Source organism: Panthera tigris, chromosome F2, assembly GCF_018350195.1.
Source record: "Panthera tigris isolate Pti1 chromosome F2, P.tigris_Pti1_mat1.1, whole genome shotgun sequence".
Classification (NCBI taxonomy): domain Eukaryota; kingdom Metazoa; phylum Chordata; class Mammalia; order Carnivora; family Felidae; genus Panthera; species Panthera tigris.
Genome location: NC_056676.1, coordinates 48,602,542 through 48,742,997, shown reverse-complemented (window position 1 = coordinate 48,742,997; position 140,456 = coordinate 48,602,542). Strand labels below are relative to the sequence as shown.

At 39.7% G+C, this 140,456-nt stretch overlaps 3 protein-coding genes and 1 long non-coding RNA gene across 6 annotated transcripts; 1 reads left to right on the top strand and 3 right to left on the bottom strand.

The window, feature by feature from the left end:
* Positions 1-64,384: 64,384 nt before the first annotated feature.
* Positions 64,385-65,900, bottom strand: LOC122234857. The gene is made up of 2 exons (XR_006212795.1): positions 64,978-65,900; positions 64,385-64,508 (listed from the first exon to the last, which is right to left on the bottom strand). It is a non-coding gene; the product is annotated as an uncharacterized LOC122234857 (long non-coding RNA).
* Positions 65,901-71,437: 5,537 nt separating this feature from the next.
* DCAF13 (DDB1 and CUL4 associated factor 13) lies at positions 71,438-98,882 on the bottom strand. The gene is made up of 11 exons (XM_015534711.2): positions 98,566-98,882; positions 95,725-95,924; positions 95,042-95,149; positions 90,766-90,855; positions 89,144-89,299; positions 84,999-85,076; positions 82,831-82,913; positions 78,621-78,785; positions 73,643-73,778; positions 72,311-72,474; positions 71,438-71,612 (listed from the first exon to the last, which is right to left on the bottom strand). The coding sequence occupies exons 1-11, from the start codon at positions 98,633-98,635 to the stop codon at positions 71,525-71,527; spliced, it is 1,338 nt and encodes a 445-aa protein (XP_015390197.1). The 5' UTR covers positions 98,636-98,882; the 3' UTR covers positions 71,438-71,524.
* A 265-nt stretch (positions 98,883-99,147) lies between these two features.
* Positions 99,148-120,051, top strand: SLC25A32 (solute carrier family 25 member 32). 3 transcript variants are annotated; one of them, XM_042972844.1, is made up of 7 exons: positions 99,148-99,301; positions 103,677-103,827; positions 105,560-105,645; positions 106,957-107,117; positions 108,025-108,138; positions 108,681-108,826; positions 119,917-120,051. In XM_042972844.1, exons 1-7 carry the CDS (start codon positions 99,148-99,150, stop codon positions 119,963-119,965), a joined length of 861 nt encoding a protein of 286 aa, XP_042828778.1. In that variant the 3' UTR covers positions 119,966-120,051. The 3 variants fall into 3 exon arrangements, with proteins under 3 accessions (XP_042828778.1, XP_007075878.1, XP_042828779.1); XM_007075816.3 differs by lacking the exon at positions 119,917-120,051 and adding an exon at positions 109,743-111,342; XM_042972845.1 differs by lacking the exons at positions 99,148-99,301; positions 119,917-120,051 and adding exons at positions 100,622-100,768; positions 109,743-111,342.
* A 1,952-nt stretch (positions 120,052-122,003) lies between these two features.
* On the bottom strand, positions 122,004-132,909 carry CTHRC1 (collagen triple helix repeat containing 1). Its single transcript, XM_042973210.1, has 4 exons — positions 132,757-132,909; positions 128,171-128,392; positions 125,572-125,788; positions 122,004-122,538 (listed from the first exon to the last, which is right to left on the bottom strand). The coding sequence occupies exons 1-4, from the start codon at positions 132,907-132,909 to the stop codon at positions 122,396-122,398; spliced, it is 735 nt and encodes a 244-aa protein (XP_042829144.1). The 3' UTR covers positions 122,004-122,395.
* Between the last annotated feature and the right edge of the window lie 7,547 nt (positions 132,910-140,456).

The window sequence follows — 140,456 nt, the reverse complement described above, 5'->3', positions numbered from 1 at the left end:
CCTTTACAGTAGAGCCACATTGTGGACCCTGCACTGTTTTCTACCAGTAAACATAGCATGCTGGGTGCCTGTGACTGTGTTCCCCTGCACCCCCACTGCCTGGCACCTGCCTAGAGGTAGTGCCTGCGTGTGAAACACAATGCAGATGAACTGGTATCTTTGAGACAGCTGACTTCTTACAGGATTGAAGCAGAAGTGAGGGATCTTACTGTGACTGTGTTTCATTTTTCATTCCTTTACTACAACTACACCTGTTTTTCCTATTAAAGGGAACCCTCAGGAAGTACCTTAAAATCATCTTCTACCTCGATTCATATGTCTTTTCAAAATAAAAATGTGTCAGACTGTATATCATATAGATAAAATATATAGAGAATTTTAAATGGGCTAGTTTTCAAAGTAATAGACTCAATTTAATGTAAGATTGCTCTGCTCAGAACTATAGAAAGTAAAATAACCTTCAAAAGATCTCTATCTTTTGATCTTACTACAGTCTGGATCTTAGAGGCATTTTGTTTGTTCTGGTTTAGTATTTTATTTAAAATATTTATCACAGGGGTGCCTGGGTGACTCAGTTGGTTAAGCTTCTGACTACAGCTCAGGTCATGACCCCATGGCTTGTGAGGATCAGGTAATGATCTCAAGGCTCATGAGTTCAAGTCCTGCATCAGGCTCTGTGCTGACAGCTAGGATCCTGGAACCTGCTTCAGATTCTGTGTCTCCCTCTCTCTGTGCCCCTCCCCGCTTGCTCTCTGTCTGTCTCTCCTCAAAAATAAATAATAAATGTTAAAAAATTTTGAGGGGGGGGGCCTGGGTGGCTCAGTCGGTTAAGGCATCCCACTCTTGATTTCGGCTCAGGTCCTGATCTCATGGTCTGTGAGTTTGAGCCCCACATGGGGCTCCGCCCTGGCAGTGCGGAGCCTGCTTGGGATTCTCTCTTTCTCACCTTCTCTCTCTGCCCCTTCCCTGCTCTCTCTCTTTCTAAAAATAAATGAACTTTAAAAAAAATTTTTTTTTAAGTTTATCACATCTCACTGTGTCCTATCTGGCATAGGTTTTACTTGGATGTGTCCCTCAAATACATGAATTTGAGGTTAGGTTGAAACTGCATTGTTCTTCTTAACTTTAGAAGTAACTGGGCATCTTCATCATTGAATTCTCAAGGTCCTATTGATAGGCTACACACTAATTCCAAAATGCAAGTCCTTTCTTCAATTCTTATAGGGACATGAGTTTGTAAAGCCTGTAAGTCTGTGGACTTTCATTTTTACATGTAAGAGCTACTTGTAATCTACGAAATAAGGCATAGAGGCATATCTAAACTAAAGTCATAAACTAATCACACCACTAGAATTTACTGAGCACTCAGTACTCCAGTAAGATATCTGGCTGCCTCAGATGTTTGGAGTCATTGCTGCTTTTCTTCTGCACAGGAATATACTTAGATGGTTGGCATTTCTATAGTTTCTCCTAACAGATCTCCCTACTTGCATCTTTGCGTCTCTAGAGTCTTTTCCCAACACAGCACGAAGAGCAAGCCTCCTAAAACAATCAGATCGTATCATTCTCCTGGTCAAAACTTTGTGGTGACTCTCCATTTTCACTAAGTCAAAGTGAAACTCTTTAATTGGCCTACGAGTCCCACATGATCTATCTGACCTCATCCACTCCTTTCTTTCAGGCTTTCCTCTAGCTGTTCCTCTGCCTAGAACACTCTTCACTGAGATAGTCACTTGCTGACTCCCTCTGCTCCTTCAAATTTTGCTCAGTTATCCATCCTATTTAATACTCCAGCCTGCTCCCAGGTCACTCCAGTCTTCTTTACTGTACCCTATTTTTTTCTTTTTTCCATAGCACTGTCAGCTCTCTGACTACTTTTACTCCACATTCACTAATATCCCAACTTATTATTTTTATCATTAGTCACCAACTTCTACTAGGACATGCACAGAGCAGAATTTTTACTCCTGTAGCCCAAACACCTAGAGCAGTACTTAGCACATAGTAGGTGTTCCAACAAACACTTGTTGAGTGAATTTCTGGACAGGGAATCTGTCATCGTTGGTTTAAGCGGGCAGGAGAAATGGAAAAGCATTCTCCAAACAGGGAAACACGGGTGCAGAGAAGTAAAATCTAAACTTTGTCGAGGTATATAGGTTCCTTTGGGGTTCATCTCCTGCCTTTTCCCCAATCTAGTCTACCAACACATTCCCCTCTTCAGCCAAGACAACCTTCTTGCACTCCGCTGAATGTGTAGTCTCTCATTTCTGTGACTTTCTACTCCCTCTCCCATAACCTTCCTCTCAGTTGGTTTCTTCTTTGTCTTCACCATATGCTCATCCCTCCCTTTCTCCTCTTTCCAACTTTTTACCCCAGGCTCTCTTAGCACCATACAGACCTTGCTCACAGATAGCGTTTGTCACATGGCACGGTAGGCATTTATTTCCTTGCCTGTAGCCTCAACTAGACCAGGAATTCTGCAAGAGCCAGGAATATGCCTTTCACTCCAACTTCCCCACAGCCTACTAGACTGCCATATAGTGCAGGGACTCAATAAATATGTGCTCCACAATTAATGAGTGGTCACAAAGTCATGAGAAAAATCACTGTTATTGGAGTACGAAGGGAGAGAGGCAGGGAATTAGAGCAAGAGATAAAGCCGGAGAAATAAGTTGTGGGAAGATGATGCTACAACCTTATATGTTGTGAAGAATTTGAACTTGTCCTATAGTCATTAGCCAGGCAGTGAAGGTTTTGTTTAAGCACAGAACTGACATGATCAGCTTTAATTATCAGGAGAATATCCTGTCTTCAGTTCCTCATCCATATCCAAAACAGCTGCTAATAGAATTATAGAAAGGACACAGATGTGGAGTAGACACTGTAGCTTGGAAACACAGTAGAATTTTTACTCCCTGTCTTCAGAATTCATTTTTCTAGCTATTTTGCTCAGTAGCTTATAACATCATGATAATGAGGCCAAGGTCATGGTTTAAATCCCTGGGTGAGTCAGTCAGTGCGGTGGCCACAGCTGACTGTTAATGTTGCCAGTTGTCAAATGACAACATGGTATTTCTTGACCAGGAACTGTGTGGAAGAATATGACTGGTTCACCAAAAGTTAATCAGCATTATTGGGAAAGCAACACAAAGTGCTTAGCTATGGTTATGGGGCCATACAGTCATTTTAAATTAAAATAACAGTATTATATTAGTGATAACAAAAGAGCACAGCATCAGAGAAAGAATACACTGTTTGTTCCTAGAAACGAAGCTAGAGATTAGTACAGTTTAATTATTGGGATTTGAGGCCAAGAAGTAATGAAAAATTTAGTGGATGTTAGTGTAGATAAGCTTTATTAATTACTTTTTGTGTATTTAGCCATGTAGGAGGTTATTTCTTAATTATTATGTCATAAAACCCATAGAGCCATTCATATTAAAAGGATCTGGGAAAATCATATTCTAATCATCTTTCATTTATAGTATTATAAAGTTATTTCTATTTTTGTTCCCTGCTAGCAGTCAGTGAGCACATCTCTAAAGTGAAACAGGACAATGTTAGAGGTTAGGACATAGAAGCACAACTGATGTTACTGTTTCCTTAAATTATATCTTCACCTTAGTTACAACTCTGACCACTTATGGAAGTAAAAAAAAAAAAAAAAGTGAATTTTATGAGATCAGAAATAAATTAAAAACTCCTAATGAACAAATGGATATAGGCATTAAATAGCAATTAAATAGCAACAGCTGGTAACATCATAAAAGATAATCAGCCAGACATTATGTGCTTCCTGATGAAAGAACACAACACAACCTATGGAGTTTTCTTGAAAAAAAAAAAAAAAAAAAAAAAAAAAGCCTGAATTTGAGCATCTAGGTCCACCTATCAATTTGCAGGAAGCACTGAGAACAAAGAAACATATTAAACTACACCAGGGGGTTACAATATATGGAACGAAAATTCAGGTGTTTCAGCAAATATACTACAAGGGAAAAATAAAGGGCTGGAGGGAGGATCTGTACTTTAATTGAAACCTGAAAGACATCATCCAAGTACAGGGATTCATGGACCTCGTTTGGACCTTGATTTTTTAAAACGACTGGAAAAAACTTTTGAGAGAACTGGAAATTTGGATAGTAACAAGGTATTTCATAATAAGAGGTAATTTTTTTAAGTTAACGGTATTGTGATGATGTTAAAAAATAAAGAATCCTTAGTGATACATACTAAAACACCTATGGATGAAATTATGTGCTATCTGAGATTTGGTTCAAAATAATATGGATGGGGGTATGAACGGAGCAAAACTGGCCGTGAAAGACAGTGAAAACCTCTTCATAATAAAAGTTTTTAGTGAGAGAATAAGAGCCTCTAACTTCCACTCTGACTGCCCTGCATTAAACTACAAAATCAACAAACTCAGTTAACCTTTTATCAAGCATTTATTATTTGATACATACTATGTTAGCTGCTTTCACATTTTTTGCCACCTTCTCATACAACCCTCTGAAGAATTGTATCATTCCATTTTACAGGTTAGAACACAACCTGAGAGATTAAGTGATTTGACCAAAGGAAGAGACTGAATTTCAAGGCAAATTTTCAAACCAGGGTCTCCTGGCTCCCTGTCCAGGATTCACGCCACTATACACAACTGCTTAATATGGTTATATGCATATTTTCTGTTTCCCTGACTAAAATATGAGTACACTTTTACTGCAATGTCTGACATATAATAAGCATCATAAAATAGTTACATTTAACCCAAACTGATCCTAAACTGCCATACTTAAAATGCAAAAAACAATTACAACAGAAACTAATGTTTACTTAAGGTGGCCATATGTTCCAGTTTCCTTGACACTAACCCAGCTTGCCCAGGACAGCCCTTGTTGAATCTGCTGATCAGGTGTGGGGCATCTGGGTGGCTCAGGTGGTTAAGCGTCCAACTTCAGCTCAGGTTATGATCTCGTGGTTCATGGGTTCGAGCCCTGTGTTGGGCTCAGTGCTGACACCTCAGAGCCTGGAGCCTGCTTCACATTTGTGTCCCCCTTTCTCTTTGCCCCTCCCCGCTCATGCTCTGTCGAAAATGAATACACATTAAAAAAAATTTTTTTAATCTGCTGATCAGGTGTAATTATTAATTGCAACTCTTTTCACTCTCAAAAGTACCTGTTTGCACATCAGATTTTATGGTCGTGCTCTATTTGGTGCAATATGTATTAGGCTCAGATGGACAATATGAAATGGGTATAGAAAAATCTATAAAATTCAAACAGTGTGTTCCAAGAATAAAGATTTATGTCAGAACCGTCCTCTACCATACTACATGCTAGACATTTAATAAATCTGATTGAAATAGAGTTAATGAATTCTCCATTAGAAAAGAGTAAATCCCTCTGATTAGATTATATTCTCCCTTAGGACAAGATAGTGGCCCCATCTGGAATCCAGAAATAACGAATAGGAATACCGAGAAAACTGAGCCCATCTTCTAATAAAGATTCATGGCAAAAATGGATTAAACGGCCTAGGATTTGTAAGACAAGCATAATAATGGATATAGAAGACATCAACATAGGCTAAAATACAGTGCAAGAAGATAAAACCATAACAATCTTCCCAACTGGAAGAAAAGATAATAGTTGTTTATTTGAAAACGTGTAGGAAGTGATTGCAGAAGTCTTGGCCAAAATCTAATCACTTAGGAATAGCCTGCAATCTAAGATATCCAACAAAATTGTGGCTTTTGGAGACAAAGGGTGGGTTTATCTTCTGCAACATGAACTGGCTGCTCTATACTTCAGATGTCTCCCTCTGCCTATGAGGATTGCTTTAGCCTTATCTAGATGGTGTCTGATCCAAATGCTTTCGTCCATGTCCTTTACTCTGCCAGACACTGTGAAATTCAAGAAACTGCATCCTAGATCTGATGAAAGGAGAGGCAAAGCTTACTATCAGCTGTGTACTGATGGTACAGCATCCCTAATTGCTTCGCTATCTTTCTGATTAGCGTCATATAACACGGAACTGAAAGGGAGATAAAACAGAGTCCTGTCATTTCCCACAAGGGAAAGGTGAAGAAAAGATTAGTAGAAGAGATCAAGAATAATTCAAGTTTATTAGAGTCTTTACCTTTGTCAATGATAATTTGGTTCACCCAAATACCAGAGAGAGAATAATAAATTCGTCATAATCATTGGCTGGATATTTTATGGGGTGCCTCATGTATACAGAGAGAAAATGTCACCGTGCCAATAATTTGGAGAAGTTACTCAACTTTTGGGGCTTTTGGTTTTCCTCTTATAAAATTCCTCTAATGGGTGATCAGTAAGATTCTTTCTACCTTTCAAATGTAATGATTCTATAAAATACTACCATTACCTAACACTTCTGAAATATATCACCCAAACAGCAAGAATGTATCAGGAACTACTGAGAACAACATAACTGGAGAAGAGATAACGTCTACCTCAAAACCCTCATGGTCTAGTATGAGACATAAATACCTATAACCCACTGAGGTACATGCTAAAAGGTATGTACTCTGTGGGAGTACAAAGAGGATATACTTAACTTTTATGAGAAACCATAGAAAGAAAATTTTCAAATGGGTTTTGAAAGAAAGGTTATTTAGGCAGAAAAACAAAGATGAATACCCAGCCAATTACCAGCTGAATACCAGAAAATATCCAGCCAATAATTATGACAAATTTATTATTCTCTCTCTGGTATTTGGGTGAACCAAATTATCATTGACTAAGGAATTGCGAATTATTTTGTATGGCTTGGAAGTGTGGGTTTTAAGAGGTTGGGAAGGGGCAGCTACTGAAATGAGGCTGGAAACAGAACCTGTAGGATACGGTAAGGAGTTTGGACTTCAAACTGCAGCAGTGCTCAAACTTGAACGTACGTAAAAATCACCTTTGTAGGTTTCCTTAAAATGCTCATCCTGACTCAGTTAGTTTCAGGTAGAGCCTGAGATTGTGCACTTCTAGAGAGCTCCAAGTAATGCTTCTATACTGCTGATCCGTGTGCCACATTTTGAGGGTGAAGTGTATCCTAAAGGAGGAAAGTGATATGGTGAGATTGTTTTTAGGAAAAGTTACTCTGTGAACAGGTAGGAAGTGAAATGGAGAGAAGCAGAGTGGTGGTAAAGAGAAAAATTAGGAAGCTATTGAAATAATAAAGGTCACATAGAACCTGAACAATGGTAATGGAGATGGAAAGGAGGGGATGTCTTTCAGATATTTTTAAGATGTAGGATGAAGAGGACTTGGTGACCAATGAGCTGGGACAGGTGAGGGAAAGAGAGGGGTCCACGCAAGAATCCAGTAGTCTCACTCACTTTGATTTAAATGTATAATATCTCATTAAATCAGTGTTGAACTACATCCCCAAAATAAGAAATGACAACAAAAGCACACTTGTTTGGCTACAGCCATCTTTTGCCACTGTTCTATTTAACCCTGTAACAGTCTCAGGTTTATCTAGAGCTGTGTTGCCCAACATGATAGCCCCTAGATCTAGCCACGTGTGGCTATTTAAATTTACGTTTATATCAATTTATTGTTATATTCATTAAAATTAAATAACATTAGAAATTCAGGTTTTCAGTCACAGTAGTCACATTTTAAGTGCTCAAAAGCTGTATGCGACTGGTGGCTACATTTTGCGTAGTACTAATATAGAACATTTCCACCTTTGAAGAACTTTCTACTGCACAGCATGATAAAGCATCAGTTAGTTATCTGTATTGCAGGGAACCAATATAAAAAGCATCTCACTGTCTTTATTTTCTTATTTTTTTAAATACACATTTTGTAAGATAATTTAATATATATGTATTTTTTACCCAACAGTCAAGGAATTAAGAAATGAGAACATTTGAAAACCACACCGAAGGTAAGGAAATCTTGGCAGGCTCAACAACATCATTTTCCTTTGAGAAACAGCACCAGGGACTGGAAATCCCAGAAGACGTCTCAAGATCATAACACCCTTGAGAAAATGAGCTCGTTTGTAAGTTAAGTCCGTGAGAATGGTAACAGACACATTCCCCATATGTAAGCAATGGATAAATAAGGCTCCATTTTAAAACCGTGTGCAATTGCCATGAGTAGTTTCGTCAAGAAAGAAAAACTGAGTACAGAAGTTTAAAGATAGAGTCTATTTCAGGACTTTTCCCCATAACAACAGACAGCTTACCAAGAGAGAGAGAATGCTTTACCTCTCAGGATGCTTTCAGTTACGTATAAAGGAAAGTTCAAAACAAACTGACAAACAATAAGGACATTTTTTGGCTCACTTAACTAGAAAATTCAGAAGTAGATAAGGTTTCAGAATTGGGTAAACCAGCAATCTAGTTATGTTTTATCAGGGACTCCATTTCATTCTGAATATGTACTCCACTATCCATGGTGTTGACTTCATTTTAACAATGATTCCTTTCACTGACATATTATGGCTAATAAAAACAGGGCCTTTCCATATCTGAGTTAGTCTGCTCCCATATCCATTCAACAGAAGTTTTAAACTGTGTACTGATTGGAGCACTTTGCATTCATCCCTGTGGCCAGGGCAGGCCATGCTCTGATGACTTAGGTCTGACTACCTGAACCCATCGCTGCAGCAAGAGAATTGAATTACCTGATAGACTTGGCCCACCCAAACCACATGGTTAACACATAATGGGGGAAGAGTGAAATAGGTATTAGAGAAGCAATTTACTATGTAAGCAGAAAAAGAATGTTGATTGTTCTTTAGTTTTCATTTATATCAACTCAGTTTTTAGGTCTTTACATTTCAAGTGATTTTTGATATAGGAAAATGCACTGAAACTGAGCAAATGATGTTATTTCAGATTCAAAGATGAAAATCACATTAGAGAGAACGTAAGCAAGAAAATGGTGCCTTGAAGGTGGTGAATTTTACTTTCTTAGTGCAGCCACAAAAAGTAGAGGTAGACTCAAAAAGAATTGATGTTATAATTGGATTGGAATTTACCCTAAATTTTACCCTAAACTATAGGGTAAAGCAGATTTTACCCTAAAACTATAGATGAGAATCTTTGATAAAATGGAAGCCATACCAAAAGTGAAAAAAGAAGAACTTCGGCCACCTCACTGTTAAAATATATACACACAGGAATTAATTACCTTATAAATAGGGTTTTTAATATACACATGTGTAATGAGTTGATGACCATGATAAAGTACAGCCATAAGCGTGTTATTGCTTATCATCTCTCTACCACTGATTGTAGGATTTTTATCCAAATCCAGAAGAAGAATTACAAAAGTTTTTTTTCAAAGTAGCGGAAAGTTTATTCCCCAAAAGTTTTTTCAAACAACTGAAATGATCCCAGATGAATGCAGGAGATTTAAAAAATAATAATAATGCCCTCACTTTGCTTTACTCTAACTTTATGTTTAAGGAGAAAATTATGGTTTCAACTACTATCTCAATGAAACTAATGACTAAAATTGTATCTCCAGGGGTGCCTGGCTGGCTTAATTGGTAGAGCATACGACTCTTGATCTCCAGGTGGTAAGTTCGAGCACCACGTTGGGTGTAGAGATTACTTTTTAAAAACAAGGAAAGGAGCACTTGGGTGGCTCAGTCAGTTGAGCATCAAACTTTGGTTCAGGTCATGATCTCGCTGCTTGTGGGTTCGAGCCCCGGGTCGGGCTCTGTGCTGACAGATCAGAGCCTGAGGCCTGCTTCACATTCTGTGTCACCCTTTCTCTGCCCCTCCCCCACTTGGGCTTGCGTGCGCTCTCTCTCTCTCTCAAAAATAAACATTAAAAAAATAATAAATAAATAAATAAATAAATAAATAAATAGATTTGTATCTCCAGTTTCAGCCCTTCACACTCAGCTGTCTGCATAGCATTTATACTTCAGGGTTCCACTACCACCTCAAACTTCATATATCTAAAAACAGAATTTATCCACCAACCCCTTCCTTAACAAAAAATAAAGTATCTTTTCTGACCTCCATTTTTCTGTCACTGGAACCATCATTTCCCCCCAAATCTTCTGGAGCAGAAATGTCAAAAATATCTGTGGTTATTCCTTATGTTTTTCTTACACCTAATCAGACCCTACACGCTATCAATTATTTCTTTTTTTTAATGAAATTCATTGTCAAATTGGTTTCCATACAACACCCAGTGCTCATATTATTTCTTTTTAATATCTCAGGAGATCCCTTAAATTCTTCTCACTGCCACCACTCTGACTTAGGTTATCATCACATCTCACTCAAATAATTACAGCATCCTAGGAATGTTGTAGAAGAAAAATCCCTGGGCTTGGAGTCTCTATACCACTAATTAGTCGTGTCATCATAGGTGTCACAATCTTTGAGTCCTAAATTCCTCTATAAAATGAGTAGAACTGGACAAGATAATCACTGTGTTCTCTTCAGTTCTAAAACTTTGTGCCAGAACTATTTTCCCTTGCTTCAGTCCATTCTACTCTTGGCTCCAAATCATTCCACACACTGCTACCAGAAAACCTTTTATTTTATTTTATTTTTTATTTTTTAAGTAGGCTTCGTGCCCAAAATGGAACCCAATATGGGGCTTACACTCATGCCCCTGAGCTCAAGACCCTCAGATTAAGGCCTGAGCTGAAATCAAGAGTCAGACATTTAATCAACTGAGCCACCCAGGTGTCCCCAGATTAACCTTTTGAAAATATCACTTTTATTATGACATGTAGCAGGCACACTAAAGCAATAGTTAAGAGTATCAGCACTAAGGTCAGAATGCAAGTATTCTAATCCTAGCTCTGCCAATTACCGAGTTACTAAGCATTTTCCTCATCTGTCAAACAAGAAAAGAGAGAGCACCTCATTAAAGATTTCAATAATTAAGTGAGGTGGGGCCCCTGGGTGGCTCAGTCGATTGAGCGTCCAACTTCAGCTCAGGTCATGATCTCACGGTTGACAAGTTCGGGCCCCGAGTCAAGCTCTGTGCTAACAGCTCAGAGCCTAGAGCCTGCTTTGGATCTGTGTCTTCCTCTCTCTCTGCCCCTCCCCGCTCATGCTCTGTCTCTCAAAAATAAACATTAAAAAAAATAATAATAATTAAAAACAAATAAGTAAGTGAGGTAATACATGTATAATACCTGGCACATTCTAAGTGCTCAATAAATGTTTGTTATTCTGACATTTCCCAATCAAACACATTAATTGACCCTGCCTACAAAACAAGTCCAAAAGCTATAGCTTGAGTGTTAAATTTTTCTACATCTGCCTCCAAACCACTTTTTTTTTAACACTTGCCCTTACGATGACATTCTGTAGACCCTCCACCCCAAACATATTAGTCTGTTCTCTGTCTTCAAGGGGTTCCTGACTTATTTGTATCTCTTTAATATTACTTAGGCTCAGAACACCCGAGTCTCTTTACTTATCTGCAATGTAGTCCTCTAAATCAGAAGGCTTTCAGCTACATGAGACAAAAGACCAACTCAGACTAGCCTAACTAATAAGGAAGTATATTCGTCTGGTGGTAAAACAGGTTTCAGATTGGCTGGATCAAGTGGCTCTACCTTTATTTCTTTGGCAGTTCTTCCTGGCAGTGCCTTCCTCCATATATTCCCTTGGTCCTCAAGCTGACTTACAACTGGGGGGAAAAAATGGCTTTAGTGGTTCCAGTCTTTACATCTATGTACCTTATTGTTGGAGGAAGAGAGAGATTCTTCCAGGGATTCCAAACGAGATTCCTGAAATTCACCTTGATTGGGTCATATACTCCTCTTCCCATCCCCTACTCACAGCCCCAACTGAACAATAATGTGACCAGTGGAAATGGAATGTGCTGATGATTGGATTAAATCAACCACAACTCTTAAGGCTTGAGGTTGGATAAGCTTCCTTCAAAGTACGTGAGCTTAAAGCAGAGGATATTGTCTAAGTTAAAGTCTGGTTGCTGTTTATAATGGGAAAGCAGGTAATGAATATTGATTACGGAACCAAGAATGTCCATTCCACCATCCCTGAAGTTCAATTAAAGACCATCTCTTTGATAATATCAGTTTCTATAAATACTGCCTGACGTGCCCTATAATGTATCTTTTATGCATATGTGTCTTGCCTCCTTAAGTTGATTACAAATTCCTTGAAGTCGGGGAGATTATATTCCTATTCAGCACTGAGCTGCACACAGAGAGTACTCAATGAAGGATAAAACAGTTTTATGGTGGATTCTGTGATCTATACTCGGAAAATGGAACTAGGTGGTTAAAAGAAGTGGGGTGGGTGGAAAAGAGTATCACAGCTCTCAGCACTGCCCTTGGGGGAGAGAAATAAATTAAGCAATGGATCTCTGGGTCAAAAACAAAAACGAAAACAAAACAAAAAAAACCACTTAGGCCGATTTCACTCCCTAAAACGGGAGCCCACAGAATGTCTGCTTTCCGAGTGAGTTTGAGGCCAACATGATTTTACAATAGCTGTGTTTGATGATTATATTTATGCCTCCACAAGTGGCTTTCTTAGCCCTGGCAATCTCAATTTAGTTTCTTATTTCCTTTGTATCTTCCAAAGTGTTCTCCCTCAAGTGGCATCTGGGAAAACATATTCATTTATTTCAGAACTGCTGTTTTGACCTCGTTATTACTTCCTTAACTATTAGAACCCAAGACGCACTTGCAAACAGGTCTTGTTGACAGTTTTCATCCTTTGCAAATGGACGTGATAACAGACCCACTACTTTGAATAAAAATATTTTGCTATTTCGATACTAAATATTTTATTAATGGAAACTACACATTATGTATTTTACAGAAATGTTATGACTTGAAATTTCGGTAGCTAATATGTCTCTAATAATAAAGGCTTCTTAGTGCAACTGTTGCTCATAGATTTGCAGCTGGCTGGCATTTTAATTTTTAATTCACATTTTTAATTCAAACATGACTGATAGGAAATACTAAGAAAAGTTCTCCTTGAATCATTGCACTTCAAAAGAAGAAAGCAAATCCAGCTGTCTAATTATGATGCAATCTTTTATTTATATATTGAGATCGTTAGCATTCACTCAGCATTTTTTCTCTCCATTAAATGTACTCCTAATAATGGCAAATGAAGTGAAGACTCTGTAAAGTTCAACTCACCACAGCAACATAGTAAAGTATAGAGGGGAGGGTTTTTAAAGAATAAACTCATTTCTACAAACAGATTTCATAAATAATAAGTATGCAAATGACTACAGGTTCTCATTCTCAAGCCTTAAACACTGCATTCCTAGGTAACGGTTCTAATAACTGTTCTGTCTTCCCCCACTGGCCTGTGAACCCCTGAAGGTTTGTGAAATGCCTTGTTCTCACTATTATTCACCTACCCTCTAGCATAGTGCCTATTATTCCATTGATAGGCAACGTTTGACTCTAAAATCTTGACACTTGAAAGAAAAACATGTAAGCAGAGCAATATGGTTTTCTTCATATAAAATGAGGAAATCTGGGAGGCACCTGGGTGGCTCAGTTGGTTAAGCATCAGACTCTCGATTTCGGCTCAGGTCATGAATTCATGGTTCATGAGTTCGAGCCCCACCTCAGTCTCTGCACTGACAGTGCGGAGCCTGCTTGAGATTCTCTCTCTCTGTCCCTCCCCCACTTGCACTCTCTTTCTAAGTAAGTAAGTAAATAAATAAATCACATGACGAAATTTTTTCCTTTTGGTTTTAGCTTTTATTGTTTACATAAATATTGGAAAATATTTTAATATATCTGGTTAGGTGAACTGATGAAACGTTACTTCACACTTAACAAATTCTAGCTCACCTTCATTTTAGTTTTAATTTATCTTTCAACTTAATTTTCCTTTTTTTTTTTAGAAAAAAAGGAAAATGACTAAACTCTTTTCTAACAGAGTGTAGGAGGTCATAATTTTTTCTTCCGGGATTGCTGACACTTTTTCCTTCTTTATTCCCTCTGTGTTTCTATGAACTGCATGAGAAGACCTCGGTTTGTCTTAGACATTTAAATCAGGCTCCTAAATCTTGGTCCAAGAATGAGTCAGCATGGGGGCACCTGGGTGGCTCAGTTGGTTAAGCACCAGACTTCGGCTCAGGTCATGACCTCACAATTTCTGAGTTTAAGCCCTGTGTCAGGCTCTATGCTGACAGCTCAGGGCCTGGAGCCTGCTTCAGATTCTGTGTCTCCCTCTCTCTCTCTGCTCCTCCCCCCATCGTGCTCTGTTTCTCTCTCTCAAAAATAAATTTAAAAAATCACTAAAAAAAAAAAAAAAAAAAAAGAATGAGTCAGTATGTCAGGAAAACAGCTCTTTTGTGATGGTAAATGAGATGCCCTATCACTCAGAGGCAGGAAGATGAAAGGGAAGAAAACCATGCTTGCAAAGTAGATCTAATCTTTTAAGGTTGCTGTATGGTTATAATTTACATCTTTTATGCCTTTTTTTTTTTTTGCTAGGTTCTTTAAATTTTTTTTTTTAATATATGAAATTTATTGTCAAATTGGTTTCCATACAACACCCAGTGCTCATCCCAAAAGGTGCCCTCCTCAATACCCATCACCCACCCTCCCGTCCCTCCCACCCCCCATCAACCCTCAGTTTGTTCTCAGTTTTTAAGAGTCTCTTATGCTTTGGCTCTCTCCCACTCTAACCTTGCTTTTTTTTTTTTTTTTCCTTCCCCTCCCCCATGGGCTTCTGTTACGTTTCTCAGGATCCACATAAGAGTGAAACCATGGTTCTTTAAATTTTTAATCTTTCTTACTATTTAGTGAAGTTTGCAAAAGTGACCACCTATTTCTTCTGTCCTACGGAGAAGCAAGGAAGAATGTATTGTTCACATTTAGACCAGAGTTTGGTACCCAGCATAATTCAAAGTAGGACAGCACAAATCTTCCCAAGGGAAGATGAAAATGGAGGTGAAAAAATTAAGGTCATTTGCTTGGCTTCTCCTTCTAGAGATTTTCCTTCCAGTATTTTCACTGAATGAACTTCAGAAGATTTTGTGTTTTAGCATTGCAGGTCACATAGCATATGATGCTTTTACAAAGTTTATAAGATCATTCTTTTTAAAAAAAATTTTTTTGAACTCCACTAAATCAGTTTTATTTCTTGACTGACTTTATTACACAGTTAAATTGATCTAATTTTCTGCCATTTACATTTTGTTTTTACTGAAAATTTTAACAAAATTAACAAAAAATTAGCATTCCCCTTAAATAGTGTCAACCGTGTCATATTTTATGATAGCTACTGCCTTCTGAATTGCCCTTGGTTGCTATTATTTCTGCCATACCTAATTCTCCTGTGTCAAATTTTGCAGATCTAAATTTCATCAAAGGTTTTCTATCACTTCTGGGTCAATAACAAATTTTGTGTGCTATTTTAGCCTCTGTCAGTTTTCAGTCTGATATTTCTACTAGTAATAGGCATCATAGGCTGGACAAAAGCCGTATTTATTTACAAGTGTGCACAGGTTTGTCAGCATGAATAAAGCATCCAGGTTTATTGTCTATCACTTCTTTCTTGCTACCTTTATCCCTATTCCAAATACCTGAAAAGGACAGTGCTTCTTCCGATGTCTCACCAAAAACATCAGAAAATACAGATCACATAATATTTTAATACTCTGATTCTACACCACAAAAGAATGAGGAACGTGTGAAGGCAGGGCTTTTACTCTATCTCTAGTGCTTAGCACAGCCCCTAGTAAATTAGAGGCTTCAAAAAGACCTCAAAATTCGCATGCACAGACAAAGTAGTTACCTTAAGATGCCAGGCAAATGAGGTGCTACCAAAAACAACAGAAGATTGCCCCCACAGAGCATTCTTGGATACACTTGGAAACTTGGATAAAGTTCGCTCTCCTCTCCCCATAAAATACGGCTGTGTGTGGAAAGAAATGACTGATCCTTAAAACCCTGACCTTGTAAGTTTATGGCAGTGGTTTTGGCTTCGGCCTCTTTCTCTGCCATGCTCAGTGACAGCACATTTCTTGTACCAAATGAACAGCAAACGAGGGATGCGCCCTGCATGCTGCCAGCGGCGGGCTGAGCTAATTTTTTTTTATTATTATTATTTGAGAGAGAGAGAGAGAGAGAGAGAGTTAGTGAGAGAGGGGCAGATGGAGAGAGAGTGAGAGAAGGACGGAGAATCTTAAGCAGGCTCCATGCTCAACACGGAGCCCAATGCAGGGCTCAATCCCAGAAAATCAACAGTCAGATGGCTCAACCAACTGAGCCATCCAGCTGCCCCTACAAAGTCTCTAAGATCATTCATTCTTAAGTATGTCAACTCACAGTTTTTCTAAGAGAAGGAGGTAGCAAAAATAGGAAAATCTCAGCAAAAACAAAACTGAAGATGTGGGGACATCTTTAACTATTACCATCATCATCAATTTAATTATAGATCCTCACAGTACCTGATGGTTACCTTGTAGTCCACATGCTGTGTTGGGCTGGTGCAAAGGTGACTCCCTAATGGCTTCAAGTATTTAGATAATAGGGAGCATGAGATTTAATGAAGTTGAAATAATACTAAGAAATAAGAAAAAAAGAGGATATAAAGATTAAGTTAGAGGAAAGCTTACCAGGAAATAGCACTGAGTTCAAGGGGAATTGCGGAAGAAATGGTTGGGGGAAACATCTTAATGTATATAGAATGTTCCTGAATTTGAAGGGAAGAGATGAGATGCAAGATGTATATAAAGAGTCGAGAATCCTGAGAAACTTAACAGAAACCCATGGGGCAGGGGAAGGAAAAAAAGAAAAAAAGAGGTTAGAGTGGGAGAGAGCCAAAGCATAAGAGACTCTTAAAAACTGAGAACAAACTGAGGGTTGATGGGGGGTGGGAGGGAGGGGAGGGTGGGTGATGGGTATTGAGGAGGGCACCTTTTGAGATGAGCACTGGGTGTTGTATGGAAACCAATTTGACAATAAATTTCATATATTGAAAAAAAAAAGAGTCTAGAAACTTGGTTCTCATTAGTTTCCATCACCCATTAACAGTGTTGCCTAGAGCATTTTTACCAGTTCTAGGCTTGTAGGCTAGAGAAAATGAGAGCTACTTGTGACTCTCCCATAGGGCATCCCCTATATCTATACCATTACCAAATCCTTCCATTTTCATCATGGTCTCTTTCACCTTTTGTCTTCTCCACTGCCATTGTCCCAGTACAGTTCACCCTACTTGAGTCTATCTCATATATGGCTATCAGATTAACATGTGTAACAATTATTTTCATCACATCACTACTCATCCTCTCTGGAATCTACATTGCTTAGAGTGGTAAGGCCAAGCTTCTCATTGTGAGGAAAAGTTTCTCATTCCTGAAAAATGAGAGCCCTCCACAACCCAACTTCACCCTACTTGTATAAAATTTTTATTTCCTAACACATACTCTTATTTCAGACAGGGACATCTATCTGAGCACCTCCCCACAATGCCAGACACATTCTTGCTTCAGTGCCTGTTCAAGTGCCAGTATATTGCTGAAACGACCTTCCTGCTTCCCTCTCCTCTAAATTGTCTCATTTCCAAAGTTCAGTTCAAGTCCTACTGCCAGATCGAGGCCTTTTCTAGTTACTCTAGCTCCTACAACATGGATGTCCCCTATTTCTGAAATCATTCTGTCCTTAGATGTAGGGCAGAGAAGAACTTTTTTTTTTTAATGCTTTACTAAGAAAATTTTAAGCTACTTGAGGACATGGACCATGTTTTTAACTCCTTTTTCCCTCAAATAGTGTATAAAATAAGCTGAGCCTTCGTTTATTCTTAGTGGTTTGACTCACAGAAAAAGTGAAATTTAAATGTGAGGATAATGATTTAGGAAAAATCTTTAGGAATTTGTGCAAATTTAGAAAATTACATAGTATTTATGTGGTATAAGTTTTTGCAATTTATATTAAACAGCTTTTTAAAAATAAACTATGCTCATAGCAAAAGAAAAAAAACACTTTATTTTTTTCAAAAGTTTTCCTCTTTTTTTCAGCAGCTAACCAGGTTGAGATTTATCAGTACTAGAAACAAAATGTAACAAGTTAGGCTTAAAGTTTGCAGACTTATCTGTAGCAACACCAGAAGAGGAGCCATGTTGTTATTTTGGAATATTTACACTAAAAAGAACACATTAGTTATACCTCAGTGGTGTTAACAGTTAATGGAGGTGGGAATTAAGAAGCGTTCATGCTCACTTTGGCAGAATATATACTAAAAAAAAAGAAGTGTTCGCATTAGTGTTGGAGTGTACATAATAATCAGTTGTACAGTCAAACAAAAAAATTTAGCACCATGAAAAAAGTATATATGTAAATATAAAATTATATTCATAATCTCTAAAAATATGAAAAAATAAAAGGCCAGCCACTCTATCCCTAGGTCCACTCTATGGAGGTTAGCATTATTAACAGTTTCTTCCAACATCATGCATAAATTTGCTATACATACACAGCATGTAATTAAGGCAAATGAGATAATACAATACTGTTCTGCCAATCTGCATTTTTATTTTAAAATATATCTAGGAACCCTTTCCATATGAGTATTGCAGATTTACATCTTATGTTTTGCATAGTTTTCCATTTATATCAGAGCATCATAGTTTATTTGACCAAGCCCCAATTGATACTCAATGAAGCTATTTCCAGTGTTCTTGCTATTACAAACAATGCTGCAATGAACATCTTTTTTACATTTTCTTGTGTATTCATGCAAGCATATCCTAGAAGAGAAATGTCTAGGTCAAATGGTAGATGCATGTTACATTTTTTAGTGATTGCCAAATTCTGTCCTCTAACAAAGGTTGCACAAACTCCCACTCCCACCATCTATTCAAGAGTGTTTCTTGTTTCCCTATGCCCTTACCAGTACTGGGTATTACAACTATTTTAAATCTTTGCCATTCTAATAGATGAAAAGTAATATCTTCTTACCGTTTTAATGTTAATTTCTTTAATTATGAATAACAAATGTTTATTGGCCATTTATGGAGAGTGAATGAAAAATGTCTGTTCCTCTCCTTTTTTGTCTTTCTGGCACCAGTTTAGAACAATTCTTTGCATATGATGGAAACGTCTTTTGTCTGTCACATATGTTGCGAATATATTTTCTAGTTCGCTTTTTTTCTTTTAAATATTTTTATGTTATATCTTTCTCATATAAATGTTTCAATGTTTCATGTTGTCAACGTTATCATCATTCTTTTGTTCTATAAAGTATGCACTTGTACCATAAGAAAGGTCTTCTGATCTCCAAAAGTATTTTTGAAAGTTTATTCATTTTCCCATTGGCATTTTCATGGTTTCATTTCTTTTTTTCAACTAAATATTTTATCTCTCTGAATTGGGTAGGGGGACACTGTAAGAAATGTAGTAGAAAGAAAGAAAGAAAGAAAGAAAGAAAGAAAGAAAGAAAGAAAGAAAGAAAGAAAGAAATGGAGTACAGATACAGATTTTTTCTAAACAGCCAGTTGCCCCAAAATGATTAATTGAATAATCCATCTTTTTCTGATGTACTTAAGACACCCACGTGCATACACATATATAAACAAACTTTGTTACTAGCTATATTACTATTGTCATGCACAAGGTAAGGTCTGACTAACAGATTTGGCAGGAAAATAAACAACAAGCCGTTTTTTAGACTCAGTTTACTACCTACATTCACAGCAAAAAGAAGAGAATCCAAAGGTACGAGCTCCCTGGGGCCACGGGGCATGGCAATACCAAAACATAAGAGGCCTGACCACCACCACACAAATAATGGGACACCCTGTTGCTGAGAAGCCAATGTCATGTTGCAGCTAAGTAGTTTTATAAGCTGCAGCTGTGCCCTAAGCAGGGAATGAGGCAAGTCCGAAAGCCTCATACCTCATCAGAACCTAGGAGGTGATGAGAAACAGCTCATGACATCCTACCTTACAGATATAGGGGCAAATGGGAATGACCATGTAGCCACAATTTATAAGCCTCCCATGCTCCCGTGTTCTGGAAAAAAATCAAGCATTCTGCCAAATCAGCCGCGGTTCAGTCTTGCTTGCTTAACATGACCTATGTGGATACATGCAAGGTCATCAAGGGCCAGCATGAAGCTGTTCCTCTACAACTGTTGAAATATATTCTTGCTGCTCTCATGTGAAACCTGATGCCTCAATATATAGGATTAATGAACCCATAATAGTCAGCTCGAATATTTCTGAGAGAAATTTATATCATGTGGTTGAATAAGAGTATTATCTGGCCCACACAGAGGGAAGGAGTAAAAACCAAATGAATTATACTTGAAAAGTGAAATATTTCTCCAAAACTTTTTTAAAGAAAGATTGTAAATAGAAATGTTAAAACCAAATGTATAAAAGAGAAAGAGAAGTGTCTAAATGGCTTATGTTTTTCTAAAGACCAAATTGATTTATAATTTATGTGAAGCAATTTTTTCATTAATAACATACCAATACATTATTATCAGTGAAGCTGAGAGTTTAATGAAAAGATTTCAAATGACTACACTAATTGTTATTGGTATGTTTCTTTCTTAGACAATATCTTCTCAGAGTAACTAATCCATTTTAAAATAATTTTTACATTAAAATGTTATTATATCCAAAACATTAGCACATTCTATATAACCATATTCATTGGAAATATAAATGTGTTGATTCCTTAGGAATCTTAAATATACTGAACTTTTTAATGCTATATTTGCATACAAAAATTTCCGGCAGTATGTTTCTAAACCATTATATTTATCAAGCATCACATTAAAAATAAGCATTGGGGTGCCTGGCTGGCTCAGTTGGTAAAGTGTGTGACTCTTGATCTTGGGGCTGTGAGTTTGGGCCCCATGTTGAATGTAGAAATTATTTAAAAATAAATCTCTTTTAAAAATCTTAAAAATAAGCATTTATCCTATGAATAAATTTAACCAAGGAGGTGAAAGACATGTACTCTGAAAACTATCAAACACTGATGAAAGAAATTGAAGATAACACAAATGGAAAGATATTACATGCTTATGGATTGGGAAAACCAATATTGTCAAAATGTCCATACTACACAAAGCAACCTACAGATTTAAAGCAATCCCTAGCAAAATACCAACAGAATTTTTCAGAAAACTAGAACAAACAATCCTAAAATTTGTAGGGAACCACAAAAGATACCAAATAGTCAAAGCAATCTTGAGAAAGAAGAACAAAGGTGGTGGTATTGGAAGATTTCAAGATATACTACAAAGTTGTAGTAATCAAAACATTATGGTACTGGCATAAAAATAGACACATAGATCAATAGAACACAACAGAGAGCCCAGAAATCAACCCACATTTATATGGTCAATTAATCTACGGCAAAAGGAGGCAAGAATATGCAATAAGGAAGACAGTTTCTTCAACAAATGGTGTTGGGAAAATGGGACAGCTACATACAAAAGCATGAAACTGGACCACTTTTTTACACCATACACAAAAATAAACTTAAAATAGATTAAAGACCAAAATGTGAAATCTAAAACCACAAAACTCCTAGAAGAAAACATAGGAAGTAATTTCTTTGACATTGGCCATAGGAACATTTTTTCTAGATATGTCTAATGAGGCAAGGGAAAGAGAAGCAAAAAACTACTATTGGTACTACATCAAAATAAAAAGCTTCTGCACAGCAAAGGAAACAATCAACAAAACTGAAAGACAACCTACTGAATGGGAGAAGATATTGGCAAATGGTATATCCAATAAGAGGTTAGTATCCAAAATACATAAAAACCTTATACAACACAACACCAAAAAACCCCCCAAATAATCCAATTAAAAAATGGGCGGAATACATGAACAGATATTTCTCCAAAGAAGACAAACAGATGGCCAACAGACACATGAAAAGATGCTCCACATCACTCATCATCAGGGAAATGCAAATCAAAACCACAGTGAGGGGAGGCCTGGCTAGTTCAGTCTGAGAAGCATGCAACTCTTGATCTTGGGATCATGAGTTCAAGCCGCACATGGGGTATAAAGATTACTTAAATAAATAAAACTTCACAAAAAAAAAACAAAACAAAACACAATGAGATCTCACCTCACACCTGCCAGCATGGCTAAACTCAAAAACACTAGAAACAAGTGTCGGCAAAGATGTGGAGAAAAAGGAAACCTCATGCGCTGTTGATGGGAGTGCAAACTGGTGCAGCCACTGTGGAAGACAGAATGGAGGTTTCTCAAAAAATTAAAAATGTATATACCATATGATCCAGTAATTCCATTACTGGGTATTTACCCAAAGAACACAAAAAAACACTAGTTTGAAAAGATATATGCACCTCTGTGCTTACTGTAGCATTATTTACAATAGCCAAGATAAGGAAGCAACCCAAGTGTCCATTGACAGATAAATGGATAAAGAAGAAGTGATATATTTATTACATATATATAATACGTATATAATAGAATATATATAATGGAATATTACTCAGCCATAAAAAGAATGAGATCTTGCCCTTTGCATCAACATGGATGGAGCTGGAGGGTATAATGCTAGGTGAATTAAGTCAGACAGAGAAAGAAAATGCCATATGATTTCGTTCATTTGTTGAATTAAAAAAACAAATGAGCATATTAAGAAAAAACAAACAAACAAACAACAAACCAGACTCTTAAACACAGGGAACAAACTGGTGGTCACCAGAGGGGAAGTTGGTGGGGAGATGGATGAAATAGATAAAGGAGATTAAGAATACACTTACTGTTAGGAGCACTGAGTAATATATAGAATTGTGGAATCATTATATTGTACATATGAAATTAATATAACTGTTCATTAAATTTCAATTAAAAACATGTATGTATTTTTTAAAAACAAGCATTTTTTGAAAACAAATTTATATTGTAAAATTTATTTGACCCTGTTATTCAAAAATGAAGATTCTTTAAAACATATTAAAACATCTTTTTTTCATAAGAGGATATTTCTAAGTGAAACAGGGGGATTTTTTTAAGTTTATTTTTGAGAGAGAGTGAGTGGGGGAGGAACAAAGAGAGAGGGGGACAGAGAATCTGAAGCAGGCTCCCACTGTCAGCACAGTGAGATCATGACCCAAGCTGAAGTCAGACTCTTAACCGACTAAGCCACCCAGGCGCCCCAAAGAGGAGCATTTTTTAAATATTAGCCTGCTTGTTGCCAATTCAACATGTGAACATCTAGATTTACAGAAAAATTAGGATAATTTGTTCTGTAAAAGAAACGCCTTTCATAATAAATTCAGATTCAAGTAATATCTTTCAAATTCTTACTATACAACAATTACCTAGTATGCCTAGTATGCTTCCAGACACAGTATCTCATGTGATTCTCATGAGCCTATATGAAACTGAACTTTTCTCCTATTCTTTGACATCTGTGTCTAACCATAATGAAGTGTGGGGAAGTGGCAACAGATTTAGCAGAGTGGATTAGGTCAAAACACTAGGTGCTTGCTAGGGGTGAAGTTGGGGGTGGGGTGGGGTGGGCAGGGAGGGAGGATATTAAAGAGCATGAAGTGGAATGAACCCTAAAACCATAGAAAGGCTTCAACCTGAAGGCCCAAGATGAAGCAACTAACAGAGGTGAGGTTTGGGGCTGAAAGAATTGGTTGAAACATCTGGACAGGAAATGATTAGACTCCCTAGGTCCCTTATCACCCTCATAAAATTTGTGACTGCACATCCGCTCACACCATCCTCCACCCAACCATGTACCCAAACCCTGTCATTGAGATGCATAGATACATGGGGGCCCCAAACCAAAGAGGCTCTGGACTAAAGTTCCCAGCCTTGGGGGGGTAGGTAAGAAGACAAAGGGCTAACATAAGAAATTAAGAAGATCTAATGGACCCTCTCTCCTACCCTGGTTCCAGGACACAGGCACCAATACCTGTTATAGTTGATTAAAAAGTGTCCTCCAAAAATTCACGTCCACCCAGAACCTTAGAATGTGACCTTATTTGAAAATAGGATCCCTGTAGATGTAATTAAAGTAAGAAGACATCATACTGGATTAGAGTGGGCTCTACATCCAATTATCAGTGTCCTTAGAAGAGGAGAGGGCACACAGAGACACACAGAGAGAAGGTCATGTGAAGACAGAGGCAGGGACTGGAGTGATGTAGCTACAAGTCAAGGATTGCTGGGAACCATCTGAAACGATCAAGGATTTCTGGGGCTGTCATATACAATAGCTAATACTTGAGCCAGTGTATTTGGGGATATCTTTGTCACAATACCTTAGCCTCTCTCCTACTGGTTCAGTACTATTTTGCTTTTTAAAATTACTCTGATAGAAATAAAAGTTTATTTTAAAAGCAAAAAGAGTCTAGGAATAGAATGAATATACGTGTGTGTGTGTGTGTGTGTGTGTGTGTGTGTGTGTATAGATATATAGATATAGATAGATATAGATATAGATATAGATATAGATATAGATATAGATAGTATCTCTCTCTCTATATATAGTATCTCAAAATACCAGGCAAGCAGGATTTGTAAACAGATGAGATTTAGGGGATTTATAGGTCTTACATATTCTTCCTTGGTGCATATACAGCTTATTCTTTGTTTGGAAGGGGCACAGAAAAATGTAATGTACCTTGCTAAATAACAGTAGACCATAATCATGGTTTTCTAATCCCATCTGCTTCTCAGGAGAACAAAGGTCTAGGAGGTTTCTGCCTTCTTCCTGTAAGAGACTGTCCTGAGGGCTCTACATCATCATCACAGTTTGCTTGTTTGCTACTTGGTGGAACTGGATTGAACAAACTATGCTGCTATGTAATATATTGATTAAAGCATTTCCCAAACTCATGGGCAGCAAACACTCTCTTCCTAAGGGAGAGAGAACAAAAGACAAGGGTGTCATGGTTCAGGTATTGTCCTATACCTTCCTGCTGTTCCCACCTCACTGCAACTGTTACTGAGGAAGCCACATGCCATCAGAGATTGATAGCTTGTACAACTAGCAAGAGTAACAGTAGCAGTAACAGCAGCAGCAGTAGTAACAACTGTAGTAGAGGATAATGCCATCTGAGTGTGTGTGCCAGGCACTGGGCTAAGTACTTCAAATACAGTATCCTCCTTAATTCCCACAAGAACTTCAGTGTAGGTACTATTCCTGAAGGAGGATAAAATAAAATGATTATGACTGTGGCTTTAGAGCCAGACTTGCCTGGGATTGCATCCGGCTCGACCCTTAGCTGGCCATGTAATCTCAGAATTACCTAACCTCTGCCACCTGTAGAAAGAGGATAATAGTAGTCCTTATCTCCTAGGGTGTTTTGGTGAGCAATTTATGAGTTAATACGTATGTATAAAGTTCTCAGAATAGGACTGGTCTAGAACGTGCACTGTGAAGCCAGACTGCATTTACACCCCAGCTTCACCACCTATGAGCTATGTGGCCCTGGGCAAGTTACCTAACTTACCAGGGCCTGCGTTTCCTCCACTGTGCAATGAGTGTGGAAAGAACAGTACCTACACCTCAGAGTTTTTATGAGGATTAAATGCATTGTATCTGTAAAGCGCTTAGAGCAGTGTCTGGCAAATAATAAGCTTCTCCCCATTCTCTCTCTCTTCTCCTGGGACTCCAGCTACATGTGTTAAACCGAGTCACTGTGTCCCATTTATCCCATTTACTCTCTTTTCTGTGTTTTCCATCCCATTTTGTTCCGAATTTTGAATAGTTTCTTCTAACTCTTCTTCCAGTTTGTTATATCAAAAATAAATACGGACATGTACCTTACTGTTCTAAATGAACAATTTCATGCACTCTGAAAAAAAAAAAATAAGTGAAAAATACTCTGTGCATAGCATATACCTGACATATGTTAGCTGTGACAATTAACCCCTATATAACATTAGAGGAAACCAAAACTTGGGAAGATTAATTCACTTTTCAAGGTTGCACAGCTAGGGGCGGATGCAGCCAGGATTTAAGCTCAGAGTCCATGCCTTAATTACTTTAATTATCATGCCACGCTGCTATTGCCAGAAAAGAGCTACCTTGTTCTTGAGGGTGGATACTGCCTTTGTTATCCAGCCTATGTGTGTGTGTGTATTTCAAGGGCTCTTTCAGAGTGGGGTTCATTTCAACCCAATCCACCCTACCTATACCATCCTTAATTTTGCTCAAAATACCCACCTCACAAATAGAAAGCCTAATACTTATCTGTCATTCTGTATATTTAGTCAGTGGGAGCTCCCCACCCAGAAGAGATGATCAGTGAAACTAACAGTTCTCAAGCAAGCAGACTGTGATTCCAGAATTAACCTCATGCTGCTGCCATCCTGAGCCCTTGGGCTGAGATATGGCTCTGGTGGAGGAAATGAATGAATCATCATTTGTTTTTGTTTTTTTTTTTTATTAGTCTTTAGCTATTTGGAACAGCAGCACTTTATATAATTAAAGGAATCCAAAGGAAAAAAAAATAAAAGAAATAGTGATTTCTTTCTTTGCTGATAAAGCCAGAATGTATTGACTAGGTGAGAAAAGAGAGAGGAAAAACTTTCCAATGATTCTCTATAAAGAGTTCTGCTTAACTAAAAGGCACAGATAGCAGGAAATCAGATTAAAGACTGGAATAATAGGGGCGCCTGGGTGGCTCAGTCAGTTGGATGTCCAACTCTTGATTTCGGCTCAGGTTATGATCTTGTGGTTTTGTGGGTTCGAGCCCCACATTGGGCTCTGTGCTGACAGCACACAGCCTGCATGGGATTCTCTCTCTCCCTCTCTGTGTCTCTGCCCCTCCCCCATCTCTCTCTCAGAAATAAATAAATAAATAAGCTTTAATTAAAAAAAATTGGAACGATAGACTACAAAGAAAATGTATTATTTTGTCCCACCATCCGCTTCCCATCAAACACAGACATATACACATTATCTTTTTAAATTTTTTTTAAATTAACATTTATTCATTTTATTTGTATTTTTTTTTAACATTAATTCATTTTAGAGAGAGCTTGAGCAGGTGGAGGGCTGAGGGAGAGGGAGACACAGAATCTGAAACAGGCTCCAGGCTCTGAGCTGTCAGTGCAGAGCCTGACATGGGGCTTGAACTCACAAGCGTGAGATTATGACCTGAGCTGAAGTCAGACACTCAACCGACTGAGCCACCTGGGGGCCCCAAACATCTTTTTTACAGTAAGTTCAATGATTTTATTCTGTGTCTCCAACCATCAGCTCTTTTTTTTCCAGTTTATTTTTCCCCTAAAATATTATATTCCATTAGCTTTGATGATCACATCTACAGATAACACCTGAATTTTCATGTCTTTTGTTTCACATTTGTTACTACTTCTTAGAAATACCTGAATACTTATCCTGCCACAAGCCCAAATTAAAAGTAAACACAATTCCAGTTCTATCGAGGATGTAGGAAGCTGGAAATAATATTGTTTGCACCCTAATAAAAGAGGAAAAAAAAAACAGGATAATCAACATAATCATACCTTTTCTTAAACCTGTCAAAGAGCTGATATCACAGGCAGCAAAGTACACTGAAACCCAAGGAAAGACAGAAACTTCCAAGGAGAGAGAGGTTGAGAACATTGGCTCACTTGTGGCAGAGCTTAGGAGGAAGAAACTCCAGGTGTCATACAAGCGAGTAAGAAAAGAATACAACTAATGTTTCTTTAATGCCCAGTGTGGGGCTCCAACTTATGATCCCAAGATCAAGAGTCACATGCCCCACCAACTGAGCCAGCCAGACACCCTGGAATACAACTAATTTTTAAATGAATTGCTAAAGTGAGTGTGGGCCGGTGAGAGTGTTTAGAATCCCTGGAAACTGCAGACACAAAGGGAGATCACATCCACTTACGGTCTTTCTCCACGAATATCCACTGAGCGTGCATCATAGGTGCTTCATGTATGTGTAGTGGAGAGAATATGGGGTGTGAACCAGGCCATTCCACAGAGACAGGACACATTTAGAGATAAACATCAGAGACACCTTGATGGGAAAAAAGCCTCAGAGAACTACAAACAACCTGGGAAGGAAGATAGAAGGGGCAGGAGGGGGACATGAATTCTCACTTAATTTGCCTCAGAGACCAAGGGTTTTAGGCATCGACCATAGCGTGGCTCCCTTTCCACAATTTCCTTGGCGGTGGAATGATGACGTGGTACTTGCTAATGCCATGATGGGAAGATGGAGAGGAAGCCATGTGAAATCAAGACTGAGAAATGGTAGAGAAGGAAGACGAAGTTTGACAGCCTCTTACGCAGCTGTTCCTTTCTCAGAAAAAGCCTTATCCATCACCCACACCACCCCACCTGCTCCCTCAGGCTTATATGTGCAAATGTCAAATTCTGCCTACCTTTCTAGTGGCAAGTATATGTTGAGGAAATTCTCACCTTATTACCTGTGATAATGGATCATCTTTTTCTCCCCTTATCCAAATGCCCCCCTGAGTTTTCAGCCTACTTGCTGCACTAAACAAAGAGCCCGGGGGGCAGGTAGGGCACTAGACAAAGAGGCGGGAGAGTATCCCCGGGTTTGTCTTATCTGGTTGATGACTGTCCCTGAGCAAGGTGCCGTCTATTACTGACACTTAACATCAGTCTCCCATTTCTGAGATAGCACAGTGTCATATGCCCTGTGTTCCCTTTGTCACTCAGACGTCCGATTCTACCACCATGTCCTTTCATTTCAGTAAACCTCCAGATCTTTTCCATATCCCCAAATCAAAATTTTGTGCTGCCTATGATATGATTATGTGCTGCCACCGGTTTCAATTAGCAGCTTTTTTTTTTCCACATGTTTATTTATTTTGAGAGAGAGAGAGAGGGTATGTGTGAGCTGGAGGTAGGGGCAGAGAGAGAGGAGAGACAGAATCCCAAGCAGGCCCAGAGCTCAATCTCAAGAACCCTGACATCATGACCTGAGCCGAAATCAAGAGTCAGAAGCTTACCTGACTGAGCCAATCAGGCACCCCAGCAGCTTTCTTTTAAAAAGACACCATCTCACTCTTATGTGGATCCTGAGAAACTTAATAGGAACCCATGGGGGAGGGGAAGGAAAAAAAAAAAAAAAGCAAGGTTAGAGTGGGAGAGAGCCAAAGCATAAGAGACTCTTAAAAACTGAGAACAAACTGAGGGTTGATGGGGGGTGGGAGGGACGGGAGGGTGGGTGATGGGTATTGAGGAGGGCACCTTTTGGGATGAGCACTGGGTGTTGTATGGAAACTAATTTGACAATAAATTTCATATATTGAAAAAAATTTTTTAAAAATAAATAAATAAAAAGACACCATCACCACCACCACCAAGAACAAAAAACTATTTTAACACAGAATTGGTCTTTGAGGGGAGGAGCTCTAAGAAAAGTGTGTTCTGAGTTTTATCCATCCAAAACAAAAGAACTTAAAGGTAACTTGGGGTGCCTGGGTGGCTCAGTCTGTTAAGCATCTGTCTTCGGCTCAGGTCATGATCTTGCCGTTTGTGAGTTAAAGCTCCACATTGGGCTCTGTGCTGACAGCTCAGAGCTTGAAGCCTGCTTCTGATCTATGTCTCCCTCTCTCTCTGTCCCTACCCCACTTGTGCTCTGTCTCTCTCTCTCAAAAATAACTAAGCATAAATAAAAAAATTTAAGGGCGCTCTGGTGGCTCAGTCAGTTAAAGCGTCCAACTTTGGCTCAGGTCATGATTCCATGGCTCGTGAGCTTGGAGCCTGGAGCCTACTTTAGATTCTCTGTCTCCCTCTCTCTGCCCCTCCCTAGCTCGCACTCTGACACTCTCTCTCTCTCTCTCTTTCTCTCTATCTCTCTCAAAATAAATAAACATTTTAAAAAATGTTTTTTAATTTAAAAATAAAAACAAAAAACAGCTTCATGATTTTTAACTCATTAAACCCAATTTTAACGGACTGTGACTCAAAATTCACTGTCAGGTTTAGTGGTCATGAAGCTCAGTTCTAGCCTTGGTCCCAGTTCTAGTCCTTGGTCCCAGCTGAAGACCACTTTCTCTCTGCACCCTCCAGATGCTGCTTGAGCAGTTGTCTTTGGATTCCATCCGAACTCTCTTCATCAAATTTCTCATCTCAGGATCCCTTCGGTCTGTTCAGACGAAGTGATTTAAGCTGCTGCTTCCTCTTTCCAAGCTTTTTCTGGATATTTGTCTATATAAAGCTAATGTACTTCTCCCACTGGACTCCGCTAGCATCCTTCCAACCTCCTATCCCTGTGGGTTTCCCATTTTTCTGGAAATTTCCCCAACTGTCTCGTTAAGTAACTTCTACATTTCATTTTGTCCATCTTCTTCTCTCACAGTTACACCTCCAGAGACTTCATCCTTTCCCTCTCGGAGCAACATAAACCTCACTTACATTTCAGTTATTCTTACCTCCATATGGGCAGGAACGCTACACTCTTAAGTCCACACATTCATTGGGAAAGGGTTATCTTTTTAATTTCTTTAAGATTTTACTTTTTTAAGTAATCTCTATGCCCAACGTGGGGCTCGAACTTACAACCCTGAGATCAAGGGTTGCAGCTCTACTGACTGAGCCAGCCAGGCATCTTGGGTTATCTTTTATAGTCACAACTTTTAATCAATGAAAACCCTGTTAGCAAAGATCACTTTACATCTGGGCCTGAGACCGAGACAGGAAGGCCCCGTCTCAGGTCGTAGATTAGGGCCTGGACACAGAGACGCTGAAAAATTGCATGGAAGAGTATAGTAATTCATTAAGTTTCCAAATAGGATATAGCTCCAAAATTGGGCGATGAGGTCACGGTAAAGTTAGCTTCTGGTATAAAAACTGATGGAAATTAAATTCTGCATCTGCAGAAATGACTCAATCTAAGTCATTTATAAACATGTCCCAAACAGAACCATTGTCTCTTAGTCCAGTTGAGAAAGTCACTGGATTTCTCAAAAAAGACGTACAGACTCTTCAGAGATATTGCCAAATGCCTCCGATTTTTGTTGTGCTGTCAGAACAGAAGGCGGATTGGAAATGTCCCTTAGACCGAAGGAAGAGGAAGGCAGAAGAACAAGCTGATATTCGTTTTATCCAGCCTGTGCAGATGGAAGGAGCACTTTGACTTCGGAGGGCCAATGTCAATTATTTAGTTAAAATATACCTTTAATAGAGCAGGGGCAAGCTACACTTGATTTTATAAAAATAGCCAGTAATTACATCTCACTATTTTTGTTGTCATGATTTTCACCAAGCGTTGCAGTAGGCAGAAAGAACTAGGAAGAGGAGTGGATAGGAATGTCATGGGTGAGGAGAATAATGTACATTTAGTGCCAGATAGGAAAATAAATTGCTAAATGGAAGTTTCAAGAGGAATGCAACTCAGGAGTGGGTGAAGAGAAAGGAACACTAGGAGAAAGGCAAGGCTGACTTACTGATAAGAGGAAGTTAGGATGAGGCATAATCACAAGAGTGTGTTTACAGATAAATGCCGGATCTGAATGCTTGAATGAAGAGGAAAATTGGGAGAAGACGTCCATGTAGAGCTTGCCATAGTAAGCATTTTTTTCCAAATGAAGTTGATACTTTGTAAAGTCAAACAATCGAGGGGTAAGCATTTATAACCAGTCAAAGTAGGAGAGAGGGAATAGAAGGTGATTAGTTGGATTTATTAAATCAGCTATCAAGGCATTCTGCATAAACGCTGCTAAAGTTTTGTCACTTAATGTAAGACAGATAAATTTAGTGTTTCCCAAATTTTGCTCTTTGTTTACTTACCTTCATCATCTTTGCTATATTCTCATACCACCTATACTCTTTTGTGAATTTCTTTAAAGTAGCTCACAAATTCTTTGAAACCGTTCATTACAATATTTTTCATACCTCAGCTTCACCCTAAGCAATGGTATCTATGACACCATGAGTTTGGTAGGCTAGTTAGATATTTTTCGAACACGCATTGTCGTAAATGTATAACCTTAAAAATTAAAACTCTCCATCTGGGTAACAGCTGAAGTCAACATCTGTACTACTGGTGATACACAGATCCCAATCTGAAAAATCTTAAGATATATATTGTTTGTCCACAGTAATGCTGTGGTTTGGCATGCAAGAAGGGAAGTGTTAAATGCACTTAGCTTTTTTTTTTTTTTTTTTTTTCAGGCTCCTTCTTGCTTTTTGAAAGAAAAAAAAAACAAGAGAAAATAAAACACCATTAAGTCCCTCCTAGTTGGGGTGACTCAAAGGCTAAGTTTGAGGTTGCTAAACTCCTGAATCACTCAAAGTGTGATTCGGCATTGGCCTCTGGGCTTTAGATTAATAGGAGAGTAAGATCTTCCCTAGTAAGAAGGAAGTGTAAGCAGAGGTATGTATAGATAGAGTGATGCTTCTGGATACTCTGAGCATGCTTTGTCCAGGCTGCAACCTACCATAGAGAAAAGCTGTACACAGGGATTAGCAGTGTACCCACTGAAAGACAGAACCTCTTTGGGGCAGATCACCTGATACTTATATGCAAGTACTCTCCTATGATGAGTGGAGAGGGCCAGGCGAAGATCCAAACGACCTGGAACTGTCACATGCACTTTTACTGTATTTCTACCAACATACAGTGCCAAAAATTTCTTCTCCCAAGTGGATTTACCACTAAGATAGCAAAGGTGAAGCAAAAAGCCAGTGTCGGTCTCTGGGCAGATTTAATTTCTGTAAATCCTACAACTGGCACCCTAACTGATAAAGCAGCCTCTTGTGAGTTAAGTTAGAATGAAATGAATTCTGGGGCGCCTAGGTGGCTCAGTCATTTAAGCGTCCAACTCTCGATTTCAGTTCAGGTCATGATCTCAGGGTTCACGAGATTGAGCCCCACGTGGGGCTCTGCACTGACATGAGGAGACTGCTTAGAATTCTCCGTCTCCCTCTCTCTCCAACCCTCCCCAGCTCATGCTCTCTCTCTCAAAAATAAACATTAAGGGGCACCTGGGTGGCTCAGTCGGTTGAGCGTCCGACTTCGGCTCAGGTCATGATCTCGCGGTCTGTGGGTTCGAGCCCCGCATCGGGCTCTGTGCTGACAGCTCAGAGCCTGGAGCCTGTTTCGGATTCTGTGTCTCCCTCTTTCTCTGACCCTCCCCTGTTCATGCTCTCTCTGTCTCAAAAATAAATAAAATGTTAAAAAAAAAATTAAAAAAAATAAATAAACATTAAAAAAAAAGAGAGAATGATATGAATTCCTCCTAAGCTTGAAAAATTTTTTTTTAATTTAAGTTTATTTATTTATTTTTAGAGAGAGAGAAAGAGAGCAAGCACAAGCAGGGGAGGGCCAGAGACAGAGGAAGAGAGAGAATCCCAAACAGGTTCCATGCTGTCAGCACAGACCCCGATGCAGGGCTCAAACTCACGAATCATGAAATCATGACTGGAACCTCAATCAAGAGTCAGAAACTTAACGAACTGAGCCACCCAGGCGCCCCTTAACCACTTTCTTAATACATAAAAAATAATTTCTCAACCTGTAAAGCTAAAAATCTCTGGAGACTATCCAAGAAAATCATTCACATTTGGGGCATAGGCTGGTCAGAAAGTTGTCCTACTGTCTTTGAAACCTTAGTAGGTATGATAGGTACAAATTTAATCTCAAGTCCAGTTTTCCAAAGGCTGGCCCTGCTGTTGCATAGCATTAGGAGGGCATCTTATTACTCATTTCAATGTTGTGTCTAACATCTTACTGATGACTACTCTGCCTTGATATTCAGTGAAAGTTATTTGCTAATGGAGCTGCTTGAGAACTGAAATGAATTTATGTGGTAGCTAAAATATTTTGAAACACAGCAAAGATTGGTTTGTGCTATAAGCCTTCATTTTGTAAGAAGCATGGCATCATGTCACAGAACCGTCCACCTGTCTTCCAAGGGCAGTGCTGACCTTCTTATTAAATTGTCTTTTTCTCACTTAGCTCATCAATTAACAATCTCTGTTAATTAGATGCTAAGAGGACAATGTGATGTCTAGGTAGCAGAATCCAGGACCAACTTCTAATTATATAGTACTGAAAACAAAAAGTCTTGAGTGTTAGATAAGCTACAGCAGCGCTACTCTGGAGCAGGTTAGTACATAAACTTTATTCCTTTTTACTTTTCTTTTCAGCAGTCACGCTGTGCTAACTTCACAAAAGCATTTGATGCTATAAAACTCTTAGAAGAAAACAGTGTGGTAAATCTTCATGACCTTGGATTTGGCAATGGATTCCTAGATATGGCACTAAAAACATGAGCCAACACAAGGAAAAACAGATAAACTAGACTTCATCAAAATTAAACACTTTGGTGCATCAAAAAACTGAAAAAACAAACCAAACCACATGATTGAAAAGAATATTTGCAAATCACGTATCTAAGAGGGAACCAGTTCCCAGAATATATAAAGAACTCTTACGACTCAACAACAAAGACAAACAACCCAATTTAAAAATGGGCAAAGAACCTGTAAAGACATTTCTGCAAAGAAGATATGCAAACAGCCAACAATCCCATGAAAAGATGCTCAACGTAATTAATCTTTAGGGAAATGCAAGCCCAAACCACAATGAGATGCCACTTGATACCCACAAGGATGGCCATGATAGGCCTTTTGTAGCAACGTGGATGGAACTGGAGAGTGTTATGCTAAGTGAAATAAGTCATACAGAGAAAGACAAATACCATATGTTTTCACTCTTATGTGGATCCTGAGAAACTTAACAGAAGACCATGGGTGAAGGAGAGGAAAAAAAAAAAGTTAGAGAGGGAGGGAGCCAAACCATAAGAGACTCTTAAAAACTGAGAATAAACTGAGGGTTGATGGGGGGTGGGAGGGAGGGGAAAGTGGGTGATGGGCATTGAGGAGGGCACCTGTTGGGATGAGCACTGGGTGTTGTATGGAAACCCATTTGACAATAAATTTCATATTAAAAAAAAAAAAAGGATGGCCATGATAAAAAAAAAAAAACAAAGGGAAAGCAACTGCCAATAAAGGTGTGAACACACTGAATCTCCTGTATGTTGCTGATAGGTATATATACATAAAGTGGTACAGCTACTGTGGAAGACAGTGTGGTGCTTCCTCAAAATGCTAAACATAAACTTACCGTACGACCCAGCAATTCCACTCCCAGGTACGTAGCCAGCAGAATTTTAAACAGGTACTCAAACAAATACTTGCACATAAATTTCAATAGCAGCACTACTCCCAAGAGTCCAAAGATAGAAACAACCCAAACGTTCATCCATAAATACATGGATAAACAAAACGTGGTACATCAATACAACGGAATATTATTCAGCCATAAAAAGAAAGAAAGTACTGATGCATGCTGTGATGTAGATGAAACATTATGCTAAATGAAGAAGCCAGAGACAAAAAGTCACATATCATATGACCCCATTTATACGAAACATACAGAAGAGGTAAATCCATAAAAACAAAAAGCAGATTGGTGGTTGTCCCAGGCTGGAGAGAGAGAATGGTCAGTGAATGCTTAATGGGTATGGGATTTTCTTTTGGACTGGTAAAAATGTTTGGAACTTGATAGAGATGGTGGTTGCACAACATTGTGAATTCACTAAATGCCACTGAACTGTGCACTTAAAACTGGTTAATTTCATGGTATGTGAATTTAACCTCAATTTATAACAAAAAGCAGTTGATGATTGCTACTGAATGATCTAACATGCAAATCTGGAGCCAGAAACAACAGAATGCCACATTGCTGTTTACACCTATGACTTTTGATGACGTATATAGCCCACTGAATTGAAATAATTTTCCAAAGAATCATAAAAGGCTATCTTTTCAAGGGAATCCTTTTTATGACTGTGTATGCTCGAAGTTGAGCTGACGTCTGTTAAATAGCAGTATAAATTATTTAGCTTTGTTCCCCATAACTGATAGAGAATTGGATCAGAACAAGTGACATTAACTTGAACATGACTATCTGAAGTGACGGGAGATCGTGGGAAACTTGATAGTGTCAAATGATGATGCGGATAGATACATGGCATTGCAGCTGGCAGCTTAGAAACTATAGAAGTACATCTGTCATTCTGGGGAGTACTAATTAGAACCAGGGGAGTAGACAGAAGAAGTGCTTCGGAAGAGCTTTACATCATTCCAACAAAAACAGATGAGTCTGCCAAGAGAGCATGTCCAATCACTGGGGATACAAAATTGGGGTAGAAAAACTAAGAATACTTACAGAGAAGATGTGCATTCTACTTTATGGAAGTCAGTTTCATTAACTTTCACAGAAAATTCCTTGATATGAGCTATCTGAACCTCTGACACAAAGAGATTAAATATTCTCCTTCTTGGTCTGTAATTGGCCTCATTTCCCAAACTCCTTAAAAGTTATCACCCTAAGGATGATTCTTGAAGTGTGTTACATACACGTCTTGATGATATGCTGTTTGCATAATACCAGACTATCCCCTTTGGAAGTGTACAGCTTACTAACTGAATTGAAAACAGCTTATAATGATTAATACAGATGAAACAATCTCACTTAAAACAGACTAGAGATAAAATGCAAAGTAGTAACATCGTTCAGGTGAGGGTGGTTCTCAGATTGAAACTCAAACCAAACCTTGTATCAGTTAGGATCTTTTCTTGGTTATAAGCATTCAGAAAATCAAACTAAAACAATGGCTTGAGTCAATAGGGATTTATTTCTCTCATCATAATTAGAAGATAGGAAATAGGAAGTTGTATCTCCTTTATGAACGACATCATCAAAGACCCTGGACTTTTCTATCTTCCTATTCCATCACCTTTAGCCTCATATCTTGGACTCATGGTCACAATATGCCACCACAATACCAGACATCACTTTTACATATAAGGCATAAAGAAGTTGGTGAGGGTGGGGGCGGGGGGGCGGGGAGATAGGGTAGCACCAACCACATCTGTCCCTTCATTAAGAAAAGTTTTCCCTGAAACCTCATAGTAAACCTCTGCTTATGCCGTATTGACCAGAACAGATTCACATGGCCGGTCCCAGCCATAGGGAGGTGGAAAGAAGATATTTAGCATTTCTAGACTCTGTAGTGGAAGACTGAAAATGGAGAAGAGGGAGGGGAATATGTTTTAGGCTAGTGAAATTTCACTGTTTGCCATGCTTTTCCTTGTACAAACATTAAAGAGATTCTTAGATGAAGAAATAAAATAACTGATTTTTGCATAATAAAGAATATGAATACTGCATGACTCCTATTTCAACTCTCTTAACCTATGAAGTATGTAATTCCTTAAGTTTTAACTTAAATTCAGGAAAAAAAAACTGATACAAAAAAGAAAACTGATATGCTACCTAAATCTACCTAATGATTTGTGGCCTTCAGGTACCAAAACACCTTCATGCATATTGACTAATGTGGTTTTACTACACGTAAGGGAAGGACATTGGGGTTGGAGATGAGGGAAAGATAGGAAACGAGCTATGTGATCACTTACTCACCCAAATTTAGAACTTTAAGGTTCTTGATTTGAAGTTCAGGATGTTTGGCAAGATACTTTCCTCTACTATTCTTCCTCCCTTTAAATGCCCAGTTAAACACATATACTTCACACACACACACACACACACACACTGATATAAATAGTTGCCACCAGCACAAAGTAAGGAAGCAATTATCTAAATGTTGGCATGAGCAAAGGAAGGTCGTGACTGAATCTCCAGTGCTCAGGAAAAGAGGGAAATTATTGTTTTCCTAGGGAATACAAATCTCTTTTAAGTTATCACATCTGAAAAATGAATTTATGCAGCAATATTTCAGGGAACGGTAGTCAGATTTATGATGACATAAAATTCACTCAATTTTACAGAAAAAAAAAAATACAGCTACCTCTTTGTTATCCACAGAACCTATCTTACCCAACCAGGCAAAATAAGCTTAACCTTGACAAATTTTCTTCCTGCAGCAAACGTTTGCATCAACTGGCAGATTTTCCCGGCGGTGGATTTGTAATTACTTTCTGAATTTTGAAAAGCAGATTAAATGACTACATAAGGATCCGAATATTACCATCCGCAAATCTTTCTGCTAACTGATTACTGTGAGTTATTATTAAATGAATTTTCCACGTTTCATAGGCATTTCCTGCACTGGTCTATCCTTTGCAATACTACATATCACCTCTGACAAATGATTCAAAAATAAAATATGAGCTTCAAAGAAAATAAAGCCAACTATATAATAAAATAGATTTCAAGGACGATTTTTATAATATCTTAGGAGGAAGAATTTAAAAATACATTTTCCAAGGCAAAAAGATAGCAGCTTTTAAGGTTTTGCACATAAATGTTAAAATAAGTTTTATCAAAAGAACAAAAGTCTTCATAAAGTGCAATGTTTATAGTTTAACATTTGAACTTTAATAACTTAGGTTGCAACTGTGATAGAAGTAATCTGTAAATATCACTTAGATATTAAAGAGATTCTTAGATGAAGAAAAAAATAACTGATTTTTGCATAATAAAGAATCTCTGTAATCACTCTTGATCTCGGGGTTGTGAGTTCAAAACACATTCTCTTCTCCTAGGTTGAAATGGACTTTTAATCTGCTAGCCAAAGGGCATAGTTTAACTATCTCTATGGCAACCATTTTTTTCTTTTATTGCAGCATCTGAAGAAAGAACACCCTGTGTACAGCTAGGTAATGCGGTTGTCCTAGACTTTAATAAATTTGCTTTTCCGTGCTATTTACAGATTTCTATCATACCCACAATCTTAGACATTAAGTTTGAGAGATACACAGAGTCTTCATAAAGTTCTTCTACAGATATCTGGTTATATTAATCCCCTTTGGCAAACTCCTATAGTACAATGTTTTATATTTGGAAAGTACATTCTAATCATTTCTGTTTATCTTCTCAATATCCGTTATGATGGGGTAAGTTCTGGACGGGGAAAGTGTTGGCGAATATTGAAGGCTGAGGAGTCTGTCGGCCTTTCATAGAGATTTGATAAGAGCGATCAGAAGTTGAGAAGACAGAAAATTATCTTGTTGGAAATTCCTTAACAAAGTTGGGCAGAAAAGGAGGCAGAACTGAGAACCTAATGTTGGAACTCAGAGAAAGAAAGAGACCTTCTAGACCTACTAGCTTCCAAGCGTGGAGAGTAACACTGGCTCATAATTGGTGAGCTTAGTGTGCTAGGCACTGGGATAAGTATTTTGCATCACTTATTGTCACTGAAATCGCACAACAACCCTGTGAGATATTACTACCATTTTCAGATAAGGAAAGGAGGTTTGTGGAAATTGCTCAATAAAATTTAGGTTTTCTGGGGTGCCTGGTCTGGTCCAGTTGGTAGAACATGCTACTCTTGATCTCGGGGTTGTGAGTTCAAGCCCCACATTAGGGATAGAGCTTACTTAAAAAAAAAAAAAAGTTAGGTCCTTTGTCTGCTATTCTCCATTATGATGATGTCTAACATATGATGAGCATTCATTCAGTCATCTTTGATTTCATGCTACAAGTATTTAGTGTACAACTACTTAGTGCTAGGATAAAGTGCTAATCATTGAGAATACCAAAATAAAGAAGACCAACATAAGCCCTACCCTCACAGGGTTAACTTTGCTAGTCTAATGTTGCACAGAGTCCATGTTCAAGAAATGATAATAGCTAATATTTTCATAGAATGTATAATATCAGGTCCTGTTCTAAGTGTTTGACATATATTAATTCAATTACTTTTCGTAACAACCCTATAATGTAAGTATTACCACCACTTCACAGATGAGGAAACTCAGTCAAGACTAGAGGTTGAGTAATTTACCTAGAGTTACATTCCTTGAGATTGACAAAGTCAGGACTTGAACCCAAGTGGTCTAACTCGAGGGACCATGATCTCAGCTAATCTACTATTCTTTCTTTCTAAAATTGCTTATTGAAATAGTTTGATTGGAGCCCTCTCTCACTGATTCCCAGGCCTGCAGGATTTTAAATGAGGGATGTATTTCTCTAAGAGAGAGTTCAAAATAAGAAAAGAAAGAAATAACGCTTGCTTCTTAGGTTATTAAAAAAATTAAAAAAGGTGGGGGGGGGGTGGAGAGCTTTGGAGGATATAATAAAGCAGAGAGGAATTGCGAATACACCCAAGGATAAAACAGATATGGTCCATATCCTCTTAGAGCCCACAGCTGGCAGAGAAGTCCTCTGGGATTACATCACAAGGGACTTTTCTGCCCTATGGGGACAGGAAAGCATTCTCTGAGGAAATGATGTTTGAGGTGACCTGAAGAATTTGGGACAAGCCCCCTGAGGCAGAGGGAACCATATGTGGAAGTTTGGGGCAGAAGAAAGTACCATGTAATCAAAGAATTGAGAGAAGTCCAGTTGGCTGAACACAGAGATGGAGGAGGAGTGTGGCATGAGAAAGAAATGTGATGGTGATGGAGAGAGCAGACTATACAGAACCGTGTAAGCCATCTTGAGGCTTTGGGTTTTATTCTAATGGCAAGAGTAATGGCAACTGGAAGGCTTTTTTTCCTTTTTTTAACTTGAGAGAGAGAGAGAGAATGCAAGCGGGGGAGAGGGACAAAGGGAGAGAGAGAGAATATGAAAATCCTAAGAAGCCTCCACGGTAAGCACAGAGCCTGACACAGGACTCGATCCCATGAATCCCAGATCATGACCTGAGCCAAAATCGAGAGTCAGATGCTCAACCAACTGAGCCATCCAGGTGCCCCTGAAAGGTTTTTAAACACAGGATAGTCACCATGGCAAATCTGATTTTTGAAAAGATCACTTTGCCAAAGAGTAGAGGACAAATTAAAGGGGGAAAAATTTACGTAAAAAGAGACATTAGAGGAAGAGCTAAGATGGCAGAGGACCCTAGGCCTGCCTCCTCCCTTGAAAACAACTAAATAAATATCAAATCATGCTAAATACCCAAGAAGTCGATCTAAGGACTGACAGAACAAAATGCACAAGTAGAAGGAGAGAAGAGGCCACCTCATGGGAGGTAGGAGGTGTGGAGACATACTTTGGGGGAGAAAAGGATCAAGCGTGCTGTGGAGGTGAGGAAGCCCTGTTTAAGAGAGAGGAGAGAGACAGAGACAGACAGAGACAGAGAGAGTGAGAGATAGGAGCGCACAGGGGATCACACAAGGAAAACACTTCTCCAAAGACACCGACTGGGAAAATGAGAGGGGCTGATTTTTGTGAGTTTTATAACCAGTGGAGCTCAAAGACTGGAGTTTTAGAGGTCTGGGGCAGTGGGTGCTGCAGTGCTCTTGTGGAGAAGGAGTTCAGATAGCTCACTAGTAGTGGGTGTGATCTGAGGATTTCCCTGGGACACAATGGGAGAGATGGCTTCCCCTTCTTGGATGCATCTGGAAGAGGTGGCATCGTCTTTCTGGGGACAAAAGAGCCGGTGCCATTACCATCCCCTCCCCACTCAACATACATGCAGAGACACCTGCTGAGGGTGGCTAACCTGAACACTGGCTCTTTGCTAAGCTTTCCTCCAAACTCCATGCCCCTACACTTTGGTGCTACTGCCCTTCTGGGACAAACTGGCATCAGTCTCAGTGCAGCAACACTCTCCACCAGAGGTTGAGAGCTTTAAAACTCAGCCAGCCTGCCTGGGATAGAACACAGGTGCATTGCACTGCCAGGCAGACAGACAGCCTGGGCATAGATAGAGTGAAAGCAGGAATCTGAGAGACACCTGGGACACAGGAGGGGAGATTGTTCTTTCTTCTGGGAGGGCTTCCCAGACAGTGGAGGGCATGAACTTCCCTCTTCAAGGACAAGAAGAGGGTTGGTGTAATTTCTCTTCCCCAGCCCTCAGCGTAAACAAACTTCAGTAAGCAGCACAGAGCCAACAATGGCAGCCTAAACTGCTTACACCAAGTCCCTCATCCCTGCACTCTGCAGGTGCTGCTTTTCTAGAGGAAGCATGCCTGAGAACCAGAACAGTGGGTCCCTCTCCCAGAACACCAGCACAAATCCTCCATGTGCACCATGTCTACTGACCATAGAGTTCTGCAAAGCTTCAGCTCTAGTGGAAATATATCAGACCTCTTTTAACAAGCAGACCAAAGCACACTTAGCTAAAACTCATCAAACTCTTGCCAAGGTCCAAACACTACTCTGTGCAGGCAAGGAGAAACTCTGCAGAAGACTGACTGAGGGAAAGAGCAGCCAAAACACAGCAGCAGACTACACACAGCATACACCAGAGACACTTCTTGAGGCTTCAGGCCCTGGACATTATATGACCTCTTCTTCATAAAGCCATTACTCTTAAGAGCAGTAAACATAACAGGCTTTCCTAACACAGAGAAGAAGATAGATATCTAGACAAAATGCCAAGATGGAGGAATTCATCCCAAAAGGAAGAACAAGAAAAGGTCTCGGCCAGGGATCTAACTGAAAGAGATATAAGTAATATGCTTGATGCAGAATTTATTTTTTTAATATGAAATTTATTGTCAAATTGGTTTCCATACAACACCCAGTGCTCATCCCAACAGGTGCCCTCCTCAATGCCCATCACCCACTTTCCCATCCCTCCCACCCCCCATCAACTCTCAGTTTATTCTCAGTTTTTAAGAGTCTCTTATGGTTTGGCTCCCTCCCTCTCTAACTTTTTTTTTTCCTTCCCCTCACCCATGGTCTTCTGTTAAGTTTCTCAGGATCCACATAAGAGTGAAAACATATGGTATCTGTCTTTCTCTGTATGACTTATTTCACTTAGCATAACACTCTCCAGTTCCATCCATGTTGCTATAAAAGGCGAGATTTCATTTTTTCCAATTGCCAAGTAGTATTCCATTGTGTATATAAACCACAATTTCTTTATCCATTCATCAGTTGATGGACATTTAGGCGCTTTCCATAATTTGGACATGCTTGATACAGAATTTAAAGCAACACTCATAAGGATACTAGCTGCGCTTGAGAAAAGCATGGAAAGCACCAGGGAGTCCCTTGACATAGGTATAAAAGACCTAAAAATTAGGCCAAAATAAAAATATAATCAAAATGTGAAAACTGGATGTAATGACCACAAGGATGGAAGAATCAGAAGAACAAATAAGTGACATAGCAGATAAAATTATTGAAAATTAATGAAGCTAAAAATAATAGGGAAAGAAAAATACTGAATCATAAATGTAGACTTAGGAGCTCAGTGACTCCATAAAGTATAATAACTTTCATATCATAGGAGGCCCAGAAGAAGAGAGGGGAAAATGGGCAGAAGGTTTATTGGAAAATATTATAGCTGAAAACTTCCCTAATCTGGGGAAGGAAACAGACATCCAAATCCAGGGGGCACAGAGAATTTCCATCAAAAACAGGCCAACACCAAGACATAAATTTGCAAAATTAAAGATAAAGAAAAAAAATCCTAAAAGCAGTAAGAGAAAAGAAATCCCTAACTTACAAGGGAAGATAAATAAGGTTAGCAGCAGATCTCTCCACAAAAATTTGGCAGGCCAAAGAGAGGGGCAAGATGTATTCAATGTGCTGAATGGAAAAAATGTGCAATCAAGAATACTCTATCCAACAAGGCTATCACTCAGAATAGAAGGAGAGAAGAAGAGCTTCCCAGACAAAAAACTAAAGGAGTTTGTGACTACTAAACCAGTCCTGCAAGAAATATTAAAGGCAACTCTTTGAGTGGGAGAGAAAGACCAAAAGCTGCAAACACTAGAAAGGAACAGAGAAAATCTCCAGAAATGACTTAAGACATAATAGAGAGCGCTAAATTCATATTTATCAATAATCACCCCAAGTGTAAATGGACTAAATGCTCCAATCAAAAGACATAGGGTGTCAGAATGGATAAAATACAAGACCCATCTATACACTGCCTACAAATGACTCATTTTAGACCTAAAGACACCTGCAGATTTAACGTGAGGGGATGGAGAACGATTTAGGATGTTAATGGATGTCAAAAGAAAGCCAGAGAAGATATAATTCTACCAGATAAACTAGATTTTTTTAAAGTTTTATTTATTTATTTTGAGAGATAGCTGTCAGCTATTTTGAGAAATAGTTGTCAGCATGAGCCTGATGTGGGGCTCGATCTCACAAACCATGAGATCATGTCATGAACTGAAATCAAGAGCTGGTCACTTAACTGACTGAGCCACTCAGGCATTCCCAGACAAACTAGATTTTTTTTTTTCAGACAAACTAGATATTAAACCAAAGACTGTAACAAGAGATGAAGAGGGGCACTATATCATACTGAAGTGTTCTATCTAACAAGATATCTCTTACAATTGTAAATACTTATGCTCCCCAATTTGAAAGCACCCAAATATATAAAACAACTAACAACAAACATAAAGGAACTCATTGATAATAATACAGTTATAGTAGGGGACTTTAACACCCCATTTACATCAATGGATAGATAATCTAAGCAGAAAATCAACAAGGAAACAATAGCTTTGAATGACACACTGGGCCAGACAGACTTAACAGAGATATTCAGAGAATTTCATCCTAGAGCAGCAGAATACATATTCTTTTCAAGTGCACATGGGACATTCTCCAAACTAGATCACAAATGGGGTCACACATCAGGCCTCAATAAGTACAAATGATTGAGATGATACCATGCATATTTTCCAACCACAAGCTATGAATCTTGAAGTTAACCACAAGAAAAAAATTGGAAAGACCACAAATATGTGGAGGTAAAGAATATCCTACTAAAGAAAGAAGGGGTCAACCAGGAAATTAAAGAAGAAATTAAAAAAATACATGGAAATAACCAAAAATGAAAACATGACAGTCCAAACAAAATCTTTGGATGCAGCAAAAGTAGTCATAAGAGGGAAGTATATAGCAAGACAGACTTACCTCAAAAAGCAAGAAAAATCTCAAATAAAAAACCTGACCTTATATAGCTAGAAAAAGAATAACAAATGAAGCCTAAAAAAGCCAGCAGAAGAAAGGAAATAATAAAGATTAGAGGAGAAATAAATGATATAGAAAAAAAAACAAAAAACAGAACAGACCAATGAAACCAGGAGCTGCTTCTTTGGAAAAATTAATAAAATTGATAGACCTGTAGCCAGATTTATCAAAAAGAAAAAAGACTCAAATAAATAAAATCACAAATGAAAGAGGAGAGATCACAACCAACACCAGAGAAATACAAACAATTATAAGAGAATATTATGAAAAATTATATGCCACCAAATTGGGCAATCTGGAAGAAATGGATAAATTCCTAGAAACGTGAAGCACTTGGGTGGCTCAGTCGGTGGGGCATCTGACTCTTGATTTCTGCTTAGGTCATGATCTCACAGTTGTAAGATCAAGCCTCATGTTGGGCTCCACACTGAGCATGGAGCCTGGTTGGGATTCTCTATCTCCCTCTCTCTCTGCCCCTCATCTGCTCATGTGCGCGCGCGCGCACACACACACACACACACACACACACACACACACACTCTCTCTCTCTCTCTCTCTCAATAAATAAACAAACAAATAAATAAACAAACAAACATTTAAAAAATTCCTAGAAATATATAAACTATCAAAAGTGAAACAGGAAGAAATAGAAAACTTGAATAAAACAATAACTAGCAAACAAATTGAATCAGAAATCAAAAATCTCCTAATAAACAAAAGTCCAAGGCCAGATAGCTTCCCAGGGGAATTCTACCAAACATTTAAAGAAGAGTTAATACCTATTTTTCTCAAACTGTTCCAAAACATAGAAATGGAAGGAAAACTTTTAAACTTATTCTATTATGTCAGCATTACCTTGATTCCAAAGCCAGACAAAGACCCTACTAAAAAAGGTAATTAGAGGTCAATATCTCTGTTGAACATAGATGCAAAAATTCTCAACAAGATACCAGCAAATCAAATGCTAGCAAAAAGAATGATTCACCATGATCAAGTGGAATTTACTCCTGGGCTGAAAGTGTGGTTCAATATTTGCAAATCAATCAATGTTATACACCACATTAATAAAAGAAAGGATCAGAACCAGATGATCTTCTCAATACATAAAAAGCATTTAACAAAGTATAGCATCCATTCTTGATAAAAACCTTCAACAAAGTAGGGATAGAGGCAACATATATCTCAACATCATAAAGGCCATATATGAAAGACCCACAGCTAATATAATCCTCACTGTGGAAAAACAGAGTTTTCCTTTACAGTCAGAAACAAGACAGCCGTGTCCACTCTTACCACTGTTATTTAACACAGTACTGGAAGTCCTAGCCTCAACATTCACACAACAAAGAGAAATAAAAGGCATCCAAATCAGCAAGGAAGAAGTCAAACTTTCACTATTTGCATGATACTCTATGTAGAAAACCTGAAAGACTCTACTAAAAAATTGCTATAACTTACACACAAATTCAGTAAAGTCACAGGATACAAAAATCAATGTACAGTAATCTGTTGCATTTCTACACACCAATAATGAAGCAGCATAAAGAGAAATCAAGGAGTTAATCCCATTTACAACTGCACCAACAACCATAAGATACCTAGGAATAAACCTAACCAAAGAGGCAAAAGATCTGTACTCTGAAAGCTATAAAACACTGATGAAAGAAATTGAAGACGACACACAAAAATGGAAAAACATCCCATTCTCATGGATTGGAAGAAAATGTCTATATTACCCAAAGCAATCTACACATTTAATGTAATCCCTGTCAAAATACCAACAGCATTTTTCACAGAACTAGACCAAACAATCCAAAAATTTGTTTGGAACCATAAAAGACCCCAAATAGCCAAAGCAATATGGTATCACAGTTCCAGACTTCAAGTTGTATTACAAAACTGTAGTGATCATGACAGTATGGTACTGGCATAAAAACAGAGAAATCAATGGAACAAAATAGAAAACCCAGCAATGAAACCACAACTATATGGTCAACTAATCTTCAACAAAGCAGGCAAGACTATCTAATGGCGAAAAGACAGTCTCTTCAACAAATGGTGTTGGGCAAATGGGACAGCAACATGCAAAAGAATGAAACTGGACGACTTTCTTACACTACACACAAAAACAAATTCGAAATGGATGAAAAGACCTAATGTGAGATAGGAAACCATCAAAATCCTAGAGGAGAAAACAGGCAGCAACCTCTCCAATATCAGCCATAGCAACTTCTTACTAGATATGTCTCCAGAGGCAAGGGAAACAAAAGCAAGATAAAAAGCTTCTGCAGGGGCACCTGGGTGGCTCAGTCGATTAAGTGTCCGACTTCGACTCAGGTCATGATCTCATGGTTCATGAGTTCTAGCCCCACGTTGGGCTTTGTGCTGACAGCTTGGAGCCTGGAGTCTGCTTTGGAATCTGTGTCTCCCTCTCTCTCTGACCCTCCCACATTCATGTTTTCTCTCTCTCTCTCTCTCAAAAAATAAATAAATAAACATTTAAGAAAAATTTAAGGGCCGCCTGGGTGGCTCAGTCGGTTAAGCGTCCGACTTTGGCTCAGGTCATGATCTCACAGTTCGTGGTTCAAGCCCTGCATTGGGCTCTGTGCTGACTGCTCTGGGCCTGGAGCCTGCTTCAGATTCTGTGTCTCCTTCTCTCTCTGCCCCTCCCCTGTTCACGCTCTGTCTTTCTCTGTCTCAAAAATAAATAAAAACATTAAAAAAGATTTTTTTAATAAAAAAAATTGAAAAAAAATTTTAAAGAAAAATTTCTGCACAGCAAAGGAAACAATCAACAAAATGAAAGGACAGCCTTCAAAATGGGAGAAGATATTTGCAAATGACGGGTTAGTATCCAAAATCTATGAAGAACTTATCATACCAATACCCAAAAAAAACAAATAATCCAGTTAAGAAATGCACAGAAGACATGAATAGACATTTTTCCAAAGAAGACATACAGATGGCTAACAGACACATGAAAAGATGCACAACATCACTCATCACCAGGGGAATACAAATCAAAACTACAATGAGATACCACCTCACACCAGTCAGAATGGCTAAAATTAACATAGGAAATGACAGGTATTGATGAGGATATGGAAAAAGGGGAACCCTCTTACACTGCAAACTGGTGCAGCTACTGTGGAAAACAGTACGGAGTTTCCTCAAAAAGTTAAGAATAGAGCTACCTGGGGCACCTGGGGCTCAGTCAGTTAAGCATCCGACTCGAGAGCCCACAGCAGTCTGTGCTGACAGTGCAGAGCCTGCTTGTGATCCTCTCTCTCTCTCTCTGCCCCTCCCCTGCTTCCTCTCTCTCAAGAAATAAACACTAAAAAAAGAAAAATAGAACTAACCTACAATCCAGCCATTGCATTACTAGGTATTTACCCAAAGGATACAAAAATACTGATTCAAAGAGACATAGGCACCTCAATGTTTTTAACAGCATTATCTATAATAGCTAAATTATGTAAAGAGCCCAAATGTTTATCAACTGATGAATGGATAAGGAATTGGTATATATACACTGTGGGTTGTTCTAGTTCTGTGAAAAATGCTGTTGCTATTTTGACAGGGATTGCCTTAAATGTGTAGATTGCTTTGGGTAATACAGACATTTTAACAGTAGAATATTACTCAGCCATAAAAAAAGAATGAAATCTTGCCATTTGCAGGGGCATGGCTGGAACTAGAGTATATTATGCTAAGCAAAGTAGGTCAGTCAGAGAAAGACAAATACCAAATGATTTCAGTCATATGTGGAATTTAAGAAACAAAACAGATGAACATGAGGGAAAAAAGAGAGAGGAGCAAACCATAAAACAGACTCTTAACTACAGAGAACAGACTGAGGGTTGCTGGAGAGGAGGCAGTCGGGAGATGAATTAAATAGGTGCTAGGTATTGAGGAGGGCACTAGTTGTGATGAGCACTGAGTTAAAATCTACAAATCACTGAACTCTGCTCCTGAAACTATTATTACTCTGTATGTTAATTAACTGGAATTTAAACAAAAACTTGGAAAAAAAAAAAAAAGGCCATTAGGAGGCCCTTGCTGTGATCTGAGTGAGGTTTGATGGTGGGCTAGATTAGGGTGATGACAGTGGGGATGAAGAGGACAGGGTAGATTCCAAGATAATTAGGAGGTATATAGGACTTGATGACTGATGGAAAGACAGAAAGGAACCAAGGACATCCAGAGGTAGATGTCTAGTCTCTGGGTAATTATCATATTAATCAATAGAGCAATGCTAGCATGTTGTAGGGCAGGTAGAAGGCGCTGAGGAGTGGGAGATAGGATGATGGTATGGCAGCTGGAAAACAGGCATTGATGCCTAGGATGACAGTAGGAGGAGAAATGTTAGTGGGTACGGTCAGTCTTCAAGCTGGGGAGGGTGGTTCCTGAAGCCTCTTTGGCATTATTCAAAATTATTATTCAAAATAATTTGAATTATTATTATTCAAAAATAATTTCCTTTTTTACTAATTTGCTTTAGCTATCTGGTGCTTAGTTACGGCTGAAGAGAGAATTTGAGAAAACATTTTAAAATGGAGAACAGTTACTAGTCAATTCACGTATTAACATCCCAGTGATATTTTATCAACTCAGATCGATCTTAAGTCATCACTGCTAACATTAGCTCTCTTCCACTAGAAGGGCAGTCCCTAACCTACCTGAAATTGTCTTATGAAAGCTTAATTGTAAGGACTCTTGTCTTATGAAAGCTTAATTGTATAGGACTCTTGCAATATAATTTCTAGTATAACAAGTTACAAATTGTGAATAAGTTCCCAAACTAGCTCATAAGAATTTATTTGAAGGCTTAATAGAGCTAGAATAAGACTCTCTATAAATCATGTTGAAGAGATTCATCACATTTATCCAACAAACTCAATTGAGTACCTAGGATCTGATAGACTGTGTTTATGTGTTGAGAAATCAAGCAATAAACAACAGCAACAAACAGTCCCTTGCAGTCCAGTTGGAAATAAGAGGCTGAGCGTCAGAAGTAGTGATAAGAAGAAGCAGCAATTCATATGCAAGATACTCAGATCAATAGATTGTACAGGGTTTACTATTCTTTGTAGGGCTTCCACTCACCTTTTTTTTTTTAAAGAAAAATAATTCTCAGAAAATCAAGGTTTACTTACAAAAAGCTATTCAATTAGACTCTTTTCTCATACAACTACCGAAAGGTAATTTCCTAATGAATTCGTTGGCCAAGAGCTATATACTTGTTCTTGAAAACAGACAGAAACTGACTATTGCTAGCTTCAGCAGAAACATAATTTGTTGGAAAGGTATAGGATAGATCACAGATTGGATATGAAGGCTGGAGTCCAAGGCCAGAAATTCGATAGTAGCCAGGAAGGTTGGGGAACTGGAAACAGGCCAAAGTCCCACTGCAGGAATGGTCTGTTTGGGATGTATTGATGGATACAACTGCCACTGCTGCTTTCCATTGCTGCTGGATACACTTCCATGTGTCAGTTCAGAACTGTGCCTACATAATGGTTTCACTTACCCCAGATTCAAAGCACTGGGCAGAAGCATCTAATTGGCTTTGCCCGTAAGGGAATAGGGAGAGGGAGCGTCTGGCTCCATCACTTCCAAGAATCACACAGTGCAGATTCCATCAAAGTAGATACTGGGCAACCACAAAAAGGACAAATGTCCATTGCATACTGCTTATGATAATTTACTAAAGTGTTACTTTAATGAAGGGGTAGAATTTCAGCCAAGAATTTCAGACATGTTTGTAAGGGCAGCAAAGAAAGTCTGCTCAAGGGTAACCTCCAATGGCTGATTCAAATTACAGACTCCATCTACGTCCATCCTTGACTTTGATTTTTAGGTCTTTAAGCAAGCATCTTGCTCTTTGGCTCGGGTGTGTCCTTGTCTCATTAGAAACCCTCAGCCCTGTGGAGGTGTGCATATGACAACTTTAATAGACCCATTTTCCATATGAAATGACTGAGTCTAAACAGGTAAGTGTTTGGCATATAGTCACACACTATAGGCATGATTGGTTATTATGTAATATAGATTTGGAGTAAATAATTTCTTCTACCTTATTTACTCCAATTTAAGCAAAACATGATTAGTAAAAATTATTTTAAAATATGTATTTCCTCTAGGAAATAGTTCACATTTTTTCCTCATAAAATGAATGATAGTGACTCGAAAATCCCCGATGGATGAATAGGAAATTTTGTTACAATAAAGATTGAGTTCATTAATTATAAATCGGAAAGGATAATGCTATTCAAAGGTTCCCATTTCACCTGGAAAGAATCTAATTAACAAGATTGCTTTTTATAATTTAATTTTCTGACCTATTTCCTTATTGCATTGCACCTGGACCCAAATACTTTGTTCTAGTTACTTGTTATATTTGAGCTTGAAATTTTTATATTTGGGATTCTATGTACTGTGATAACACATGTAAGTCCAAATGAATTTTTAAATTACAAATATTGAGAACAATAGCTTTGTGGAGCATGTATTACCATCATACCAAACTCAATATTTGGGTTTATATTCCCTACCAATTCTAATTGGTTAAGGGAATTTTCTCACAAATCTAATGTTGTGATGTTTTGATTAAGGAAGCTTTGGGGAAATAAGTTTCTTCATGAGGAAGTTCAAGGTGTTAAAGCCAATAAAAAGCTTCATAAAGCATGCGAGGCAAGGCTTCCTGAACGTGTTAGCAGGACAACAACACCTCTGTACATAGCCTCTATTTTATCCCTGCTAAGGTGATAAAATTCCTTTTGAGGTAATTACAAAGTCTGCAAAGTTTGTGTTCTTCTCGGGTGCAAGGCATGCTGGGATCTTGGCAGCAAGACAGAAGCTCAGGCTCTGCAAAATGGGGGCCGCAGTTGCTGGTCATGGCTGTGGTTTCGTGAGCCTGGCAGAATTCCGGGGCTCATCACTGGCTAGTCAGGGCATGGAGGGAAGTTTTCTGAGTGTGGAAGTTTAGAAGCCAAAGAACTTACCAAATTCCATTATCTCAGTAAGCAGGGCATGGGCTAGTAAGATCCAGCATGGGGAAGCCAATTTGGTAGGAGATAGTTAGGGTTCCATGGCACTACTCACCACAGAGGACTCAGGGTAGAGACACATGGAGAAAGGATGACAATTAAGATCTACATCCAGATCCAAGGAAACACTGAGGGTCTAGGGATCCTGATGAAGTTCCAAGCCCCCTTTATACTTCCCATTTCAGGAGAAGAGAGGCAAGACTGAGCCTGGGAGGGTATTTGGGGTGATCATCAGGAGACCTGCTGTTGAGCAGCTAGGAAAACAGAGGAGTCAAAGTGAGTTAAGGTTGAAATCAGCCTCCTCTTTCTGTGCGTTTTATCAACTCAGAGCGACCTATCCCCTACTTCAGATTCCCAAGTCCCTGTTTTCTTCACTTCCTTGCCCATATCAAAATGCTGAGAGAATACTGCTATTTATTTTGATGATTAATTGAAATGTACTGAACAATTAGTGGCTTAGTACCCACAGCTCATTTTGAAAACTCCCACCTCTAGCTCACGCTATGCAAGTAGTCAAGAGCAGACCTGTTAACCTGGGCCTCCAAGTGCCTCTGACACAAAGGACTCTGCCCTCAAACAGCTGATCCCAAATAAGAAGGGGTTTTTTGTCTCTGGGAAATGGAAATTGAAAGACACAGAGGTAAGTAGCCAAATGAGAGAGCACTGGAACTGAAAAGTCATGTCCAGTCAGGCTGGGGCAGTTGTTTGGGGACAGAAAGAGCTGACATTATAGAAGAATAGAAATTATGAGCAAGGAAAAGAAGCCAGTGGGTAGAGAACCCACAGAGCAGATGCAGAAGGAGTCTCATTTCCTTGTGATCTTCCAATGCCCAGCTCCAGAGCCCTGAATATCTGGCTCAGAGGTACTGGGGTTCTTGTCCCTGGGTTTCTGAGACTCTTCCCCATATATTTCTTTCTTTCTTTTTTTTTTTTTTATTTTTTTTTTAACGTTTATTTATTTTTTGAGACAGAGAGAGACAGAGCATGAACGGGGGAGGGTCAGAGAGAAGGAGACACAGAATCTGAAAAAGGCTCCAGGCTCTGAGCTGTCAGCACAGAGCCCGACGCGGGGCTTGAACTCACGGACTGTGAGATCATGACCTGAGCCGAAGTTGGCCGCTTAACCAACTGAGCCACCCAGGCGCCCCCCCCACCATATATTTCTTTAACCGCCCTGAGGAAAATGTTCCTTGCAACAAAATGATCCCCAATCTACAACAAAGCTATACTGTGTTTAAATCAATGTATTAACCCAACCAATCATTACATATTAATCTTTGTGTTTAGTTGCAGTAAAGAGAGATTTTATTTAGTGGGAGCAGGAGAGAGGGAATCACAAAATCATTCAGGACTAGCTTTAAAGCTGGCCCTAAAATATATATATAATTTCCTCCTTTGGTTGGGTGAACTTGGGAGTAAAGATCAGAGGAGATGTCTTCCCTTTTTGCTGGTGTCATCTTTTCTTCTGCTCCTTCGCGCTTACATAGGCACATGCGTGTGCACTTGCTGGCAGTTTATTTTGTTGCTGGTGGCTGATCTTGTCATGGGCCTGTCCACCCAGATCTCTAGCACACCCTGCTCTGCCTCAGTGCCTCCAATTCTCACACCAACCTTCATCTTTTTTCTTTTGTTTTTGTTTTGAGAGAAAGAAAGCACACAAGTGGGGAAGAGGGGCAGAGGGAGAGAGAGAGAGAGAATCTTTTCTTTTAATAACTTTTTTTAACATTTACTTTTGACAGAGACAGAGAGAGATAGAGCACAAGTGAGGGAGGAAAGAAAGAGGAAGTCAGTCATAGACTCCGAAGCAGGCTCCAGGCTCCGAGCTATCAGCACAGAGCCCAATGCAGGGCTCGAACCCACGAACTGTGAGATCATGACCTGAGCTGAAATCAAGAGTCAGATGCTCAACCGACTGAGCCACTCAGGCACCCCACCAACTTTCATCTTTCCTAACAGTCACTCTTTCTGTCCTGTGCCCTAGACTCCTAAAAATGTTTTTTGTTCTTTCGGAACCATTCATCCTTAGTACCTAATAAGATTTCTATAATTCTTTTATCTCTCTGGAGAATAGAAGCCCAAACTTTATGTACTATTTGTCCTAGGGTAATCAAGTTCTGATAATATAGCATTCCTGCAACAGTTTCTTTCATTAATAGTGACATATCTGAATGAGGGATCACAGATTTATTTTGAAAACAGCCCTGCTATATTTCTGCTCACCCATGCAATATACCAGAACTAGCTGGCATTTGATAAACATCATTCACCTCCGGAGGGCTTCTTCCTTTCCCAGCAGGAAGATAGGGTTTTCCGCATGGCTGCTGCTATGGTGTCCTGCTAAGGCATCACAATGGATTGCGATTACTTGTTTTCATGTCTAACTCCTCGGAGACTGAGATCCTTGCAGAAGCTTTTACAGATTGAACGCAGAGTACAGAGACTAAATATGGATTATAATAGGGCCTATAAAGGTTCTATTATAATAGAACCTTTGGGGTTCTTAAGAGAATTAAATCAGCTTAAATTAAGCACATGTAAAGCATTTGCAGTATTATGAGTGTTCAATAAACATGAGCAGCCATTGTTATTATTACTATTATTAATAATAAAATTTGCCTCCTTATACCCAGGTTTCTGTCTGGGTATCTTTGTGGGTGATGTGCCATTCAGAAATAGGTAATGTACAGGAGATGAAATCTGGGAGTTGGAGCAAAATAATGAGTTCATTTTTGGACATTACCTTCACTGCCTGTGAAGAAACCAGGCATACAGCTGACTTAAGACACACACCCATAGCTGAGACTCAAATGTCAACTAAATGAAAAAAAGTTCATTCAATAAATCATTCATTCATTCACTCATCCATTCAATCAGTGAAAGAGTTCTTGTACCTGACTTAACCCTAGCTATTTAATAACTTTGAAGAAAGGGATCAAAACAAACTTAATGTTTACTTTAAAACGTATGTCCCATTGGGGCGCCTGGGTGGCTCAGTCAGCGAAGCATTGACTTCAGCTCAGGTCATGATCTTGCGGTTTATGAATTTGAGTTCCGTGTCGGGCTCTGTGCTGACAGCTCAGAGACTGGAGCCTGGTTCGGATTCTGTGTCTCCCTCTCTCTCTGCCCCTCCCCTGTTTGCACTCTGTTTCTCTCTCTCTCTCTCTCAAAAATAAATAAACATTAAAATAAATAAATAAATAAATAAATAAATAAATAAATAATAAAATGTATGCACCGTTGGCACCATTATGTGTCATAATACTAAACACCTGGAAAACACTGATCCATTATGTTTTAAAACTTCCTTCACTATGGGGCACCTGGGTGGTTCAGTCCGTTAAGTGTTGGACTTTGGCTCAGGTCATGATCTCACTGTTTTAGGGTTCAAGCCCCACATCGGGCTCTGTGTTGGCAGCTCAGAGCCTAGAGCCTGCTTCAGATTCTATGTCTCCCTCTCTCTCTCTGCCTCTCCCCCATTCGCACTCTGTCTCTGTCAAAATTAAATAAACATTAAAAAAAAACTTTTTTTTTAACTTCTTTCACCAAATAATCAAATGCTTATTTAGTTCCTTCTATTCTGGGGCCTTAAGGCCCTGTATAAATCACCAATGTTCAGGGGCGCCTGGGTGGCTCAGTCGGTTAAGCGGCCGACTGGCTCAGGTCATGATCTCACGGTCCGTGAGTTTGAGCCCCGTGTCGGGCTCTGTGCTGACAGCTCAGAGCCTGGAGCCTGTTTCGGATTCTGTGTCTCCCTCTCTCTGACCCTCCCCCATTCATGCTCTGTCTCTCTCTGTCTCAAAAATAAATTGGGGCGCCTGGGTGGCTCAGTTGGTTGAGCGGCCGACTTCGGCTCAGGTCATGATCTCACGGTCCGTGAGTTCAAGCCCCACGTCGGGCTCTGTGCTGACAGCTCGGAGCCTGGAGCCTGTTTGGGATTCTGTGTCTCCCTCTCTCTGACCCTCCCCCGTTCATGCTCTGTCTCTCTCTGTCTCAAAAATAAATAAACGTTAGAAAATAAATAAATAAATAAATAAACGTTAAAAAAAAAATCACCAATGTTCACTGGGTTGCAACTAATTTTGGATTCACTGCTCAAACATCCAAGCTAACCATGAATGTCCTCTAAAGACTTAAGGTGCCTGATTTCCTTTTTTCCTATGACACAGTCCTTAAGTCTCTCTAGTATTGAGATGTCACACCAACTTTTAAAAAATCTCCCTAATCTATTCGGGAATTGTAAAAATATAAAAGATAATGAAGGTGGAGGAGATGGAGGAGGAAGGAATGAAAGAAGAAAACAAAGGGCGGAGGGACAAAGGAAGGAAGGGAGGTAGGAAGGAAAGAAGGAAGACAGGACAGAAAGACTGTTCTACATCCACATCACTAAATGGGTAGCAAGTAGGGGGAAATCACTTGCTCTTTCCCTTCCTTTTTACTTTAAAAAAATTATTTTTATTTTAATTCTACTATAGTTAACATACAGTGTTATATTAGTTTCAGGTGTATTCTCCTTTTTTCTTTTTTAAGATTTTTATTTTAAAGTAATCTCTAGGGGCGCCTGGGTGGCTCATTCGGTTGAACGGCCGACTTCGGCTCAGGTCATGACCTTGCGGTCCGTGAGTTCGAGCCCCGCATCGGGCTCTGTGCTGATAGCTGGGAGCCTGGAGCCTGCTTCTGTTTCTGTGTCTCCCTCTCTCTCTGCCTCTCCCCCATTCGTGCTCTGTCTCTCTCTGCCTTTCAAAAATGAATAAATGTTAAAAAAAATAAAAAATAAATAATCTCTACACCCAACATGGGGCTCGAACTCACAACCCTGAGATTAAGAGTCTCATGCTATACCAACTGACCCACCCGGGCACCCCCTTCCTCTTTTTTTAAAATAAGATGATGAATGGGGATTATAAAAAAAAAAAAAAAAAAAAAAAAAAAAAAAAAAAAAAAAGGTTGACTAACAATCTGCTTTCTCTGGTTCCATCAAAGAAAAGGGCTGTAGCAGTGACCAAATGGCAAGACTTAATTACAAGGCATTTGATGCAACTTTTCTTTCCTGAAGGTTACTATCAATCTTTTGTATTCACTAGCATTTCTCTAACTCCTTAACCAACTCATTCACATCACCTCCATCCATGTTTCATTCCTCAGGGTTTACCCTAACAACCTCATTTCTTAAAACATATCTTTGCGTTTTATTTGAAAAAATTTTGACTGAAAAAGTTACATTTCAAAGTGATCAAAATCATGTTCCCATGTCCAGATTAATAAAAAGCTTGAATTACGAGTTAATCGCTCATGTCTTTAACCAGTCAGGTTCTGTTGACTGTAATTCACTGAGACATCACTATGGAAACCACAGTAGTACCAGTGACTCAGCAGGTGTTACTTCCTCTCAAGTTAATAGTACCCAATGCCCTGACAAGATGCCAGGCAAACACCATACTCTGGCTGTTTCATTTTTTACACGGTACATACATTGACGTTCCCTGGGCTAAGGTGCAAATCAGACTTCAGGTCAGCCAAAACATGAGCAGGAAAAACAGCGAGAGAAAGATCAGTCAAATGATGGAAGAGAAAGAAAAACAGAAGTAAACTTCCATTCTACTCAACTTTGTAAATCAGTGAATGCTGGCCTCAGTGACTGGAACTGATTACTCAGAGGAGGCTGCAAGGGACGGATGTCCTTTCCTGTTAGCCTCGCTCTTATTGCCTATAAGTGTAAGATGTTACTAGATAATGACACAGTTTTCCTAACCTGTTTTCTTTCTTTTCTTAATGAAGTATAAACTGCTTAAAATTTACAGTTTTGAATTTTGTTTTTAAAAAAAAGAGGAGGATTCCTGTTATTATTTCTCTATCGGCTTGGCTAAATTTGACCAAAGCAAGATTTCCCAACAATGGCACTATTAACATTTTGTACCAGATCATTCTTCATGGTCGGGGTGCTGCCCTCTGCACTGTAGGACGTTTAGCAGCAGCCCTCCCTGGCTTCTACCCACTAGATGCCAGTAACAACCTTTTCCCCACTGGGTATAATAATTTAAAAAAAAAATCTTCCAGACATTGTCAAATGCCCCCAAAGGGACAAAACTGGCCCCAGTTGAGACCACAGGGCTAAAAGTAAAAAAGCCCTGCTCTGAGGTAACTGGGAGCTCAGAATCCAGACTCTTCTTAAACATTTTTAAGAAAAAAAAAAAAAGGTTTTTAATTAAACTCTTAAACTTCAATTCTAGAGCATTAAGATTCATTTGAGAAGTGGGTCCCGTCCCTGAATATTTGCAATATGTGCCAAGTGTTTGGGTTTTTTTTAAATACTATTTTTTTAAAAAGCCTAGATGACATGATATTACTAGGAACTCCACCAAAAAACTATTAAAATAAATTCAGTAAAGCTGCAGGATACAAAATCAACATTAAAAAATCTGTTATGTTTCCATATACTAATAATGAACTTTCAGAAAGAGAAATTAAGAAAACAATCTCATTTACAATTAAATCAAAAAGAATAAAGTACCTAGGAATAAATTTAACCATGGAGGTGAAAGACCTGTACATTGAAAGCTATAAAACATTGATGAAAGAAACTGAAGATGACACAAATGAATGGAAAGATATGCTATGCCTATGGATTGGAAGTACAAATATTGTTAAAATGTCCATACTGCTCAGAGCAATCTATAGATTCATTGCAATCTCCATCAACCTCCAAAGGCATTTTTCACAAAACTAGAACAAATAATTCTCAAATTTGTATGGAATCAGAAAAAACTCTAAATAGCCAAAGTAATCTTTAGAAAGAAGGACAAAGCCAGAGGCATCATGTTTCCTGATTTTCAACTATATTACAGAGCTATAGTAATTAAAACAGTGTGGCATTGGCATAAAAGCAGACACACAGATGAATGAAACAGAAGAGAGAACTCAGAAATAACCCACACTTATGGAGTCAAGTAGTGATGACAAAAGAACCCAGAAAATACAACAGAGAAAGAACCGTCTCTTCAATAAATGGTGTTGGGAAAACTGGACACACACATGCAAAAAACTGAAAATAAACCACTATCTTAAATCATACCCAATGATGAACTAAAAATGGGTTAAAGACTTGAATGTAAGACCTGAAACCATAAAACTCCTGGAAGAAAAACAGGCAGTAAACTCATTGACATTGGTCTTGGTGATGACTTTTTGGATCTGACACCAAAAGCAAAAACAAACAAGTGGGACTACACCAAATGACTACACTGCAAAGGCAACCATCAACAAAACAAAAAAGCAACCTACCAAATGGGAGAAAATATTAGCAAATCATATATCTGATAAGGGGTTAATATCCAAAATATATAAAGAACCCATGCAACTCAATAGCAAAAAAACAAACATTCCAATTAAAAAATGGGCAGAGGATCTGAATACACATTTTTCCAAAGAAGACAAAGATGGCCAACAGGTGTGTGAAAAGGCACTCAAATCACTAATCATTAGAGAAATGCAAATAAAAACCACAATGAGGGGCACCTGGGTGGCTCAGTTGGTTGAGCGTCTGACTTTGGCTCAGGTCATGGTCTTGCAGTTTGTGAATTCAGGCTCCACGTCGGGCTCTGTGCTGACGGCTCAGAGCCTGGAGCCTGCTTCACATTCTGTCTCCCCTTCTCTCTGTCCCTCCCATGCTCATGCTCTGTCTCTCTGTTTCTCAATAATAAATAAATGTTAAAAAAAAAATTAAAAAAAAACACAATGAGATATCACTACACACCTTTTAGCATGGCTATTATTATTACTATTTTTTAATGTTTATTTATTTTGAGAGACAAAGTCAGAGAGTGTAAGTGGGGGAAGGGCAGAGAGAAGGAGAAAGAGAATCCCAAGCAGACTCTACACTGTCTGTGCAGAGCCTGACGTGAGGCTCAATCTCAAGAACGATGAGATTATGACCTAAGCCAAAATCAAGAGTTGATCACTTAACCAACTGAGCCACCAAGGCACCCCAAGAAAGGCTATTACTTAAAAAAACAAACAAACAACAACAACAACAACAACAACAACAACAAAACCAGAAAGAAAACAAGTGCTGACAAGGATGTGGAGTAAAAGGAACCCTTGTACACCTTTGGTGGGTATTTAAATTGGCAAGGCCAATATGGAAACTTTATGGAACTGTATGGAGTTTCCTTAAAAGATTAAAAATAGAACTACCATATGATCCGGCAATCCCACTTCTGGATATATGTTTAAAAGCATTAAAATCAGGATCTCAAAGAGATACCTGCACTCTCTTGCTCACTGCAGCATTATTCACAATAGCCAAGACATGAAGGCAACTTTACTGTCTATCAACAGATAAAAGGATTAAAAAAAACCCCACATACACACACAATGAAGGAAATCTTGCCATCTGTGACAAAATGGATGCGCTTTGAGGGCATGTGTGCCAATCTCAGCTTATCAATAACCAATGTTGTAGCTAAGCCAGCCCGTGTGGTTCTTATTATGATTGCAAGACGCCCTCAGCAATAACTATAAGGAAATTTTGAAAGAAACAAGGTTAATTACTTATAGGACCATCTGTGGCTACATAGAGAAATTTTACAGAGAAAAAGAGAGAAGGCATGTATGGGCCTAGGGTTCTGCTTTTTAATAGGGTCGAGGATGAAGGCCTAGCATTCAGGCTCACTCTTTATTGGTGAATTTAAAGCAGAAGAGAGGAAATTTAAAGTGTGGAAAGAGAAACACACAAGTGGCCCAAGCAGTCAATTCTCAAAATCAACCAAGATCTCTAAAATAAAGACAACTGATAGGGGAGGGGCGTTATGGCCTCTTTATCAAGTCCTATGGTGGGCAAGGGCTTTATTCAAGATAGCCACCTTTGAAGTAGATGCCCCAGCAATCAAAGCTGGCACTTGCACTACAAAAAGTAAAGCCAAAGGTCAGGGCTTTGGGGCGCCTGGGTGGCTCAGTCAGTTAAGCATCTGACTCTTGACTTCAGCTCAGGTCATAATCTCAGGGTTCCTGGGCTCCAGCCTAGCATTGGGCTATGCAGCCCGAAGACTGCTTGGGATTCTCTCTCTCTCTGCTCTTCCTCCATTCATGTGCATGCTCTCTTTCTCTCTCTCAAAATAAATAAATAAACATTAAAAAAATAAAACCCAAAGATCAGGGCTTATACTACAGGGAATTATGCTAAGTGAAATAAGTCAGACAGAAAAAGACAAATATCATATGATCTCACTTATATGTAGAATCTAAAATAAAACAAAAACAGGGGTGCCTGGGTACCTCAGTCGGTTAAGCACCCGACTTCGGTTCGGGTCATGATCTCACAGCTTGTGGGTTCGAGCCCCATGTCAGGCTCTGTGCTGACAGATCGGAGCCTGGAGACTGCTTTGGATTCTGTCTCTGCCCCTTCCCTGCTCACACTCTCTCGCTCTCTCAAAAATAAATAAACATTTAAAAAAAATAATAAAAAAATAAAACAAAAACAAGCAAAAAACTAAACTCATAGACACAGACAACAGATTGTTGGTTGCCAGAGGCAGGGTTGGGGGGAGTGGCAGGTAAGCGATATGGGTGAAGGAGGTCAAAAGGTAGAAACTTTCAGTTATAAAGTAATAAGTCCTGGGGATGTAATGTACAACATGGTTACTATAGTTAATAATTCTGTGCTGTGTGTTTTAAAGCTGCTAAAAGACTAGATCTTAAAACTTCTCATTACAAGAAAAAAGACTGTAATTATGTATGATGATCATTTCACAGAATACACAAATATTGAACCATATGTTGTACATCTGAAACTGTTACATGTCAATTATATGTCAAAAAAAGTTTTAACCTATACATTCATTTCATCAACATCTTTATCTGAGTTGATAACTCAGTGGTCATAAGTGATAATGAGCTCTGTGATCTTTCACCTTCCATCACTCCCCTCTGTATTCCCTCCAAGTAAAAATGGAAAAAGATAAGGGTGAATATCTAAACTTTCTTTTTTTTTTTTAATTTTTTTTTTTAACGTTTATTTATTTTTGAGACAGAGAGAGACAGAGCATGAATGGGGGAGGGGCAGAGAGAGAGGGAGACACAGAATCCGAAACGGGCTCCAGGCTCTGAGCTGTCAGCACAGAGCCTGACACGGGGCTCGAACTCACGGGCCGTGAGATCATGATCTGAGCCGAAGTCGGACGCTTAACCGACTGAGCCACCCAGGAGCCCCTGAATATCTAAACTTTCAAAAGTGGTCAGATGGTTTGTGGATAGGCCAGAACCATGAAATGGTATCTTTTTCGCCATTGAAAACTCTTGTCTATCCCCTTCAATAAGTAGAAAAATCCGTGTTCTTTTTGTGTTTTATAAAATTGAAGAAGAAACATATCACAGTTAAAAAGAAATCAAGCAACAGGAAAAACTGAGGCTTTGTTTCTTAATAGCATGATTTGATATATGTGCACTCATCCCCATTCCTTTTTTTGAAACTTTTTTTTTTAGTTTATTTATTTATTTTGAGAGAGAGGGTGAGCGGGTGTGAGCAGGGGAGGGGCAGAGAGAGGGGAAGAGAGAGAATCCCAAGATCCAGGGCTCAAACTCACAAACTGCAAGATCATGAACTGAGCAGAAAACAAGAGTTGAACCCTTAACTGATTGGGCCACCCACGGTCCCCTTTCCCCATGCCTTAAGAATCATGGTTGGGACCTGCTTGGTTATACTGATTACTTTTCAATGAAACAATAAAATCAGAAAGGGATTTTATATTATCTATTTGCCCTAACTTTAAATATTTGACTGTATTTCTGTGTATGCACATAAATTCATGATTTGAATCAATTATTTCAATTAACTGATTCAAACTGAGGTGTGGTATGAATGACAAAAATAGCTTGCATATTTTCATAAAGGTGAACTTAAGCAGTTATGTCATAAAGTTCCATGGCATGAATTTAATCAATTTTTTATTTTATCAAATAAATTTTTTGATGTCAACACCATCAAAAATTGAGTTACATGTTTTTATTCATGCACATGAACAATACACTTTTTAATATTTCAGGACAAAATATGTTTTAAAGAGGCACTTGTAAATAGAGACATTCTGCATTCTCAGGCATATGGAGGACAAAGGAATTAGGAGAAAAGTGTTAAGTCATGAAAATATGTAACTAAAATCATCAGCAAACATTCTACCAAGACCCCAAGTCTGGGTCTTATTTCATGTCAACAAACATTTAATGAGCACCCACTATGCGTCAAGTGCTAAATGTTGAGCTTGGCTTCTTTCTCTGCCATGGTCACTTCCAATTCCGTGACAGTTCATATCACTTAAGACCAATATTTAAATAGCACTTTGCAACGAATTGCACTTTCACTCACATTAAGTTCAAGGTAAGTAAAAAATTACTGTGTACTTATTAAATGATCTGAGACTTCCTCTGCAGAAATATCAACAGACACTAAATAAGAATGACAATGGGTATGAGAGCCGGTAGCTGGGGCAGCCACGGAACTGGGCCACTCAGGTCTCCTTCAAGAGGACTAGCAGTGGGGAACGTGGTTGACCAAGAAGCCAGCTGCAGCCCCAGATCCACCTCAAGGCTAGGCTTTCCTCAGCTGTTCCCAGCCAAGACTGAGCACGTAGCGGGTCTTAGTCCTGGCCCATTCCCGAGGGATTAAGGAATGCTTTAATAGGCAACTTTGGCTCAAGGACTCCCCAGTGGCTCCGCTAAAGCTTTCTTAGAACTGCACTGCCCCCGCCAGGGGCTCTCCTGTCACAGGTGTCAAGCGTAGAGCCCAAGACAGAAGGATCTCCCTGTGTACTTCTGCTCCTGCCTTCTAACCTTCACAGATACTTCCTTCCAATAAATCTTTGGCTTGTCTAACCCTGTCTTGGCATCTGTTTGTCAGAGAACCTGAACGGAACCTGGTAGTAGGAGGGGTGCTAGAAAATAAGAGGTCAGATGGAGTTTGGAGACAGGCTCACTCACTGCCTGGCTGATAAAATGGACCAACTGAGTGGCCCAACTGCTGAAGATTTCAGGGTGAAGACCTAGGAAAATGTCCAGATGGGAAGAACTACCCTTGCAGGTATGACGATACCAGCATTTTTGTTTAAGTTTATTTATTTATTTGGGGGGGGGGGGGAGAGACAGAGAGAGAGAGAGAATGAACAAGGGAGGGGCAGACAGAGAGAGAGAGAATCCCAAGTAGGCTTTGAGCTGACAGCTGACAGAACAGAGCCCAACTTGGGGCTCGATCCCTCGAACCGTGACATCATGACCTGAGCCGAAATTAAGAGCCAGACACTCAACTGACTGAGCCACCCAGGCACCCCGATAATTCAAGCATTTGAAAGTGACGAGGGCACAATATCTCCAAGGACAACAGAGTTGCTACTTATTAAAGTGGTACTGGTGCCCGGCCAAAGAATAATGAGAAACTGAGGGCCATTAATTAAAGGCTAAATGTGAGAACCAGAGTCTGGACTCTGCTAGTTTACAAAGCAGCCCTTACCTCCTGCAGTGAAGGTGTGGACAAAGCTGGGGAGCAGACATAGGACTTGACAGTGGGAGTCGCAGAGCTCCTGAGACATTTAAATCCTCAGCCAATGAAGGTCTGTTTTGCTAAAGAAAGGGCTCTGGTAGGGAAAACACAGAACACTGAAACATGAGGTGGGAGAACTCCAGGGATATTCCGATGATTTGGGCAATGCAAACCTCCCTGAACCCCTAGAGCTTGGAGAGGTGGTCCAGCCCTTCTCTGTAACAGCTAGCACTTCTCCTGTACGGGATGATACCACAGAGGCATCTTCCCCGCAAGGCAACGGTACGGAGCACTCCCTGTCTACACTCTGGACTGCTAGGCCAATAACTGGAGTTAAATTCCAGCACTTCTTGGTTAGGGATATGTTGAGCCTGACAAGAAAAGAAATAGATTACACACCAAAGGAGCTGCAAGAACTAGCATCTACTGGCGGGAGCCAAGGGAGTACTGCTGGGATTGAGTTTCAAGGGGGCGGGAGTTTAATACTGAAAGAGGATGAATCATTCCTTTTGCCATGGGATTTAGCACCTTGGCAAGGACCCTAGGGAAAGGGGGACACTCACTGTTAGGATGGCTCCTAGAAGCCTGGAGAAAGTGCTGGCCAATGTTGAGCCAAGTGGAAACACTGTGCTGCCCTGGTAGCCTGTGGAGGAAGAAATAAAGAACTGAGGGAAGTTGGCATGATGGATGGATATATTATGTAAGGCCAGAGACGACCGGATTATGTTCATGGGAAAGCCTAAAAGACACACCAGGTGTGGACACACAAAGTCCCCAGGAATGTGCTGGTGAGAGGAACACTAACATCACCAAATAGTTCAGTGCTGGTTCTCCTCTGCAGCCCAGAGCTGATGGTAGGAAGAGTCCTCAGGGCAGTGAGCTCATTAAAATCCATCACGATCATGTCCTTGCACCCCAAACACACCAGTATGAGAGGTCAAGTGGTGGTGCTTAACCATTAAAAGCTAGGAGGCAGTAATGACCAGCAAGGGTAGAGGGGCAGCCAAATAGCCTTAATCTGCAGGGAGGTTGGAAAATCATTAAAGTATGGTGTCCTTGAGGCAAACAGATGGATATTCATTAATGGTACTCTTTGACATCTACAGCCAGAAGAAGGCAAGAATGGAGGAGACTGAGTGTCATCACACAAAAAAAGGTCCAATCTCTTGCTCAGTTACCAGACTCGAGCTGGAACCGCTGATCCGAAGAGGTAGCTGGGTCCCTGAGGGGAGGGACCTTGCAAAACCACAAGTATATGCTATAATGGTTTCTCAAAAGGACCTACAGTCATTTACTTATTGTAACTGTGCACTGGAGAAAGGGGAATACCACGATATGGCAAGGATTATTGGACCCAGGGTCTAACATTTTATTCTCAAAGACCTGAGGGTCATCATGACCCTGTTAGAATGACAAGTTCTGGGGAATCTTATAAATGGAAAAGTCTAACTTATAGTAGGTCTACTGAGTCCACAGACTTATCCAGTTGTCATTTCCTCAGTTCACCAGTGTATAATTAGAAATTATATAGTCGGCGGCGGGGTGGGGGGCACTGTGTGGCTCAGTCAGTTAAGTATCTGACTTTGGCTCAGGTCATGGTCTTGCAGTTCGTGAGTTTGAGCCCTGTGTCCGGCTCTGCACTGACAGCATGGAGCTTGCTTGGGATTCTCTCTCTCCTTCTCTTCCTGCCCCTCCCCAACTTGCACTATCTCTGCCTATCTCAAAAAAACGTTAAAAAAATGATATACCTGTAGTTGGAATAACTACCCTATTGGGTCCTTGACCATAGGATAAGAGCTGTGAAAAGAAAAACAAGTAAAAAGAGCCTTAAATGCCACCTCATCCCCCCAACCAAGATAGTATATCGAAAGCAGTATTTATTACACTGGGGGTGGGTGGACAGGCAAGGAGCAGGTATGGTCTCTTCATATCTCCATTTAATTTGCCAGTCTGACCTCTGCACAAACCAGATGGTATGTGGGGAACACTGTAATGTGCACCACTGCAATCAGTCAAAAATTATAGTGCTGATCCCAGTTGGAATTTGTTGGTAGGCCTCAGGTACACGGTATGCAGCTGTCGATTTGGCAAATGTGTTTTCTATTCCAGTTAGAAAAAATGATCAAAGTTCACACTCACATGGAATGAGCAATATTCACTTAATTTTGTCCTAGGGTTTTTAACTGTCCTGTGCTCTCTCATGGTCCAACAAGATCGAGGCTGACTGGACATCCCACAGAGCATTTATACATTGCATTGATGACTTCCTGCTGACCGGACAGGACAAGCAGGAGATGGCTGACATGCTAGAAGTGTTGGTAAGGTACATGTGGTCAGAAGGACGAGAAATTAATCCTATCAAGGTTCAGCACCTGTCGTGTTAGTGACCTTTTAGGGGTCCAGTGATCAGGGGTGTGCCACCGTTTCTCTTCCAAAATGTAACTGCTGCATTGAAAGGAAGCACTGTGCCTAGTAGATACATCTGAGTTCTGCAGGCAACACATTTCACACCTAGGAATACTTACTGCTTTGGCTCATCTGCTGGGTAATACAGAAGGCTACAGGTCTAGGCTATGGTACAGGCAGCCCTGAAGTACAGGATCGGAAGCATCAGTGGTATAAAAAGATGTAGTGTGAAGTTTATGGTAAGCCCCAGTGGGAGAATCAGAAGACCTTAGGATTCCAGAGCAAGGCCATGCTATCTGCAGTGCAAAATTACGCATTTTGGGAAGTAGCTCCTGGCACGTTTATTGAGCTCTGATAGACACAGGATGCTTGACGATGAACACCAAATACACCATTTGTTCACAACTGCCCATTTTGGAGCTGAATTTAGTCAGAACCACCAAAACATAAAATTATATGAAGTCAGAGGCAGTCCATCAAAAGACTAGAACGCTACATCTGAGAGGACCAAGCAGGACCACAGGGCACAAGGAAGCCATATGAGCAGGTAGCATAGACCTCCATCCGCATCACCCGCCACAGTCGCATCAGGGTCATTCCCCGCATTTGTACCGACAGCCATGGGGGGTTAAACCAGCTGAAGGAGGTGGATAATGACCGAGTTAACTGATAGGTTGGCTTGGCTCAGTATGTGGGCACAAGGCACAAATGGACCATGGCTATGCTAAAGGCACATGAAGGGATGGCCTTGAAAAACAGTGGGAAGACCTTCCCAATGGGTAGATCTATAAGCAATGTACCTGGTTATCATTTTATGCAGAAGTGGCCTTAGGTGAGATTCCTGGGCAGTGGTCAATGACTGGTCAAGGTGTGGAAGGAAGAGGGCCAGGAGATCTGATAAGGAGGTCTGGAGTAGAGGTATATATGGATGAACAAGAGGGAGTCAAAAGTAGATATTTTGTATAACCCATTAATGCCCATCAAAAAAATCCACAATGGAAGAGGCTCTGAACCACCAAGTAGACAAAATAACTCTGTTAGTTGGTATTAGCCAGCCTGGAAGAGGCACAAGGGGCATATGGATGGAATGACTTGTGGCAGAGATAGAGGCTCTGAATGAGTGCAACAGATGAATTCCCACTCACCAAAGCTGATCTAGCTATTGTGTCTCCGACTGTCCAAACTGTGCCAGAGACCAGTATTGTGCTGATACGGCACTATTTATTCCTTGAGAATAACAAACAACCATTGGGTGTCAACAAGACTACAGTGGATCCCTTTGATCCTAGAAGGGCCACCAAGTCAACTTCACAGAGACACCTATACCGGCATCCCCAGATATCAGTCATAAAGCGTCAGTCAGCACCACAATCTGAGCATTAACAGAATGCCTAATTCACAGGCATGAGTCCCACTCACACGGTATTCATCCAGGAAATCTACTTCAAAGCAAAGCAGGTAAAAGACTGGGCCCAACCAAAGGACCCCACTGGTCAAGTAACACACACAGTAGAGAAATATGCAATCTCGGGGTGCCTGGGTGGCTCAGTCAGTTGAGTGTCTGACTTCGGCTAAGGTCATGATCTCAGTTTGTGAGTTCAAGCCCCGCATCGGGCTCTGTGCTGACAGCTCAGCCTGGAGCCTGCTTCGGATTCTGTCTCCCTCTCTCTCTGACCCTCCCTGTCCTGTGCTCTCTCTCAAAAATAAACATTAAAAAAAAAATTTTTTTTAATGCAATCTCATAGATCAGTGGAATGGCCTACTAATGACATAATGTAAGCACCAGCTCAGATACAATATAGTTGGAGTACCACCTTCTGAATGCAGTAAACCCATCAAATCACAAACCTTTACATGTATCTGAGGACCAAGGGAGAAAAGGAACAGCTCCATCATTCCTGGTGACCTAGTGCTTACCATTCCTAACACTCTGGCTCTGCAGGGTTAGAAGAACTGCTTATCAAAGGGGTACACACTCTTGCTACGGAACACAGCAAAACTCCCTCTTAAGTTATGACTATCATCAAAGTATTTTGGACTTCCATCCAGCAGGCTAGAAGAGTGGTCAGCCTGCTGGAAGAAATAATTGACTTTGACCAGAGGCAGCTGGGGGGAGAGAGAAGAAATATATGCAGAACACAGGCAACCCCTTTGGTGCCTGCTGGTATTCCCTTGATTCACAGCAGCTGTTAATGGATATGTGCAGCAACCCCAGTCTGAGAAGGATACGATTACCAAAGGTTCAGGCTCCTCAGGAATAAAGGTTTACGTCACACTATTAGATTAGCCACCAAAACTTGCCAAGGTGATATCGCTGTGAATGAGGACATTTTAAAACGGATGACAGAAGACAGAGAAGATGAATACTAGTCATGGCTCTTGAGAGGCAGGGGTTACTCACCATTCAACCAGACTCCTTCTTCTAAAAGAGGTGCATGGAAATCACAGAGGAGTTCCTCCCCAAACCTGTAAGAACTGGGTCTGTGTGGCACAAGAGGTGCGGCAATAGAAATGCTCTGCTCACAACTCCTTCAAGAGCCGGCTGCAGGAAGTATGGCTGCCACCACTGCATTTGCTGTTAAGGTCATGCTTCCCCACGGCCGCTCCCTGCCACTGACTGAGCACAGTGAGGGTACTAGTGCTGGCCCATTCTTGAATACAGGACTCCTCTGACAAGCAACTTTGGTTCCAGGACCACCCATTCAGCCTGGCACGACCTTTCTTAGAACCACACGGCAGCCTGAGGCTCCTCCCACCCAGGCCTCCTTTCTTCCTCCTCCTCTGTCACAGTTGTCAAGCCTACAGTCCACACACAAGGCGCTCCCTGTGTACTGCTCCCTCCTTTTTATCCTTTACAGACAGTTCCCGCCCATAAATCTCTTGCACATTTCATTCCATTTAGGCATCTGCTTCTTGAACTACTTCAAACTAACCACGGCTCGTGTTTTTGGATCAGTATTTGCATATTTCTTTGAAACTAACACCTGAACTAATAGCAGTGTAGGTGCACAAGATAACTTGGTTCATCTGAAAATCAAGTCATTAAGGCCTACAACAGATCATACGGATTAAAAGGTAGATAGTTGATCTCTTCTCAGCTTTAAGAAAAATATAGTAAAATATTCAAGATACCCAAGAAAGCATAAAAAATAGAATGAGCACACAACTTAAGAGATGACCTCAGGAAAAGGGCTGAAGTCCCCTGTGTATCTCACCCTGACTGTGTCCTCCTCCCATGCTCGGATATTGATCTTTATCATCCCCGTGCGTTTACATTTTTACTACAAATGTATGCATTTTTTTTTTTTAAAGTTTATTTTGAGAGGCAGAGAGAGCAGGAGCAGGAGAAGGGCAGAGAGAGAGGGAGAGAGAAAGAATCCCCAGCAGGCTCTGTGCTATCAGCACAGAGCCCAACGTGGGGTTCAAAGTCACCAACTGTGAGATCAGGACCTGAGCCAAAACCAACAGTCGTACACTTAACCGACTAAGCCACCCAGGCCCCCCCATATATATGCATTCCTGAACGTATATTTTTGTGTTTTTATTTTTTAAATTTTTTTCTTATTTTAGAGAGCGAGAAAGAGCGAGCATGAGGAGGGGGAGGCAGAGGGACAGAGAAAGAATCCCAAGCAGGCTCCATGCTCAGCATGGAGCCAGACATGGGGCTTGCTCTCACGACTGTGAGATCATGACCTGGACCAAAATCAAGAGCCAGACACTCAACCAAATGAGCCACCCAAGTGTCCCTATTTTTGTGTATTTAAAATAAATCTCTACTTAAAATTTCCTAAAACTGAGGTGATATACATTCATAATAGAGTTTATTAAACTACAATTTTTAAAAAAACAACATATGGCACAAAGAACTATTTATGATTTAGTAAGATTGAAGAGAAATCATTTAGCAGAAGCGGATCAAAGTTATAATGCTGAGATAAAGGATGTTTTATTATCTTGACCATAAACTGTAATTATTATTTAAAAAGTTATATAAATTCAAGCTGATCATCTTTAAGGTCTCAAAAAGCCAAATACAAATAAAACACAGAAAATTGAACTGAAAAAAGTTCTGACATAATTCTTCCCCATGTTATGTGTAATCATAGGAAGAATCATTGCACTAATTATCCAAAGTAACATTAAAGGTAACCAAAGAGATGTCTGGTCTTGAAGGTAAATTCAAACATAGAGTATATCTATAATAATAGGTCAAAGTGAAAGTATATCCGCATTTTCTTTTTTTTTTTTTTTTTTAATGTTTTTATTTATTTTTGAGACAGAGAGAGACAGAGCATGAGCAGGGGAGGGGCAGAGAAAGAGAGGGAGACACAGAATCTGAAGCAGGCTCCAGGCTCCGAGCTGTCAGCACAGAGCCTGACGTGGGGCGCGAACTCACGAACTGTGAGATCATGACCTGAGCTGAAGTCGGACCCTCAACCGACTGAGCCACCCAGGCGCCCCTATATCCGCATTTTCTAAAAGGAATAAGTTAGTTTGCAAATACTGTATTCTTCAATGACATAAGAAAGAAGATCAAGAATAAAATGTCGGACAGTCTTATCAACCAGGCCACCTTTCAGGACAGTTTTTACTTCCTCTAAACTGAACTGTTCGTTTTTATTCTAGAGCCAGTATTTTTATTTACATTTGCAAATCAAAGTGTAACAAATCATCATGTATCAGGATCGGTAGGAATACCAAGCGTTATTTCACAACTGCCACTATGTGTTTCTTCTTCTCTGACACAATCGATACAGATCCAGGCTTGCTATGTTTGAGACGATTCACTTCCCTAGAAAAAAACAAAATATACATATATAAGCAAGCTTATGAGAAATCACCTTAGCCAAAAAAAACGGTCTCAGAAAAATCAGTCTTTTCTTTCACTAAAAAAATCCCTGTTGAAAAAAAAACGTTTTCACAATCAGACTGGGTAAAAAGTACCTAGATACCAACTTCTGTTAACTTATTTAATCGCTTCTCTTATTATATAACAGTGTCCTTTATATAATTCTACGAGGAAACTGGCGGTGGGAGCTCTGCTTTAGATCCACAATTCTATGATGAAGCATATCAGAAAATTTTTATTTAAGAAATGGGTGCTATGAGTTCTCTGCATTCTTTAACTTGGAAAATATATAATACCTCTTAATTACAGCTTCATTAGAAATCATTTTTTAAAACATGATTTACAAGTGTCTCTAGTATGAGCAGAAATGCTTTCTCATTTTGATGGAATTCAGTTTTACTGGTTGCCCTTTCAACATAATTTCAAAACTAGGTAATGAAAATTCTCTGATAATCATTGCTTCTTCCTTCTACCAGGAAAAAGAAAAAAAAAAATAAAAGCTCAGGGAAGTGTTCAAAAACATCTCTAATGCATAACATCAACTATTCCCTCGAAAGGTAGGGTTTGGTTTATTTTCGGTGAGACGAGAGGGGGAAGTTAGAAAAGGGTACTGAAATAGAATCAAATGCCCCAAATCATACTTTCGTCGACGAGCTTCTTTCATGATGCGCTGTTCCTGAATCTGACTGTAGATGGATTTTGGTAGATGTCGGTGACGAGCAATGCGTTTTATATGAGGATGATGTTGAAATTTCTCTTTCAATTTCTGGTTATAATCTTTGGCTGCTTTTTCTCGTGATGTAAGCTGGAAAAATGTATTTTGATAATTCAATGAATGCCGTGTTGTTTTTCTTCAAATAACAAAGCTAGGAAGCACCCTTTCCTACAAAAATTAAACTTCTAGGACATGCAACCGAAATTGCCAATGTAATTCTACCCTTTACGAGGTCAGGTTAGAAATATCATCTCTGCTAACACTGAATTTCCTTTTGGGCAGTACGTACAATGTAGACAGATGCCACCAAGTGACAACATCAGTGCTGAGGAAATAGGCTGTGTGGACCACTGAATTGGACCTTCTCTAGACATAAATAACATAGAAAAAGCACCTAAGTTAATCCCTCAACATTCTGGGGGGGTGAAAATAACTTGTGAACACAGGAAAAAAAAGCATTCAATTCTATAATAATAAGGCTTCATTTAACAATGTTAAGGATGATATGATTTAAAGGAACTTACAATGAATTGAAAACTAGGCATAGTATAATACTTCCCAATCATTAAACCTAAAATAAAATTGTCTTTAAGAGCCGTTTATCATATCGTGATTTTCCTATTGGAGCTAAGGAGAAAATAACTCACGTTTAAACTTTCCTTTTTAAACTCAGTATTTGTTGCTGATATAAACACTCTGAATGTTTCTAATATTAAACATGAAACATTTAGAAAAACATCAAAAACAAAACAAAAGCCAACCATAACCCCATAACCCAGAGACAGCTAGCCAATGATAATATTTGTTATTGCTTCTTTCAATCTTTTTTTTTATAGTCTGAAGCTTTCTGTATTTTTTTTGAAGTTAGCATTTCACTGTCTTTGATATTAAAAGACCTCACAGGGACTTGAAGCGTTTGATGCGCCTGATTACTATTCCTTTAACAGAATAGGCATTCTCAGTTCTAATCTTCTAGTCTCTACACCTTCTCTCCTTATCTCAAGGAAAAAACAAAGAATCAAGAAGGCTCAAATATTACCAAACATTTGAATTAACAAAGGTCTTTGAGGTGTCTGTAACATGAAAAAGGTAAATCTCAATGCAGCCTTGTCTGTTTTGTTGCTAACATTTCTTTTTATCACAACTATGCCAGTTTGATCAAAATAAAGTACTTCAAATAAATTCTCCTTACAATATAATCATACCCACTAAATTAGAAACTAGCTTTACGACAATGAAAGAAAATGGGATCTCTTACCACACCCAACTTTTCAGAAGCATTAGCTTTCCACAGACGAATGTTCATTTCATCAGATCCACACATAATATATTTGCTGTCAGAAGTCCATTTTACACAGATAACATGTTGCATTCTCTTTGTGTGATAGACTTCCCTACAGAAGAGGAATTAAGGTAAAATTAGGATTTTGATACAGAGTTTCTTTAACCACTGCCCATCAAGTATCTGGGTAGCATTTTTGAGTCTGAAGAGAATATAAAAGGGAAATTCAAATTAATTTTTATGTACCTTTATTGAACTAATATAACAAGGTTCTGTGCTAAGGAGTTAGAAAAAAAATTCTTGTCCTCAGAGAAATTACAATCCAATAAGAAAAATAAATATAAACTAAGCAAAACTAGATGCCCGGAGAAGTTCACAAAATTACTGAAGACTGATAACACAAGTAAAATATGCTGAGCTACAGTTTTTTAAAAATAAGAAATCAGGGGCGCCTGCATGGCTCAGTTGGTTAAGCGTCCGACTTCACCTCAGGTCATGATCTCACGGTTGGTGAGTTCAAGCCCCGCATCAGGCTCTGTGCTGACAGCTCGGAGCCTGGAGCCTGCTTCAGATTCTGTGTCTCCCTCTCTCTCTGGCCCTCCCCTCTCGAGCTCTGTATCTCTCTCTCTCTCTCTCTCTCTCAAAAACAAACATTAAAAAAAAATTTTTTTTTTAAATAAGAAATCAATTATCTCCCTCCTTCCAAATCAATGCGGGTAAACAATCACTTTTCCCCCCCATTTTACTGCAAAATAAAATAAATGCAATGGCATTCAAAGAGCACATCCTTATACAATGAGCCTAATGTCTGATTTCTGTTTTGGTTAAATTGTTTAAAAACCTCACTTAAATGAAGTAAGAGTAGATGATTTCCATGTGTGAACAGAAAGGGAGGGTTACAGAAGTGTCTGATGAATTAAGAATCATTTAATAAATGGAGATGTAAAATATCATACCTATCTGGAAAGGCTGTGAAACACGCTAAGTGAATTCACAGAAGACACTATATTGGGAAGTGTTGAGAGAGCATTAAAAAACAAGTAAAAGACAAGGTCAGGAAAAATAGAGGCTTTTGGAGAAATGAATTTTCCACATCTGGGTTAGATGATTCAAAACGCAGATGAGCGAGAAAGGAAACAAACTCAGCATACTCTGCACAGAAAAAGAATACTCATACATGATGACCAGACTAAACAGAATCCAGATTTATAAAAAATATCTGAAATACACTCACAAAACTAGTTTTTTACACTGTTTCTAACGGAAATGTTTTAAGCACTTAAGTGAACATATACAGAAACCCTAAGAAATCTATTTCTGAAAGGGGAAGGACGGTTAGAAAGAATATCCTATGAAAATGAAAACTAGAGGAGATAGACTTTTTCTTCTCCTTCCAATGCTCTGCTTTTATAAGATTCAGTTCTCATAATCTCACCTATTTAAGAGGCTCCTTTTTTCATTAGCAATATAATGAATTTAAACGATAGAAAATTCAATCAGGCTTCAGTAACCATTAAAAATAATCTCTTCATGTATTAGACCAATCAAATCTAGTGATTAATCACTTAACCAAAATAGATCCTCTTTAATGGTAAACTATGCAGAGTTTTTCTAGATTTGTTTATGCATGTTTACGAAGCTCACTATATGTGATACTGTTAGGAGATAAATACATTTTAAAAACTTATGTTCTTTAGTATACAGTCAAATTATGCCATGTGAGGGGTGCCTGGGTGGCTCAGTCAGTTAAGCATCCAACTTCAGCTCAGGTCATGATCTCACAGTTTGTGAGTTCAAGCACCGCACGCTAACAAATGCAGAGCCTGGAGCCTGCTTCAAGTTCTGCGTCTCCCTCTCTCTCTCTCAAAAAAAAAAAAAAAAAAAAAAAAATTAAAAAAAAAATTAATCCATATGAATGCCAGTCATTTACTTGTTTGCTTAGTAAATATTGAATGAAATCCCAACAGAAGCCTAATTTTAGGGCACCTGGGTGGCTCAGTCAGTTAAGCATCCGACTCTCGGTTTGGGCCCAGGTTATGCATGAGATCAAGCCCCAAGTCCCGTGTTGGGCTCTGTGCCAACGGCACGGAGCCTGTTTGGGATTCTCTCTCTCCCCCTCTCTCTCTGCCCCTCCCCTACTTGCTCTCTCTCTCAAAATAAGTAAAATAAACTTTGGGGGGGAAAGAGCCTGATTTCAAATACTGACTTACCTGCAGCTTTTAATAATCTATTAAAAGTTTACTTTAAAAATACACTTTAACCATTTTAAGGTCTTTCAAAGAAAAACATTTTAAAAATAAAGATTCTTCAAAGCACTAGCTATGTTATTTGAGGGTTTGTAATGAACCAGATAGAGCAGACCGCAGAATTAACTCAAACTAACTTTTAAGCAGATGAAGGCAAAGGTCAGAGGAAATACCACTTACATCTAAATCCAACAAGTAGCATATACTACCACTGTGATTACAAAAATCTCCAAACGACATCAGCAGACAGACAATTCCCTGGAAATGGGGCATAATTCCTTACTCCATACAAGTTTGGAATTACTTGAGCTTTTTAGACAGACCTACATTTGGCTGCCCACAGTGGCTTTGCAATAATTCAGCTTGAACTCAGCTGCAAAGGCCTTGAGATCATAGGTGTCTAAACATCCTAAATGCTCTTTGTCTTTCTTGTTCTTTTCCCATTCTTTGTGCCTGCTTATTCATCATGTTAGAAAAGTATTGTCCTACCACCTTTGGAGGTTCTGATGCAAAGAAAATAATGGAAGGCCACATTCCCTTGCTTCTTGGTATCTTCTAGGGATGTAAGAATAGAAACTATCGGCCCTGCCTTGGGCCTGACTGAATAATCCCAACAAACCATTCATGACAGTCTGCAGAATATCAAGTTGTAAACGAGGCAACAGCCATACGGAAACCAACACCAGGAGTTCTACAGTGGAGAGGATGGAGTGAAGATCAAAATCATCACAACACTCTAGTCGATATGCTTTTGATTCAGGCATCTTTTTTTAATTTTTTTTTTTTTTTTTTTAAAGAGAGAGAGAGAGAGAGAGAGAGAGCAAGCAAACAGGGGAGACGGGCAGAGGTGGGGAGAGAGAATCCTAAGCAGGCTCCACACCTCAGCGCTGAGCCCGGCGCCGGGCTGCACGATCCTGGGGAATCATGACCTAAGCCAAAATCGAGAGTCTGACACTCAACCGACTAAGCCACCCAGGCACCCCCAAGCACCTTTTTAATCAGATACACAATGATGATGACAATGATACGCTAGTAATCAACGATACCAAAAGGGTGAGGAATCAGTATGGACCCCACAAATTACAGGGTAGAAAGATGCAACTATCGCAAGTAAAAACACCAAAGAGTTAAACAAAGCAGGCTGGCTATCACCGAAAAAGGTGTGGATGAGTTGCTGGACTGTCAGGAGGTGCTATCTGAAAGATCTTTTGTTTCGGAAACAAGGCTGGGACTAAGGTGAAGCAGGTGCAGTACAGATGTGGGGCTGGCACCTGCACACCCCTAACAACCAGTACCTCCTTGAATTCTGCACCGAGGCACCTCACTCAGATGCGTCCTAGTGCTGACCCTGCTGGAACAGAACAACGGTGAATCAGGAGAAGGACACAACATGCCTCTGAAAATGAACGTCATTCTTTCAAAAGACTCCAAAAGCTTCAGCACTGTAGAAGCTAGGCTAGTTATCAGCGGAAGTAGTGATCAAAATTCTCATCACTGCACTAAAATGGTGAGACTTCTCCAGACTGTGTCATTACAACACCAAAGTGAATAATCTCTAGATTTTTTTTTAAGTGAAGGAAGGATCCCCGAACAACTCTGCTACCATCAATCTTTATGAAGCTGGGTAAACTGCTCTACCAGCTCCACGTTGCTGTCCTCTGGCACAAATCATCAGCTCCCACCCTCATTACACACGTTCTGTCTTCTTTCCTCTCCCAGATTCCATCACTCCTCTCCTTTCCTTTCCTACCTCCAATCACTCTGTTATCTTTCAGCAAGTCCATCTTCTCCCTACTGAGCTTGAATTCCACTAAGCAAGAGTAGGACACTCAATCAAGTATACGTATAGATGTCTATGTATGCATGTGCTGTATATATATATTTATATGCTATTTTAGAGAGAACGTTCACTTGGATTAATTTTAAATCTTAGTATCAATATTATTATTGTATCAAAATGCAGACAGTCATATCTTCACATGTGAGCAACACCACTATACTACTTTATCATTTTTTTACAACTTTATTTTAGAGAGCATGCATGTGTGTGTGAGTGGGGGAGGGGGGTGAGAGAGAAAGAGAGACGGAGGGAGGGAGGGAGGGGGATAGAATCCCAAGCAGGCTCCGTGCAGTCATTGTGCAGCCTGATGCGGGGCTCGATCCCATGAACCATGGGAACATGACCTAAGCCAAGATCAAGAGCAGGACACTGACTGAGCTACCTAGGTGCATCTTAATTATCATTTAAAACAAAACAATTTTTAAGTAATCTCTATGCCCAACATGAGGCTCAAACTCATGACCCTGAGATCATGAGTTGCGTGGAGCCAGCTAGGCTCCCTAATTACCATTTTTTATGGGGAAATTTCCTCCAGCTTAATTGGGTTTTGCTTTGCATATGCTTCCCCAACACATATAAAGCATTACCAAAGAACAAGAATATGCGTGAAAGTGCTTTGTAAACCACAGCACACTATACAAGAGGCTATTATCTTACACAGGAAATTAGGGTTTCTATTCCATGAAAGAAATTGCCCAGTAGGCTTTTTGCCCATAGATGACACAGTGCAAGCTGGTATCCCAAGTCACAATATCTGGGTTGAATTCTACCCTATACACATAACCAAATAACCTTTCAAAAAAGATAAAGGACTGATGATAAAGACAAGAAAAAAAATCAAACAAATGGTTTATTGGTAGTCACATACCTGCTTCTACTTTTGTCCACAGGAAAGATTCGAATAGATTTATCAAAACTAGCAGACACAAACTCCTTCCCAGTGGGAGAATAATCCACATCAAGCACCGCAGATACATGATCCATATGTACCATTACAGGAGTGTCCAGTGCACGCATATCGAAAGTATATAAGCTGTAAAAGAATTTTTAAATTATTTCATACAAGTGTCTATAAAGAAGCATATGTGGTACTAATGAAACTAAGACCATTAGCCAAATTACACACATCTAAATATACAGCCTCTTTACATGGAAGCTAAGGGATTGGGAAAAATACTACCAGTTTTTCTTATTCCTTAAGATTACACTTAAACACTTTTATCTTCATAAACATAAATCTCATTGTAGAAAATGTGAAACTTTCAAAAAAGTACAGAGTACAAAACCTACCTTTAATTCTACCGCCCAGAGAATATCAGTTAGTGCCATGTAATTACGTCTAAGCTTTTCACCATGCTAATATTTAAACACATACTTTTAACAAAATTGATAATATTGTATAAAGCTCTGTAGTCTCATATTTCATGTAGCATATTATAAGCACTTATGGTCACATATTATTTAAATAAGTTAAAAGAACATAATTATTTAAAAATTTATTTAAATACATTTGCTTATAATTTGTTAATAAAAAATTTCCAACTTTCAATTTTAAATAATATTTCAATGAAATGCCAGTATTTGAATTTTTGAAATTCAATCTTTGAGTGGAACAGACTTAATTAAATCTGGACAAATTCCTATAAGTAAATTACTAAATCCAAAAGCAAGAGCACTTTTAAGATTTTTAAGTTGACAAAACATTTCCAATAAAGTTCCACTTTTATTAGTGATATGTAAGAGTGACCATGGCTTTTCCAAAGGGCATACTAAAAATTAGAAAACTATATGCACGGTTGGCTAAAAAAAAAAAAATCATGATTTTCAAGATTTAAACACCCTTAATCAATAGCTAAAAGAATAATGCTTCAAATGAGCCAACATGCACAACAGACAATAATAAGAGAGCATTACTGTAGTCAAGTTCCAAATATCAAAACACTTCAAGATGCTAAGATTACTGAGCAAAAGTATGAGGAGAAACAGGATATCTACATAATTTCAAAGTATCTCCCCAAAGATAAATGTGAATTACAAAAGGAAAAACATAGTAACTTTACAATGCAGAAACTTGGCAGATACCACCCTAAGTGATCAAGATCAACACCACCGGTAATTAGAGTGACATCATGTACCCCAAAGTGATGAACCAAGAAGGTCACATCAGTTTTGTGGTATTCTTGTAAAACATGCAAAATCTCAATCTAAATAATGAGAAAACATCAGTCAGCCCAAATTAAGGACAGTCTACAAGATAATTGACAAGTAAATCCTTTTTGAAAGTACTAAGGTCATAAAAGATTGGGGGGATTCAGAACAGTCACAAACTGAGCAAAGGAGACATGACAATCAAATGCAGTGTGGGATCCTGCACTGGATGCTAGAATGGACAAAGAATATTAATGGAATGACTAGTGATGGAATAAAGTCTGTAGTTTATAGTATTGTACCAATATTAATTTCTTGGTTTTCCTAATTCCATTATGGTTACGTAAGATGTTAACATTAAGGGAAGCTGGCTACCACACACCATTTTTGCAACTTTTAAATAAGCCCAATATTATATCAAAATGTTTAAAAAATTGATGTCACTTCAAAAAGAATATTTTTTTAACACAATTGTTGCAAGAAGTCACTCATGCTACTGACAAAATATCCCCAATAACATAAAATTCTCAAGAGACAAGTCATTGTTCTTTTTTAAATCTCTCAACCATAGTGCCAGGTGGCTCAGTCGGTTTAATGTCCTACTCTTGAGTTCAGCTCAGGTCATGATCTCACAGGTCTAGCTCTGCATTGGGCTCCACGCTGTCAGCCTAGAAGCCTACTTGGGATATTCTTTCTCTCTCTCTCTCTCTCTGTCTCTCTCTGTCTCTCTCTCTCTCTCTCTCCCTATCTCTCCCCCTCTCTCTCAAAATAAATAAACTTTAAATACCCCAACATATCACAGGATTGTCAGCCAATGCCATACTGATCTCTGAGGTTACATTTCTGAGTTGACAACTGCTTTGTTTATTTTCCTTCTCTAGAGCAGTGGTTGTCAACCAGCTTTGCTTTGTTTCAGCATATTCTGTTTTTTTAGTAAATTCTGTTTTAATCTCTACCCAAGAAAAATGTTAAGAACTTATTCAAAATCTAAGCAAATGAATCCATTTGGATAGACAATGTTTACATACACAAAGTTTGGTGTTATAGGATTCTTTAGGGATCATCTATTTCAACTCTATTATCTTATAGATGATGAGACTATGGCACAAGTTAGTTTACATGCCTACTCCAAATTTCTACAGCAGTTACTGGTTGGGTCTAGACTTCAACTTGCGTTTCGAGTTCAGAATTATTAGACTATTTAGCAGGCAATAAAAGAAAGAAAATATAAAAAATATATACTATGGCAAGATCACTTTCAAGTAAGAGCAATTATAGTAGTCAAACAGTCACCCCTTATAAGTGATGTGCTCTTTGTTTCAGGTGCCATATGAAATTCTTTCCAAGGCAAGAATGGAGAAAGCCCAGGGGTCTGTAAAAAAGGTATCTTGCCAAAATAGCTAATTAGAACAAACTTCAGAAACCTTAATAAGGCTGGTCAGCAAAATATTATATTATTTCTTTTAACTGGAATAAGGCCATTTAATTTCAAAACGTTGATAAAGACTAAAAGAGCTTCAATTAATTTGGTTTGATATTCCTTGCTAATGAGAATTCAACTGAGTTTGAGTACAGAAAACCATAATAGATGTTTTTAGTTGGTACCACTAAAACTTCGTGTAATAAATCCTATTTCTGAGCTAATTTATGTTTTCACAAATAATAATAGTGGAAAGAAAAAGAACTTAAATACAGAAGATCTAAAGTTCAATCCAATGAGAAACTTCCAACTTCTCAAAAAAACATGTGTTAAGAATCTACCACAAGCATTACACTACAACACACGCTTTGGATTTAAAAAAAGAAAGAAAGAAAGAAAAGAAAAGACACTTTTTCCTCCCTAAGATTAAACTCCCAGCTTTAACATCTTCATCTCTAAAAAGGGGATAACATACATGTCCTACCTCCCTTATAGGGACACTGAAAAGATAACATAAGACAGCCAATGTGAAATGCCAAGTTTTAAGGCGATACATAGGGATCATAAAATTCCATCTAGGTCAAAAACGTAAGGCTAAGTCACCTTTACGTGGAGTCATAGAATAACATATCTGTAAATGTTAGGGTAAAAATTGAAACTGTATTTTTCCTTTTGTCTTGCTGAAGTAATAGTGATGCTGATAACATGACTACATGAGCATCAGCTTGTGAAGAGCTACAGATTTTGTAGGTAAATATTTTTTTTAATGTTTATTTTGAGAAAAAGAGAGAAACAGAAAGAGGGAGGAAGAGCAGGGGAGGGACAGAGAGAGAGAGAGGAGAGAGAGAGAGAGAGAGAGAGACAGACAGACAGACACACAGACAGACAAAGAGAGAATCCGAAGCAGGTTCTATGCTGTCATCTCAGAGCTTGATGTGGGGCTGGATCCCACGAACCATGACCTGAGCTGAAACCAAGAGTCAAGTGCTTATTAACCAACGGAATCACCCAGGTACCCCTGTAGGCAAATATTTTTAGTTTCTATTAAAACATGTATGGTTCAGTCATTATTTGCATGGTGTAAAGCAGAAAGCAGCCAATTTTTTCTAGAAAGGGCCAGATTATACATATTTTCAACTTTGTGAGCCACATGGCTGCTTCTGCAACCACTCAACTAAGGCACTATGGCACAAAAGGACCCATATTCAATACATAAATGAACACAGTTATATTCCAATAAAAGTATTTACGAAAACAGGCAGCAGACAGGATTTGGTCTTCAGATCAGTTTTCTGTTCCTGGTCTGTATCATTTTGAAAACTCAATTTTTTTTTCTAACAAGTTCTTCCCCAATTTGGGAAATATATATACTTTTGAGCGAAACAAATGACCATTTTCTACCTTGTATATCAAGAACTACTACCTATGAAAACATATTTCATTAGTATGATTTATCCAATTGAGCCATTTCTGATAGAAATAAGCAAGTTATAAAAAGAAGAAAACTTACTTGTAATCTTCATTTGCTGCAGTAAAAATGAAAGCTTCCATAGGGTTCCAACAAATTGTGTTTGTTCTCATATCTAAGATGACCTGGAAAGGCAGAATACAGTAACCCATTACCATGAAATCAATTCCCTCTCAAATGGATAAATCTCCCACTTCATTTCTTTTCCTTCTTTTTCACTGATTTAAGCACGTATTTAGCAAACACCCGTCATGTGCACAGTACTCAGCTCCATGCAATAGGAAAGGAAATCAATCAATAATTGTTTCCTGAGTACACAGAGTAGTAGATACTGAAAAATATAAAACTACTTAATGGTCCCTCAACCTCAAATAACTTATTATTGAGTTTAGTCAGGAAAAGGAGATATACATAAGAAATACTAAAATATTAACAAAGAAACAGTAAATGATCAAGTATCAAATTGGGGGCAAAATTAATGACTTTAGGGTTTAAGAGGAGAAGAAAGGTTTCAAAAGAGAAGTACGACTTGAGCTGACCTGTGAAGGAACAGTATATTAGTGTTTCTCAACAAGAACACTGCTAGCATTCTGAACAGGATGATCGTGTGTTGTGTGTAACTGTCCACTGTAGATGTTTAGCCTCTCAGGCACCTGTCCACTAAATGCCAGTCTCTATAATGCCTCTCCCACATTTTTAAAAAGACACCCCTGGTTGAGATCTAGTACATTGAGGAGAGGAAAAAATAGAAGAAACAATGATAGTCTAGTATACAGAACAAAGAATAAAAAATAGCATCTCTGCATTCATCAAGGTGACCTGCCTAGGACAACCCCTATTTAAATGTTCTCTTACTGACTGAAACAAACAAATAAATAGAATGCAAATAGGGACCAGATTTGGAAGGCCTTGAAAACCAGGCTATAGTTCTTTCCTTCAACCTAAAGTTATGGAACGCCATTAAAAAACAGAGAATGAAGGGCAGAGGAGGCAGAAACTACTACTTATCACACTAGATTTCATCTTAGCATTCTGCTAAATGTTTAAAATACCATGTCTTATTTTCACCAATGTGCTGGAAAGTAATTATTAATATCATCATTTTATAGGAGAAACAAAGATTAAGCTACCTGCTCAAGGTCTAAAGGTCTCAAAGTTCACGTGAGATGTGCCCACTAGATCATCATGAAGGAGTGAAATGATTAAAGCGGTAATTTGGAAAGATGATCATATTTATATAGTTGAAACTTTAAGGAATGTACTCCATTTCTAATATTTTGGAATTTATTACATGTTGTGAAAATGGTTTAGGAACAACAAAAATATTAAAAGCATTTCTTTTCCATGTGGATTATCACAATGGCCTCATGGCACATGAATGGTGTCTAGGCCCTTCTGCACCCTCAGATTTGGAGCACCTGAAATCAACTTTATACGTACTTACAATGGCACTCTTCTCTTTACTGACAATACATTTCTCTGTCGATAGTCAGCTTAAGGTTGTATTAGCTTTGATATCTAAGTCCTAGAATGACTGCTGGGAAATCTGCCACCTTGGACAAGATATTATTTATCTAAATAAAACAGCATGTAATTAAACAAATAAAGCTGGTTATGTGAGTCAGTTGCAAAATGTTCTGGAACAGAATACTATACGTATCATATGATAATCATGGTGTGCGAAGTAATGGGATGCAACACTTAAAAAGTTTGAACTCAGTGGGGCACCTGAGTGGCTGAATCGGTTAAGCATCCAACTCAGGTCATGATCTCGCAGTTTGTGAGTTCGAGCCCAGCATCAGGCTCTGTGCTGACAGATCAGGGCCTGGAGCCTGCTTTGGATTCTGTGCCTCCCTCTCTCTGCCTCTCCCCCACTCACGCTCTGGCTCTGTCTCTCAAAAATGAATGAACACTAAAAAAAATTTTTTTAAAAAGAACTTTGAACTCCGTTAAGTCTGAATTAGATACCTAAAACTTCCTGGCATTAAAGAAAATACAAAGATAACTAGGATACAATACCTAGTGAAAATGTAAGGGTCTCTAAAAAGGAACAGGCGCCTGAGAGAATGCCATTATGATCACTTTGGCTTCTAAAAACATATGAAAAAAAATTTAATTAAGAGAAAAATATTTGTTCCATATTTTTTGTTACTCACTCCATAGAAGAACACATTAACAATTGTAAAAGCGGAAAAGAAACTGAAACTCACCTTTTTCAGGGGAGTAGCTTGCCTCATGTCATATAGTACTATATTCCTATCAGAAGCACAACTTCCCAAGAGAAATGTCTGAAAAATAAGTACAACCATCTCCAGTTAAAAGCCAAGCTTGGCAGCAAACCATGTCCATTCAATGAACAAATGATTCAATTACCCTTAATGTTTAAGATACAAATTTATAACATTAAAGTCCATTTTAAGAGAGTACAATGAATCACTCAATCTCAGCAACCTTAGTTAAGTATCTTCTTTTTATTTATTTTAGTTTTGAGAAAGAGAGAGTGTGAGTTGGGGGAGAGGGGAAGACAGAGAGGGAGACATGGAATCCGAAGCAGGCTCCAGGCTCTGAGCTATCGGTACAGAGCCCAAAGCGGGACTCAAACTCATGAATCATGTGATCATGACCTTAGCCAAAGTTGGTTGCTTAACCGACTTGAGCCACCCAGGCACCCCAAGTCAAGTATTTTCACTGCTAAATGCCCCTGTGTATATTTTACAAGGTAGTGTTGCAGTGTACAGATAAATCTGTGTTCTTTTTACAACTGAACACATTTTATTTATCCATTCTTCAACTTAGACCTATTTCCTATTTTTCAGTATTATCAATAACACTTCAGATAACATTTTCATAAACGCCAATTCTTCTTTTTATAAGGTTAAAATTTCAGTAGTGGATTACTGAATCAAAAAGTATTGGGGTGCCTGGGTGGCTCAGTTGGTTGAGTGTCCGACTGGCTCAGGTCATGATCTCACCGTGAGTTTGAGCCCTACGCTGGGCTCTGTGCTGACAGCTCAGAGCTTGGAGCCTGCTTCTGATTCTGTCTCCGTCTTTCTCTGCTCCTCCCCCACTCACACTCCCTCTCTCAAAAATAAATAAACCTTAAAAAAAAAAAAAAAAAGTATGAACAGGGGTGCCTGGGTGGCTCAGTTGGTTAAACATCCGACTCGTGATCTTGGGTCAGGTCATGGTATCAAGGTTTCTGAGTCTGAGCCTTGCATCAGGCTCTGTACTGACAGTGTGGAGAATTCCTGGGTTTCTCTCTCTCTTCCTCTCTCACTGCCCCCCCCCCCCCACTTGCTTACCTGTTCTCTCTCTCTCAAAAAATAAATAAATATAGGGCACCTGGGTGGTTCAGTGGGTTAAATGTCCTACTTCAACTCAGGTCATGATCTTCCGGTTTGGAGTTTGATCCCCACACTGGGCTCTCTGCTGTCAGTGCAGAGCCTGCTTTGGATTCTCTACCCACCCCTCTCTCTCTGTCCCTCCCCTGCTCATTTTCTCTCTCTCTCAAAAATAAAATAAAATATAAATAAATAAATACACCTAAAAAAATTTTTAAACAAAAGCATGAATAATTTTATGGCTTTTGATGTTTAGGACTAATTGTTTTCCAAAGAGCTGTATCAATATACACTGCAGTGTGGAAATATGTCCATTTCACTGCAACTGGAAGCATTAAGTAGTGGCATTTAGAAGTTCATTTCTGTATGGCAATATTTCCTAATTATATAAACTAGTGCTTTTCAGTAAACATTTCCTCATGTTCATTAACTTTCTATAAACTAGGCCTATTCTTTGTCCAATTGTTTCAAGATGTTTCAAACGTTTATAAGTCAGTCATAGTAGTATTGAAGGTGCTGATATAACTGACCCTTGGCATTATATGAAATCAAGCCCCCTACCTACCAGCAGGGCCTGAGTCCCACCAGGCCTCCTTACTCATGGTTCCTGACATAACTCTTGGCTTCTGCCTATCACTTCCTACTATAAGTGTAGGAGGAACAAGAAGAGTTATTTACTGCACAGTTGCATGACCAGCTAACTCCTACTCTGTGTGTGTACACAGCTCAAATAAAACATCATAAAGCTAATGCTACATCCATGAACTCAGTCCTTTCCAAAACCTTCCTTTTTAAATCACTTCCTCAGAGACTTTCCCCTAGTTAGTGACTCCTTTCAACTTTTCTTGGTTTCTCAAGAAACCAAGGTCTGACTAGGTTCCATTTCTAAAAGTTTATGAGACCTTAATCTGAGCAAAGCAAAAAATTCTACCTAGACTGAAAGTCGACTTTTACACTATAAAATGTGGTAATACTCAGCATAAAATTTTTGGCTTTATCAAAATGCTAGGCTTCAATATTTTAACAGGATATTAATTATTAATGATTAGAGGAGACAAATATACTCCATTTGTTTACAGCCACATCCCCTTCCCATTAAGTTTAGTATAGGATGAGAGACAAGCATACCATTTGTTTCTACCACTAAGTCAGTTCATAAGGGTAATTTAAAGAAAAAATAAATAAAACCACATGGCTGAACAAATATAGCTGTTACACAGGCAAGTTTGAAAAACATGGTCACTATGTCATCACTAATAACTAATTATGATTTTGGAATTAATCATCAGCTCTTCTGACACAGGTGTTCACCAAAATAGACAAGCAAGATACTGTTTATCTCTCGCAGAAGTAGAAATCAATATCTCTGTTCTGTTTATTTTTTTAATAGTAGTAACATCATCTTAAATTTGGGTAGCATCTTTAAAAAATATTCACATTTTTATCACGTTTTACCCTCATGACAAACCTATAATGTATACTGAAAGATCTAATTAATCTCATTTTAAAAATAAAGAAACAAATATAGAGAAGGAGTGTGACTTGTATAAGGTCAATGCCAAGGTACACCAGCACCAAATACATTTCCAGTTTAGCTCCACACCAAGTAGGACACAAAATGTTCCTAAAAATGGCTTGTGTTTGTCGCCACCTGCTTCTGTCTATTGTCACCTTGGCCTGGCTCTGCAAAGCTGACTTGCACTTCAGGCCATATCTCACTTCTACAACCAAAAGACGACGGAGTGAAAAAGATATAGTACTGATAAATACTCTGGACTAACGATCAGCAAACGTTTTCTGTAAAGGACCTGACAGCAAATACTTTAGACCTCATGGGTCATTCTGCTGTCATAGCAGAAAGGCAGCTACAAGCAATATGTAAACAAAAGGGTATGGCTGTGTTCTAACAAAACTTGATTTATAAAAACAGACAGTGGGCTCACGAACCATAGTTTGCCAACCCCTGCTCTAGACCTGTAGACTCTCTCAGAAGTGTGCAGAAAGGTATATGCTCAGGGCAGGAAGGGTGTCCTCTGACGGTATGACTTCTCAGCAGCACCACAAGGCCAAACTCTCATCAAACTACAGCATCTCACGTTCCAATACTTCATACAAACAATTTTATACCCTGCTACTTTGACTTAACCTTTCTTCCACTTTACCAGCTCGGGTGTCTGAGAGTATAAAACTTACATATCAGGTTATTTATTCTTTAATACCATCTAACATACCATCTAACGTGCTAATTTCCTACTAACTTCTAAGATTAGCTATACATGAAGCAATTTCCTTTTTTTTCTGCGGGGGAAAAGGCATCTTTACTGAGTCTTCTGGACAATGAGTTTACCTACTGTTACGTATTCAGAAATAGCTCATGGAAAGGTCTGAAGTCCAAAGGCTAGATTAATCTAGGCTTTAGGGCAGCCTCCTTTCCTAAATTCAGACCTGAGTAACCAATAAGTAGTGGTTAATCTCCAACTCTTTCCTTAGACCTGGAAGGACTTAGGAATCATCATATTAGACTTCTGAGCAAAGAAAAATGAACTATCATCATGCAGGATAGTAATCATTACTATAAACCATTAGTGCCCTCGTCACTTACAAGAGAAAACAATGCCAAATGCCTCTTCTGACCTTGAAGAGAATTAAGAAATGAACATTTTCCCAAAGGTACAATGATGTAATCTGTGGAACATGAGTTTTGAAGGCATGAGTAAAACTGAAGTTTCACCAGAACTTACTTATGAGCACATGCACACACCCTCCTGTAACGGAGTGTAACACTGGTGTAACGGTGTATAAAGTGGGCAAACACGTCAAGATCTGACCAAAGGTATCAGAACTCAGGTACAATCTGGAGAACTAACCAAATGCCAGAAGCCCATTAAGATTTAAAAAAAAAAAAAAAAAAAAAAAAAAATTCTTATAACACACACTCAAAAGTTTCCTAAACAGAGCTAAAATTATTAAATAAGGAAAGAGTAAGCAGAACATATTTCAAAAAGAAGCATTACCTCAATCGGGTTAAATTTAACACTGCTTATACTGTCGAATCCCCAGGTCATTGAACATATAGGACTTGTTCTTTGTTCATCCCAAATGTCTACTTGCTGTCCACATGTGGCAAAAACAGCTTCCTTCCAGTGATGATCAATCCCTGTATATACTGTCTTTAAAAGCAAAGATGTTGTTATAAATGGATTTATCATTAACATTTCAAATCTACATAATATTTTAAATAATACTCTCATTTTTTTTTTTTTTTATAAGAAAAAGTCCCTATTTACAAAGAAACTTCTTCGAAGCCTTTCCTTAAAGGAGGAAACAGTACCATAAAAGGTGAGGATTCTTATCACACCTTCTGGAAAAAACATTAACAGGGGATGTATTTAAATTTAAATACTTATCACCGAAGTAATCCTTAAATCATCATTGGGTATTTGAAGGACCTTGGTTGGAACCAATTAATGAAATGCAAAGGTAAGGTCTAAAATATTTAGTTCCACATTTAACACGTGAAGTACTGATTCCCAGGCAGAAAAACAGAAACCAACAATTGGATTAAAATTTAGGGGGAGGAATAAAGCTGGCAAGGGTGGATGCTAATATTGTTAAAATCAATAAAATGTCATAAATTTTGATATCCACTTAAAAGATCTATTCAGGGCCAGATTAAAATTTGTCTTTGTACTATGTGGTAAAAAAATGTTTGCAAAGCAAATAAGAGGGAAATATTTAGCCAATACTTTAGGCTTTTAAGAACTCTTAGCAGCATCTGCAGGCTTCCAATTGTTATTTATGAAGGCAAGTCTGACAAACTTTTCCATAGTAAGATTTAATCCCCACTACCACAAATATAGAGGTTAAGATGAAATATTTCAAAAATATTTGGAACTCCTGGAGAAAAGACATTTTACAAGAGGGAAACCAATTTTGTTTTAGGAATTACTGATTTGCCAATTATTTCCATCGTATACTCATGTCCCACCTCTATGTGCCTTTAAAAACAATCTGAAGAGCAGAACTTAAATATATACCAACATGATACTGAAATGGCAAACTGATTTTTAAAATGCATATATTTCAAGATTAAATCGAACTTTAGAAGTTTGCTTAGTATCAAAATGTAAACATTATAAAACACAGGTAGGCCACATGATCTGAATTACACTTAAGCTATAACTAAACCATATCGCCTGATTTGCAGAATAATGTTGTCAGAAATATCAATGAGATTTATACGAAAAGTATCATATTATAATACCTCTTCACTGCCTAAGGGGTTCTTTCAAGTAAGACATTCTGAGTTTTGTATAAGATCTATAATATAAATCAGAGAGAATCTGAAGCATTATTTTTCGTATAGATTTTCTCCCATGGACTTGCCACAGAAAATGTTTCACTGCATCCTTTAGCTAAACGCAGAAACTAAACCCAATACAATGAACACCAAAGAACCATTCAAATTCTTCAGCTGCAAAGGACCTTAAACTGCATTAAATATTGCTTAAAATAGGTCAATTATTGCAGGCTCAAGTCTCATTTACATCTTTTTTTCAAATTAAAATTCTGAAATAATTTTAGTAAAAGAGAAGAATTTTAATAAGCAAATATAAGTCAATTTTTTTTTTTGTACCTTTCCTAATATTGTATGCAACGGTTCCTCCTCTTCTCCATAGCCTGGTCCATCCATTTTCCACTGCTTCACAGTTTTGTCATCACCAACCTAGAAACATTTATTATTAAGATGATAATGGACAACCGTTATAAACTGTAAACATGCTAACATATACATCAAATGATAAACATCTCTATTTTAAAAAATGCACATCCCGTATACTTCCAGTATTGTATTTACTGATACGTTAATATCCCAAAATGTTATAGTAAAGATTTGTGACAAATACATACAGTACATAAAATTAAAATAAGACAGTGTGAGTAGAGCAGAAGGAGAGCACGAACAAAGGTCATAAGTTTGGCAAAAAAAAAAAAAAAAAAAAAGCATACTGTAAAAAAGATGGCATTTCAAATTAGGAAGAAAAATGAATTATAATAAAATGGTATTTTGATATCATGTTACTCATTAAAAAGTTTGAACCAATCTGATACGTGACATAAACATAAAATTCCAGGGGTGCCTGGGTGGCTCAGTTGGTTAAGTTTCTGATTCATGATTTCAGTTCAGATCATGATCTCACGGTTCATGAGTTCGACCCTGCATCAGGTTCTGTGCTGACAGCGCTTGGGATTCTCTCTCTCCCTCTCTCTCTGCCCCTCCCCTGCTTGTTCACACTCACGAGCGTGTGTGTGCGCTCTCTCTCTCTAAAACCATTTAAAAAAAAGTTTTAAAAAGCCTTAAAGAAATAAAAATAAAATTTCACATAATTTTAAATGTAAAAAATTAAATACAAAATATAAAGATACTAAAGAGAAGTCATTTTTTTAACCTTGGCATGGGTAAAGTACTTCTTTGCATGACATAAGATTCCAAAAACCATCAACTCACTGGTTTTCAAGCCATGAAATGCAGACCTCTGAAGGAGCTTGAGAATTTTTCAGGGGTCCACAAGGTCAAAACTATTTTCATGATATTGTAAAGACATCGTTTGCCTTTTCACTGAACTGACAGTTACGCAGATGGTGAAAAAGCCATGAGGAGTAGGGCGTTGATGTCTTAGCCCAATCACAGCAAGGTAACAATGGTAACTTAGACTTGGGTATGTGGTAGATATATTCAAGATATTAAGTAAAAACTAAGCTGCAAAACTGAATGCACAATATAACTTAATTTGGGATTAAAAACATAAGATAATCATACGTAGGGTATAAACAATTGTATATATACACCAAACCACTAGTTTTCCCGAAAAGCAGAAATACAGGATACGTTAACTTTCTCATTTTTTACGTTTATGTTATATGCAATCTACATCTACTTCTTAAATAAAAATATTAACAAAAATATGTATTTATGTATGAGAGAGTATAAATTTAGCTCTTTCCTTACAGCAAATTCAAAAGGGAAACCCTTCCTGCAAAACAATTCATAGTGCCCATGATATCAGAATAGAAGGGTAATTAGGAGAGAAGTTTTGGTACTAAGGTCAAATAGGAATTTCTTTTGTTGAGGATGCTAACAGAATCCTTAACATCCTTATAATAGAAAAAAGTATTTAATAAGGCAGTATCTTATTTAACAACCTGAATCTGAGCTACTGGCATCAAACCAAAACCTTAATTCTGGAAAGCCAATTCTACCGAGAGCTAGTAAGATGTAATTTAGGCACCGGGGTCTTGGCTAATCTGGCTTGACCCAATGGAATATTAGTATTTATGGAAGACAAGATAAACTGTTATTGAGAATTCCCACTCTAAAAACTGTTTCTTTCAACCAAGCTTCTCACAGCGTCCACAAGCTCAAGACCGAACTTCCTTGTAATTGACTAAGCTACTCTATACAATCTATTGAGTACAAGTCTTAGCAAATCATCAATCCTGAGAAAGGTTTAATAACATTTTGTGGAAATGAGGAGCCAAACAATATGTGCCTGGCCAGAATATCTTATCTCAAGGCTGAGTAAGCTAAAGAAAGACCTATTGGTGCTACAAATTGGGGTATAGTAGATATTATGAAATTTAGGTAATAAAGATTTACCTTTTGCAACACTGTAGATTAAACATTTTTTGAAACACTAAGTGCTGAAATTCTGCCAGCAAGCAGTTTTCACAGGTCTTATCCCTAAGCAAACGTGACTTTAAGATATCTGAAGAAAGGGAGTAAATAATGAATATGAAACATCTTTCACCCTTTACTCATTTTAGGCACTCAAAAAAAAAAAAAACCAAAACACAAAAAAAAACCCAGCCAGTAAATCCTCTGGGATATTAAACTAATCGATATATTCAGAAGAATAACTAACTGGATGGTAGCTGTGGTCAGTTTGCTCCAACTTCCCATGCAATTCCTTCTACAACATATGGTATACAGGGTCATAAAGCTTGTGTAAAGCCCTTTAGTGAAAAGCACCTGAATTTCCTGCGAAGTAGCTTATTTTGGTTTTTGACAGCAAGTAAGTTTCTCCCTACACCAAAACCAAAACTTTTGACATGAACACCTATTCTTAATGCTGCTACATAGAACAACACAAAGTCCACTTCTTCTTTCACACAACACTTTCAAATACTTAAAGCTTTCCCAGAAGTCATCTCTTCCCTTCACTACTCCTTTCCATCTGGCCCTGGCAGCCAGCATGCTACTCAAGATTTACAGGGCTGGTTAGTGTGTATGTATACATCAAGTGCCATACGTATACATATACACATGTCAGAACTTCTGAAAGCATAGACACCAAATTGCCGACAGTGTGAAAACTGAAAGATTAGAATTACGGGACCTTTAACTATTTTTTATAGGTTCATGTTTCTAAAATATTTCTTTGTCTTCATCCTCATCATTCTTTGTAGTAGTTCACACAACCAACGACCCTTTCCTCCTGGGACATTAAGCTCATTTCCAGGCTCTTCTAGCTTTCTGGCTACTCCCAGAGTTCTCCCACTTCCTAGAGGCAGGCTTTCCCCGAGGCTATTTCTCTGACATTTCTGTATGTCTGTATTTTCCCTGCCACTTTTCCCTAATAATACCATTCCATGGCCTTAATCATTATTCCTGTATTGATGAGACCAAGTTTAGTTCTGACTTCCCTCCTGAACTCCAGACCTTTATCTAGAAGGGTCTGACAGACCTCTTCACTCAAATAGGCCATTGCAGTCCAGTTCATCCATCATACCATATCCTTCCCATTCCCACTCTCCTCCTCTAAAGTTTCTGACACTCCTGACTTCTCCATTTCTGGAAGGAAGAGCAATCTTCCTAAGCACCCCTCAGTTGTCAAGTCTGTCAAACCTCCAAAATGTTTTTAAACCTAACAACTACTTTCTATGATTTTCCCTCCCCAGCACGGATTCCTTATTGCTTACTCAAATTATTAAAACAGCCTGTAAACTGATCACTTACTGCTGTCAAATTAATTATCTCAAAGCACAGCTTAGATTCTGTCATTCCTATTATAAAACTTTCAGTGAAATTGAGCAGATATTTGTAGGCCAATGTTTATAGTATCATTATTCATAAAAGCCAAAAGGTGGAGACAACCTAAATGTCCACTGATAGGTGGATAAACAAAATGTGGTATATATGTATGATAGAATGTTATTCCATCTTAAAAAAGAAAGAAATTCTGATACCTGCTACAACATGGATGAAGACATTATGGTAAGTGAAATAAGCCAGACACAAAAGGGCAGCTATTATTTAATTCCACTTATGTGAGGTACTTAGAATAGTCATAGAGACAGAAAGTATGATAGTGGTTACCAAAGGCTGGAGGCAGAGGGGAATAAGGAGTTACTGCTTCGTAAGTACAGAGTTTCAGTTTTCGGAAGATGAAACAGTGGTGACGGTTGCTTAATAATGTGAATGTACTTAATGCCACTGAAATGTACACTTAAAAATGATTAGAATATAAACTGTACCTCATGTGTATCTTAACCACACACACAAATCCTTCAATAATTTACTATCTGGCAAAATAGAAATTACTGATTCCCAACCCTGAAAATCTTCCAGAGAAAACCAAACTATATTTCCAGCCTCACCTTACATTAATCCCACTTCTCAATGTTCTATGGAATGTTAGTTAAATAACATGTTAAGTAATCATTTATTAAAAAGATCAAAAACTTTGGAGAAGACTGGAGTATACATAAAGAAAAGAGGACTTTTCAAAGTTTTAAAATTTATTTTGGGTTGTGAAACTTCAAACGCCTCATGGAATAAAGGAACTCAGGAAACATTAAATCAGTCTTACACGTGTTGAAAAGAGTTAATGACTTAATTGCATCATACTTACAGTAAAGAAAGAAGTCCCACAAAAGCGAGTACATATTCCTCGTACAAAACCCTCATGGGCTTGTATCGTACGGATACATTTTCGTTTAGTCAAGTTCCAAATTCTAACCTATGATAGAGCATACCAGGAAATTTCCGTGAACTATAAACATAAAATGTTGAGGCAGAGGCATACTACATTCCAAGAAAAATAAATTCAACACTGAAAAAGCTATGACTCACTCCACCAGACTGCTAAAAACAAAATCCTCCGGTTTAAAATACTGCAGTGCATATGGATAAGTATATCAACAAGCAGAAAATTCAATCTGTTAAGTACTCTTGTTGATTCTAATTTAAAGTGTTTCAAAGCTTTCTCTTCTTGCCAAAGTGGAAATAAGTGTTGAATCATTAATAACATCCTCTGTGAGGAAAAAAAACAACCCTCACAAAACGTTTACTACTGTAAACATGCTTTATTGTTTACTGTCAAACTGAGCATTCGGCTGCTACATTTCTAATTTCTGAGGTTTAGATGAGAAACCACTGTAGTAATTCAAACACAATTCATTCTTGAGAATTAACAGAAAATAGGACAAAAAAATGAAATCGAACCAATTAAAATCCACCATAACACGAAACTGAAGAACACCTGTAACGTAACTATTTTTAATTTAAAATATCAGTGTTTGAAATGACACTTGCCTCTCCATCACATGCCCCAGAAAGGACAGTAGCCAGGCTCTTTGGGTGCTTTGCCAAGCAATTGACTCCATCTCGGTGACCATCCAGGGAAGCAAGGAATGGTTTTGCAAATACCCGTTCCAATTTGGTAGCATTTAAAGCTCTTACATACTCTCGCGGGACTTCAAAAGGATGTAAGGTAGGATCATAGTTTCTTGGAACTGAAATAAAAATGACTCCTCTTAATAAAACAGTTCACTTTTAATATTTCCTATGGCCTTCCTCAAGTAATCATTCAATTTGCTATTCAATAAGCCTTTGTTAGGAACACTGTTCTATACCTAGCACTGTGAAAAATACAAAAATAGATGACCTTTCACTCAGAAACCTTTCAGTAAAAAACTACGGGAAAAACATGGAAGGCATACATCTTGCAGAATAATTAGACCCTATAGATACCCTCAGCTTTTCCTTTTACAAGTCTTACTACATTCTTTAACTGCGTCGTAAACCTTTCATGGACAGGGATTCCACTACATTCCTCACTTTACTCCTTATGTGTTGCACAGTGCCTGGCACAAAACAAACGCATGATAAATGTTTGCCCAACTGAGCTCTACGTTCTTTTTGAGGCAGGAAACACAACTCATCTCCAGTGCTAATCACTCTGATAGGCACACAGTGTTATGATTATGATTGTAGTTACTATTTACTGAACACTTCCCACATGTGTTTACTTACTTAAAAAACAGTTTACAATGTACAAGGCACCGTTCCAAATACTGTATATTAACTCACTTAATATCCAGACCCTATGGGTTAAGTCCTATTACTATTTCTTATTTTACTGATGGGGAAATTGAGGCATAGAGAAGTAACTTGCCTATGAAATGATGAAGCCAGGATTCAAACCAAAGCAGGCTGATTTCAGAATTGGTGTTCTTAACTATTATGCTATGCTGCCAAACAGGTTCTCAGTTAATAATTGTGCTTAGGAAATAATTCTAAGCCCACATGTCTAAAAAACGCTTAATGTTTAAAAGTAAGTGCATCTTTGGGGCACCTGGGCGGCTCAGAGGGTTAAGAGTCCGGCTTTGGCTCAGGTCATGATCTCGCAGTTTGTGAGTTCGAGTCCCGTGTCGGGCTCTGCGCTGACAGCTCAGAGCCTGGAGCCTGCTTCAGATTCTGTGCCTCCCTCTCTCTCTGCCCCTCCCATGCTCATGCTCTGTCTCTCAATAATAAACATTAAAAAAATAATAAAAAATAAAAAAAGTAAATGCATCTTCTTACCCCACAACTTCACCTTGTCATTTTTTTCTGACTCCCTGTTAATGGTACTATATCTAACATTCAGTCAAAATTTACAAGGAAATAACACCTAAATAAGAATGAAAGAATAAAAAAAAGGTAACAAACGTCTTCCTTGATTTATGTTTCACAAAGCTCCAATACTTCTATTTTTCCATTTTGCTATTAAAACTTCCATCAGAAACTATAAAGAAATAGGAAGATACTATAGAAAGTAAGACCCTTAATAACATCAGACGACTAAAAATCTCCTCATGTGGAGAGTCTATGACCAGCCAATCACTTACTCATTCCTCCATTTATAAACTTACAAAGCAACCACTATGTGCCAGGTGCTGTCTAGACACAGTGGGTATAGAAACAAATCGGATTCTTCCCTTCTATGCAAACTCAGTGTGATGAAAAAGATAACCAAAATAATCATCATGAGACAATGTGATACGTACACACTCTGATGTCAGCACGAAAATATGTGATAAAAAGCACAGAAGGGTGCTTTAAATGGAAGGGGCTACCACGGGAGATAAATATGGAAAGACTGTTGTTCAGAGAAAGGAGCTAGTGTAGACCGAGAAAGCGTGTGTGCCACAGGAAGCCTGAAAGAGAAATGTCGGAAATGCACTCAGATCTGCAAGAGTAAATGTAAGCTACCTGCAAGAAAAGTAGTGACTAGTGAAAGGAAGATGGAACCAGACGTTCAAGGAATAGGGATGATGTCTTGTCCAGGTGATATAACCTAATTTGCATTTTAGAAATATTACCACCTTGATACTTAACCCATAAACATCTTGTGAGAAGAGACCACATATTCCCCTCTCAGCATTATTCATGTATATGTTGGATAATCTCTACTATTCAATCAAAACAACAAAGTATCGTCCCAGCCTCATCTTCTATGGTTTATCCCCCTTACTCATACTGATGACACGGCCCTTCTCGTATGCTTTATCTTTATTCCCGCCTGAAGGCCTTTGCACCTGGTATTCTCTTTACACATGGTTGGTCCCTTGTCATTTAGATACGATCCGCTATAATTCAGAATGTTAATGGGGGAACAGACCAGTAAATAAGATCAATAAAGAAGCCTTATTAATTTCATTTTACCCATTCACGCATCAAACTTCTTCACAAGCATTAAGAAAACTTGATGGCTTTAAGTTTCACCTTTGTCTCTTCCACATTTAGAAGTATGTAATTTTGACGAAAGAGATTTAAAGAAGCCTATCAAACCCTTGAATCTACGAGTTTGGCTTTCAAGTTCCACTTCTCAGCAACTGGAGCCAGAAACATCGGAGAGCAGCCGCTGGAAGGGGGAAGGCGGAAGTATTCCAGACATAACCAACTTTCCCACGTACCACTAGAAAAAGTTCTTCAAAAAGAGCCTTGAGGAGAAATTATCTGCTACCCAGTCCCGCAACGGCCTTATCTGCACTAAGTTTGCCTTGGCAAAAGGGAACAGGGAAAGAAAGAGACTGGAGCGTCAGTCTTCACCCAGGTTTACTCGGTGGAAGCCGAGTCCAGACTGAAGGCTGGTGACTCCCTAACTTGTCTCACCTCTTTGTAAGTCCAGCTTGGTTTCGCGGACATAGTTGTCCGGGTTCCGGCTCAGCATCTTCACCTTCATTTTGGCTGCTAGGGGTGCCCGACTCCGAGCCTTTCCTCCAAGTTTGGGTTACCCCCGCCTCCTCCGGCACATGCTACTTCCGCTTCTTCTAGACTACTTCCTGTCATGTGACTTCCACGGAGTGGAAGCCAGCCCCCTCCGCAGCACCCTGCGGCGCGCCGTAGTTTTGCTGACAAAGGTTGGTCCGAGGCGGTTTCTCTGCCGTACTCTCGCGTCCGCGTCCCTCGGCCAGAAACTGCAGCGGACGGGGGCGGGGCGGGGACTTGGCGGAGGACGGCGCCCCGCCTCCTTCGCTCTCTCCGCTGGCGTGACGTGCTGCCCTGCCCCTCTCACGTTAGCTCTGCGTTGGGGGTCTCTCCGCGTAGTTACCACGTACTTGCGCCCGTCCCGGAAGTGGGCTGGCCTCCCCCTGAGGTTTCTGCTCCTAAGGGGCGACCGTCGCCAAGGTGGCGGTCACTGCATCCCGGCCCACCTCCGCCGCCCTGGGCGTGGTATCAGCGAGCCCTGGGACTATGACGGGTCAGGGCCAGTCGGGATCAGGGTCGTCGGTGGGGAGCACGATATTCCGCCACGTCCGGTACGAGAATCTGGTAGCGGGCGTGAGCGGCGGGGTTCTGTCCAACCTCGCGCTGCACCCGCTCGACCTCGTGAAGATCCGCTTCGCCGGTAAGAGGCCACTCAGACCCCGGGCTCCTTATCCTTGCTGGTATCCCGAACTGGGTGATAAAAGCGCAAAAGGAAGCCTTGCTCCCCCCGCCTCCTTCATACTACCAAGCGAGCGTTAAAGAAAATGCTGTTCTGGCTCACCTGGAACTAGGTTTGAGGAAGGGGAGCGTGGGAAAGGGATCGGGCCGCCGTCGTCCCGCTCCCCGAATCTAAGGGATGGAGAGCAGGGGTAGAAAAGCCTGAGACAAGTTCATATTGGGTACGATGCGGGACACAACGCCTGATCTGTAAAATAAGAAAAAGATTGTCACGTTTTAGGGCTTAGCCCTCACACGTGCAAATCATTCACCCTTGGAGGTACTTTGAAATCTTAAGGTAGCCACGTGTTTGGCAGTTGCGGAACCGTTGCTTAGAGTAGGGCGTAATCTTCAGCAGGTGCTTAGGAATAGGTTTGGGATAGGATTCTCTTGAAGGTTTTTGGTGTTTTATAGTGTGGTACAAGATCCTATGAAGGAATAGTTAGCTCGAATCCAAATACTGTGTTTTAAATTTACGTTTCTTGAATTAAGTGCATTGAGTTAAGTGAATCTGAGTTTTTGCAAAGTACTTTAGAAGTTAAACTCAACAGTAAATTCTGGAGGAGATAGTTTCAGAGAAGGTCTTGATAACTACTGGGAAACTGTTTTCTGACGTTTGGTTTTCTTACTACCACAAGTTCTGCCTTGAGAATTAGGTCTGCAGAAGTGGTCCATCTTCAAGAGTCAGAACAATAATACGTATTGTTCTCAATATTTGTCGACCACTGTATGGAATACAAAGTACTTAAAGTTCTTGTCCTCAGGGAACTTACAGTGTAAATTATAGGCTTGAATCTTAGTCACATAAAAGATAATTCTAGACAACATGAAATCAAGAGCAAAATGGAATAAATCCAAATATGAGTAGACTATCAAGAAAATTATAGATTGCTGATGACCATCTGTATGGGTCCCATTAGATCTTGAAGTTCCACGTAGAAAGACTGATAATTTGATAGTTGGAAAGAAGACAAGCCATTCTATGAAGGACAGTCAGTGAAAATTATGGAGTATACTCCCTAGAAGAAAACCCAGAAAGGCATGTAACTTCCGTGGAGTTTGTGAAGTGTGCACAAATAAAAATTATAACAAGTAATATTCATTGAGCATTTACTAAGAGCAAGGCAATGAACTTAAAGTTTTTAGTAAATTCTCTGATTTACTACTCTGAACAACCCTGTGAATTTATTGTCCCTGTTATACAAATGAAAATAATAGAAGTTGACTAACTTGCTGAAGTCACAAGTTTATAATCGTAGCTGTGGGATTTGAGCCCAGCCAGTCTAATTCTAGAACCCTTTGACTCTTAACCATTCACCATTCTACCTCTAAGAATTCCAAGTAGACAGTGGCTTGAACATGAAGAGAAGAATTTTGGACATGGCTGTAGGTTTGTATGACTCGGTGTCTCTAGGGTTTTGTCTAGGAGAAGAGGTGACAGTTGAAATGATCATGGAGGAATAGTGTTGGCTTGGTGAGTTTAAGATTGTGCTATGAAGAAGATTGTGCATGAAGAAAGGGGATTCATGGTGTCTGAAAAGATCAGTAACCTTCCCATTTCGGGGAAAGTCTTAGGAGACCAGTGTGGCCAAGATTGGCAGGTAAGATAATTGAGATTAGATGGGAAGACAAAATTAAAGATCTAGGAGTCAAAGGACTTTGTCATAATAAAGTGTGAAGTGGTGATAGAAAAGGAAAATTTAGGAAGATGAATCAAAATAGTTGATTTGCCTATGTATATATAGTATTGCAAGACCCAGTGGCTTAAACTAATACTTCCTGAATGTTTGCTAGGCATGATTTTAATGGCTTTATATTTATTAACCCATTGTAATTTTTAGAGTTAGGTTCTGTTATTTCTCCCATTTTGTGGATGAGCTAACTCAGCCACAGAGGAATCAAGTAACTGACTCAGGGTCACAGCGTTAAGTGTTGCAGTGGAAGGGGGCTGCAAAGGAAATTTGGTGGCCCGAGAAAAAAGAGAGGAAAATCAGGAGAGTGTGGTGTAAAAGTAGCCAACAAAAGTATGTTTAGGAGGTAGACAGTCGTAGGTGCTACTAAATGGTTGGTGAGAAAGAGAGGACTCCCAAAGTGCTCTTTGGGGTCTTTGGGGCACTTGCAGTAGTGGGGTGGAGACCCAAATCAGATTTCAGTGGATTGGGAGGGACACAGTTCAGACTGTAACAGGTTCTTGCCCTATTTCCAGCCAAATTTCCTACCATCCCTGTATACTGTAGCTATACCAAGTCCCTAATGTTCTCCCGAACAGTACCAGGCACTGCGGTGCTTCCTTGGATTTACACCAGCTCTTGAGCTTGTCTAGAGATAAACCTTTCTCTCCTTTCCCCAAAGACAAGTTTCTCATCAATCTTCAAGGCTCTATGCTAACGTCTTCTCTCTCATTTTCCCCGTCACTCGACTGCATGTCCCCAGTTCCTTCTGTACAGAACATTTATTTGTGTTTCTTCTGTAATCCTGTAGCACTTCATTTACCATAGTGCTCATAACTTTGCCGTGTTGTTGCTGCTCTGTTTTGTCTTGAAGACTATATCTGACCTCACGGTCAGGATTTGTGTCCTACTTAAGTTTATATTGCCCCTTTGCCTGGCAATATAAGGAGTCAATAAATAGTTTTTTTTAAATAAAATAATATGCGTACAAATGAATGTTTTTCATGTTTAAAGATTTGTCCCTAACTAGGGTAGATAAGATTATAGTATCGGGGTAAGTATAAGGTACAGAATAGTGTTGCCTATTACTGAGACTAAAAAGTCTTACAAATTAAGTGACTTGTCAAAATAATGAAGAAATCAGTGGTTCATACCTATGAAAAGGCAAAGATGGTTTTTTTATGGTTTTGTTTTTTACCTCAAGAGAGAAATTATGTTGTGACTTTATTATTTAAAGGAAATGGAAAGGTACTTAGGAAAAAAATGATCAGAAGACTAAAAGAAGTGAAATTCAAGAGAAGCATCAGAAAGATTATGAAATACACAGCCAAACATTTCCTGAGAGCTAGTCCCTCTGTTACTTGCTTTTAAATTTGTATAAACTTCCCAACAACCTGTGAGTTAGGGGATATTTATCCCCATTTTTTTTTTTTTTTTTTTTTTAATGAGGATGCTATAACTCAGAAAGATTAAAATCGTGTAGCTAATTAGGGAAGTTAGATCTCAAACCCAGGTCTCCTGACAAAGCCTCATGTACTTTAATCTCATTTCATGGTGTAACATTATCAGGTTAATGATGAAAGAAATTGGCTTTTCTCCCTTTCCCTGGCAATGGTAAACAGTGATTCTCAGCCAGACTCCATTATGCACAATGAAGTAGCAGCAAAGGGGACAGTGAACTGGGCATACTTTTACATGGCTAGAGGACTGTTATTTGTATAAGCTTTCTAGAGGGCAGTTTCAGTATGTATGTATAACCTTTGACCCATATTAATGCCCATTCTAATAGTTAATTCTAACGATATAGCAATTTGTATGAAATGTTATACAGCATATTCACTAGAGACCTCTTAATAGTAAAAAAGTGAGAACAGCTTTCAGGTCAACTAGGAGAATGATTAACCAAATGATAGGGTATCTATGAGAGGGAAAACCATCATATCATTTTTAAAAATCTTTTGGAGGCCTATTTAATAACAGGAACTCTCACAATATACTCTTGAGTGAAGAAAAAAGTATGCAAAACTATATATAGTAAAATATCAGTTTTATAAAAATATTATCTAGATTATAAATTTGACATTCTCTTTCATTCCATTTCCGTGTAGGAAACAGAAGGCACATTCAAAATAAGATAATTCTGGGGCATGGGGGGTGCTTGAAAAGACTATTTACAAAGATACGAGATTATAGCAGAACCACTGGGAATACTGCAATATTCTGGAGCTAGAAAGAGCTTGGGCTGTTGCCACCTGAAGGGCCAAAGGTCAAAGGGAGAAAGTCATTGAGAGAGGGCCACCTTGAGAGGAGCCGTGACTGTCAGTAGAGAAGTTCAGTCCAGGGGTGCCTGGGTGGCTCAGTTGGTTATGCGTCTTGAATTTGACTCTTGATTTTGTCTTAGGTCATGATCTCACAGTTCGGGAGGTCGAGCCCCTCATGGGGCTCTGCGCTGAGAACGCAGAGCCTGCTTGGGATTCTCTCCTGCCCCCTCTCTCTAAATAAATAAATAAACATTAAAAAGAGTTTTCTTCTGAATTTACCTCCTTAATATGACTGTGTGATGTCTATGTTTATATGTGATTTGGGGCTAGAACTTTCCTCTCACCTAATTTTGTGCCTTTACTGCAGTGAGTGATGGATTGGAACTGAGACCAAAATATAAAGGAATTGTGCATTGCTTGACTACCATTTGGAAACTTGATGGACTACGGGGACTTTACCAAGGAGTAACCCCAAATGTGTGGGGTGCAGGTTTATCCTGGGGACTCTACTTTTTCTTGTGAGTAGATCTGGGAGATTTTACAGTATTAAAAAGAAACTTTGTTTTTAGTGATTTTACATTTCAGTTGATGAAGCAAGATGAGTCCTTTAATCAGTTTCTTTGAATGGGAAGGGTCAGAAAGAGCACAATGTTTATTTCATTCTCTGTCAGCTATTATCAGAGGCATTTGGTCTGGAAGAAAGTTCTTAATAGGAAGAAGGTGAAAGGGTGAGATGGAGAAATGCTCTTACCTACAGAAGCCACTTCTGTGAGTTGAGTTCAGGAAGATGCCTTACCAAAATACTTTGGATTCCTGATGAAGTAAGAAAGCCGAGGAGGACAGGCCTCGGGGTCCCCATAAGAACACATACCAAGGGAGCTCCCTCTTGGGAACAGAAAGTAAAAAGCCAGTGCCTGGCTAAAAGAGTTTGAGGCACATCCCATCTTGCCTCTTAACTTGACCTGCACCGTCATCTTCCCTCCTTCATCATTTCCTTCCTCCCTCACCTGTCAGGTCTCCTCACCGTCCTCATGTCCATTGCAGAAGCCACTGAAAGCACCTGTGACAGGTACATTGAGCTTAGTGAGTGTGCCCGAGTGTGGGCATTCCACAGATGCCTCTAATAATTTGAAACTGAATCCAGGAATGGAGAGGCTTTTCTTTGTTTTAATACATGGCATTTTTAAGAGAACATCAATACCTGGTCTGTCGGCCTTTTTCTCTTTTGTGTTACACATTCGACTTGCCCTCCAATAATTTTATGGCAGTATGCAAACCACGACCTGAAGATATTTTTAAGTGAATGCAAAGTAACATTTAACCTTCGTATGGTTAAAAAATGTATTTTTCTGCAGTTCTAAGACAAACCTAGATGTGAAACTATACATATAAAATTTCTTCTTTTATGAATTTGGAGTTGTGTAGGCTCTCCAAAGAGAGTTTCTAAGGACAAGCCCTATGAACGCAAGGTGTGTGTAATGAGAATTTCTTATAAAAGTATGCTTGTTTCATGTTAGAATGGTATTGGTAGAGTTTGGAAGGCTTTTTGTAGCTGAAGTCTTCTTCCCAGAGGAAAATGGAAATTGGAGCTAGAGAGAATAGGCTGATTCGACTTCTCTGCTGAGAAACATTGGGTGGCCTCTCGATTTTCTGCCAAGTAAAGCCCAAATGTCAGTGTGCCACTCAAGTGTGATTCAATTTTCCATCTTCTCCCTCCACCCTTATTACAGCCTTTGCTCATGTTCATCTGTTTCCCTGTTGAAACTACCCGTCTCCATGCCCGGCCAGTGCCACCTCCTACACAAGCCTTCTGTGATCTCAGCCGTAGTTTCTCAATCTCTTATGACACCGTCTGTATTGTCTTTATTATGATTACTTGTGTGCTGCTTATGGTCCTTGTAGTCTGCTCCATAGTCCCTGAACATATCGTTTTGTCTTGTGTGCCCAATTGCCTCACCACTGCTACAGCCTTCCCCCTCCCAGTTTTCCTATTGTTTTTCTTAAGTGATGAGTACGTGATGAAAATATTTTGCATGTGTAGTGCTACCCATATACATTTGCAGGAAGGGGTGGCAAACTCTTACCGTAAACCATTTCCAGCAAATCCACTCTTGAAACTGTGCTTGCCTTGGGCATGGACGTTTACTTTTGGGGTACTGCTGTTAAATTACACACATTTTCAAACAGACTTTACTGCTTTGTGATACCTATTCAAATATTTATCAAACTGCTCATGTTTCATTCTTTTAGTTACAATGCCATCAAATCATACAAGACAGAAGGAAGAGCTGATCGTTTAGAGGCAACAGAATACCTCGTCTCGGCTGCTGAAGCTGGTAAGGCAGTGTGTGAAATATAAAACACCAACTTTTTTATTTTTGAGAGAGAGAGTGCATGCAGAGGACAGGCAGAGAGAGAGGGAGACACAGAATCCGAAGCAGGCTCCACTCTCCGAGCTGTCAGTACAGAGCCCGATGTAGGGCTCACACCCACAAACTGCAAGATCATGACCTGAGCCAAAGTCAGACTCTTAACCAACTGAGCCACCCAGGTGCCCCTAAAACATTAACTTCTAACTTGATTTTCACTTTGGGTTTTTGTTTTATTTGCCTTTTCCCCCCTTTGAACGGTAGAGTTTAATTATGCTTATCTATCTAATCAGTTATCACGTGGAATATCTTAGAAAGCAACTGTTCTTACTGGTTACTCTGGACAGACTGCAAGAATTTTAGTTATCACAAAGGAAGTAAAATTTAGAAAAGTTACAACTTCCTGATAGTTTAAGATAATTTGGTATATTTTCTTCAATTAAGGTATAATTTCAGTTTTTAAATTAGACAGTTTAGTACCCTTGTTTAACTGCCTCATGGATGTGTAATATTTCAAAGAGAGAAGCAAAGTAGGACTCATGTCTTTATAACTCATACTTTGACACCTTATTTACTGATAGCTCTCGTCCGAAAAAAATCTCATTTTGAATACCTAGCTGCTAGCACAGACCTGAATTACCATGGGACTTAATAAATGTTTGAGGAATAACGGACTGTTGAGGAAACTCAGCAAATGGAAAACTTAACATATACAAAATTGTCACTTTCTGTAAAGAATGTAAAATTTATTTTATAGTTCTTTAATTTTTGAGATACGTAGCTACTTTGAATGGATTTGAGGAGGGCTGTGGGAAAGTCGGGGTGGATATGCGTGCACATGCAGAGATTATTGAGGTGTTGGATTCCTGGTCCTTTTCCCCTGATCATCAGCCCATCTGGGTCATACCATATCCTTCTCCTAAATGTTTACATCTGCTGTCAGAGTCTGCTTCCCAGGACTTCATTGTTTCTCTACTCCAGGCTGTATTGGTTAAGAGCCAGGATGTCTCTGCCGTCCTCAACACCTCAAAAGGAAAGCATTTCACATTTCCAGCTCCCTTTTAATCTACTTCCCACTAACTGAGGAACTTTTTCTGACCACCAAAACTATGGCTACGCTTTAACCCTAAGACTGTGCCTCAGAGACTTGCTCTCACTGTTGTAGGTACAGCCCCTGAGCAACCCCATTGTTTATATTACTGGACTGTCATTAATCTGGATTGTCACAAGTGGCAAATTACCTGTATGCTGAGTAATCTTATTTAAATTTGGTTTTAGGAGCCATGACCCTCTGCATTACAAACCCATTATGGGTAACAAAAACTCGCCTTATGTTACAGTACAATGGTGTTGTTAACTCCTCACAACGACAGTATAAAGGAATGTTTGATACACTTCTGAAAATATATAAGTATGAAGGTGTGCGAGGATTGTATAAGGTAATGACTTATCAATATATTTTGGATAACCGAACACTGTAACTTCCCTTGGCTCTATTGTCTGAGTTCTGAAAAACCTGTAGTCAGTCCCGAAAAGAGACCAGACTCAGGCAAGAAGCAATTGAATGAAAACTGAAATTCTGGTTTATATAATATGGAAATTGTACTTTCATCTGTTTATCCTCCTTACCGTAAGGTATGTCATCATGACCCTGGTGGGTGCGAGAAGGCCTGTCTAAAATTTGGACAGTAACCATTCACTAAGTCACACATCACAGTCACTCATTCCTTACTACCCTCCCTAGAAACTGTGGTCCCTTGGGAACTTGCTTGGTGCTTAGTTGTGTGTGTGTGTGTGTGTGTGTGTGTGTGTGTGTGTGTGTGTGTGTTGTTCCCTGATGAAGTCTTGGGATGATGGGGAGGTTCATGGGGTCCGGAGCTGATGGCCAAGAAAGAATTCTTCAAGAAGTCTTTGGTGCAAAAAGGTGATTTTATTAAAGTGTGGGGACAGGACCCATGGGCAGGAAGAGCTGCATTGGGGTTGTGGGGGGTGACCATTTTATGGAGTTCAGGGAGATAAAGTCAAGAGGGAGTTTCCAAAGAGACTTTCACATGTTGAAGACTTGTCTAGCTAAGGTTATATTTCCCTCCAGCAAGGCATTAACATTAAGACAGTAGGGAGTTCTTGGACTTTAGGCTTTTGATGCGATTGCCTTTTTCTGGTAAACTGGTGGAGATTCTTACCAGTTTAACCATTTGTTGTTTGTCCTTTCTTGTTTTTGGGAAGCCTGGAGTGTCCAAGGAATATCACACATGTCCCACCTGAAACGGGGGATGGGGGGTGGGGCGGGTACTAACTTGTACTTTGCCCTCAGCTTGCCTCATACTCCTTCATCATTCCCTTTAGGGATTTATTCCTGGGCTGTTTGGAACATCACATGGTGCCCTTCAATTTATGGCATATGAATTGTTGAAGTTGAAATACAACCAGCATATCAATAGATTACCAGAAGCCCAGTTGGTAAGATGGTTCTTTAAAAAAAAGGATATCATTGGGGCGTCTGGGTGGCTCAGTCGGTTAATCATCTGACTTCAGCTCAGATCGTGATCTCATGGTTTGTGAGTTCAAGCCCCACGTCAGGCTCTGTGCTGACAGCTCAGAGCCCGGAACCTGCTTTGGATTCTGTGTCTCCCTCTCTCTCTCCCCTTCCCCTGCTAACGCTCTCTCTCTCAAAATGAAAAACGTTAGAAAAAAATGTAAAAAAAAAGATATCATTTACTTTTGTGGGCATTTAATAGATGCAATTTTATCACGTTTACTTTGGTAATGTTGCTATGATGATGACTACCACTAATTTAATTTATAGTTAAATATTTTATAGGCAAATGACACACAAATATTAATAATAAAACCCCTTATTTGCACAGAGCTTGTGTTAAGGGGGGAAACCATATTTTTCACTTAAAGATCCATTTACATGTTTTCCTATATAATTTTTATTTCTGTATTTTTAAAGAAATCCTGTTTTAAGGAAAAACAAATGTTTTGTGTTGTCATTTTAGAGCACAGTAGAATATATATCTGTTGCAGCACTATCGAAAATATTTGCCGTAGCGGCAACATACCCATATCAAGTTGTGAGAGCTCGTCTTCAGGATCAACACATGTTTTACAAGGGCGTGTTGGATGTAATCACAAAGACATGGAGGTGAGAGTATGCGGTATATCAGAATGGCTCTTAGGAGGTACCTTGCATATCTCAGAATGTCTTGTTGCCATTAGTTTTATAGTAAAGGCCGGCGTGCTGTGGTGAAAACACGGCTGGTGGCCCCTGCTTTTCCATTTCCCATTTACTACATAAAAAAAGACAGACTTAATCTCTCTGAGGCTTGATTTCTTCGTTTGTAAATTTAGAATATCTAGGCTGACAGGGTTGCTATAAGAACCAAATGAGATCTGTACGACAAATTAATAAAATTTAGTGGTTATAAAATACTTGAATGGCATTGAATGAATATAGGAAGTCATAAAAAAACGTAGTTGAATGCAGTTAAGCTGCTACTTGCACAATAACTTGCAAATACTTGTCTCTGTGTATTAAGGAGGTTCTTGTTCTTCAGCATGTAGATAAACGTTTATAGGTAGATATCCCCATGTTTCTCTTTAAAAGGCCAGAGCAGAATATTTAGAATGTTTAAATTTAGTTCACTGAATATTTATCGAGAACCCAAGTGACAAGTTCCTACTCTAGGCATTAAGGAAATAAAGTTTTATTTTATGGGTGCTATATTTAGTGTTGTCTGCCATTTATCTAAGCTGTAAGATTGTTAATGCCTATATTAGATCAGTTAATACTCTTGCATGTTTATACATTTAGAGACATTTGAAAGATTATCATTAAAGCACTACTCAGTTTTGAAGTGTCCCTACCCTCTCTTCCCGAGTCAGTCCACGGAAGGAATGTAAAATGGCTCATAAACTACCTTGCTTCAGGATGTTGAAAACATGGACTACAGTCACAAGGAGGTTTGACTGCTGGTTCCATGCCATGTGTCAATTAAGCGTTTGTGTCTTCAGGCCAGCTATGTAGGAAATTAAGCATTTATCTATGTTTCCTTTTAAAGGAAAGAAGGCATCGGTGGATTTTACAAAGGAATTGCCCCCAATTTGATTAGAGTGACCCCAGCCTGCTGTATTACTTTTGTGGTATATGAAAATGTCTCACATTTTCTACTTGACCTCAGAGAGGAAAAAAAAGTAAGCTAGAAGAAGATCATCTCAATTCGTCTGCTTAACGCGGCAGTTGCTCCTTTGTGTTTGAGGTATAAACCTCAGAAGAATGCTGCACAGCAACATGGTTCATAATGGAAATTGGTGTATAATCATTAGAAGTCAAAGAACTGCTAAGACTTTGCAATGTTGTTTTGCTCTTTGCCTTCCCCATATGTTTGGGACTTGGCTACCTCTGCCAGAAATGGCTCCCATCCACATGACAGTAAAACTGACGTCAAGTGGAGAATTTCACAAATTTCTCTATTTTAGTGTTCAAGTAGAAGCTGATCACAGCATTTGCTAAATGGATTAGATGAATGTGCTTCTTTTTGTGAACTCATTTGCCTGGATCGGCTTTAAAATCAGTCTGTGTGCAATAGCAAGAAAATGGCTTCTGAAAAGAATTGTCGTTGTTTCAAGAGTAAATTAAACTTGAAGGATTTGCTGGAAAAATTGTTGCTTAAATCCAGACCATTTTTGAATTGGGAAATTTTGGTGAGGGGAAAAAAAAACAACAACACCGTAAATGTGCGTTAGTTTAAATTCAGTTGGAACGTGCTAACTAGGGAAATTTGAGACGTATATACTTCTCTTCGTTTGAGAAATATATTTGTTGTCATTCTGTCATTGATTTTTTCCCTGGGGGCTCTTCCATAATTTAGAATGTAATTGTGGATCCAGTTATTATATTTTTTGACATTGGTACTTGGTATTTCTTAAACTTAACAAAATCTGAGCTCAGATGCAGCTGTGTCTGCCCTTATTTAGAATATTTGGCTATAAGTCACTAATTGGCTATTAATCACTAATAGATCACCTCACACACATACTGGAATGATTGGGATCTGTATGTTGAGAAACTGTGTGGAAATGGGAAACTTTAACTTCTTATTTCAACTATGAGATGTATGGGTCCAGATCCCAAATAAACGATTAGTCTAGATTAGTTGCTCATATTCAGGTTTAAATACAGGTTACACTAATGGCCATTATTGATTTAACTTTTATGAGTCATTATAAATATCTATAAAAGCCTGTCCCCAAAGGATGCCAGAATAATATTTTTATTTATCATAAACTTCTATGAATGCTGTTGCACTTCCATCTAGTTGTAAATAAAACATTGTGGTTTTCAAAGCCATATTTAAATGGTTCTTTGAAGATAGGTCTATTTTTTATATTTTGAAAATGGCATTGTTCTAAAAATGTGGAACAGTAAGTAATTGTATTTACTATAATCTCTTGTAACATGCACAGAAATACTTTATAAATTAAATGTGATGTATTTTTTCATCCTTCTGGGTTTACTACTATAATTCATCTGAATCCCTGACGTTAGTCCCTATACAAAATACTGGCTGCAGTTGCTGTTTGGAATTTTAGAGGTAGTGCCATTATTTGAATGCTTCTTGTGTACCCCCAAATTAATAAAACATAATTTCTGTCTTCTAAGAGCATATAAGTTTGCAGAATAAATAAATAAATAAGTGTTAAATAACTCCAACCCTAGATGAACGGGCAAGAAGATTTCTACAAGGCCCTCTAAGGGTTCTGAGAAAAGAGAACTCATTCAACAACAAATCGTAACTGAGTTCTTGCTCTGTGCCAGGTATGTTACCAAGCACTGAAGATACAGCAGGGAATAACCCAGACATCATTCCTGCCCTCAGGGAATTTTCATTTTAGTGTGAGTGACAGAAAACAAATATATGCATAGTACACTTTCAGATATTAAATGCTATAAATAGAACTAAAACAGTTGGGAATAGTGTTGCTATCTTAGGATGGTTAGAGTAAGGAAAGATCGCTTTTGAAGGGGTAGTGTTTGAAACATTTTGAAAGAAGTGAGGAAAGCAAACCACTATGGGATAGAGGAAACAGTCTTCTAGGCAGAGAAAATAGGAAATACAGAGGCATTGAGGCAGGAATTAATTTGGCTAGAGGGAAGGAGTGAGGTTAGGGTGGCCCATACTGTGTGGTGGAAAAGAAATGCAGGATTGGCTTCAAATTTCAGCTTTCCCCTGTGCTGTTTGGCCTCAGGCCAATAGTTCACCTCTCTGTCTCAAGTTTTCTCATATGTAAAATGGTGATTTGATTTGTTCTTTGTGGATAAGGAGGATATGAGGATGCTTGGGCTAGTGATTTATTGAGGGAGTGCTCTTAGGAGACTCAAGAAGATGAGGAAGAAGTTTATCATCACCCTGACCCTATGGGACAATGCACTATGTGTTGGACCACAGAGGTTGTCCTGCCCTGAGGTGAGAGCCTGGGCTATTATGTTCTTACATCAGGCAGAAGAGGGAAGGCTAGGTCCCTTTCCTCAGTTGAGAGCAATCCTCCAAAATAAGGTGAAGGGGAGGGGACAGCTGTTAACAGCTGGGATATGGGTGCACCAACCCTGTAAAAGGAATTTGGTGGGTCAACAGCATCTACAAATGAGGCTATTAAAAGTATGTAGCTCATAGGATTATTGATCAGATTAAATGGATTAATCCATGTAAAGTGTTTAGCAGTGTCCCTGGGCCAAAAAACATTAGCATGGGCCAGATCTTCTAGCCAATGGTCAGGGGTTTAGATTGTGGGGGAGATCATTCAAGTGATTGTATGAAGAAACAATTAGGAGGGGCCCCTGGGTGGCTCAGTCGGTTGAGCATCCGACTTCAGCTCAGGTCATCATCTCACAGCTCATGGGTTCAAGCCCCGCGTCAGGCTCTGTGCTGACAGCTCAGATCCTGCTTCAGATTCTGTGTCTCCCCCTCTCTCTCTCTCTGCCCCTCCCCCGCTGCTGGTTCTCTCTCTCTCTCTCTCTCTCTCTCTCTCTCTCTCTCTCTCTCTCAAAAATAAACATTAAAAAAAATTTTTTTTTAAAGAAACGATTAGGAGACAAGAAACAGGGTTACTAACTAGTTAGGAAGCTTTCACAAATACCTAGTCAAGACCTGGTGGGTAGCGTGGACCTGGTTGATGGGAGTTGGAGGTAGTTTATAGCTTGGGGGGGGGGGGGGGGAAGACTAGAGCAGGCTTCATGGAAGGGAAAACTTGAAGCTTGGCCTTGAAGGTAGAGATTTCAAAGGGAACCACGGGGGAAAAAAGAAAGCATAGGTGACCTGTCTTGAGCAGTGTGTTGTCAATGTGGTAATAAAAGGAAGAAATGGAAGAGACAGCTGAAAGATTGGGACCAGAACATGAGAACTTTCAGAGTCTCGCTAAATGTGTTTGGGTTTTAGGTGATGGATAAAAGAGAAGTGAGTCTCAGAACAGAGAGACCCGGCTATATCTTAGGGGTGACAGAAGAAGACCAATCAGATAAGAGGAGCAAACTCTGAGGGAAGGGGTTATCAACGGTGTAAATATTCTAGTGGGTTGAAGATGAGTGTCACTGATAACTTTCAGCAGATTCAAATTGTAGAGGCTGAAGACAGATTGCAAGCAGCTAATCCGGGTGGGGCAGATTGCAAGTATCCATTTCACTCTAGGCTCGCTCTTGGATTTCAGCAGATAAAGGAAAGGTAGAGAACTTTAGCTTGAAAGAAAGTGCTGGGAGTCTAGGAAGGGGTGCAGGTGGGGGGGGGGGGAGGTTGGCCAAGGGAAAACCAGAACATGATTGTAAGAATGCTTGAAGATTAAGATACGGACCAAAAGAAAGCTTGTCGGAGCTCTGCATCAGAGAACGAACATATGGTAGAATGTGAACCCAAGATTGTGTTGGGTGCCATGCCTTGTGAAAAGGTTATATTATGTTTCCTTATGTGCTTTTGTAATATGGCAATTTTAGAAAGTCATGTTTTTTAAACACCATACTAGAAAAAGGGTACCGACTAAAAAATATGTTCGAGTTCATGAGGCACCAGAGCAAGGTTTGTCTTTTGAATGTGGACACGTCACCGAATGTAAAATCCTCCAGGTAGAGTATGATTACCCCTTCAATAGCAAGGCCTCTTTGGTGATTATAAAGTTGCTTACGGAAATAAAATACCGTGAAATGATTTATTTAACCTTTGTCTTTTGTAAAAATGTGTTATTTAACATGCAGAAAATATGAGGTTTTGGGTTACTTTGGGTTGAGTCTTGAATTTCTTTTCAAATGAGTGAATAAGAAACAGACTGTGAAAGTACCTGTCATGAATACCTCTTATTGGCTGCTTGGCATCTGTTTTTCTTCCTTCTGAGACTAGTAGCTGGAATTTCTTGTCAGAACCTCCCCACTCCCTCCGTTCTCACCTTTGAGATTTAGACGGAATTGGCCTCACCTTCCCCAGAAGATGGCCCTGATGAGCAGAGCCAATCTGAATGTGCAATCTCTGTTCATAATGAATGTTTGGAATTGACACAATCACCTAAACTGGTCCAGTCAGAGTCACTCTTAAAAGCTATTTTTTTTTTCTGTGTATAGTGACAAAGATTCTCTCTCTGCTGTTTCACAACTTAGGATTTGTGTAATTCACAGCCCTCCTCAAAGCCAATTTAAGATCATGAGTTGGGGAAAGGAAGTTTGTCCAAAATGGAGCCAACACCAAAGAGAGGACAATAAGAATTGAAAGAAAAGAAACTAGGTCATAAGTCATGTTATAGGAGATTCTAGATCCGTTCCGACCCCTAGCTACATGTACCTCTATAGTTTCCCATTGAGTGAACCAATAAATTTCCTTTATTTTTTAAGCCACTCTAAGGTCTGTTACTCACTGCAACTGAAAACTTCCCCGATGACACAGAATCTGTGATCCAGTCCCTGAAGTCTATAGGTCATTTGCCCATCAGCTATCATGATGTTGAAATCTTATTTCTATGGAAATTGATGTCACCTTTAGGAAAAAGCACTTTGTGATCCTTCCATATGTTGTATAGGTTCTTGAAAATGTTTATATCTTTAATAGAAAACATTGTTACTTAATATTTATAAAAAAAAGTATTCAACTCACTCTGAAAAGCATAAAAGAGGAAGACTGACCAGGAGACTTAGATAAAATCTGCTTACAGTAGAAGGCCCAACTGTACAGAAGATAGATGATTTGAAAGTTGTCCCCAGTATATTTTCTGACATCAGATATTACAAGATTTTGTGTTTATATTGAGTTTCACTATATGTTAATTGTGATGTTAGGCTTGTTCTATTCAAGGCTAGAAAATAATAAAACTAATTCACACCCGGCATGTCAAAAAAGCAACAAGATGCTTTTGTTAAAGTGATTCACATTAACCTCTTTCCCACCCAGGTTTTAAACTACTTCATAAATATACAAGGTAAGCGGAGCATGAAATATTATCCTTAGTAGTAGTAAGGCTGAAATTAGAGAATGAGACTTCTGTGTCTGTGGGAAAGAGGCCTTCCTTAAACCAAACCTCAGAGGCATACAGATATACCTATCCAGCCACAGACAGCACTGAACCGAGACTCTTCTTACAGCCTGTCCTTGTACAACACAGCAAGGAGAAATGGGGCTGAAGTCATGCTCTCTGTGAGCAGCTTGTCCCCCAAGAGGAGAGAAAGAAAGCACCACTCATGCTCCCTTCCTTGTCCCCAACTCCAACCAGGTAAGTCACACCTGTCAAGTCTAAGTCCAACCCGGAGACAGAACAGACAGCAAATTTAACCAGGAGAAGATTAAGTAAATGCATTATGGGAACTCTAAACAGTACCCGAAGGCCGAGAGAGAGTAGCCAAGGAAGGACAAGCTTGGAAGAGGGTCCCCTCTGACATTCAGACTTCTTGAAGAAGGTGCGCTTGCAAAGCACTGGATGATGAGAAACTCTGCTGGGTTCCTGGGCCTGAGCTGGTTTAGAATTACCTGACAAACAGGAAATGATCCCCAAGGACACAAGCAAGCCAAGGCTAGTGAGCAGGTTGCCAGGGGAGTTGGGACATTTTTGCAGGTGCAAAACCAGGGCAGACTTTGTTCACATTGGAAAGGCTACAGGAACAACTCTGTAGGGGCAAGCAAGCCGAGACTTCTGGATGGGCGCACTGGGGAGTCAGGGGCGCTGCCACAGCAGAAGCCAGGACTCTGTGGTGACCCTCTCAACAGCAGCAAGATAATTAGGCCTCTTGGGGTGGGGCTGCAAGGTAGTTAAAGGACTGCATTCTGGATATGCAACTGGAGCAAGGCGCCACCAGACAGACACACACCCTACTGACACGAGCAAGAAAATGCAAATGGCAGCACTCTGAAACCAGGAAGACCAGCTTCCTTCTTCTGCGATGTTCCTCTAGTATGCTCTACTTAACGGGGTTATTTTTTTTTTTCTTTTCTTTTTTGAGAGTGCAAGCAGGGGAGAGGGAGAGAGGGAGAGAGAGGGAGAGAGAGGGAGAGAGATTCCCAACCTGGCTCCACACTCAGCGCAGAGCCCAACATAGGACTCGATCCCACAACCCTGGGATCACAACCTGAGCCGAAATCAAGGGTTGGATGTTCAACTGACTGAGCACCCAGGTGCCCCATTGATAGGCTCATTCTTTTTTTTTTTTTTTTTTAATTTTTTTTTTTTAACGTTTATTTATTTTTGAGACAGAGAGAGACAGAGCATGAACAGGGGAGGGTCAGAGAGAGGGAGACACAGAATCTGAAACGGGCTCCGGGCTCTGAGCTGTCAGCACAGAGCCCGACGTGGGGCTTGAACTCACGGACCACGAGATCATGACCTGAGCCGAAGTCGGCCGCTTAACCGACTGAGCCACCCAGGCGCCCCAATAGGCTCATTCTAAAGGAGAAAGAGAGTCCAGTCCATTGTCACAGAGTAGGTACTGAAGAATGAATTTAGAGCTCCGAAGTAATAAATGGATAAGTAGCTTAATTGACCCTTTTGAGTATTTGGCTTCCATTTGCACCCTTTTACACACAATCTAATTCCTGCCCAACAACAAAGCAACTAACTCTGTATTTTAGCCTAGCATGTAGAGCTATCCTGATAGGTGAAGTGCTTGCTCTTCCCCCAAATGAGAAAACACAAAGCACAACAGTCAGTGAATCCATTGCTGGATATATTAATTCCTCCTCAAATTCAGTCATGGTCCCACTGAATATTTTCTTAACTGAAGATTACATTGTAAAGTTGACCTCCACCAACTTTTATATAAAATAAAAATGGGAAGGGGAGAAAGGGAGAAAAGGATTAGCCCATATAAATAAACATGCATAGAACAAAGAGAAAATATCCAAAGTTACCACAGTCTTGGTTTCTGTCATTGTTCACAAGGTCATAGTTGAGATCTATAGCTTCTGCCTTTACCCATTCCACATTTTCCTTGACCACAGCCAGAGCTCACAGTTCTGGGTTCTTTACCTGGTGAAGTAGATCCAAATCCTCCTTCCCAAAAGGTCTGGGTCCTCAATCACTCTGACTTTTTTGGTTCCTGTAGCTTTCCATTAATCGTGGGCATGGAGGAGAACCTGGGAAAGTCTCCTACGTTCCAAACATAGTCCTTGCTTCCACCAAAGCAGCAATTTCCCTTGGTAATTGGGAGCCGTCAGTAAAGTCAATAGATTAACCTGTTTTTCACCTGTTGGTTCAGTGGTCTAAAGAGTGCAAAATGGTCAGGTGGCAGTCTGTGTATACGTAGGCTTCTAACACGGACTCCATGATCCCTGCCCCCTGATGTAAACAACCTATTTCTGCTTATGTATCTTTGGGACCAGTAAATATATCTGGATATAAACTCCCATGACTATGTTATATGGCAAAAGGAATTTTATAAGTGTAATTAGGGTCTGTAATCAGTTGGCTGTAATCCAAAAGGAGATTATTCTGGGTGGGTCCAACCTACCTAATAGGCAACCCTTAAAAGCTGAAGCACTCTCTTGCTGGTCTGGAAGAAAAACAGCCATGTTGTAAGAGGAGGGGCCACATATCCAGCACCTGGGAGGGACCTTTAGGAGATGAAAGGAGTCCTCAGCTGACAGCAAGAAAACAAGGTTTTCTTAACAACACGACTGCAGGGAATCAGATTCTGCTAACAATCACATAGCTGAGAAGAGGATCCTGAGCCTCAGATGAGATGACTGAGCCAACACTTTCATTTCAGCCTCGTGACACTGTGAGCAGAGGACTCAACTAATCTGTACCTCGACCCTTGACCCACAGAAACCATGAGACAGATAAATTTGTGTTGTTTCAATCTACTACATTAGTTGTGCAGCCAACAGAAAACTAGTACAGTCTCATCTTCCAATTCAGTGGAACTATTGTTGTGTCCCCGGCTGGAATTCCCCGCAGGGAGAATAAGATCTCCAAACCGGCAGAGTTCAACATTGTCAGCAAGGGAAGCAAAAAATCTGCAAATGAGTTATTAGGTATAATAGTGAGAGAAGCTATTCTCATTTCGAGTGCTTGCATTCTGGCTACAGGAGAGAGAACAGCACGTAATGATTTCTGGTCCAAGCATGTACTGGAACTTGTAAGACAGAGCCCCATCCTTTTAGGATATTGTCTGCCAACTGGTACCATGATGAGTCCTCAGTCAGCCATTTCACCTTTCATTTAGACTAGCCTGATAGTCTAATGTATGAGCTATGTGGTAATGCCAGTTAATTCCATGGGGTGAGCCCGATTGTTGCACTTCTCTGTTGTAAAATGCGGTTTCTGGATCCGAAGCAGTGCTGGGTAGAACGTCATGAGAGTGGTTAAGGCATTCTGTGAGTCCATGAATGGTATCATGGGCACAGAGAGCAATCTATATCCTGAATATATGTCTATTTCCATGAGAATGAATCTCTCCCCTCCAGGGTAGAAGAGGTCCACCAAGTGGCTCACTTGTCCCCTCAGGGAATGGTGCCAGTGTTACATACTCAATGCTAGTCTCTACTCAGCAGTAACACTAGCCAGTCCAGCATTTTTTTTTTTTTTTTTTAAGAAAGAGAGAGAGAGAGAGAGAGTGCTCAAGTGCATGAGAGTGTGGGGAAGGGGCAGAGAGAGAGGGAAAGAGAATCCTTAACAGGCCCCTCGAGAAACATGGAGGCCAACATGGAGGCTGGCGAGGGGTCCGATCCCACAACCTTGAGATCACGACCTGAGCCGAAATCAGGAGTCAGACGCTCAACCGACTAAACCACCCAGGTACTCCATCAGGCTAGCCTTTAAGATTCTGTGTTGTTGAACATAGCCTCCATCTTTGCCACCATGGCTTCTTTGTTCGTGGGTCCATTGAACCAGCACTGGAGTGGCTGGGGAAAGAAGCTGACATTGACAGTGTGTTATTTTGTCCGTCTCAGTATTAAGAGCCTCCTCTGCAATGGACATCCTTTGATAGGCATTCACATGGGACATAAATATCTTCACAACCTTTGCCAATTCAAAGACGTCTGAACTAATGTTCTTGTCCCCACCCAAAATGTCCTTAATCCCAGTCCCATTTCTCAAAATTTTTACCCATCTTGGTTAACTTCTGTCTTCAACATTATTTTATCGAGATTCCTTCTCACCCTCTTTTCCTTTCCAGATTATTCTGAAGCAAATTCCAGACATCATATCACTTTACCTTAAATATTCCAGTATTATTATCTTTAAAAGATAAGCACTATTTAAAAATAACCACAATATGGGGCACCTGGTGGGCTCAGTCAGTGGAGCATGGGACTCTTGATCTCAGCGTTGTGAGTTCGAGCCCCACCTTGAGCATAGAAATTACTTTAAAATAAAAGAAAAGAAAAAAAGAATTTAAAGGGGCACCTGGGTGGCTTAATCGGTTGGGTGTCCTATCTCAGCTCAGGTTCGTGAGTTCAAGACCCACATTAGGTTCTCTGCTGTCAGTGCAGAGCCTGCTTCAGATCCTCTGTTCTGACCCCCTCTCTGCCCCTCCACCACTCATGCTCTTTCTCTCAAAAATGAATAAACATTTTAAAAAAGAAGTTAAAAAATAGCCACAATACTTTTATCACACCTAAAAAATATGTAATTATTTGATATCAAATATCCAGTTAGTGTTCAAATGTCTTCAACTATCTCAAGCATCCAAATAAAGTAAAAACATCTAAATGGATTGAGATGATAGTAAATCTCTTTTAATACATGTTTTTTCTTTCTCTTTTCTTGCAGTTTATTTGTTGAAGAAACCAAGTTGTCTTTCAAGTTTCCCATAGTCTAGATTTGCTATGATTCTGTCATGTCAATTAGCATGTTCTTCTATCCCTTGTATTTCCTAAAATCTAACGGCTATATCTGGAGACTAAATCAATCCAAGTTTGATTGTTTCTTGGCAAAACTACTCCTTGAGTGGTGTTACGTATTTTCATTAAGAGATACATAGTCTGGGGGCGCCTGGGTGGCTCAGTCGGTTGAGCGTCCGACTTCGGCTCAGGTCACGATCTCGCGGTTCGTGAGTTCGAGCCCCGCGTCGGGCTCTGGGCTGATGGCTCGGAGCCTGGAGCCTGCTTCCAATTCTGTGTCTCCCTCTCTCTCTCCCCCTTCCCCATTCATGCTCTGTCTCTCTCTGTCCCAAAAATAAATAAACGTTAAAAAAAAAAAAAAATTAAAAAAAAAAAAAAAAAAAGAGATACATAGTCTGGTGCCTCACTTTTTGGAATGTTATCAGTCATTGATGATCGTTGCCAGATCTCTTAATACATGAGGGGTTGAAAATTTGATATTCTAATTCTATCACTCTTCATTTGTTACCTATGCCAATACACCCTATAAAATACTATAAAACACACACACACACTTTTATAAGGGGAAATGTCCCTTCATCAACAGTTTGGTTACCCAGAAATACAGTTCATATAGAGAAAGCAGAATAAATGCTTGGTTTTTTCCTATTTACCAATTTTCACAGTGACAAGTTGGTTTCCTGGCATCCTCCAGGTTGACCAATGAATTTTATGTTCATCTCATTATGAACTCCTGCATTAAAACACATTTGACGTGTTGCAAACCATTGTCATTATTTTTTTTTTATTTAAAAAAAAAAACCCTTTTTTTAATGTTTATTTATTTTTGAGAGAGGGAGAGACAGAGTGCAAGCTGGGGAGGGGCAGAGACAGAGAGGGAGACACAGAATCTGAAGCGGGCTCCAGGCTCCAAGTTGTCCGCACAGACCCCAACGCGGGGCTCGAGCTCACGAACCGTGAGATCATGACCTGAGTGGAAGTCGTACGTTCAATCGACTGAGCCACCCAGGCGCCCCAAACCATTGCCATTATTATCTTTACTGATCCTTAAATTGTATTATCTTTGCCAGTGGGAATCAATTCAAGTTGGCTCTTGGCTCCTTTTCAGTTATCTTTCATAGTTGCCTTGTTTTCCACTATGCCAAGATGTTCCAGACTCATACTGCACATTTCCTGCCCCAGAGCTGAAATCACCCATTTCTCCAAGCAGCCTTAGTTCCTTTTAGTAGGAAATGGAATGTGTTACTAGACTGGTCATCATTTCTAGGTCATTGTTTGCAGGCCCAAAACTAGGAGACTTTGTTATTGTTTTTTGTTTGTTTTGTTTTTTTGGTTTTTGTTTTTAAGAGAGAGAGAGAGAGAGAGAGCACGTGCGTGCGCACATAGGTGAGGGAGGGGCAGAAAATCTTAAGCAGGCTCCATGCTCAGTGTGGAGCCCAACTCAGGGCTCGATCTCACAACCATGAGATCATGACCTGAGCCCAAATCAAAAGTCGAGTGGTTAACCAATTGAGCCGTCTGGGTGCCCCTGTTGTTATTGTTTTATAGCCTTATTTAAGATAAAGTACTTTAGTGAACCAGGATTCACTTAATTTTATCAGTCTGATACCTGTACTTCCTTCATCATGAATTCTTTCTGATGACCTCAGCCACAGGTAATACAACATCCTTTGAATTATGCCAACCCCTTCAACAACTTTTATGACAATCAACATATTGATCTTTGATTTAATGTTAATTGTGTACATATTTTATCCTCCCTATCAATTGGAAGTAAGCCGTTGGGAGGGCAGAATTCACATCTTTTTATTCTTTGTTAGAGATAAAATTCCTAAAGTACTCGTTAATGTATTTCCTGACACGTAAATACCCCCCTTCCCTTTATACGCCTCAAAATATGAAGCAGTACATGTACTAAAATTTAATATATATATGATTATTAATTGAACCCAACTTTTCAGGTATAAAGTACTAAGGACTCTAACTTTAGTAGCAATTAGGTTAAAGATATTAAAATAGTCTGAAACAAGTTTTATTTCACAGATGTATAAAACAGTTCTGAACATTTACAACTTATACAAAAACTGGTAGCCTTCTGTTTTAAAAGGTGCTATCCTAAGACAATAGGAAAAGTTCAAGACCGCGATGACGTCCCAAATTACGGGTTCAGGGAATGGGGAATACGAAGAACGTATTCTAATCAACTACAAAATCCTGAAACCAGTTTTGATTGAAGGAAAATGAGTAATACTGGATTTTCAAACAGTGTGAAATCACACTTTGGTCTGTAAACACATTTAGCTTTGTTTTTTATTCAGATGTATACATTAGACATTATATAAAACGCCACTAAAATGAACCCTTCAAAGGTTTAATAAAAAAGAGGTAGGGAATGAAAATTAAAGAATCTATTTTGGTAGTTCTTCAATAATAATGCGAGACACTGAATTCCATCCAGTAGAGGCATCTCCTTTCGGGTAATCCGAACAAGTCCCAACCCAGATAGCAACATCCACTAGTCCGGCACCAATTCCTTCACAAAGTCCTTCCACTGCAGAACAGAGATGAAAGGTACATCTTTCTTTAGAACGAAAAGCAAAAATCTTCATCTAAATTTTAGTGCTTTAGCAAGCTGGATAACGAATCTATTTAATGTACGATGAATTAAAAATTCTAACACTTAATCAGGACTTCATAGAGATAAATTCTCTTTTTCTTACCAAGTAAATATTTTTAAGAGATGTATTCCTATCCATTTGATGATATAAGCTTAACAGATAGTTTTCTTACAGGTTTTGACCATAAAAGCAGAGTCTGTTTAGTTCCTGAAAGTTTAGGTGACTGAAAACAAAAAAAGCAATTTATTTGACTAAACAAAGGAAGCCTACACTTTTGAAAGCCAAGAGTTTTATTTGATATGCAGGTCTTTTTTAAAGGAAGTCTTTTCCAACACTTACCTATACACTTGATGGCATTCACGGAGAAGAAAGGACTTTTAAAACATTAAAAGAAATTCTAGCATAATCATTATACCAGTCCTCCAACCTGGGAATCCCATTTTTCATAGAATTTCCTCACGGTGAAAAAACAAGCAGCGTTGTTTTTCCTCTGTGTTCTTCTGCTTTATAAATATACAAATTTTCTCAGGGTCTCTGGACTTTCACATGCTAATATACAACTTGCATTCCATCTTACCATGGTTCTTCTATATTAAAAAAAAAAAAATCCCCAAGGTCATTTTAACAGACAAAAAGATATGTGTCTGTGTAAGGAGGAAAAGGCACCAAAGGTTGCCAGATTCTTTAAGAAAATGGGTCCCGATATATGAGTAGTGGAGGGATGCCATCATGCGACTGGTCAGATTTCCCATTTGGTAGGTTAGTACAATCCGGCTGAGCCTCAGTAATGTAGATCTGACGCTATCTCCTTCTTTTAGCGGACACATCAGTGAATCTAAGGTAAGTCCCTCAGAATCCAGTGATACGACTGTGGTTCAGGCCCCTTTCAAAGCGGGGAGAACTAAGCAGTGTGACCACAATTCCATTTAACCTAGGGCCACACTTGGTGAAAATGCCCAGAAATAATACTCGTGTTCTCCCAAGTTCTGCAGATCCACGGCCTAGAAGCTTGCTCACCTCACACTGCATGATGTAATAAGACAAGTTGGGGTCTAGCATCAGTCTTGCAGGAGGAGTCAAAGGGTCACTTCATGGTCTTTAACATATAACATAATGTTTTTTGAATGAATGAACATTTTTGCAATGGTAATATACTATTGCAATTTATTAAGCATCTAAAATATGTTGGAATTGGGAGTTCTAGACCTATTTTCCTCCTAGACCCAGGTAACAAAGTAGCATTCAAATGTTTTCAAACTCCCATGGATATATCCAAGACTTTCAGTCAACCTCAATGTGCTAAGTAGGTCTCCTTTCTCTCAAGAAAGAGTAACAGTGTGAGAGGGAAAGTGACTTTATTATAGGGGTAACCTTCCATAACCTTAACACAGAAACTGTTATGAGTAATAAATTACTTCTGACATTCCACCCAACGGATCACACCAAATGAGTTTCCACAACAGGGTTGGGAAATGCTATATTAAATAATTTATAAGGCATATGCACGTATAGGTCACAGTTCATGGGCCTGAGGGCCCATATCATAGCAAGATATTAGCTCAAACACCTTAAAGGTAATACAATAGAAAGTAAGTTACTCATTCCAACGACTATTTAACACATATCACTTCCTAATCAAATCTTAATTTTATATCCAGATTTTTCTTATTTTAGAGACTGCTTCTCAAGATGCAAAACATATCATCCTTTCCAGCACATGTATCTAAGGACTTAGTGATGAAGCTTTTTAACCAGACCAAAGAGTGGGTTGGGGAGACAAGAGGGCAGGCAAGGAGCTGGTTTCTGCTTTCCTGGACACTGACTCTACTGTCCTGGGTAACACACTTTATTTCCCTGGACCTTCTCTATGTGCAAAAAGAGGGGATTAAAATATCTTCTTTATATCTGAAAGATATGGTGGGGATCTGAGGAAGAATGTGGAAGGGACGCCCTTAATTTCTTAGGAATAAGAAATGTGAGATACTGGTTTCTGGGTTCAGTATCTGACTTGAATCCCCAAAGCATGCTGAAATATAATTTCCTCTGGTTTACAGTGGAGGGATCTCTTCTCTTCCCTCTGCCATTTTTAAGTGCAAGATTAGTGAGAAATCCTTGCAAGAAATCAGGGAAATGGATACATCTTGTGATTCTCCCAGCATGGGCGGTCATGCTGTGCGATCCCACTGCAACTCAAGAAACCAAATATTGATAGTGGTACGTCTGGGTGATGGCTTTAATCGGCAGCCCCCCAGTTCTATTTCTTGGTATCGTCCAAATTTTCGTGAATGAGCCTTAAGACAGAACAAACCAACCAAGTTTTTTCCCTTACAGTTTAAGCAAACACTGGTTGAAATGAATGTCATTCTTTCACAGAAACAGAGAATGCAGTATGGCCATGTTCTCTTTTGCAAGTTCAGCAGACCGTATCCATCCTTTTAAAGGACAAGGCAGAGAAGTAATCTCCTTATCAGTCTATGCTAGTGGATCTCATGAGCATTAAAATAACTGGAAGAGATTCTGCAATCCATTCCCTCAGCAGCCTCCATACCCGTTAAGTCAGACCCCCTGGAGGGGTGGTACTCAGGTACAGGGATTTTTTTAAAGTGCCCCAGTTGAGCCGAATACGTAGCCATGGTTGAAAACCACTGCTCTATGGCATTAGAGACTGTTTTGCCATTTCATCTAACTCAGTAATTTTCAACCTTGGGGATCTTTTAAAAAATACAGTCTGATCCACAGAGATTCTGACTCAGTTGGTCAGAGGTGGGACCCAGGCATCTGCATGTTTTTTTTTTAAAGATCCATTTCAGGGAATTCTGAAATGCAACCAGGATGAAGAATCATGTGCTGAAAACCTGCTATAGGTCTCCTTCTCAGAGGCTAGTGAGCCAACATGCCAGCGGATTCAAAACCAGTTTTGGTCTCTAAAGACGTAAGGCACATCATGCAGTCACTATTCTACATACCAGAAGAAGTGCGATGAATATTAATTGTTGAATTGAGTTCAGGGCTTCCTTGGTCCAAATAAATTATGGCTTCAATGGGAAGAGGTCCTGAACATTCAGCTCCGTTGAACGTGAAATACCAACGCTGACAGCACGCACTTCGGCATTTTAACCGAAGTGAGCCGCTGAACAAAACTCGTAAAGCACTGTTGGAGCGCATCTTTGTAAACGTACACTCCTGTCACAAACACAGAAACAAGGTTTTGTTAGCGTTTTCAACTTTCATTAAAATTATGCTTTCAGGGCTGCCTGGGTGGCTCAGTCGGTTAAGCGTCTCCCTTCGGCTTAGGTCACGATCTCACAGTTGATGAGTTCGACTCCCGTGTCGGGCTCTGTGCTGACGGCTCAGAGCCTGGAGCCTGTTTTGGATTCTGTGTCTCCCTCTCTCTCTGCCCCTCCCCTGCAGAGGGGGAGAGAGAGGATCCCAAGCAGGATCTGCATTGCCAGCACAGAGCCCCATGTGGGGCTCAAACCCACAAAACCGTGACATCATGACCTGAGCCGAAACCAAGAGTTGGACGCTTAACTGAATGAGCCACCCAGGTGCCCCTCAAATTACATTTTAAAAAGCTTAACTTTTACAGAAGGAGAGAGGTTCTCTGCAAGATAGATAAAAGTCTGATATGAGGTACTCTCAGAAAATCAAATTACAGCAGTCTTAAAATTATTCACGCCATTGAAGGTATCTTTTGGTTTTACTCAAAACAGCTAGTCTTCCGTATTTTAAACCAAACCAATCTATATATTGACTTTTTTTTTCCATTCCAAAAAATATCTCCTGAGCCCTTTATGCTGGATGTTACAGTCACAGCAGTAAATGAAACAGAATCTCTGCCCTCGTGGACTTTATATTCTGGACCAGCCCTGTCCATATTCTAGACTAGCCCTGTCTCTATATACTTATTCTTGACCAGTTTCTTTTTTCGAGCAACAGCAAACAGTACCAGGGGTGAAGCACAGGTGGGGGTTTTAGTCTTTACCTATCTGACACAATTAGAAAGCCCGGGTCTCTTTCTCTCATTGCTCTTTGCAAAATTTGTCTCCCCACTGGCTCACGGTCTACTATCTTTCACTTGCAGAAAACTCCCAAACCCATTCTGACCGCTCCTAAGAAACTTAAAAACATATTAAATATGTAGAGTCCACACGGATAGTTGTAGAACTCAGCGACTTTTGATGAACTGTAAGTAACCAGTCCGTCCGAACAGTCTCGAACGGTTTGCAATCGAGCAGGTGTGAAAAAGCTGCGGCGAGGAGCATCTCAGAGTGTTCCGAAAGTAAAATCTCTTCTATTTGCATTGGCTGATGGTAGGAGTAGTTACTATCAAGGAATAATACATTGTACATACAGAACCAGGTACGGCACTGGGCAACAAAAGAAGAAAGAGGCTTAGAAATAGCACCAAGCTTCTTCAGCTCTGTGCCATCCCGATCGTCTTGCCAATTGCTTTTGAAGCAAACACTAATTAAAGTGACTAGAGTCATGAATCAAAATGCTTTGCCACACAGGCTCTTTTGAGTACTTTTCCCCCACCTCACCATTACAGACAATTTTTTTTTTTAATTTAAGTTCATTTGTTTGTTTGTTTGTTTATGTATGTATGTATGTATCTATTTATTCATTGAGACATCGAGCAGAGGAGAGGCAGAAAGACAGGGAGAGAGAAGCCCAAACAGGCTCCACGCTGTCAGTGCAGAGCCCAAGCTCACAAACTGTGAGATCATGACCTGAGCTGAAATCAAGAGTCAGATGCTTAGCTGACTGAGCCACCCCAGGAGCCTCACAATTTTTTTTAAAAAATTTTGTTAATGTTTATTTATTTTTGAGAGAGGGAGACAGAGTGCAAGCTGGGGAGGAGCAGAGGGAAAGGGAGACACAGAATCTGAAGCAGGCTGTCAACACAGAGCCCGACGCGGGACTCGAACTCATGAACTGTGAGTTCATGGCCTGAACCAGTCTGACGCTTAACCGACTGAGCCACCCAGGTACCCTCACAGACAAACTTTAAATGCTCACTGTAGTATATCTCTGGTCCATTCTACCTCCCGTAAGCTTAGCAATTTTAAGCCACACCTGCTACCCAGAATAAGGACAAATACCAATAGACTTCCCACTTCGAGATAATTCCTATCACAGGGTAGTTTCTTGGAAATTTTTTCCCACTCTTTCGTGGTCTGGAGCCACAGCAGAATTTCTTACACTAATTTAAATTTAAATTCACTTTAGGACAAGACTGGAAGGTTGCTTACCATCCAACACAGACACTCACACTCTCCCTTTTTGTTTGCATTTAAAAAGGGGAGAGTAAGTTATGTTAGATATTATCCGGGCTAAAATAACATGGTGATTTGTCTTAGAAATACCTTTATAAAATCAACTTTGAAAGGTTAGCTTTTTTTTTTTCATTAATCCTAACTTAAAAGCTACAGGGTCCCTACTCCTTAATTTTGTAAAAAGTCTTTTAGTAAAAATAAAATAAAATCTCATCCAAAATTCACACTTAACTATGAAAACTCTTAAGTTTTGCTTCAACTTTAAAATAATTCAGACTTCACTTACCGCAATTTTGCCAAGATCAATGCCGTAATTCAGTGAACTCCACGAGCACTGCTTGTAGTTAGGTGTCCAGGACTCCTCAAAGCTTTCCCTCAGGCATTCTCCCTTTTCTCCTTTGAATCCATCCCGACCGGGGATCCCAGGGGTCCCAGGAATGCCATTGGCCCCAGGGCTTCCGTCTCGCCCAGGCACCCCTGCAGGTCCTTGTAAGCACATTCCATTATACTAGAGCAGAAAAAGGAAATAGGGACAAACTCTCACCACTTACGATTCCAAGACTCATTCTGATTAGAATTGCATTTATTTTTGAGCACCTGGAGTGCAGAATCTCTTCATACTACTGGTTCATGTTCTAAATGAGTTATTATAGAGAACTGATTTTAAAACGATTTCTAAAATGTTAAGATTTCTTTCCTGTTCTTTTCATTGCACAGACTGTAGGCACGCATGCACACACACAAGTCAAAGATGACACAATGTTTTCATTTGCCTGCTTTTTTCTACTGCTTAGTAAAAGTATACACAATTTTTAAATAGCTGTACTTTAGCGTGAACATAATTGAATACACTGCCATTTTCTTCTGACCTTATATGCTGTAAACTTATTTACTTGGATTTCAGAATGATACTTTAAAAAATTTTTATGCAACCATTGCATTATTTGGGGATACTTAGGCTGTTCCTATGTTGTCTGTCATTAATATTATTGTAATGAAAATCTTCATACATAGAGCTTTCTTCGTCTTTTGAATTATCTCCCTAAGATATATTCCTAGTGATAAAATTATTTAAAAAGCTTAGTTAATAATTATCTTAAACGGGCGAAACCTTTGAAATGGATCGCACATCTCCTGCTTCTATTTTTATGTGAAGGGAGTGTCACTAGGGTAACACGTCTGGCCTCCAACCTCACTCCTTCTTAGGAGTGAATGACATGGTTACAGGTGACCGCTGGTTTTCATTAGGGTGGCAGGAATCTATCCAACCTCTTAAGTGCTATGATTATTTCTCGGTGTCAGGTAGAAGTTAAGAGCATGAGTTCTTGCACCAGATTCTCTGGATTTTAATCCTGGCTCAACCACATATTAGCTCTGTGAGATAAGGCAACTGACTCAACGTTTCAGTGCCCGTTTCCTTACCTGTAAAATGAAGAAAATAGTAAAGATTCTTACCTTGTAGGTTTCGTATGAGATTGAAGTGAGATAATATATAAAATGTGCTTAGAGCAGTGCGGGGCACAGTAAGCAGTGTATGTCAGCCGTAAGGATTCTTATTATTCCCCCAAGACCATGTAAGGCAGTGATACTGGGCAAGTATGTCTACTCCCTCGGGTGGACCTTGCCAGGGTCTAGAGCTGGGAAAGGCAACATTAGCAAACCTGCCAGCCAGCACACATAAGCCACTCATACCAATGTAGCTGGATAAGTGGTAAGGGTGATATTTTATCTCCGTCTAATTCCCATGTCTATTCCTGAATTCGTCCACTTATTAGGGCCCTCCAAACCACAAATGCGATCCACTTAAATTTTTACTTTAACATTCCCCTATTTGTGTAAAGTATACTGTCATTCTATATAAAGATCCTGTCCAGTGAGAACAACAACAACAACAACAACAACAACAAAACCCCAAGATTCCTTATAGATTAAAATAACTTCAAAACTTATCTTTCAATTTCGCCATCTGGGATTAGACATGGTCATATTATAAAATCCAGTAATGACATTGCCTAGGAAGGATCCTCATGTATATAATGTTTCCCAATCAATTTCTTTTCCCATCGCCAGCTTTAGGTTTGTTTTTTTACAATTTATTTTAGAAAGAGAGAGAGAGAGAGTGCATGAGAGCAGGGGAGAAGGGCAGAGGGGTATAGAGAGAGGAGAGAGAGAATCTTAAGCAGGCTCCATGCTGATGGGGGGGAGGGGAGGCTGGATTCCATGACCTTGGGATTATGACCTGAGGCAAAATCAAAAGTCAGATCCTCAAATGCCAGAGCCACTCAGGGGCCCCTCATCTTTGTTTCAATTTTTTTTTTTTTTTTTTTTTTTTTTAGCGTTTATTTCTGAGACAGAGAGAGACAGAGCATGAGTGGGAGAGGAACAGAGAGAGAGGGAGACACAGAATCCGAAGCAGGCTCCAGGCTCTGAGCTGTCAGCACAGAGCCCAAAGCACAGCTTGAACCCACGGACCACAAGATCATGACCTGAGCCAAAGTCGGATGCCCAACCGACTGAGCCACCCAGGTGCCCTATGTTTTGATAAATGATTTATGTCATGACTTTGGCCACTGCCATTTTCCTGATGTAAGAAAAAAAAAGCACTATTTATTTATTGCCAAGGAAGTAGTAAGAAAAGTATTTAATAAAATTTCGAAAGTATTTGAAGACACGCTAAAATACAAAATATTCTAAAACAGGGGTCCCTGGATGGCTCAGTTGATTAAGCATCCAACTCTTGATTTTGGCTCAGGTCATGATCTTACTGTGGTAAGATCAAACCCCAAGTTGGACACCATGCTGAGTGAGCTTGCTTAAGATTCTCTCTCTCTGCCCATCTTCCACTCGTGTGCTCTCTCTCTCTCAAAAAAATAAAAAATAAAGAAATAATCTGCATTTCAGTGACCACATAATTATATTGAATTTGGTTCCACAGGTATTACATCTGTCTTCTCACTTTAAAATGCTAACCCTTGGGGCGCCTGGGTGGCTCTGTTGGTTAAGTGGCCAACTTCAGCTCAGGTCATGATCTCTCAATTGGTGGGTTCAAGCCCAGCACAGGGCTCTGTCCTTACAGCTCAGAGCCTGGAGCCTGCAGCCTGCTTCTGATTCTGTGTCTCCCTCTCTCTCTGCCCCTCCCCCACTCACACTCTCTCTCTCACTTTCTCTCAAAAATAAATTTTTAAAAGTTAAAAAAATAAAATAAAATAAAATGCTATCCCAGCACATGCTTAGTACTAGGCAGGGGTTCTATAAATGTCGGTAGAATGAGCCCCTATTTCTCTCCATGGCCACCAGGGGGCAGAGCTTGCTGGAAGCTTGAAAGGAACGCTTTGACAGATTCTGTACAAAGAAGTTGTTTTATAGAATCTGTTGAAACCTTCTTAATGACCACATGAACATTTTTTTCTCTAGCAAAACCAAATCCAATCTACAGGATGCACCTGAGCTTGGCTGCACAATAAGCTTTTCCAAGCAGGGCGAGATTTGTGGGAAACCGCAGGTACTGAAAATCCATGGAGGAAAAGAAAAAATTGCTAGCTTTATGGAGAAAAGGGGTATTTTGTGTATCATAATTGCAAATTCATAAATGCAAACTGCAGATGAACCACAACCATTTGGTACAGTTTTAAACAACTTAGACACTTAAAATAGAACTGTAGCCCTGAACACATTGTCTGCTTTGTGGAACAAAATTACATAGCACATCACCAAAAAGTGCAGTGTGCAATGGCAGGAATTTTTTTCCAGAGCCTTTGAATCTGGCATAGAACTAGCTGCCAGGGAGTTTGGTTTATTAGCTCAGTTTATAATGGCAACTTAACAAATTCAAAACGGTTTTTATCAAAACAATGCCCCCACTTTATGCCCTGCAATGCCTGTAAACCGTATTTGTCTGCAAATAAGATTGGCTTAAGGACTTAAGTTTATTATGTGCCAAGGAATATGGTAGCTTGTGAAAGGACAGCTCTAGACACAGGGCTAGGTTTGTTGATTTTCGGAGGGAAAGAGCTTTAAGCAAACAGACCTTCCCATAGATTAGCCCTTCAGAAAGCACTTGGGCTATTTGCTGTCCTGGAAACTGTCTTCTCCCTTAGCTCCACTGTGATGCTCCAGCTTGGTGGCCACAGGCTGGGGACTGAGGGTATCTGGAAGAACTGACTACCTGTCTGTCTAAACAGAACAATGAAATGGGTCCTTGGAGGGTTAGTGCGGGGTCCCTTCATTTTCCCCTTCTGGCCTTAATCCGTCTGAACCATTCCGGTCCTGAGCTGTGGTCGTCCAGCAAAGTAAATTGCAGCCCATACTTCCTAGGAAGATGACCCACATGACTCATAGTATTCAAGTTACAAAGAGTTGGACGGATGCTTTGTAAGGGTTGTTATTCTCTCCTGCAGGCAGACGTGGCCACCAGCCCCAACACAGGACACGTCACAGGGCTCTGGGCCAGGCCCACCCAAGGGATCAGCGAGTCTAGGGTCTCCCAGGCAGCTCCCAGGCCCACCTTCCAACCTACCTAAGCTCCTCCTCCTACTCTCATTGCCGCCCTAACCCTCTCCATCTTCCTGGGGTGTGGAGGGCCCTCAGAGACCAGAAATTATTGGGCGTCTCCCTGTATTTTGGGGCGTCCCACCCGACCCACGTCGCATCTCCGTTCCACGATGGCCCTGCCATTAGGGTCTCCCGTGCGAGTGCCACGACCTCACCGCACGCCTAGCGCAGGTCCTACCTTACACGTGGACGCAGACAAAGCGGGACACCCAGTCGCACGCACGACCCACCTACACAGCTGTACAGACCACCCCGCCCCCAACAGCTGGACGCACGTCCTCCCGGTGCGGCCCGCGGCTCTGTCCCCGCCGCCGCACTCACCAGGTCCACCACCTCCCTCTGCCGGAGCAGCGCCTTTTGCTTCCCCTTGGGGGTCTCGGAGGCGCTCGACGGCGCCCGCAGCTGCAGCAGCAACAGCAGCAGGAGGCCGAGGAGCCGCTGCGGAGAGGCCGCGGCGGGGCCGTGGGGGCGCATGGCGCGCGGCGGCCCGGGGAGGCGCGGAGCAGGAGGAGGAGGAGGAGAAGGAGGAGGAGACGCGGAGCCGGGACCTGATCAGAGTCTGGCCCCGCCGTGCTCCCAGGCCGCCGCAGGCTGCATCAATGCCCCTTTCACCCGCGCGCCTCCCTCCGACTCCCTCTCCCTCCCGCCCCTCTGGACACCCGAGTTTCCATCCTGTAATAGGCCAGAGCCCCTACCCCGAGCCCGACACGGGGCGGGCCGAGAGCCGAGCCCGCCCCCTCCGGCGCCGCCGCTCGGCCCGCCCGGACCCTCGCGGAGAAGCCGCCTGCCGAGTCCGGGCCGGTGGCGGCGTTCCGGCGGCCACAGGTGGAAGCTTGAAGGGCGGGAGTGGAGACGGCACCGCCTAAGTGACCCCTGAGAGGCAAGTGCCCTAACCTGGGTCCACGAACCACCTTCAGGGGTTGTCAAACTGGCACTGCGGGCAAGCTCTTTTTAGGAGGTGACATTGGGAGGCGCAGAACCATAGGTATCATCAGGTTCTCCCAGGGGTCCATGACCCAAATGACTAAGATTCATTGTTTCAGAGCCGCCTGCTTGGGCTCAGTGGGTTAAGCCAGCCAACTCTTGATTTCCCCTCAGGCCATGATCTCACAGTTGGGATCCAGGGGGCCTGGGGCTCAGCCCTGAGAGCTGGGAGCCTGCTGGGGATTCTCTCTCCACCTCTTTCTCTGCCCCTCCCGCCTCTCAAAATAAACAAATAAACATTAAAAAAAAAACCAAGATGTTTCAGAAACAAACAAACAAACAAAAAAAAACCACTCTTAAATGCAGAGAACTCGTGGTTGCCAAAGGGGAGGTGGGTGGGGGGATCTGTGAAGTAGGTAAAGGGGATTAAGAGATACCAACTTCCAGTTATAAAATAAGTCACAGGGGTGAAAAGGAACAGCATAGGGAATATAGTCAACCATGTAATAGCGTTGTATGGGGACAGGTGGTGATTACACTTATTGCGGTGGGCACTGAGTAATGTATAGAATTTTTGAATCAATATGCTGTACACCTGAAACTAATATAACCTTGTATGTCATTATACTTCAGCAGACATTTTTTTAAATATAAAAAATTTAAAAAGAACTGATGTTTCATAAGTGCTAACACTCACTAAGCCCCAGGAACCACACGAAGTCTTTTACACATACTCTGTGTCCTCTGGACAATCCTAGGGGGGTTGATACCTCCTCTATTTGCACCATTCACAGATGTGGAAACTGAGGTTCAGGGAGGGTAAGTTACATGCAGTGGTAGAAATTCACTACTGAGTGATCATTCTTGACTTCTGACTGATACTATCTTTTTCTAACCCCATCTGTCCTCCTCTGTCCATTCTGGAAGAAAGCATCCCCGGGGGACCCAGGCCACCCACCAGGTAGGGTCCTTAATACGCCACTGGCTGGAATCCGAATCCGGCAGGACAGTTTTGCCACACCTGTAACAAGGTGGAGATTATTCATAGAATGGCAATGCTGCGGAGGCGAAATTCAACTCAGCAAGGTCTCTTTAGAGACCCGGGCAGTTTCCTGGAAGTTATAGTGGTCTCAGCTGATGGATATTAGAGAGAAGGAACCGTGTGGAAAGGGAGCAAGTCGGGGCATTTGGAGGAATGCTCACTAGTGGGCCAGTGTCTAACTACAAGTAAGTTTCATTCCTGTTTGTCAGAAAGAGGCAAAAATCCAAATGGGTTCTGAAGCTAGGGCTTGCTACATAATTTGCAGGGTCAGTGCAAAAGGAAAATGCAGGGTCCTTTGATGAAAAAAAAAATTAAGAATTTCAAGACAGTGTTAACAGAACCGGACACCAAGCGTGGGATTCTTTTAAGCAAAGCTACACAGATCGCTCACCCATGAAACAGCCCTGTGTGAAGCTGAACAAGGTCCCAGCTGGTGCCTTTCTGTGGCCAAACCACCGTGGTGGTAGCAGTCTACAGGCTGGAGAGGAGGGGAGGGCGCCGCCAGAGTCTGGCTTCTAGCCAATGGCAACTCCTGCTGCTGCTACCACCCAGGGACTTCAAATGGCCCCTCTCTGTAAATTTTGGGTCCAGATTCAGGTTTCAGCAAACAGCTAATCCTCTATTAACAGCCATGCTTTTTTTTCAGGCGTACAGCATAATGATTTGACAACTCTATACGTTATGCTGTGCTCCATCTGTCGCCTAACATCCATGAATTTTTAAAGAATGTTTATTTTTTTATTTTTCAGAAAGACAAAGCCTGCGTGGGGAGGGGCAGGGAGAGGGAGACACAGAATCGGAAGCAGGCCCCAGGCTCTGAGCTGTCAGCCCAGAGTCCCACAAACTCACAAACTGTGAGATCATGACCTGAGCCCATATCCGTGCATTTGTAAGCTACGTATTCGCATAACTAATCAAAGTACACTGTAAGATGAGTAAACCAGATATCATCATATTTCAAAGATAATCTATAATAATGTATAAGTGCCTTTACACCATACAGAGAGATTTCACATGTCCTGTGTCCTAAAATTATCACAAATCTATTCCCACTATGGGTTTGGTTAACTTCACTCTCTCTGTGCTTACTTTTATACCTGTGTTGGTTTGCAAAGTCATTTATCCTCCCACCTCTGGAATTTACTATCTCAGTCCAGTCGAGTTTTCTTGGTCCAAAACTTAGGTCTGTTCTACCGTTAGTTCCAATTAAAGAGTATGGATTAGTGCCTTGTGTGTTATTTCCAGAGTGACCTTTCTCACAGATTTCCAAATGTTCTGCGCATTTTCTGTTTAAATATTTTCCTTTTTTTTTCCTAAAATATTTGGACTATTAATGCATTTCTTGTCTGTTATAAAAACTACTTTGAGATTGGCATCTTTAAAACATTTAATCTTCCCATTAGGCACATACTATATCTTCCCAGTTTTCCAAATCCTCTTTTATGCATCAGTAAAATTTTATAATTTTCTTAATATGGCTATATGGCTATTATGGCTATATGGCTATTATGGATTTTGCTGCTATCCCAATAGACTATACTAGTTTTCTATTACTATGTAACAAATTACCACAAGCTCAGTGAAGTAACACAACACAAATTTATTACCTCCCACTTTTGTGGGTCAGGAATCCAGCTCGGATTAGTGTCATACAAAGCTGAAGTTAAGGGATCAGCCAGGTGAGTCCTCATCGGGAAGCTTGACTAGGGAGAGATACACTTCCAACCTTCCTTAGGTTGTTGGCAGAACTCATTTCCTTGTGGTTGTAGGCCTAAGACCCCTGCTTTTTTTTTTTTTGCTGTTTGTTATCTGGGGGCAGTTCTCGGTTACCAGAGGCCCCTCTCGTGTCTTTACCACGTGGTTCCTTCCAGAGGTCCTCCCTGGAACACTTTGAATCTGTGGCAGGAAGGAGGCAGTGCCTTTTAAGGTCTGATGTGATTAAGGCAGGCCCATCCAGGGTAAGTCAAAGTCAACTGATTAGGGGACTTAATTACACCTGCAAAATCGCTTCTGCTGTCTAATATAACATGATCGTGGGAGTGATATCCATCATCTTCAGCTTTGCTCATACTCAAGGGGAGGGGATTATATACCACAGGCAGAAATTTTCCGGGGTTGTCTTAGAAAGCTGTCTACACGTGTGTCAATGGGCTGTGACTGGAAGCGTTTGATTTTCATCACTTGTTTCCTTATAGCATGAAAAGTTATGTTTTATAACATAAGAAGATATGGCAGGTGGCAAGAAGATCAAAATGGTCAATAAAAGTATTCTAATCACACTAGTGGTAGGAGCCAGCCAGCAGAATTCTGTATTTCCCTGGTAGGAAAGCAAATACAGAAGTCCTCAAGTTTTAAACTGTTAAGTGTTCACATACCTCTCAATCACCCTTTTTTGCCAAGTGCATCTTCCGTGCATTACTTGATGATGAACACTTCAAAGTGTCACGTAATCACGGCCTGCTGGTCAAAAATTCCTTTTCAGCAGCATCTCTTAACTCCGTAAACGGTATTCATGCAATTGGATGGTTTGCATCTGTTTTTATTATTTTCTAAAAAAGAGCCAAAGGGAAAAGAAAGGCAGTGATGTAAATAAGAACTGGTAAATTTAGTATGGCTGAAATAAATACAGACATAAGTGGGCTGAAAGTACCATTTAAAAAAAAAGAATCGAGGGGACACTTACTGGAATTAATTTAGAAGAGTCTATGTGCCAGTCAAGGTCTAGTCAGAATAACATAAATCATGCTACATATTTCAAGCAGAGGAGATTTAATAGCTGCTATCAAAAGAAGCTGGAGGCTAAAGCTGTAGCTATCCTCTGTTTAGTGACTTACTAAGTACTTTCACTGGGTACTTATGGAGTGCTCTCTCTATATTGGCTATTATCATTTTTATTATAAAAGTTGGAGATCCCATATAAAATTAAAGGAAGCCATGATTCAACAGATGACACTTAACCTATATGTCAGTTGTATCATTCAGCATCCAGTTAGGAAACAGAAACCATGCTGAGTATTTAAAATGAAAGGGATTTAGTGAAGGAAATTGACTACAAAGGCTAGAAGCTCAACAGGGGACAGTGAAGCAACCCAAAATTGGCCCTAGCCATAAACTACTGCCACCCTTAAGCTGGAGAGACACAAGGTGACCAGTCAAAGCTGGAATCATGTTGCGTTTTTTTGTTTTTTAATGTTTTTTTTTTTTTTTTTTCCGAGAGAGAGAGAGAGAGAGAGAGAATATGAGCGGGAGGGGCAGAGAGAGAGGGAGACAGAGGATCTAAAGCAGGCTCTGCCCTGTCATAGTAGAGCCCCATATGGGGCTCAAACCCAAGAACCGTGAGATCATGACCTGAGTCGCAGTTGGGACGCTCAACCGACTGAGCCACCCCTGTGTCCCTGGAATCATGTTGGGTTTCTCCATTGGAAACTGGAACCATGAGAGATGAAGTCACTGCCAGAGAAGGAAAATGAGCATATCCTGGCTTTTCCCTTCTTGCCTCCTCCAATCTCTGGTTGCTCAAACCCAGCCAGAGGCCCCCTGAACCGGGAGCCTGGGCAACAGCCTGCAGAGGTCAGCCTCATATAATAGAGAGTGGAGCCGGAGAAGCTTGAAGAATGATTTGAGGGCAAACAGCACCCATCAGTCCTGAAGGGAGTGCTGAATTCCCCCCTCCACTGGCTTATACTCACATGTGTACACACAGGCAGCTCTAAAATCCAACATCGCAGTGGCTTCTTCTGCAATCCGAAATGCCTAGATTACCAGACTGTTTGGATTGGTCTTAAAGGCTAATCTTTCCACATCTGGCGCGGATAAACATTAAGCATACAGCATGTTTCTGAGTGATTGGAATTTCTATAGTTCTAAGAGAAGAAAAGTTGATGGAAAATTACAGAACCTAAACTATTGATGAGAGAGAAGCATTAAGTCTCTTGCCTGTGATTACGGTAAGTGCATTCTTCATGCATTCTTTTTTATTTGTGTAAATTTATACAACTGGAAGCTGGAATGCTCTGCAGGGCTTGAGGGCAAGCGCTGGTGGTCTGTGTTCAACCTGGAAGAGTTACAGTTCGTTTATTCTGAATCATAGCATGCGACATGCTTTCAACTTGGGTAGTCGTTCATTTCCTGCCGAATTTTCTTCCTTTTCTTAAGTTACCCGAAACCGTGCACTTTCTTCCCCTCTTCATTATGCCCTGTGTACAGAGGTTTTGAAATCAGCATCCTCTGAACAGACGCTGCATTGTAAGAATTCCTTAGAAAATGTTTCACGATGGAGATTTGTGTTTCAAATTGGTCAAGATTAAAGACATCACTGGGCAGTTCAGATGACTCTTTGCAGCCTGTGTGTCTCTTTCAAGGCACAAAGAGCCGCCTGTTTTATGATAAAAGAAAGCCAAAGTAAGCAGGATATTTGGAATTACATCTTAAAACATTTAGGTTTACAAAATGCATCCAGGTCTCCTGTTTCCCTCCACAGATCTCCACCCCCATCAGCTAAACCAAGGTTTCTGGTTATTTTTTTCCCCAGTTCCTCCTGACAGTTATGGATGAGATTGCTTTGTTGACATAAAGTCGGGTCATTGGAATGAAAATTGAAATGAGCCCATAATATTAATTCCTTCCTTCTCCTATCAGAGTTCTTAGTAAATGACCAAGCAAGCTGAAAGCAGTTTCACCTGTCCCCAAACGGTCCAATAGAGAATGCTAAACAGTGATAACATGGGAATTGACTGGTGGCAGGAGGGAGAAGATCGAGAGGTTTGGAAATAAATCAAGAAACGAATAACTGTCCAAAGAAAAAACAGAGTTAATGGAATAATTCACTATTTTTAAAATATTTTTAAATGTTTCTTTATTTTTGATAAAGAGACAGAGTGTGAGTGGGGGAGGGGCAGCGAGAGAGGGAGACACAGAATTTGAAGCAGGTTCCAGGCTCTGAGCTGTCAGCACAGAGCCAAACAGGGCTGGAACTCACGAACCACGAGATCATGACCTGATTCGAAGTCAGACACTTAAACGGCTGAGCCACCCAAGCACCCCAAAATTCACTATTTACTATGGCATAGAAGTTACAAGTTATATGATTTGCTAACCACTATGTAGAAAAGTATCATGGCAAGTTCTCTTCCCATGTTCCTTACCATGATGTGAAAATAACCCTTTGATGATATTATCAGATACTTTAGTGGTGTTATCAGTATTACAAAATTATCAGCATTATCAGAAACACCCCTTTTCCTTCTAACTCTTGGCTACATTAGTGATTCCTATTTTTATGGACTGTTGACCTCCTCGTAAATTTACGGATTCTACAGAAGTCATGATTTGCTATTTATAGATGACCTAAAGGCAGAAGAGGTAGTCAAGCTGCTTGCACTAAAGCCAGATGGAAAAGATCTGTTTGGCATCAGTTTCTGAGGAAAAGATCTGACTGGATAGGTCTCAGGCGTGGGGGACAAGAGGGAAAACTGAATTAGCCACTTGCTAAATGAAAACCAGATAATTATTATACAGAAGAAAGTCACCTGAAATTGAATGAGAGACAATAAAAATTCTTACATCCATTAAACAGATATAAACATCCACCGACCCCAACCATATAGAAATCTTCTCCTGGATCTTAAGTTCACCAGGTAATTGTCGCAGCATGTAGTTGTATATGACTCCCACACCAGGGGTGATAAGAGATATCTTAGAGCTTGATCCCCTCATGGTTTTATGGCAAAATCTCATCAGCTAACTGGAGTCCTTGCCATGGGCCCTGATTTTTTGTTATTGAGGTTATATTGACATAATAGAACATGAAATCACGGTCAGGTGTGCAACATAATGATCGGATACTTGCCTATATTGCAAAACCGTCACCACAATAAGCCTAGTTAATATCCACCACCACCCATAGTTACAACTTTTTTTCTCGTGATCACCACTTTTAAAGTCTACTCTCTCCAGAGCTTTGAAATATGCAGCACAGTATTATTAACTATAGTCATCATGTGGTACATTACATCCCCAGGACTTATTCTATAACTGGGAATGTGTACCTTTTGAG

Bases quoted from the DNA above. Each gene is read 5' to 3' on its own strand.
- DCAF13 (XM_015534711.2), bottom strand. From the start codon at position 98,635: ATGAAGGTGAAGATGCTGAGCCGGAACCCGGACAACTATGTCCGCGAA. The intron at 73,779-78,620 runs GTATGTGACTAC...CCTCTTCTGTAG, and splicing joins GTGGACAAAAGTAGAAGCAG to GGAAGTCTATCACACAAAGA. The intron at 71,613-72,310 runs GTATGATTTGGG...GTTTTTTTCTAG, and splicing joins AAAGAAGCTCGTCGACGAAA to GGAAGTGAATCGTCTCAAAC.
- SLC25A32 (XM_007075816.3), top strand. From the start codon at position 99,148: ATGACGGGTCAGGGCCAGTCGGGATCAGGGTCGTCGGTGGGGAGCACG. The intron at 107,118-108,024 runs GTAATGACTTAT...CATTCCCTTTAG, and splicing joins GTGTGCGAGGATTGTATAAG to GGATTTATTCCTGGGCTGTT. The intron at 108,827-109,742 runs GTGAGAGTATGC...TTCCTTTTAAAG, and splicing joins GTAATCACAAAGACATGGAG to GAAAGAAGGCATCGGTGGAT.
- CTHRC1 (XM_042973210.1), bottom strand. From the start codon at position 132,909: ATGCGCCCCCACGGCCCCGCCGCGGCCTCTCCGCAGCGGCTCCTCGGC. The intron at 128,393-132,756 runs GTGAGTGCGGCG...TTTCTGCTCTAG, and splicing joins AGAGGGAGGTGGTGGACCTG to TATAATGGAATGTGCTTACA. The intron at 122,539-125,571 runs GTATGTAGAATA...TCTGTTCTGCAG, and splicing joins TATTCATCGCACTTCTTCTG to TGGAAGGACTTTGTGAAGGA.